The sequence below is a fragment of the Acanthochromis polyacanthus genome, chromosome 2 (genome assembly GCF_021347895.1).
Source record: "Acanthochromis polyacanthus isolate Apoly-LR-REF ecotype Palm Island chromosome 2, KAUST_Apoly_ChrSc, whole genome shotgun sequence".
Lineage (NCBI taxonomy): Eukaryota > Metazoa > Chordata > Actinopteri > Pomacentridae > Acanthochromis > Acanthochromis polyacanthus.
In genome coordinates, this window is record NC_067114.1 from 40,954,722 (window position 1) to 41,079,491 (window position 124,770).

At 38.7% G+C, this 124,770-nt stretch overlaps 4 protein-coding genes across 5 annotated transcripts; all 4 read right to left on the reverse strand.

Moving 5' to 3' along the window:
- Window positions 1-18,784: 18,784 nt before the first annotated feature.
- Window positions 18,785-71,818, reverse strand: LOC110951635 (non-muscle caldesmon-like). The gene is made up of 15 exons (XM_051944898.1): window positions 71,472-71,818; window positions 55,190-55,330; window positions 47,951-48,206; window positions 46,401-46,537; window positions 44,746-45,001; window positions 43,234-43,359; window positions 41,210-41,233; window positions 39,299-39,340; window positions 38,678-38,709; window positions 37,737-37,821; window positions 35,657-35,797; window positions 34,326-34,424; window positions 32,333-32,416; window positions 31,560-31,659; window positions 18,785-21,451 (listed from the first exon to the last, which is right to left on the reverse strand). Exons 1-15 carry the CDS (start codon window positions 71,816-71,818, stop codon window positions 21,426-21,428), a joined length of 1,896 nt encoding a protein of 631 aa, XP_051800858.1. The 3' UTR covers window positions 18,785-21,425.
- A 13,113-nt stretch (window positions 71,819-84,931) lies between these two features.
- LOC110971155 (macrophage mannose receptor 1-like) lies at window positions 84,932-91,023 on the reverse strand. Its single transcript, XM_022221481.2, has 6 exons — window positions 90,896-91,023; window positions 90,582-90,737; window positions 89,193-89,417; window positions 88,729-88,937; window positions 86,259-86,578; window positions 84,932-85,541 (listed from the first exon to the last, which is right to left on the reverse strand). The coding sequence occupies exons 1-6, from the start codon at window positions 90,910-90,912 to the stop codon at window positions 85,350-85,352; spliced, it is 1,119 nt and encodes a 372-aa protein (XP_022077173.1). The 5' UTR covers window positions 90,913-91,023; the 3' UTR covers window positions 84,932-85,349.
- Window positions 90,948-102,006, reverse strand: foxr1 (forkhead box R1). 2 transcript variants are annotated; one of them, XM_051938771.1, is made up of 8 exons: window positions 100,483-102,006; window positions 99,481-99,573; window positions 97,938-98,140; window positions 95,962-96,030; window positions 95,422-95,549; window positions 94,180-94,412; window positions 93,297-93,331; window positions 90,948-91,072 (listed from the first exon to the last, which is right to left on the reverse strand). In XM_051938771.1, exons 1-7 carry the CDS (start codon window positions 100,601-100,603, stop codon window positions 93,303-93,305), a joined length of 876 nt encoding a protein of 291 aa, XP_051794731.1. In that variant the 5' UTR covers window positions 100,604-102,006; the 3' UTR covers window positions 90,948-91,072; window positions 93,297-93,302. The 2 variants fall into 2 exon arrangements, with proteins under 2 accessions (XP_051794731.1, XP_051794736.1); XM_051938776.1 differs by lacking the exon at window positions 90,948-91,072 and having other exon boundaries at window positions 93,054-93,331.
- Window positions 102,007-102,138: 132 nt separating this feature from the next.
- atp6v0d1 (ATPase H+ transporting V0 subunit d1) lies at window positions 102,139-111,307 on the reverse strand. The gene is made up of 8 exons (XM_022221485.2): window positions 111,102-111,307; window positions 108,641-108,812; window positions 107,245-107,423; window positions 107,042-107,121; window positions 106,523-106,600; window positions 105,631-105,807; window positions 105,230-105,307; window positions 102,139-103,306 (listed from the first exon to the last, which is right to left on the reverse strand). The coding sequence occupies exons 1-8, from the start codon at window positions 111,226-111,228 to the stop codon at window positions 103,145-103,147; spliced, it is 1,053 nt and encodes a 350-aa protein (XP_022077177.1). The 5' UTR covers window positions 111,229-111,307; the 3' UTR covers window positions 102,139-103,144.
- Window positions 111,308-124,770: the final 13,463 nt, after the last annotated feature.

A 124,770-nucleotide genomic window follows, 5' to 3' on the forward strand; every position in this document is an offset into this window, starting at 1 on the left:
CATTAACAGATGATTGTGTAGACGTGTCACATGCCAAGAAAATAAATGTAGACAGCCGCGATGCTCGGTCACATTATTTTCTTAACCATGTGATTCAAAACCTCACTCGGTCTGAGAAAAGTCACCCTTAATTTCGAAGTGTTTGACTGACAGCAGGATGTGAGTTACGCTGCAGCAGCAGGAAAATAAATATCTATCTTATGATCACTCCCAAGTTACTTTTTTACCGTGCTAATATGAAAACATAAAAGCTTTTCTCTCAAAAGTTGCTGCTCCTACTGTAGGAAATGAAACTACATGGCCGATCTACTCAACACATCCCATCTATTTAACTTAAATCACGGGTTTATTTTCTATTATTTAAATCCCACTGAGATCCTAAATAAATCTGTGCAGATGTTAGTATATAATGTATTTAAAAAGCAGGTGTCTGTGACAAACGCTTCAAATTAAGGGTGAAACAAAGCAGCTGACACATTAGTACAATGGAGAAACATCTTAAACGTCGAGTCGGTTCAGTCGTCTTTACCTTCCTCCTCTTCAGTTAGGAAAAACAAAATATGATGGGACAACAAAACAAATATAACATGGAGTCATTTCGTAATTACATACAAATATTACCCTGCTGACATGTCAGTCAATGTAAAGAAAAAAACATTTACATATGTATTTTCATTCAAATGCATACAAAATATTAAATTAAGAGTGCATTTGAGAAATAATTTCCAATATATTTTGAGATTTAATATGATAATAAAGATGAAATAGAATCAACTTTGTGCAAATGCTGTGGTTGATTTTATTAAAACCACATAAAGAAGAAAGGAGCTAGTCTTCTCAGGTCCAAGTTCACTTTCAAGTTTTGTTCAAAGTCAGAAACCGTGCTGGAAAATAGCTTAAAATACAAACACAGCTGATCTACATTGTTGTTGTACATGTATTATAAATGAAACACACAAAGTAGTTATCACTTACCCTCAACCTGATCCCTGAAAAACAAAAGAGAAGACATTCCAGAATCAATCAAACCACAAATCCCAGGTTATAGAATTAGAACTGATCAAACATGAGGAAACGGGGCAGAGAACGATTCACTTACAAGTCCTCGACGTCAGACATGTTGACTTCACACCTGAAGGCGAAGACAAACAGCCTGGTGAGTTTAAAAAGCAGCGTAGGGATGGCGCTGATATAAAAAGATCAAGAGTTTGATCCCCAGAGAGACATCTGTCCCGCTGCAGAAATACCAAACGCCTGCTGCTACAGTTTACGTGTTATTGTTATGAGGACGTAAATATGTCAGAGCCTATAAGTTAGGGTTAGGGTTAAAACAGCTGCCAGTTAGCTTAGCATAAAGACCCCTGAGCAACTAGCCTAGCTCACTCTGAGAGCAGCAGAATCTTCCAACCAGCATCTCGAGAGCTCACATGCAGTAATAGTAGCAATATAAATAATAACCTTATTTACATAGCACCTTTTAAAGACAGAGTTTTTAAAGACGCAGTTCAAACAGAAAGAAACAAGAACAGATAGGGAAAAAGTGGAGAAAAAACACAGTAAAAGATTTCTAAAATAAGAAAAGCACCAAAAATGTCACAACCAAATAAGGAAAATGAACAAGTGGAATAAAAAAGAGGAGAGTAAAACCATAAATGTGAACATAATGATGGCAGCACGAGAAGTAGCAGCGGCCCGATGCTCTCCTAACCACAACAGTTCTTTTTAGTACTCGCACTTCATCTATCTGTCCATCCATCCATCCATCCATCATCATGTTTTAATAAATGTTCTGTAAATGTGCTGGTAGATCTGCTATTTCCAATATTTATGCTAAGAAGGACTGCATGAGTGGGAAAAACTGACAACTGTTTTTCTGCAGCAAACATTGCAGTATGAAAATATAGAGGCATTTTCACCAGATCTCTTGAATAACTGTATTTGAAATGGGCTGGTGGCACTGATTTAAATGCTCAAAGAAGTTAGTTGTGTTGTCTTGTGTTGTGATAAACTCTTTTGGGTCAACATCATCCCTTCTGTAGCTGGAATATGTTCATGAAGCCAATGTTTCATTTGTTTTTGCAACCAGATATCCTTCCATTTTTGCTGTGCACATGTGAAGTCTGCATGCTACAAGCTCCATTTCTTTTAAATAAAGTTTAAAGACTGTGGGAAAAATCTACGAACCCTTAAATCGACAAAAATTGCGTTCAATCAGACAGACTTCTCTTGAAGATTAGTGATAGAAAATGACTGGTGTTTGTTTTAGAGTCAAGCAGCAACATTTTTTTTTAACTTAAAACTCATTTTTTTCAGTTAATTTGCATTACTTTACATTGCACTTCCTGAAATGGGACTGTTGCACATGCGTACCTGTTGATGTCAGAGCAGAAACTATATATTGTACTGCCCCAGTGCTAAACCAAACTGTTTTCTCCCTTGTCCAGTCACAGACCCTTAGATTCAGTTGTGTTTGCTGCTAACAGCTAAAGCTAAAGGGAAACTTTCAGCAGTTTGTATTTCATTTCATATCTTTGTGTTAATTTTGTATGAGTATCATCCAAACACGTTTTGTTCACGTTTGCATCGACGCAACACTCAAAGCTCTGATGAATATTTCAGCTATTGATAGAAATCTTAAAAATGCTTCTTTACTTTCAGGTAAATCCTTCTGTGTTGTGACTGCAGCCTCTTCAGAAAGCTCCAGCGGCACATTCAGCGTCCTCGGTGAAACATTTTCACACCTTGTCCAGGACTGTTTACTCAGCTGGTCGACAGGTTTGTTTTGACATGTGAGAATCTCATCCGACACTACAGAACATTACAGTTCATCAGGACTTGTGTTATATGAGCCACCATCAGCTTAAAGGATCGTTGGTCCTCCTTTGACTTTATGTTAAGTAGATATTCTGCCTCCCACACAGACCACACTTTCCCATCTGAGATGTTATAAGATAAGATAAGATAATCCTTTATTGTTCACCCGGGGGGGAAATTCAGGTATTGCAGCAGCACAAGGCAAGTACAAGGATACAAGGGTATCACAGGGCAAGTACAAGGAATACAAGGGTATCACAGGGCAAGTACAAGGAATACAAGGGTATCACAGGGCAAGTACAAGGATACAAGGGTATCACAGGGCAAGTACAAGGAATACAAGGGTATCACAGGGCAAGTAAAAGGATACAAGGGTATCACAGGGCAAGTACAAGGATACAAGGGTATCACAGGGCAAGTACAAGGAATACAAGGGTATCACAGGGCAAGTACAAGGAATACAAGGGTATCACAGGGCAAGTACAAGGATACAAGGGTAACACAGGGCAAGTACAAGGAATACAAGGGTAATTATACATAGTTTTTAGGACAAACCAAGGGTGACATATAATAAACAAACAAAATGGGGAAACAATAAACTGACCAGTAGCAGCAAACAGAATGAGGTATTCACAATGTCGAAAAAGTGTCATCCGGGACAACTGAGCTATGCAGTGCAGTGAGGTAAAGTGACAGTGATGTGTTGTTCATATTGAATTTAAAGGATGTTATAGGATCAGTTTACCCCAAATCTTTTTCAATTCTTGAAGTGTCCTGCCATGTTACAGACCTGAAACATTCCGTTAGAAATTTAACGTCAGCTTCTACACTGAATAATCCTTAAGTATCATAAGAATTAGTAACAGTGTTTGTCAGATGTTTTTCTTAGCTAACTCAAAGTGCCAATTCAGTGTCCATGATCCCAATGAAAATCTGCAGTTGTTCACTCATTTTATGCTCCTTAAATACTGTGATAAAACAATAAGTCATTTACTCAGTAGTGAGCTGTACACTGAGATTTATTGCACTTTAGAATCGCCAGTGCTTTACTTGAGTTTTACTATCGTAAGATTTGGTTTATGCAATATATAAAGCATCAGTTTCCCATTGGACTTTAATGCACTGTTTAGGAAAGAGGAAAGAGTTCTGGAAAACAGGAATCATGTGATCATTCCTCGTGAACTGATTTTTAACTTGAGTTTTATGAAATTATATCAGTTTAAACGTTCTACTTCAAAGTGTCAGAGCTTTTCATTTTCCCAAAACTCACCAGCAAGTTTAAAAGGTGTTATCTTTACAGTAAAAGAGCCAAAATGATACTATTTAGCTGAGCTAGAGACTCGGAAAACTAAAAGATACTCATGCAATACAGTCAGGAATATTAATCAAATTTCATCTTACAGTGATATTTCTTTAAAATCACTTTGTTATGCATGCTTCATTTAAAATTTCACAAAAATTTAATAAGAATCTGTAAAGAGATTGAAATTTCTGCGCTTAGAAGCCAACAGTAAACTACAGGCAGTGTTCACACAAAGCAGAGAGAAGACAAGTGTAAAGACAAATTAGAGAGATTTAGAGCAATATAAAACATACTTAAGGAAGAAAGATCCATTCAACATGGTGAAATATCTTTCCAGAGTTGATGTGCATCAGTTTCTCGTTTTTATGATTTACATATGTCTGCTGCATGTTAAATTTAGGAACACACTTGTGTGAACTCCAATAACCAATTTAGCATTAAAGTTACTCCCTACAACTGTATATTTTAAATTTTAGAAATCATAGTGTAACTTAACAAGTTGTAACATGTAAATGTGAGACTAATTTGACAGAAGTCAACTTAATACCTCATTTTTTTTCTCAATTTCGTTTAACTCAGCTGGTTTTACATGTCTAAAAACTCAGAACAACTTAAAGTAATTATTCCACCCCAACACTTAGCTTATTTTTGTAGGAGCATGCTTTTTTAGTTCAGCAAAATTATGATGATTTACAGTGCTGAATTTTAGAGATTATTTTTACAAAGCAGTGAAAGACACAGACAAGCGTCCTTTCAGCTCCACTGCACATGAAGTCGACACAAAAACCTCAGATAGTCTCAACAGTTGGAACAATTAAATCCAAACTGTCTGATTTAATTGATCATACTAAGACGTGAGAATAGAACAAGTTGGATAAACCATCCTTTGATTGCAACACACTCAGACAATTCCTCTGTTCTACTTCACACATAGGGACCAAAGGAATTTAAGTATTAGTCCAGCTAATATTGCTGAAGCAGCTTTCCTGGGCTCACAATTTAGAAATAATGCCAAACTTGCTGTCATATATAGAAAAGAAACCCTGATATTTGACGTCAGTGTGAAGATGCTCTTCCGTGTCCTACAGCTTCAGCATCATTTTAATTAAGTCCACAGGGGATCAGGCAGAAGCTCTGTCATTCGCTGCATATTCTATATCCAACTATATCATATTTGATATATATAAAGTGTCTTTGGATGACTCCTTCGCACTTAGCAGTGGGCACAGCTGCAGAGGGCTGGGAGGATTAGTTCTGGATCATATTTCTGCCCATCAGCTGCGGAACGGTGTCCAAATAGCAGCTTTAATCCCTCGGCTCGGTCCAGCGGGAGGATCCACCGGGCTCAGGCGGCCAATGGCCGTCCACGTCCAACAAATGAGCTCTTTGATCGACTTACAGCTGACAGCGGCCTCACCTCTGTGTGTCCAGCATTCGCTCAGTACATACCCACACTTCAGCACTCAGTATATTTAGTGGAAGCTCTCTTCATTTCTCCAGTATGAGAACACTGAATGCTGAGAAGTGTTCCTGAGTCTTTCTGAAAACTAAAACCCTAAGACCGCTCAGACAGGTGAGACTTGGAGGGAAAGTGGAATCCTGAGCCAATCGAGGGTGGATTTAGATCGAAATGCTGTTACGAGATGAGACGAGTTGCATCAGGAGTTATTTCAAAACCTCATACCTTTAAGATGTCGGCCTTGTTTTAAAGTACCTGAGTATCAATTACAGGTATTATAAAATGTAAGACAACGATATGAGAAATGAAAGAGTTATTTTGAGGGAGAGTTGGGGTCAACTAAATATCAACCTGGCAGATTATTGGATCAAATATTTGCATATATATCTAAAAACTGATTCCCAATCAAATACTTGAATAAAAAATACACATCTCTGATTTGGAATAATGTCCCGCCCACAGCACTATCTGATTGGTTCCACGTCACTGTTAGTAATTATCAATCAACACTGAAGGATAAATGGTTAAAAAATTAGATGTCACCGTCTTTTAATGAAACTTGTTAAACATCAACCAAAGTTTTGTGTTTAAACCTTGAAAACAAACAAAACTACAAACGCGTTTTGGTCCCAAATATTGACATCAGTCTTCTTCATTACTAATAATTGACACTGATCCTGAAATAATAATAACAATAATAATCCTGACTAATCCTATCCAGAAATCTGACAATTCCGAATCTGTTCATGTAAATCAGTGAACAAGCATCTATCCAAGGTACAAATTTGAGCAGTAACTGAGGATTATTTTCTTCTTTTTGGTCTAAAATGGTGGAAAATGTCGATCAGTGTTTCTCAAAGCCCAAAATGACCCTAAGATGTTCACTTTACTGTCAGCGAGGAGGAAAGAAATGAGAAGATATTGTCATCTAATACGATAGAATCTGAGGTTTTTCAGTCATTTTCTCCATTAAAAATGACTCAAATCTTTGAAATCATTATTAAAACAGCTCAAGTGTGAATGTTTGCATATAATACATCAGCAAAATCAAAAAGTGCAGGAAAGATTTGACTCCATATGCCAGTTTTCAACTAAAATATGCCATATTTTCAACCAAAAAGTTGAAACAAGTTTAACGAAAATGAAACTGAACTTAAATAAACAAACATTACGGTTTTAGGCTTCATGAGTCAAAGAGGCGTAAAACCCCCAATAAGCACGAGGCTCATGCTGGAATGTTGATTTGTGAGTTTCTAGAAACTACCAGCACGATCTCCATTTATGTTGGACAATCTAACAGGTCTGCCTCTAATGCTTCAGTGCCTGTGCAGCAAGTGTCTCATTTGGAAACGTGTAAATTAGACTAAATATCGAAAGTGAAAGGTGGTACATGGAGATAAAAATAAAACTGCTTTTAAAACTAGTTTATAGCAACAACTTACAGCTCCTTGATGTTTGGCCATTGTGCTCTGGTTTCAAAGAACACTTAGCAATATCTCACTATTTTATGCCTTTCATTACTTAAATACACTCTTCCATTCCCTCTAGAATTCCTAAGTTTTCTTCCATCATTTTGAATTAATATAAACGTCCTAAAACAGGTTACGTTTTACATGAAGTGCCAGTTGTTTTTGTCTTCCATCATGCTGTGCTGAGGAAATGGGACTCCAGCTCTTGGGTTGAACTGTTAACGAGCCCAAATGTAAACTACACATGTCTGACACATAGCAAAATGTGAAGATCTACATTCAAACGCTCCTCCTGAGGCTCCAGCCTGCAGCGGTGGAGCACAGACGATGATCCGTAAGACACAAAAATGCTACTAAAATCCAAACAAATCTACAAAAATCAGATGTTATCCTAAAACGAGAAAGTAACTGTCGGAAAGATGTTTTCTTAGTGTTGGAAAGTGGTCGGAAGTCCGCGGTGTACTCACCTCAGAGGGGACCAGAAGCTCCTCTGACGATGGAAGATGAAGGTCTGTTAGAATCTGCAGGCTCGGCTCAGAGAATAAGTCCTTGTGTTATAGTGATACTTGAGCTCATCAGGCCCTTATTGGCTGTGGGATGAGACTGGAGTGTGTGCGTGTTGGTGTGTTTATGTGCGAGTGTTTATGCGAGGAAAAGGTGGCGGTGATGGCAGGGAGGGCGGTGACCCTGGAGAAGGAGATGGATGAAATACTGTGGATGGAAGAGGAGGGCTCAGGTTTTGGAAAGGAGCAGCTGAGAAGCTTCTGTTGCTAAATTTACAGTGATAGAAGGCTGAGAGCGGCCGTTACACATCAGCTTGGCATCCAGACAATGGAGGGAAAGTGTGTGTGTGTGTGTGTGTGTGTGTGTGTGTGTGTGTGTGTGTGTGTGTGTGTGTGTGTGTGTGTGTGTGTGTGTGTGTGTGTGTGTGTGTGTGTGTGTGTGTGTGTGTGTGTGTGTGTGTGTGTGTGTGTGTGTGTGTGTGTGTGTGTGTGTTTGTGCGCCAGTCACTTCATCAACCGGTCAGTCAATCAGTCAGTGCAGAGCGGCAGAATGGAAGAATAATAATAGAAGTAGGCCATAAACAGGATCTCCACTAGCAATCAGTCAACTTTAATGTGATTTCAGGAGCAATAAAACACACAAAAAGACATTTAATACAGTCCTGTAGGTCGCAGCTTCACAGCTAGTACACCTTGTTGCATATTTATTAAACCATTATCAATTAAAAGCAAAATAAATTTGATTGAACCTGTGTTTTGTCATTTTCTGTTAAATTTAAGGGTAATTTGGTTTGTGTATGTTGGTAGTCGCTAAAGGCAACTCAAGGGAGGTTTTATGTTACATCAGCAGGGGCATCCAAGGCTTTGTTGCCTTTTGTTTCAGTGGTGATGTTTCTCAAATTGTATCAGCAAACGCATACCATCACTGAAGGATGACATTTCCATTGGGATGTGGTGGATTCAGACAGCTGGATGAGTCTCCATGACTCAACCTTACTGCCAGTTTTTATCAGTAGTTGTAAGACTGAGTGATACAGCTGAAAAATCTGCCATGATAATAAAAAAAAGCATGTTGGTAGATGTAATCCATAGTTATTAATGATTTTTAGATCATGTGTTTTTAATAAAGGCTCAAAGAATTAAATTCTATTTGAATTGAACCACTTTACTGACCAAGGTACACAGGTTAGGGCTTATAGATGAAAATTAAATCAGGATAAAATGTTTAATTTCTGTCAGTACAGTTAAGTCGAAACTCACATTTGTACATAAGTACCTATGCAATCACCTACGCTAACACAGTGGTAACATCATAATCTAGGACATAAAAACACTGTACAGTAAAAATACATTTTAAAAAAGAGAACAATTTCTGGCATTGCCGTACAACCCACAAATGTAAAAAAAAAAAAAAAAGTCTTCTCCATCATACAGCACTGTGTGACGATTCATCCGCTCTGCTCGCCAGCTAGTTCCTACCAAAATTGGTTTTAATGTCGTAAACGCCGTACATCAGAACGATGGAACAAGACTTTGTTAATAAATTTATGGGAGATGGTGACGTAACTAAGAAACGCAGAGGATGTTGTAAACCGAGGATCTGCTGTATCAATAATTACTGGTGATCCTCGAATGACCTGCTTGTCTCAGGTGGTGCAGTGGGTTGTCCAATAATTGAAAAGGTTAATGGTTTGATTCCTAGATTCCTAGATCCTTCCGGTGTTCAACTTAAAGAGCAGGAGTAATCCATGTACAAAATACTAAACATGCAGTTGTTGTGTAAATTTACTTGTCCTGTGGCCAAACCAAAAAAAAGGAGAAAAGAATGTTTGAAAATATTTTTTAAAATACCAAATAAGTCTGGAGTTCCCCCAAACTTATTGAGCTTATTGAGACTTAATGAGCCGCGAGCCCATCAGCCAAACTGAGACCAAACAAGAGCTAAAAGGAGAGTAAATACTCGACTTCCATCATCAGGTGGACAGAAACACGACTCTAAATGGATGCTAATGTTGCTAACTGTTTGCTAACATGTTAGGATCTGTAACAGAATGGTGACGGACAGCTCAGTTTAGCTGCAGACCAAAATAAATGCAGCTTTAAAGATCCTGTGTATCTTCACCATTTATAAACAGATTTATCTCATTAGCATCTCTTTAAATAATTAAAGCAAATTTAACCATCTATTTTAGAATAACATTTGTGTTCTGATGCAAGAATCTCCATCTCAGAGCAAGAATCAGATAATATAAACTAAAATGTGTTTTGATGTTTCAGGAGAAGGCTGGTGGAGTGATTTGGAGATCTGTAGGAGTGATGAGGTGAACAGGGGAACGAGTGCCTCAGTTATTAAACGTGTTAATTTGGTGGAATGCACCGAAGTCACGACTGGACACAAGAGACTATAACTGTCTGAATATTAGTGGAACATGGTGTTTAATCACGTAGCATTCCTGTAAAATTAGATTATTACATCTATTCAAGGCTGCTCCTGAACTTTGGAAAGGAAACTGTCTGACTGCTTCTGGCATTTAATAATACAAGTTTAAATTCACTGGAGTGCAAAGTTGTTGTTGACAATAGTTGGGACCATTTATCTGGAAACTCACTGTCACCACAGCATGAAGACTTACATTTTCATAACAATACAAGAGAGTTTTGGCGATTTTTAAAACAAGACATGTAAAAGAAAGCTGCTCTCATAATAGTCATAATAGTCGTAATAGTCATAGTCGTAATAGCCATAGTAGTTATAATAGTCGTAGTAGTAGTGGTAGTCATGGTCGTAGTAGCAGTCATAATAGTCGTAGTAGTAGTAGTCGTAGTAGTCGTAGGAGTTGTAGTCTTGATAATCATAGTAGTAGTTTAATAGTCTTAATCGTTGTCATAGTTGCAGTAGTAGTTGTAATATTCATAGTCGTAATAGTCATAGTCATAATAGTCGTAATAGCCATAGTCATAATAGTCGTAATAGTCATACCAGTGGTCATGGTAGAAGTAGTTGCAGTAGCAGTTGTAATAGTGGTAGTAGTAGTACTCCTAGTAGTTGTAGTCCTCGTAGTCGTAGTAGTCTTGATAGTTGTAGAGTAATAGTCATAGTAGTCGTCATAGCCGTAGTAGTAGGAGTCGTAATAGTCATAGTAATAGTCATAGAAGTCGTAATCGTCGTAGTAGTAGTCATGGTAGTAGTTGTAGAAGTAGCAGTCATAATAGTCATAGTATTAGTAGTCCTAGTAGTTGTAGTAGTAGTCTTAACAGTCATACTAGTAGTAGAAGTCATAAAGTAGTAGTTGTAGTAGTCGTAGTAGTAGTACTAGTAGCAGATGTAATTAAGCGACCAAATGGTTCACCATCATCGAACTGATTCATCAGCGGTTGATATCATCTCTGCTTCAACGCTCGCTGGTAAAAATACAAAGTGCATGAATTCTAATATCCAGTAAGATGATCTCTGCTCGTTATCTTAATGAGGACATCCATGAGCGTTAACACCTGCTGTCCTACCTGGAACTTTGCTGTGATTAGTCCGTGTCAGCAGTTGGTTGATCGTCCATGTTGACAGACTGATGCTTTTCTTCTAAATGTGGTGACACTGTTTGGATTTTACACCTGCTGAGAGTCTGAACGCCTCTATACTCTCACCAATCCTTTTTAGAACAGGCTTTAACACGCGTTTTCTTTTTTCTTGCTAACTTACATTAATACTGTGTGTAGATGGGGTTTGAGGGTACAGTTAGACCAAAGGGTTGGATTGTAAACAGACTCAGAAGGTTCCAGCAGCATCTCTTCGTCTCTGCTTCTTTTATTAGTTAATGAGACGTGACGAATCGTCTTCACATTATGGTTTCATGTGTCACAGCTTAGTGGCATTGTGAGCATTGTGTAAACTGAGCGAGCTTTCTCACTTAAGCACAGACATGAAAATACCGACCCTCAAAGCTGCACAATCCTGCCCCCGGTGGTCGGAGGCTGCATTACATGTCAGTTATGATCACTGCTTTCAAACCACCTCGAGACCTAAAATAAAATACAAATATCTGGAATTTCACTTGATTCCAAATTACATAAAAACAAACTGTGTGCCAGCATCATGCTTCAGCTTTCAGACAAACTATCCAGCAGAGTTTCAAAACATCATCTCATCTCAGCCTGCCTCCCCAGAACTAAATTCTACTCGAGGAAATTAAGTTTTATGAGGTAAAATGAGCTGCTGCAGGAAACCACATGTTGACGGATGCTTTAACTGCGGTCACATTATGATAGCACACAATCTGCAAGTCTAATGTGAGACATCTTCATGCTCTTTTTATTATCTTTATTTCTATTAACTCCACTAATGTGAGGGATTCTAAATTCTGTTGCAGTTTTGTGGTTTTAATTTTTTTTAAATCTTGATGAAAAGAGACAAAAAATGATTACAAGTCCATTTTTTTATTTAAAAAAAATGACTTAAACAAGCTGAGAAGCTGCAACAGAGCGGCTAATTTATCCAGCAAGAGTTTCAGTTTATGTCATGATTCAGGTTCTGTCACCATTTAACCACAACTACAGCAGTTGTCAGACTGATAAACAAGTGGAGTCGGATCAGCGATTTTAGACAAACGTAGTGCTCATTCTAGTTAATCTGACATCACTTTTAGATTTTCCCCTAATGTCTATCATAAAAAACGTCTTTTTTTAACCTATTTAGACATAAAATTAGTTGTTTAATTGATGTATTTAAAACACTTAGTGGAGAATTTGTCTTACTTTTAGGTGGCTGTAACAACTATTACGCGTGATAATGAGATGACAGTGGGACAGTGTTTTTGTGAGGAATCACAGATAAAAAATATGACAGGAGATTTTCAGCTGAACCCTTCTATTACCTTCAAATTTACTAACATCTTTTATCCTTGGGGTCAGTTTGACTCCAGCAATTTAAACCTCCAGAAAATTATAATTAAATGTGTCGGGTACTTTATGTCTTTTTGTTTACGACCTAAGTAGCCCTTCAATAAAACCACCCTCCACCCACTCCCCTCAAACTTTCTCAATGCTAGATCCCAATAAAATCTTACTGACTCACCTAAAATTGTAAAGAGATATCTTTTTGGTGTTTTAATGGCTTTATATTATTTCAAAGTACATATATTTATTCATATCAATAAGATATAATGGAAAAGAATTTCTGTTATCAAGAATAGTAGCATGTATTCTATTCAGGGTCAATCAGACCCCAAAAAAGCACAACACAATTTCAGAAAGTTTAGGGCCCTAAAGCTATGTAAAGATTATAAAATTGTGACCTCAGTATTATCCAAAACAGCCAAAATAAAAGTTGCGTAAACAGCTAAAAGCCTGGGGTCAAATTGATCCCAGAGAACACTGATGCATACAACATGCATACAGGACACTGGAAACATATCATCACATTCATTTATATTTATTCAATTGTCCCCATTAAATTAGGAAAACTCATTAAAAAGGAAGAAAAAAGTCAGTCATTTATTTATAGATGTTAAACACCGAATTACATCAAATTGACCCCAGAGATAATAGGAGGGTTAATCATTGTGCATATTTTATCAATTAATATGCTTCATAAATGTCAAATTTCTTGTTAATGTGTGCTTAAAGGTGAAACATTTTATTACAATTCATATTTCAACTCACTCATAATCAGAGACTATTTGATCTACTTGTCTGATATTGAAAATTCTCAAAGCAAGAGACATACATTGTAGAATTGTAGTAATTGTGGCTGACTGATTGACTGATTATTGGTCTTTTATTTTTTTACCGGTAATAAATACATTTATAGATGGCACTACTTTGGCTCTGAACCCTTATCTAGCTGTGGACGCTCTGTCTTCTGGAGTGATTTGATTGGTTCTACATCATGAATAAAACTCCTTTAACTTAACATCTGTAAACAAAACAAAAACGTATCAACAAAGTTTTCTGTGAGAGTTTGTGTTCTTCTAAGTTCAACTCCAAGATTTTAAATACTTTCATTTACTACAAATGAATATCTCCTCCAAATATCTCACTAATAATCATTATCAGCCTTCAAAACCCACAAAACACCCCTCTGTACTCAACCACACTTAGTACAGTCCGGTTCCTCCTTCTATAAATCTGTTTGGAATCTTCCACTTCCTGTTTGTCAAAGTGGCCTTCTACCTGGACAGGTTTTGTTGGAGCTCATCAACAAACATTTTGGGTAACTGCACTTTAATATGGATGGATGACACTGAATTAGAGTCTGTTTTAATGAGACTGAGTTCAGATGTGTTGCTCTGTCATTAAATAGGAAATTATTTATCAGAATTCACAGAGAAAAGTCTGAAATGTTTGCTAGGTTAGCGTCCCACATGTTCTGTGGCTCAGCTAAAGCTAACTCTCTCCAACTTCTGGATCTCTTGAGTTGCTTCTTGTTCAAATATCTTGCTAAAGGAGCTGAAGCTCAGAAAGTCTGAGATATTTGTTCAAAATAAGCTCATTCTCAAGTCTTATCCAAACTGTCCTCTTTAGTTTGAACTTTCCCTAAACTTAGGAGTTAATAACAGAGCAGCACATCCAGACTCAGTCTCATTTATGTAGAGATTAAACTTCAGTGTCATTCATTGATGTTAAAGTGCAGTTTTTCACGTTTGTTGCACATGCTGCCGACCAAACCAGTCCAGGTGGAAGACGATGTGAAGAGAAGCTCCAGAGGATGGATCTCACACATTTACTTTGGAAATAAATGTCCTTTAATTAGATATTGTCATGAAAAATTTGAATTTTCCCTTTAATGACGTTCAAATCTTTGAGTGTTTTGTTGGTGTTTAAATGTTTTCTGACACTCGGCCCCAAAGATTAAAACCTTTTAGGACTCACAAGCTGCAACAATTCACACATCATCAACTATCTTTCTGACTAAACTAAGATAAAAAGTGAAAAACTGCCTGATTCCTGCATCATGAATAAAAATCTTTTTGGTTTTTAATGACAGTAAACTGAAAATATTTGGGGTTGACATTTTATAAACCAAAGCAAGAAATGAATTAGAGGAGAAAACAATCAACAAATTAATGGACAAAGAAAATGTGTTTTCCAACATATATGGCTGAATTTCTCCAACATTACAAGATACGTACAATTTAAATTCAATTTTATTTATAGAACGCCAGTTACAGGTCAAATTGTCTCAAGACCCTTTATTTTTTGTCATTTAAAATATGGAAAAGTAAGACATTTAAACCTCTTGACTAATACATTTTTTAAGAGACTAATCAACAATTAAAATAACTTTCTCCACTAAAACTAATAAACATGAGGTCAAATAGAAGGAACAGTTTTAAATCCTGCAGTCCCATGATGGCAAGAATAAAGTTTCTAAACAAAAACTAAATCTGCTGGTGGATTCCATTAAAATCCTAATAAATGATAAAATGTGATACTCAAGGTTTGAAGAACAGAAGAACCAACAATATCTCCTGTTTTCTCCTTTAATGAGTCGACTCTTCTTGTGTTTTCAAACCAAAGAACTACAGACTCTTCACAACCTACTCAAACTCTTGGTACAGGACCTCACCACACGGGTCAACAAGGTTTCCTTCTCATTTCTACTCTGAAGCTCACCTTCTCGTGCTCAAATTGCTGACAAATGTTTGTGCTGCTCTGAAGTCTGGTCTCCAGAACTTCATAAAAGCTCTCAAAGTTTCTTCTGCTTCAGGTTCCTTTGTAGAACTGTAACAGAAAACCTCACTAAACCACATGGAGGGGCCTTAAGATAGTCGTCCAAATGAAGCCGTACAAAAACCAAACTAGCACAACCTAAACGCTAAAGTCTCCTGCAGCCTACCAGAGAACCTCTGTAAACAGAGAATCAGGACAGGAACTCTTACCTTCTGGACAACCAACATTGGTTCACAAACAAGAATACAGAATGTGTCTGACCAAAAACCTCTAAAGACTCACTACAGCCAAGATAAAGACAACTCAGCTGCACCAAATCCACTAATCACTGCACACATTAGCACCATGTGCTAACTGTGGCTAAACAACCACATTTACCAAGACAACTATCCAGTACAAAGCCCTAAAACACACCAAGAAACACATTAAAGAGGATTTTACTGCTGGAACGCCTAAAGAACAAACTAAAGCAACGGAACCAAAACTGGTTCAGTGAAGAGAAGCAGCAGAAATGTTTGACTGCAGACATAAAGCAGGAAGACACTGAGCTGCTCAGGTGTTCCTGATAAAACCAAGCAGCCACCTGGACAGCCAATAGGAACACAGCTTACTGGAAGTCCAGAGGGCTGGCTTAGTGAAGTAAATTCAGTTTAAAGTTGAAGCAGAAAGTTAACAAAGTTGAAAACCACCTTCTGATACCTGAAATCTCTGAGTTTTCACTCAAAGAACACCTGAACATGTCAAACTGGTTCCATAGTAGAACCTTCACTGTAAAAACGTCATAGTATGGCGTGTTGCTCAAAAAACATTACAAGGGTCTAGGGTCGCTGAGGAGCAACACAAAAACAGGAAAAGCGTTGGTTTCCAGGGGGTTAGGAGGCTATTTATTTGAAAGAGTAAGTTTACAACAACACGTGAGCAGAAAAATCAAAGTCTGTCTTTTAGTTGGACCCTCTGGCGATCCGGTTTTGGCCCATGGGCCGCATGTTTGACTCCCCTGCATTAGGTGATTTCAGATGTTATGACTTCTTTCTTCTTTTTTCCCACAGTGACGTTGACGTTGTGATGGTGAACAAACCGGTGAAGCTGCCTCCTGTCTGCTCTGAAGGCCTGTTTGTCCCCCTGGGTTCCTCCGCTCTGCTCCACCTTTGGCTCAGGTGGAGGTGTCGGCCGGCCGCCTGTAGGGGCTGCACCTCCGCCGTCTCAGGTGGCCTGGAAACCCCCGTCTGCCCCCTGCAACACACACTGAAGGCTTTATTTTTGGAGCAGCCGCGGGCACTGTGGCTCGCTCCCTGCGCTCCAGTTCACTCCAGGATGAGACGGCCCTGTGGCACCCTGAGCCGGGATTAACAGGCAGGGAGCAGTTTGTCCCGACAGCCGCCCGCTGAAGGTAAACCAGTCAAACTCCGTGTCTGTTGAGTGACAAGCCGGCGGCTCTGCGGCGAGTCCCGGACCCGTCCGTCTGCTGGGTGCTAACCTGCAAACGGTGCATAGGATTTGATAGTGGCACGTGCACGATCTGAAATGTTAAACGCATGAGGCATATCGGGCATTATGTCCACGAGAGGGAGAGCTTTGCAAAGCACTTTCTAACCTGTTGTGTGTTTCTGCACAAATGTAAGCATGAGTCAGCAGTTAACCAAACCGGCACACTGGGCAGAGCTTTAACCCTCCTGTTATCCTCATTTACAGGCGCCAAAAAATATTGTTTCCTTGTTTGAAAAAAAAAAAAATCCTCAAATTTCTGAAAATTTGCAAAACCTTCAGGAAGAAAACTCCAATAATTCCTTGAAAGTTTTATTTTAAAAAAATCCACCAAATTTGGCAAGAAAATTCATGTAAATATTTGTAAAAAATGAGTAAAAATCTTCCAAAAAAGTCCTGAAAATATCTAAAGTGATTAAATATATATATCAGTAAAACTAATATTTTCTTTAAGAACATTCACAAAAAATCAACCAAAATCCAGCGAAATTTACTGGAAGTTTGATTTTTTTTGTGAATGTTCTTAAGAACTACTTTCAACATTTCTTTTTTCCACTAAAAAAATTTCAAAAAATTCCCAAAAATGTTGAAAATGCAGACATCAAAAGTTTCACTGTGAAAATATCTTTCTTGTTCCACATTTTCAAACTTTAAAACGGGTCAGTTTGGACCCACAGGACGACACGAGGGTTAATACACTTTGCTGCAAATTTCAGATAAATAAATCATCTCCTCCTCCTTTTTTTTTTTTTTTTTTTTACACCAAACTGTTGTTTACTTTGCAGCCAAACCAACAAAACACAAGCAACCCCTGTTTCCACCTCAGGTAAGATTTCCACACTCCTCAGTGGCTCCTTAAAGGAGTTCTTTGAAGCTGAACAGATTGAGGTCACGGCACAGTTTTTCCACAAAGCTAATCTTATACTTTCCTCTTTTGAGAGCTGGGCAGTGGAAGCCTCCCAGATATCCAACCCCAGAGCCATAAAAGGGGGCTTCTCATCTGTCAGCTGGCCTCTTGTCACTGCGACTGCAGGAGTCACTTTGACAACAGGGATTCACCGTAAACATTTGCTCAGAACCAGGCAAACACGACATCTCTCAGGAGGTCCGGTCAGAGATCCGGCTCGGCTTTAAGTCGGCGAACCGGTGCTGGCAAGACAAAAATAAAATTTTAGGAGAAACGGTTGCTGTGAATTACGAGGCTCAGCGCTCGGTGGGAGCAGCTCCGAGAGGATTTGGGCCTCGGATTGATTTCCAGCAGGACGGCAGGCAGCAGGTGTTGGTGTCAGGATGTTTGCTCTGATTTCCCTCCGGCTAAAATTAGACGGTGGACCTTTTCTAGAGCCACCAGCGATCCTCCAATATTCAGACAGAAAGGGAACAATTCAGCTCAGGTTGCCACTCAAGTAGAGACAAGTAAAAATACAGTAAACAAATCCAGCTAGATTTAAATACGGAGATCTTTGTCTGATTTAGAGGAGTATGTAACATTTATTGTCTGTTAATTACGCCTCAGACCTTTGACCTCCTTCATATTGTGAGCTTGTAATGTCAGCGGCCGATGAATTTGGACTCAATTTACTGCCCGTCACATTTTAAGCTTCTTTGGTCAAACATTAGCTTCCTACTAAGATCCCTCCTCCCATCGTGAACCTCCTCACCCTCCTCTACGCGTCAATCACCTCTGCTCAGCTTTACTTTTATTTCCTGCAGAGGTCGTTTTTAAATCCGACTGTCTCCTTGAGAGACTATTTTCATGAGTAGTGTGTCATCATTTCAAAGCAGCCTTGCCATGAGCAGCGGCTTTACGTGCCTTTCTATTTCCACTGGCGATGCTCCTTGTAACCATGCAGCATCTTCAGGACCCAATTAAGAGTTTTGAAACCTGCTAATGAGCCTCTTGTCATAGGAGCTCACAGTTGTCTGAAGCCAGCTGCAGGCCTGTCTCAGAGCCATTAGCACGGGTTAAATCAGTGCAGCTGGCCGGCAGCTGAACACACTAAACTGGGAACAGAGCAGAAGACGATGAGAGCACCGAGGCAGTAAATCAACAGGAAAAAACCAAAAAGCCTCGAGGAATCAGTGATCAGTTACATGGAATTTATTTCATGGTAATCAAAGATACATTAAGACATACACTGAGACGTCATTCACAGGATGAAAGAAATACATGTCCAGACTAAACAGGAAAACATTCACCTGCCAACATCAAGAGCTGCAGTACAAAGAAACTGGACTTGAGACCTGAAGTGAACTGAAAAGGCGTCTTCAGTTCTCTTCAGTTCACATGAACGAAGGTAAAACAGCGTCAAGAACCAAACACAGAAGTCCAGGTGTCTGACTGAAGCTCTTCGTTTTACTAAAACCAGGATGACTGAGAATCTATGAATATAATCAGATGTTTTGCTTCACTACATTTTGCAGAATTAGAACAAAGAGTTACAGGAAGTGCCAGGATTTAGCCCTCATGTTGTCCTGCGGGTCAGAAGTTACTCCTTTTAAAGTTTGAAAATGTGGGAAAAATAGATATTTTTACAGTGAAACTTCTGATATCCACATTTTCAACATTTTTGGTGGAATTTGTGAAATTTGCTGGATTGTGGTTGATTTTTATGTGAATATTCCTAAAGAAAATATTAGAAGTTTTACTGATTTATAAGTAATCACCTTAGTGATTTTCAGGATTTTTTGGGAAGATTTTTACTCATTTTTTGAAAATATTTACAAGAATTTTCTTGCCAAATTTGGGGGGTTTTTTTTAGAAGAAAACTTTTAATGAATTATTGGAATTTTCTTCCTTAAGATTTTGCAAATTTTCAGAAATTTGGGGAATTTTTGGCAGAATTTTTTGGATTTTTTTCAGACGAGTAAACAATATTTTTTGGTGCCCATAAATGAGGACAACAGGAGGGTTAAAGGAGGATCCTGGTTCATGTCAACCTGCCATTTTTCTCATGAATGTGGCTGCTGTGGTTTAGGCTGCTTCATAGGATTATTTATACAGGGGGTCCTCGGTTACGACGTCCTCGACCTACGGCGTTTTGTTGTTATGTCTGAACTGGTTACGTGGAACTACAGAGTCGGCCAAAATAATGTTTACACACATCAGGAAAAGAAAAGCTTGTATTAATATTTCAACACCAAATTTATTCAGACATCACAAGATTGATACAAATTACCTTTGGCCTCTACGATTACAAGAGGTGCTCCAGACATTTATGTGTACGGCGAACTACTGCGTTACCAAAGTGTCCGCCTGTTGGGAAAACATTGGACAACCGTACACAGCGTTATTGGAATTTGATCAAACTTTGAAGGAGGTATCTGTATGTATGGAAGTACTTAAACAAATTAAATATGTATGCAAGTCTTTTGTCTTCTGATGTGTGTACATTATTTTGGCTGACTGTAGTTGGTGAGTGGCGTAGACGAACACGTCGTCACGCGGCGCTATAAGACGGATTTGTTTACATTCGCTGCTTGGACACCACCTTGATTGTGATATATTCACCAACTTTTTGCCCTTCATTATGGCTCCCAAATGTAAGTCAGACTCTTCTGATGGCAGTCACCTCCATGGAAGTGAAATTATCATTAGTATTCATGACTTTTCCAAAGAACTGATCGATATCATGATGCAGGTAACGGCTTTGTTTACATTTTTGCCAAAAATCGACTTGCATTGCGCCGTAGGAACAGAACTCCAACGTAAGTGGAGGACCTCCGTATTGACGGTTAATCTGTTGATTATTTTCTCGAGAAAATGGAGAAAAATGTTGATCAAAGACATTCAGCTTACTGTCACAGAGGAGGAAAGAAAGCAGGAAATAATCAAGTTTAAAAAGCTGCAATTTCATCATTTTTTCTCTCTAAAAAAATAGAGCCAAACCATTTGATTATCAGAATAAGTGGCATGAATCCAACTAATCGATTAACTGGGACTTCAGGTGTTGATGTAACTTAAGGCTCCATGCAGTTATCAGGGGCTTCCTACTGAAAGACTTTTACTTTCTCAATAAATCATTTTGAACATTTGTTTTCAGTCTGACTAACAGTAAACAGAAATGGTCATCTTGCTAACTGCATTATTTTCACTGACAGTACGGTGAAGCTGATTGTTGCTCCAGCTGCTCTCAGTCTTTTCTTCCAGTTGATTTTGTGAAGATGAAACACCGTCTCTAGGATGTTTATCAAAGCTGTAAATTCATTAGTCGTATTCCCACAGCTGGAATTACTCTCATCCAAGAACCGCACAGCAAAGTTTCCCTCCTCAGTGAGCGAACCAGTTCGTCTTGTTGTCTTCATCTCACAGTGGAAATCGGATGTAAACAAACTCAGATGAATAAGCTGGAGATCAGGTCAAGTATCCCCAGATGGAGATCTCTTATGCAGTTAGTCAGATGTTCGTTCCAGACGGATCATTTCTGTGTTTAACTACAGTCAGACTGAAAACAAACATTTCAAAGATTTGTGTAAAAATCATTTTTCTTTGTAGAGCTGAAGGAAGCTCATTTTGTTCGTCTGATAAACCCTCATCTTCCTGTTTTCTCATTTATCCACAGTGAAGGTTTGGAGTGGAAAGAAACAGGCACATTAATGAGAAGTACATCAGGTTGAAATAAACAAGAATTCTCTTTTAAGTGCTTTTCCAACCTTAAGCCTGAAACACAGAACGGTGAAGTCAGAGTGGCTGATTTATTTTTTACCCCGTTATCCAAACATGAGCTTCACAAATCTTCATAGAACTGTCCGCCTGTAAAAGAAGGAAAGGATGAATCATTTTAAGTTAAATAATGATCTTAATCAAACAATCTATTATATCTAATTAATAATAACAAACTCTGATTAAACTGAAAATGTTCTTTCTTCGTCTTTATTATGGAACTAAACTCTACATTTCCAGTGACTCAGTGAAATAATCTGCTTCCTTATCGACTTCATTTCAGTCTTTCGATGAAAATCTGTTTTAGTTGGTCCCGTTTCAGTCCAATGATTGGATCTTTACTTGTTAGATCATCACAGCACTTTGAAGCTCCAGCTGTTGTCATCTCTGTGTGTGGTTACCATGGTTACAGACGTTATTCTCCTCAGTCACAAAGTGTCCATAAAACTCGGCAGACTCACTGAAACTAACATGAACTTAGATCACCCGTCTTAGATTAACGTAAACTCTCCTGTTGATAAATGTTGGCTGCTGCCTGGATGTCCGTAGTTTGCTCGAGCTGTTTTGTTGCCGCTTCTTTATTATAATTTGTCGATAAAACTGTTTCTTTCAACAACCCTCTGATAACACAGACATATACCATTACTGAATGTAAACAGCTTAAAAAGATTCAGCTGTCAATCTACAGAATTTAAGAAATTTGTAGACAGCAGAAGCAGCTTTGGTCAGGAGCTGCAGTACGATTCACTGAATGTCATTTTGCGTTAAAACATTAACTAGCTCATTTGTTCATTTGTCCATTTTCAGACAAATTAACTCATCACTGTTTTAATAAATGTGTTCTGTGGACTCACACTGCAGCTCCAGAATGTCTTCATTTAGTGGATTTATCAGTTTCACCTGTTGTTAATTAACCTTCCTGTTGTCTTCATTTACAGGCACCAAAAATATTGTTTCCTTGTCTGAAAAAAAATCCAGAAATTTAGCGGAAAAATCCCCCAAATTTCTGAAAATTTGCAAAACCTTCAGGAAGAAAATTCCATTAATTCCTTAAAAGTTTCCCTTAAAAGTTTTATTTATTAAAAAAATTGGCAAGAAAATTCTTGGAAATATTTTCAAAAAATGAGTAAAAATCTTCCAAAAATATCTAAAGTGATTATATGTAAATCAGGCAAACTTCTAATATTTTCTTTAGGAACATTCAGAAAAAAATCAACCAAAATCCAGCGAATTTTGCTGGATTTTGGTTGATTTTTTTGCAAATGTTCTTAAGAAACCTTTTTTTATTAACATTTCTTCTTTTTACCACCAATTTGTTTTCTAAAATTTCCCAAAAATGTTGAAATTGTGGACACCAGAAGTTTCACTGTGAAAATATAATTTTTTTCCAGATTTTTTTTAGACTTTAAATTGGGTCAGTTTTGACCCACAGGACGGCACGAGGGTTAAGAAATGCCTTATATTCAGTTAACTGTGATGTTATCAGAAGGTGCTGGAAAGGAAACAGACCTGTGAACTCAAATGATTCACCAATTACAACAAGAAACAGCACAAGAACAGGGTTAGAGGAAATGTGGATTTCACATTAATTTCAGCTGGAAAATCTGTCATGTCAGCGGTGACTTTTGTGTAACTGTATTAATGTCATTCGATCATTTAGCTCCACTTCTCAAATTAAACCCAGTAACTTGGATGTCAGAAGAGTGAGGGGGTAATGACTGAAGGCTGCTCTTCAGTGCAGACAGCATGTAGTGGCAGTAATGCTAATAGTAGAAGAGTTTGGAAGTGATACCATCAACTGGATTTACTGAGTCCATCTGCTGTATCTGCAGATCAGAAGGACACGGAGGCCAAACTTTATCCATTAAGCTCACCACAGACCAGAATAACAGCTGTAACCATGATAGCCTCACACTAAGACAGAAACGGTTGTAGGTTCAGGGCTCGACTGATTGATGAAAAATTAAAAATGCGAACACGAAACTGAAAATAATTAAAAATTAAGGATGATGAGAACATTTTAATCAAAAGACTAAAACTGGTGCCAACATTAGCACAATGTCAAACTATATTACTGTGATTTCAGAGTAAGAATTTTGATTTGAGATGCTCAGATGATAAATACACGACCGTTCAAAAGTTTAGAGTCACTTAGAAATGTCCTTATTTTTGAAAGAAAATCATTTTTTTCAATGAACATGACATTAAATGAATGATAAATCCAGTCTATACATTGTTAACGTGGTAAATGACTATTTTAGCTGGAAATTGCTGATTTTTAATGGAATATCTCCATAGGGGTACAGAGGAACATTTCCAGCAACCATCACTCCTGTGTTCTAATGCTACATTGTGTTAGCTAATGGTGTTGAAAGGCTAATTGATGATTAGAAAACCCTTGTGCAGTTATGTTAGCACATGAATAAAAGTGTGAGTTTTCATGGAAAACATAAAATTGTCTGGGTGACCCCAAACTTTTGAACAGTAGTGTAAATTTAAAAATACAAAAATGTTTTTAGTTTTTGACAGAAATTTGACTGAAAGTAAAACATATTTTCATCATGAAGACACCTTCTTGATGAACAATAATGATAATAATATTAATAATAATGTGTTTGTTCTGTTTTGGCTGCAGATAAACAGGCTGATGAGTGTTTTCTGTCTTTGCAGGAGTGTGAGATGCTGATGGAAGTCAGCTACAGTAACGGGCTGGAGCCTGACCTTTCCCAGCAGGATCCTCCACCCTTACTACCAAAACCGGGCAAGGACAACGCAAGGCTTCAGAAACTCAAGAAGAAGAGAGCCAAGAAGAAAGGCAGCCTCTCTCAGACGCCCATCCCCTTTCGCTCCTGTTTGTCGCCTGTCAACGAAGCGAGCACAGACCTCGAGCACAGCGACCAGTCCAGCCCACCGGAGTCGGTGTACATCGCCGACCCCTCGGTGTCCAGTTTCCCCTTTGGCTCCCTGTACGATCACTCTGCACCTGCATTCCCTCCTCCTCAGAGCAGCCCTCATGTTCAGACTGTCAGCTTCCCCCCTCCATCCTACACAGCTCAGATCAGGACTTCAGAAGATCAGGTCGCTCCGCTGTACGAGTGTTCCTCTTTTTTATTCGACGAGGCGACTCCTTTCATGATGCCACCTGAGCAGGTTGCAGCGCCGCCTCTAACTCCTGCTTTCACCCTGAACATGACACCAAATTCCCATGGGTCAGTCACAACAGTCGCCGTGTCGCAGCCCAGCCCTAAAATATCAACTCATACCCTGACCCTATCCCCAGCCACCCCCAACTGTGGCCAGACACCTTCTCAAGTTGCAGGCCTACATCCAGTTCCAAACACTCAACCTTTATTTCCCAGCCAGAGGGAGACAAACGCCGCCTCAAAGGACAACCCTCCGAGCCAAACGTCCATTCTGACTGCCAGACACACCAGTAACGGCAGCTTTGCTCTAAGCCAGATGCCCCCCGAAATAACCGCCTCAAAAATATCACTTGTTGAAGCAGTGAAGGAGACGAGGCCAGAACCCGCACTGGCCAGGATTTATACATCAAATGCAACGTTTTATGAGATCTCTAAACCTCCCTCTATGCAAGACCTGTCAGTAACAAACCCAACCTACCAGGGAGCATCGCTATCTGCAGCGTACAGGGAGAAAACTGCTGTTTCAGTGCTAAAGACTGATCATTCTTCCTCCTGGACTCAGGGTGGAAGACCTAAGACTCCTTCATCCACACCAGCTCGAGGATCTACGCCCATTTTTGAAATCTCAAAACCAAACCCACTTTTATTTGCTGCAAGTCCTGCTTTCAACTCGTCCCAAGACCTCCAAGCTCCTGCTGTTCTCAAGGAGGCTCCAAGACACAAACCAGCGATTCAAGCTGGCACCACAGAGGAAAGGAAGCACCCTGACGCTAACAACATAACTTCCATCAAACAAGCCAGCAACTACAAAGAGATACAGATTCAAAACACACGAAGGAGTACAATAAATCTGAGCGTTACCAACAATGAGCTGTACCAAAGAGAGAACACGGCTGCTCCAGCAGAACCCATCACCCTGAATCAAAAAGCAGACCAAGTGTCAGAAAACAAAGCTTCATTGTTGCCAAAAGTTCCATCATTTCTTTCTGTACCACAGAATATGAACCAAATGCCAACACCTTTGAGTCAGAGCCCAGCATTCCCGAACTTTCGTCCTCCTGTAATCGATGCTCGCAAGTCTTTGACGTCACTGTTGGAGACTCAGATGTCTTTAGCAAACTCAAAGCCCAAATCACGGTCTACTTATTATGGGCTCACTCCAGCTCAGTACGCTGCTTACGGTGGAATTAGGAGCACGGCATCACATCACAGCCCTGTACCCCAAAGGATTAATGAAGCTTATCCAGACCAAACCCACCAAAATGAGTCTGTAGACGGATCAAATCCTGAAAAACAGCTCAACGGGCATGAAGATCTCCCCTGTTCTGTTCACAGTTCACAACCTGTGTCACCTCCAGAGCATTCAGAGCTTCCAGCTGAGCAGATCATCACATGTAGCACAGATGTCTGTCAGGAAAGTCAATCTGAAGCTTACAGTATTGGAATACAATCAGTTAAAACTACTAATGTGGACACAATAAAAGCTGAGCCTCCCCTCAGCTCGGCTCAGAAAACAATGCAACAATCCACAAGTGATGTATCCCCACCAAAAGCCTCTTACTCTGAGGCTCCAATACCAATACCTAAAGCAGGTGAGGTACACACACCAAGTGCGGCACAGTTTTCTATAGAGGCAGCGGTAAAAACGAATCCAACCCTGACTGATAGCAGTGGCCTGTCGAGTTCTTCCTCACCCTTAGTGAAAGCAGATTTAAATGCAGAAACACATCATGAAGTAAAAGTGATAGACAGTCCTGATAAAACACCTCCAGTTTCACAGCGTAATAAAAACCCTAGAGGAGAACCCAAAATTCTAAATGTAAATGAATACTTAGCTCCAGTCCAAACTTACCAAACTGTTGGTGGAGTCAGTCCATCAACAGTTCATGGTCTCAACGCTCAACTCACTGCCAAGCCTGCTCAAAAGTTAGAGAACAGCCAAAACTTGATCATCCAATCTATCGCCACAAAGTTAGAGGCCAAATTGTCAGATAGTACCACAATAAATAGTCCCTTCAACTTAGGACCACAACAATCCAACAAACTGGTTTCAGAAACCCCAATAAAGTCCAGTAAGGTCTTACACAAACAAAAGGAAGAGGTTTACCAGCAAATCAAAGTAAGCAGTGAGGTTATTCTGCCCAGTAAGATAAACATGGGGACCATGTTCCCTTCTACTGCTGCTAATATGGAACAAATCATGGATAATACAAAAGCAGAGCCCCAAATCACGAATAAACCCTCTAATGAACCAATTATCGCCAGCAGAGAATCCTTGTTGCCACATGAGCCAGTCACAGCGTCGGTATGTTCTGCACACTACAGTATCTGTACTGTATCTTCAGCTGAGAAAAAGTTTATACAACCAGTCACTGCCGACACTCAAGTCTATAGACCTGTTCATACTTTAGAAAATAACATCCCTCCATCAAGTGCACCACATATACCTTCTGTAAATACTATTTTACCAGGTAAACCAACCACACAAACTAAACTACCCACCTTACTTGCTTCTGTACCCAAATCACCCAATTTTTCTGATGTCAGGTTCCCTTTAAACTCCTCAAACTTGCCAAAAATAGAGCACAAAATGCCAATAAATATTAGCGAGAATATACTTGCAAACACACAAACTAGTACAGGTTCTGTTGGCCAAGGAACAAGTTTGTACACAGACTCAAGCAGAGCTGCACAAGCAACTGAAGCCACACTTAAAACTAAAGACACAGAAAAGTCAGGCAAAGTAAATATAGAAGCCAAACTCCCAAAGTTTATGAATACTGACACGAAAAGAATCAGCGTCTCAGCAGTAGACAAAGATGTGCATCCACAACTCATCACTGAAAGAACAGGTTTACTGCCATTAGAGCATCTTCCTGTTGCTCCTGTCAAAGCAGAAAACATCCAAACTAAGTCTGCTGTCGAAACAAAACCAGCTATTTCAAAAGGAAACACGACGAGCAGCGAATCCAAACTATCCAACAAACCAAACCAACTGAGGTCTTTAACAGGCACTGGTCCACATGGACAACCAGGAAGTGTTGAAACTATCCAACATGAAGTTGCACAGTCAAATAAATTCAGTTTGGGTGGAAATATTCACAATATTCAATCAGCTGAGACCAAATTGTCCAACAAATTTCACATGGAAACTGTCCCACCAGTGATTGCAGACCCAGCAGAAATCAGTAAACCAACATTTAATACTGTGCAGGTTAGTAAACCTACAGTTCCTTCTAGCCCTACAATAAGGCATGTTGCGCCAAAAAGTCCTGTAACAAAGCCAGCCATGAGTGCAAAATCACTTTTAGGCTCTGTTGATGGTCAAATAATTGCTGAGAACGGATCACCTGAGACACCTGGATACCAAATTAGCACTAAAACTACTCTGAAAGAAGAACATTCTTTAATTAAGCCAATTGTAGACAATAAATCTTTAGCAAGTCCACATATGAAAGCAAAACATTTGGTAGCAACTAAGACAGAAGCAATGACCTCCATCTCGAATACATTTGGCACAAGTGTAGACCAGCAAACCAGACAAACAGCAAGTAACATGACAGGAAATAATGCTCAGATGTCAGTGAAGCAGTTTATTGAAACACAAAGATCTACTGAAACCAACATTCATACTGTAAACACTCAAACCCTGTCACATGTTGCTTTAAGTAACCATCCTGCTGTAAATATTCAGCCTCTTAGTGAAGCCACCAGAGATTTTAAAGTCCCTCAGAGTCCTGTAGCTACACCTAAACCTTGGAGTGCAACAAGAGCTTCACCTCTACTCGAGCCAAGAGTGTGTCATACACCTAAACAAGCCTACACCCCGACCTTACCCCCGTCCTCTCAAACTCCTGTCCCTTTAAACCATTCGACAGAAACAAAACCTGCACCAGTCGTAATGAAAGATCAGATAAATCCTCCTGTTACACCTGTTCAAAATAATACACCCACTGTTCAGCCGTCTGTGAAGTCAATCACTGAGAATAGCGCAAAAGCAGAAATAAAACCACCACCACCAACAGCCCCTGAAGTTAAAGAACATTCCCAAATGCAACTACTAAAGAATATTCTTGGATTAAATTCCAGTAAAGGAGGAAAACTCTCCTCACTGAACACTGAAGCTAATGGTCCAGTTAGCTTCAGCCCAGTTTTAACTAGCAAACCTAATCTAAAATCAAAACCACCCCATAAGCAAACAGAACCCAGACCTCCCTCCACTTCAGTAGAAACAAAACCCCCAGTTCTATCTACCGAATCCTCAAAGTCTCTCCCCAATCCAGCGCAGGTTAACTCACACATGGGTAATGTTCAGCCTCCAACAGAGAAACCAGTAGAGAGCATTTCCCCCTCAAAGCCAGATACTGTCATGAAAGCGTCTATAGTTAAAGCCGCTGTGACTGATTCTGCCACTCCTGCCTCTCTGCCTCAGGCCTCAGTCTCAGTCAAAGCTCCATCCCAAAACAGAGGAACGTCACCACCATCTCAGCCAAAAACTGGGCTCAAAGGCAAGGACGTTCTGAAGACCAAAGCTACAGCAGCGCCGACGGACGCCCAACCCTCCACGAAGTCAGCGACATCAACTGCATCTTCAACTACTGACAAGAAGGCCGTCGCTACAGAGACACCACCAGCACCAGCTGAGTTGAAGGCGACCCAGAAGCCCAAAGGCCTGAAGGCTAAGCTCAGCGGGTGGACTCGGCTGAAGAAACACATGGTTGTTGAACCGGACGAGCCACAGTTTCCAGAGCTGGAGAACAAACCTCAAGCTGAACCCAGCGGTGGCAGTGAGAAGAAAACGGATCAAGTGGAGCTGTCAGCTGATCAGCAATTAAATCAGGAGGTGGTCAAAAACAAACAGGGTCCCAAAGCATTGAAGATGTGGGACGCACTCCTGTTTCAGATGTTCTCCACCAAAGAGCGAATCATGGACCAGATCAACGCCAACAAGAAAGACTCGGACACCAAAAAGTCTTCGAAAGAAAATCAGGCCGAAGTGCCTTCTTTTGTCAACCGCCTGCCGATTTTACTGTACAGCCCTAGATTTGATGCCAGGAAGCTGAAAGAAGCAGCAGAGAAGCCGCTCACGAGTATAGCGGCTGTTTTTGAGAGGGGGCTGATAAAACGTAAATCTCAGGAGGACGAACGGAAAGACTTCAACAGAAAGGCCCGAGGATTCGGCACAGCAAAAACTACTGATGGGACTGAAGAGTGAAAAGTGATTTTATGTGATGTAGAAAGATGCTGTGATCTCAGGTAGGACGGCTGCATAGAAACATGAAGGAATTGTGAAAAAATTAATTAAACTATTTGTGGATTTCTGTGAGAAAATATTTAAAAATCAAGGCTGCAGTGAGGAGGCAAATTATTCTACAAGGGGAAAGCATTAACCTGACTGGAGTCGATGCTGGAGCTAGAACATTGCCATGGTGTTTAAATTTAGATTTTGCTGAGATAAAATTAATTAGTTGGTATAGAGGTTACCTGTTAAAGCACTTAGAGGTCAAATAGTGATAGCACATCTTTAATATAAAGGTGTCGTATTTGCACTTTTACTAAAATCAAATTAGACAGAAAGTGAAATAAAGGAACATTAGATATTCTTCTCTCCTTGGTTAGATTAGTCTTTTCATTTGATGAAGGCCTAGAAGTAGCGCTGAGTGCACGTAGCTCCTGTAGATTCTTTTAATAGAGATTGTTTTATTTGTCATCGTGCTCGATCTTTTTCTATTTTTCTAAACAAAGTAAGGCTTTTAGTACAAACCGCTGGTAGGCTGGTAGCGTTTAATCTGTGTAATAAATAGAGCTTTTACATTCCTGGAACAACAGGGCAGATTGGTTTCGTAGGAAGGTAAACGGAGATGGGTTAAGGGTGAAGGTCAGAATAAATTTAGGTTCCTGCAAGTTGGGTGTGAATAGAGGGTGGTGGCTGTATGATATGAGGATGGGAATATGGGGGGAAAAAAATCATGCTTACCATGAAGATGAACTCATAGGTCTAAGCTGATGTTTTTAGCCATGCTAGCAAGTCTGGAAGTGTCAGTGTCGGTCTATTGAGCCACCAGTTTGGTCTTGACTGGAACAGCTTTTGTGGTTTGACATTAAATTTCAAACATTTAGACATTTTTGGTTTTGGGTGAAACATCTTCACATCTGTCAGAAGTAACTGAAGGTCAAACTAGACAACAAATTCTTAAATAGCTGCTAAATTAATATGTGTTATTATTTTAGCTTCACTTGTACTTTATGTTCGGTGTCAGTTAACAAACCTTTGCATGCTAACACACTGGCGTAAGACTGGGAACTTTAAACCTGCTAAACGTTAACATGTTAGCACCGTCACAGTGTTTAGCTGTGCTGAAGTACAGAGCTGCTAGCATGGCTGTAAAATCAATTTAGTAACATTAGTAGTGAGAGGAAAAGTCAGTCTGCAGTGTTTAAAAAGAATACCACTGCATCCCGGACAGAGTGTATGAAGACAAGATAAAAGTTTTCCAGTGACGTGCTTCAAATGCATCATTAAGTCGTGAATGTATGAAGGATTTTAAACTGCAGTCCAAAAACATTGGAGATTATTTTCATCCAACAATGAGGGCATGATTAAATATTTCCACCCGGTGTAAAAGAAACAGCTGTAGTTACTGAACTGTTTTGTTCTTCGATGGTATCAGAGTCTAGACGACGTAGGATGTAGCAGTGAACACTAGAGAGATGATGAAGAGGCCTGATGTAGACAGAAGACTGAAGGACAAAGAAATGAAGACATTAGATGTGTGCAGCTGCCAAAGGTGCAATTAGGAGGCTTTAGTTGTGACTCTTTTGTTTGTCTCTAGTCTGGATTCTAAAAATGGTTGTTTTCCCAAAGATCTTACCGTGGAATTATTTTTCTGAGGGCGATTGAACCCTCCTGAGCTGAACACAGCCCCATTTATTACACAGATGCTTCACATGTTTTTGTTCACTGTGTGATTTTTAAAATGCATAAAGTGTTGTGAAACTCTTGTCTTGTCTCTTGTTTTTAAAGGTCTGGTGGGTTTTATGAGGGATTTTCTCACCTGACTGGTAGTTTTCGCTGCAGTCGCTGTCTGCAGAAACCTTCTCATACTTTCCATGACCGGCCACCACGAATTTATATCTTTTGCCAGAGGAGCTCTCCTGAAATCCAGTTGATAAAAACAGAATTTATCAGACACAAGTTCAGAAACATTCATGCATATTCTTCATGCAGTGATTCATGCCAACAATCCAGAACTTCCCAGACCTCCTGGACAATCTCAGATTTCACCATATTTTACAGATTCAATGGGCAGATACTTGATATTTTTCTCCTCGTCTTTGTTGCTAACTTGTTATTGTTGCCATCAAATTACAGAAGATAAAAGACCAGCAGCTTAAAGCAATGAGAACAAACTGTATTTAATTTCAGTTACATTTTAAAAACTGATAACAGCAGTTTTCTTTCTGTGGGACTCATTAGTCAAAACGTCTTTCTTTAAAACTGTTTTTGTGTCATTTCTGAATGAACCACATAAAAATCATGAACATAATGTTTTTATTACAGTGATAGGAAACCCACAGTGCCTGTAGTGGTCCATCACTGGTTATGTTAGACTTGAGCTGTGAGCAGTTCAACTAAAGTGTCGTTTTTCCTTCGTGGACTGTTTTAATTTCAGGGCTTTGCAGCAAAAAAAAAAAAAATTTACAGGAAAAAATTCTGCCCTTGTCCCTTCAGTTATTTAGTGACTCCTGAGATTAATCTTTTTAAACTTCATTTTTGCAAATCTCTGAACTGTAGTATTGCTGTTAGTAGTTGGTTTAGTGTGCGTACCTTTCCTTCTCTCCCTGGAGACAAAGTGTCACCAAGACTCTCCCATAAATTCTTCTTGTTCAAAACACCTCCAGGTTTTATTTCCTGAAAACAGAACGAGAAAACAAAACAGATTTTAACTTTGGCTGCTGCCATAAGAGGGTGAATGTCTGTTGACGGACCAGATGAAAAGAGACTGGAGTTTGAAGCAAGACAGAGATTAAAATGGACTGAAGGAGATAAATCAAAGTTACTGGAGATAAATTTAAGAGCAGAAAGCTATCAAACATGTCGAGAGCTGAGAAGAGAGATGGATGGACAGAAATAAACAGATTCTGCTTTGACAGATCAGCATGAAAAACTGGATTTAATGCCACTCAGAAGAACTAACAATAATGTTACTCTGACATTTAATCATTATTCTACAGTAAAAATAGTGTTTTTGTTGTTCTTCCTAGGACACTGCACTCAGATTGTCAGGAGTGAGAAACAACAGCACAAAGCCTTTGGCAATGAAAGCAGATGGTACGAATTAATGCAGTGTCGTCATTTGCTCGCACTTATTACTTTTGAAGGAAAGAGCAACAAACGCCATGAAATAAAGTGGATCATCTTGAATCCAAACACTTGGAGAACAACATTTAACACCTCGGTGCCCCTCAGCTGCAGTATGTGTTGTCATAAACCACACAGCTGGTAGAACGTGAGGACAGATGGCGAGAACAAGCTTTTAAAACACCTTTCAGAGACGACTGAACGAAGCAGGAGTCTTGCAGACAACTTTTAAATTTGGGCTCAAGCAGACAAAAAACTTTTCTGACAGATGTAGAACTAAGCTGCACTGATTCCTTCTACTAAAGGTCCGGTACGTGGCATCCAGCAGTGAGGTTAGGTACGGCAACCAGCTGAGTGATAAGAAAATCTCTGTAAAAGAATTTACACGTGGATCTTTAAAAGCATAAATTAAACAGTATTGGAAATGTAACGTTACCCTTTTTTTCTGCATTTTCTGTCTAAACTAGTTGTCAGCATTTATAAACACTGCTGCATGTCAGAGAGCTGAAGACTGGTGGGAACAAAAGGTGAAAGAGTGAGATGTTTTGTGCATCTTGTCAAAAAACTCTGTCGTTCACATTCTTTGTTGAAGAGGTGACCACAGTGGCCTTTATTCGCCTCAGAAACCTCTCCAAGATTAGACCGATTCTGTCATTTTAGGACGCTGAGGTCCTAATTCACGCTTTTGTTTCCTTACGGTTAGACTACTGCAATGTCCTTTTATCAGGTCTGCCAAAAAAGAGCTTTCGTGGTCCACAGATGTTCCAGAAAGCAGCAGCTCATGTTCTGACCAGAGCGAGTAGATATGAGCACATCGCTCCAGTGGTGGCTTCTCTGCATTGGCTACTTGTTCATGTTAGAGCAGACTTTAAGGTGCTAACATACAATTAACAGGAAGAGAGGAGGCAGACAGAGAATGAAAATGATAGATGGACTCACATCATGGCTACACATGGAACGGGCAACAGTCACAGTTTATAAAGCAAATGATCGGAGGAGCTGGAGAGAAATGGATGGGATGGATGGCATGGCACTTGATTGATTGCTAACATACAAAATTGTACCTATCCAGGCTGGTGAACTCGTAAGGCCCCACACATGTTCTCCTTTCCCAGGGGACTGGACTTCTGAATGCCCCAAAGGTCCGTAAAAAGACGGTTGGAGAACGGGCCTTTTCATTCCTTTTCATTATGGAACAGTCGGCCTGCTGAAATCTTCTATTGATGCATTTAAAACTACGCTAAAGATCCACTTGCTTACTTTTACATGACTGATGTCGTTTTTATTGTTTTGTTTTTGTCTGTTTTGACTTTATTTTATCTGTTTTTATCTGCTTTTTTCTCTGAGTACAGCACTTTGACTGAAAGCGCTTTATAAATAAATTTATTATTATTGTTATTAAAAGATAAAATCATCAAAGGCATACAGTTCATGCTAGAGAGACGAATGTCCGACTTACTGCTGGTTTGGACGGCGAGCTGCACCTGCTTCCATCTTCACTTCCTTTCACCCACTGATGGATCAGATCAGCCACGCCGACTTTTAAAACGTCTGCATCCTGAGACGAATGAGAAACATCAGTGAAACTCATCTTCATGCAGCCTCAAAGTGATTAATATTTGAATGTTAAACCAAACTTTACAAAAGTCTCTCAACTGGTTCTGCAAAACACACTTTATGTAATGACCTCAGGATACTTTAAAGCACCTTGAATCCGTTTGAAATACATTTATTTAACCTTTTACTCCAAAACCTGCTGGTGAGTTTGAAAGGTGTGTTATTTATTTATTTATCTTTGGAAAAATTGACAAAATGACAGCATTTATCAGAGCTATAAACCAAAAACAGAGAGAATCTTTCCGATGGTCCTTGAACTACTCATCTCTGAATTCTTTAGTGTGCAGATTTTATTTCTAAATCTGCCAAAAATAAACAGTTTTTGCCAAATGTAAAAAAAAATATGGAAAATTCTGCACTCTGAAAGCAAAATGAAAATCTAAGTAGTAAAGTAACTGCAGTGAATGGAGTCACATTTTTTCCAGTATTGGTAACACCCGCAGGCAAATGTTTGACACGTTGAGTCCATAATTTTTCATTTTTTTGCTAAAAAATTAAATAAAAATTCTACTTTTTTAAGATTTACAGCATTAAAACTGTGTCGTACTGTGATGACCACATTTCTGACTTCTCTCTCCTTTTAGACATAGTTGTTCTGTTTCTACAAAGGTCTTTATATTGTAGTGAAAAACTAGAGTAAAAATGTGAATGTCGGACACCTTAACTGGTTTTGTGGGTGACCCAAGAACGGCAGCCTGGGTTGGATTCCAGCTCACGGCTCTTTGCTACAGCTCTTCCTCTGATTCTTCTCCCTACTTTCCTGTCTGCCTCTCTACTAACCTGTCTAATAAAGCCAACAAAAGGCCAAAAAGAACTTTAAAAACAAAAAATATGAATGTGAGACATGCTCAGAAACTGCTTGACATTCCGACGTTTAGAGACTGAACAAGGTGGAATCCAGAGGTTTCACGAATAATTTTAAACCTCCATCGATTAGACTTGATGGACTAATGAGTGAAAAACATAAATCTGAGTGCAGCTGCAGTCAAGGAGCTGCTGCTGTCACCATGGAAACAGTATGACAACACTTCCACAGTAAACATGCTCTTAATAATATTAATGGAGGCTTCACCTGTGAGTTTTCCTCTCTGAACAATGACTAAATTTCTTGACCTGAACAGGAGCAGAAGCGTGTAGAAGTCAAAGGCAGATGGAGTTTCTGCTGCTTCTCACCTTGGACGGTGTGACTGAGACGGGGTTCTGGTTCCAGGCTTCTCCGGCTTCAAACAGGCTCTTCTTGGATGCGACTGGTTCTGAGGGACTCGTCAGGTCCGTCAGCAGCTGACAGCCTGACCTGCCTTCCTTACAGGAGACCTGGGGAAAATAAAGGGAGGTTCAGAGCATTTTAGATCAGCTCAGAGAATCTAGTAACAGCTGAGGTGTTTTTAAACCTCAGTGTGAAACAAGACGACATGGTCATCAATATCCCCCCATCAATATGTGATGTCTATGAGTCTATATCCAAAATAGTGATCAAGGACCATAACTCTGTTAAATATCATCGCACAGGTCTCATTTTCGAACTTGATCAAGGTGTCCATGGTGTGAAGCTACACACTAAATTTCGTAATCCTAGCTGTAATAGTTTCCGAGAAAAGCTGTCCCCTTCATCTCGGACGGACGGACGGACGGACAGACGGACGGACAGAAGCACGGACAGACGGAAGCCAAACCTATATCCCCCTTTCCACTTCGTGGTGGCGGGGGATAATAAAGGACTAAAATAAGGTCAGACTAAACTGTGTGTTGATAATAAGTCTGTAAGTCTAGCATAGGATTCCGTTTACAGGGTTTCTGCAGAAATCAGCCAGTCAAATTTAATTCTTTTTAATACCATTTTAACGCTATACTGTAAAAATTTTAATGCCACAACCGTGAACTCAACAAATTACACGGGTTTGGTTTTTTGTAAGAGACAATTTCTTTTTATATGAAATCTGTCCCTATATTTCACTACTTCTGAATCCGGAAACCACCGCTGACCACCAACAGGCTGTAGTCATTCGCTGAAATCCATGTTTTCTAACCATTTTTGCTGGAATTTGCATTATCCCATTTCCCAGCTATCCTCCACCTGGTCCAACCTGCCGGCCACTTTAAAAACATGCAGTTTTTGGCAATTGTCCCCGACTGGCCAGAACAATTTTCGCAATGCTTCGGCATGTTTATGCAGATGTACATATCTGACGAATCACAGTCTATAGTTATATATTATTATTGTCAAATATTTTTCTTAAAAACTGCAGAAAGATTTTTTAATACCACTGAGAATCAAATTTAATGATTTTTAATGATTTCACCCCACAGAAACCCTGGTTTATTTCTGTGTTTCTGCATTAGAAATGATGAGTCTGAGATGGATGTTTATGCTGGACAACTATTAGCTAAGTGTTGGTGAGTTAAGGGCACATGGGATAAATTCTTGCTACCTTGTAAATCTATTTGTGGAGGGACGACAGGAACGTTAGATGTGAAAGTTTACAAGGACCACAAAACACAGTAAAATGGATTTTCACCACCTTTTGACTTTTAAATTCTCGTGTAAACAACACAGAGCCTTGATTCAAGGCTTAAACGGTAGAAAACAGTTGTGGCTTTAAATGTATCGAAACATTAATTACTGAGATTATTAATCTCCATAGAAATAGGACAGCAAATATCACTGATAATAACAACCAAAACTACATTTGTTTTGTGTTTTTAACAGTTGACATAAAGTATAAAACTCTAAACTTTCAGATTCGTCACACTTCTCACCTAAAAGGCATCACATTACAGTGATTGTTTTCTACAACAGTGTGCTAAGGAAAGCTTTTGCATAATAAAATGTCTCCAAACTGGCAAAAATGTTAATTTCAGTACTTCAACAGGTAGGAGAGACAGAGTGGCTTAAAATGATCCAGTTTTTACTTGAAGTGTCGTTACAGTAATGTCTAAAAATAATTTTTTGGACACAAATTTGCTTTTTTGCTGCTTATTCTAAGTTTGCTGTTGGCAGCAGAAGGCTCTGAAATGACTACAGGAGATAAAAACAACTGCCAGACAGATAAATCTTAGTTACCGTAAGGCTTTTAGCCGTGATGTGCCCTCAGTATTTACGTATACATTTATAGATATCAGGCTTCAGAGAGGTAACAAAATCAAACTATGTGTCTCAAGTCTCCTCTGAGGATTCAAGTATCAGTAATCAGTCAGTCTACAAACATCTACTGTCAGATCAAGAAAAAAAAAATCTCTTTACACGTGATTTTACCTCCAGAGCGTGTGTGTACTGTTCCAGCTTCTTGTCAATCTTGGAAACAGGACCAGGAGGAGGCGTCTTCTTTATGCTGCTGGTGCTTCAGAGGAACCAAGAAATGATCATTTGTGGTAACAATGAGAGATGGATGCAGATTATGTACTGAAGCACCAACAGAAGTATGTAAAACACTCAATTACAAGTAAAAGTCCTGCATTAAAATACTACTTAAGAAAAAGTACACGAGTATCAGCAGCAAACCACAGTTAAAGCATCAAAGTAAAAGTCCTGGTTTGGTTTCTCTGACTGATACATTATTATATCTGCCATCATTTGTTTATTATTAGTGAAGCATCAGTGTGTCAGCAGCAGGTTTCTGTTTTAGTGGAAGTCTGTCTGATTTTTATATTTAGAGACAGAAGATACATGTGAGGCTCGAAACAGGATTAATGGGAGAGAAACTGAGAACAAATGAAGTTCAGAGACACAAATATGTTTTCAGTTTTTCTCTGATCTTTGCTGAGATTTTTGGTCACTGAACTTTTACTGAAATGAAAAAATGTGAGAAGTTCAGAGAGAAAATCTGTATTTTGTGGAGCTGTTACAGAATTATATTATTCTTTCTGTCAAATTTTATCTTAAAGTAACAAAGGCTGTCAGATAAATGAGGTGAAGTTGAAAATACAACATTTACTTCTGAAATGTAGCAGAGGGGAAAATGTAAAGCAGAAGAAAAGTATCTCAAAGTGTACTTTAGGGGTTACTCTGTATCACAGCTAATGTATATTTCTGTCAGATAATCTAATGTTTGAAAAAGGCTTTCTGTTAAGAAGACGACACTAAAATGGCTGTTTCAATCTGCATAAATCTCCAATAATCAACAGACTGTGATTTCTCCGGTTATATTATCATCACTGTGTGTCCTTTCTTGTGCATTCCTTCTAACTCAGACTCACCTTCTCCTCAGAGACTCTGTTCTCTCTGTGATCTGAGGAAAGAAAAGAAGCCAAACAACAGTTAAAACTTACAAGAATTCTCCTTTTTTAAAAACCAGCATGCATATAAATTATAAAAACAACAAATGAATCCAAGCGTTGGTATAAAAAGCACCAAAAGACATAAAACACAAAGATCAAGTTTCTTCTCAGTCACGAAAACCTTCTTTTCATACATTTGTACTTTGCATTATTGCAAATCTAAATAAATATGAAGCAAAAGCTGCTGTTACTCATCCTTTTCAGCATTCATCAAGTCAAGACACTTTTCAAAAGCAATCAATGATCCTGAAACCTTCACAAACATCTGCCTTCTCTTTTAGTAACTTTTTCTTCTTTTATCTGTTCATCAGTCGATCTATTGGTCTTTAAATAAAATAGTCATCAATCTTTTCCTATGAAGAGAACAAAAATCCTTGATAAAATTATGGGTTCAACCTTAATGGGAAACAATCCAGAATTTATTGATCTTTGAACTGACAGCTGCTGACTCTGGGTGTGTCTGTTTCCTTTGGTTCTGGATAATTACATGGAAACAGACCTGCGCTGTTCGACCTTCATCACTCTGAAGGAAACACTCACCGTACATTTTCCGTCTGCTGAGACTCTGCTGTTCACTTCATCCTGTAAATAGAAATAATGAGTTTAGATACAAAACACTACAGAGCTCTGATACACTCAAACAGGCTGAAAGTACAAAATATCTCACAGATTTGCTGCTTTGTTTCCCATTTTGAACTAATTTTTAAGTGACTTGAGGTACAAAGTTGTAAATGGAGAACAAAAAGAACTCCATCTTACACTTAACGTCTGACACTGCTGTGTTTACAGAACCAGAATCACTTTACTGATCCCCAAAAGGAAATTGCTTTTACCACAAATGTTATTGATAACTTACTAATTCGGAGCTTAAATTTTGAAGAAGTAAAAGTAAGCATTTAACTTATTATTTACCATATTTGCTGCTCAAGTTAATGACTCCCTGAATCCCTGAAGGTGCAGTTCTTAATATTAAAGTGAGTGAAACTGACTCGACCTGAAGCTTAAAGACTAATTAAAGGTTTCTGACTGATGTGGACTTTATTCAAGCTACAACATGGCTCCATCAGTTTGCTGTGTACAGCTGCATTGACCTGAATCAAAGGTTAAAAAAACAACACAAGAGGCTGCTGTGGGAGTTTCTAGCAGCTGGTTGGACTGCAGCTCTGTCATGAGCCAGACACAGTGGGTGGACATAAACAGGGTTTCTTCCCACCGTGTTTAGGCTCCATCAATGGAAAGCCTGTCATAAAAACAGCTCCACAGTCCTGCTTCAATGCCAGCTCTTTAAATGAAGAATTGTAAAGGTGCAGATGACGTAGAATCTAATTGCAGTGTTTCCTCAAAGCAAGCATTTGTTTTGTTTTCCTGGCACATAAACAGTCAGTGTGCTCGTAGAAAGCACCACGAATCAGGAGTAACAAATTAAACGTAAAGTTAAAACAATAACATCTCAACCGCTCCAGTTTCAGCAGAAGATTTTCTTAAACTTCATATTCTTAATCAAATCCAATCTAATATATTCTTTTTTAAAAACACAATATGACTTGATCATCCTGCTGTACATGCTCATAGATGTGCAGACAGAAATTCTAAGAATATAGTAGACAATATAAAACATAAATCCACACTATCGATCAAAAGTTTGGGGTCACCCAGGCAATTTCAATTTTCCGTGAAAACTCACACTTTTATTCATGTGCTAACATAACTGCACAAGAGTTTTCTAATCATTAATGAGCCTTTCAACACCATTAGCTAACACAATGTAGCATTAGAACACAGGAGTGATGGTTGCTGGAAATGTTCCTCTGTACCCCTATGGAGATATTCCATTAAAAATAAGCCTTTTCCAGCTAGAATAATCATTTACCACATTAACAATGTCTAGACTGGATTTCTGATTCATTTAATGTTATCTTCATTTTTTAAAAAATGCTTTTCTTTCAAAAATAAGGACATTTCTAAGTGATTCCAAACTATTGAACAGTAGTGTATGTATATACAAAATCAAACAGGTAAAATCAAATAGGAAGACAAAATGAATAGCATAAAAGACTAGACGACCACAATTTGCAACATCAATTTCTAAAATATTTATGAACTATTTGGACCATGAGGAGCAGTCAAAAGCAATTGAAAACACATAAGTCTTGAGGTTTCTCTTGAAAACATCTGTTGAGGAGGAGCATTTAATTGAAAGAAGAAAGTTGTTCCAAAGCTTTGGAGCTGCTACTGCGCAGACTTGATCTCATTTATACACATGCCTTGACTGTTACACAGCTAAAAGAAGTCAGCAAGCCTTTAGGATTTCTTTAAAACGTAAATCTTTGCAGTAAAATGAAGTAATCAGCGAGTGTAAGTCACAGATAAAGTATAATATTCAGTGTCTAAACTGGAATTAAAACCATAAATACAGCTGAATGTGACACATGAGACATGCAGGATACTTACTGGGTAAAACTGTATGAGGAGTTTCTGGAGGAGCAGCAGGAAGCAGTAAAGAGAGAAAAGTTTTAACAATATTAACACATGACTGCATCATTTTATCATCAGTGATTCATCACATTAATTTAGAGACATTAATGACTAACTTGCAGAGATCTACACTAATGCAGGAGACTAAAGTTTACACAAGCGCTTTATCACACACCAGGAAGAAGATTTTCACAGCTACGAGACAGCAGTTTGTGGGAAATGTAGTTTAAATCTCTAATTTAAGTAGAATTCAACTGTGCAGGAGAGAATAGGTCGGAAATCGTGGTGGGCTAAATGTGTACCTACTATAATCGAGGAAATAATTGACTGGCGACAGAAGAAAAAAAATCTGCAGATTATCTTATTTATTTGTTAAAAAAATCCCATAAAAAGCTACTATTTGCAGCATATTTATACATTTGAATATTGTTATTTGATACTGAAATGATAACTGCTGATTTCAGGACAAGAACTACGGAGGAATAAAACACAGACAAGCTGTTTAGAGTTGATCCGTCATGTTGGTTGTTGAGTTTTGTCTTGAGTTTTTGGCCGTCAGTTTAAACACAGGCAGCCCCACTAACAGCTTCTTTGACTTTGCATCAGTTAGTCTGAAGTTGAGTTCAAGTAAATGTTCAGTAAATATTAAATAAATCAGAGCTGAAAGTCTCCATCAGGTTGGACCAGTTCAAAGTTGTAAAAAAAAAAAATGGGGGTGTTTACAGGAAATATGTTCCTTCTGCTGCAAAAAAAAATGGATTAATCCTGGAAGACTGTTGATGTAGAACTTTTTTGCTTATAAAATAACACCAGTGAATGTAGGAACAATGAGAATTTGGTTGGATTAGTGGGGGTGGATTTGGACAGAACAGTGCCAATATATAAATATTAGCTCTGAACTTTGTGCTTCATCTTTATCTGACATCATCTCTACCATCACTGCTGCCGTGGCTGTGACAAATGATCTCACTGGAATTTTTACATCTGATGATACGTGGACTGAAAGAATGTCCTCCTATAAATACTTGGGAACGTTGATCGATGAAAAACTTTCATTTAGTGTGCATATCTCTAATTTAGTTAAGAAACTAAAATTAAAGATTGGCTTTTATTTTAAAAATAAACCATACTTCTCTGGAAAGAAAAAAACTTGTGGAAACCAGCTTTCTATGTGTGACTGATTCTGGTGATCTGCTGTACAGCCTTGCAGCCTCCTCCACCTTAAACAGACTTGATTCAGTGGATCATGCTTCACTGCGTTTCATTTCAAATGCAAGATCTCTCACTCACCACTGTATTCTCTATGATCTGGTCGGCTGGACATCACTAAGCATTTGAAAACAACAAACTGGAATATGTTTATCTATAAAGCTCTGCTGGGCAAACTCCCAGAATACCTCAGCACCTTCTCACTTTCAGTTCTAGTAGTTACCATCTGTGTGCATCCAAGTGGTTGTTTTTGAATGTTGTCCAGACTCTAACAGACTGTGGAAAAACAGCATTCTCCTATCATTTTTATACACTACATATAACTATAATATAATGCACCATGGTTATAGAATAATCTTCAAAAAATTCTCAAACTACAAACATTCATATCCATTCAAGAGTTTCAGAATGTCATAAAGAATACAGTTAAGGAGGAATGTCAGTGTTTTTCTTGAGACGTCACTGCCTTTGAATAGTTGTCAATCTGTTTTGTTGTTAGTTATTTATTTGCGTATCTGTTTTATGTAGCTTTTAAGTTTAGTATGTCTGCTACCTTAGCCATTGTTGTGAAAGAGATTTCTAATCTCAGTGGGATTTCCTCATTAAATAAAGGCAAATAAAAAAAAATCTGGTTTACAAATAGGAATCAAGTCTCTGTACAAACAGTATTGTATTTGTTGTCCCGGTGTGATAAAGCTAGTAGATGTTCCTCACACTAGACACTCCACTCTTGAGGAAACCCTGTAAAAACCTGAAACCTTCTGCAGACCACCTCTGGTTTTATGAGTTACCTTAAACGTTGGACTCATGGGGCCGTAACAGTTTAAAGTCTCTTCTCCTTCACTGCTGCTGCACAGAGAAGCTGCTGATCTTCTGGTCATTTCCTCACTCCTCCGGTCGCTGCTCTCCTCCGATCTCTACAACAACGTACAGAAAATCCAACATGATGCTTGTACTTTATTAGCGTGTCACGTCATAGCTGGTGTTTTCGGTGATTAATTTAACCTCTGTGGCAGGATTTGGTGCTGGTTTGCTGTGTTCCCAAACGTCTGTTTGTCTCTTTCACCCTGCTTTAAATTATGTGTCAGGCTTGTTCACGCTGCTCGCTCACGCTGTGTTATTTGGTGGCAAAGGACTAATGAGTAACTGGCAAAGAGCCGGTGCTAAAAACTGGAATTTGTTACAGCGTCTTACATCATTGCTGCTTTCGTCAGGCTACATTTCATCTCAGCCAAAGCGGCATTCCTCTGCTTTATTGCTTTCAGATTCAAAGCCAAATTCTATGTGCGCTGTGGGTTTTGTAATAAGCAGGCATGTGTTTGATGGAGTCTTTTACGGAGCACAGGGAAAAACGGGACATTTTTTTGGAGTTTTGTCAGCAGACTACTGCGTAGTAGTCTGGAAAACCCCAGCATCTCAACACCACGGTGTGTGAAAGAGCTGCACAGAATATCCAACATACATGATGGATTTAGTCATGGAAGATGTAAAAATATAACTGTAGTGTAAAGTTTGTCCTGATGGAGGCACCTGGGTGGTGATGTCTGGACATTAAATTTATGCTGTGAAATTTTGGACGGCTCTATGGAAGAACGTTTTTACACATGGAACCACAATTTCTTTGTTCTCGTGAAGAAATTAAATGCAGCCTGATGAGAGAACAGAAACTTTTAAATTGAGGCTGAAGACCAACATCTTTTTGTTTAATTCAAGCTTTATCTTTATCTACTTTACCTATTATTGTGTCGTATTTTTTATTCTTCTTAGTATTTATTAATATTATTTAGTTTAGTTGTTTAGCCCAGTTGGTTGTCAATTTTGTTTTCTAAATAAATTTGACTTTGAAAGCAGCATGTTAGAGGCTGGAAGAGAGTTTTGGAGTCAACAGTTTGTTAGTTTTTTATTAGGTTCTTTGTCAGAGAACTGTTAGTTTAGAGTGTGGCAAATTGACTGAGTGTCCAAAATGGAAATGATTGATCCTCTGGGGAGCATGAGCGTGCTCAGTGGATTTTATGGTGGTTTCACAATAACATTTTGTCATGTCTGGTGTAGGAAAATAAACCTCAGTGAGACTATTGCACAATGGAAGTTATAATCCAGCCAACAAAAACATCAGGATTTATTCTCTGGGTGCAAGATATCTCATTATAAAAGTATGAAAATACTGGAAATCTCTAAAGGGAACCATGAATATCCACAGAAAGTCTCATTACAATCTAGAGTCCGACTTACTTTGATGTAGATTAAGATGATAAAATATTACCAGTAACAGCAGCAGTACAGCTAACATTCGTAAAGCTAACCTTGTTTTTTATCCTTTGCTCCTCCTCTTCTTCTTCTTCTTCTTCCTCGTTTCTCTGCTCCCTCTTCTTTAAGCTGAAGTCTTCCTTCTCTTCATGTGTGAAGTTCAGCTCTTCTTCCTCCTGATCTTCCTCATCTTGGAGGGTTTGTCGGGTTTCTGCTGTCCTCCACTCTCTCTGCAAAGTCGGCTGCATTTCCTCCTCTTCCTCCCTCTGCACCTCCTGCTCCCCCTCCTCATCCATCCTGCAGGCTCCTCCACTGTGAGGAGATAATTAAACTGATCAATGATCTGTAGATATAGGCCTAATCCCAACACAGTAGAAGAAGATAGTGTGGAGATCAGGGAGAACTGTTGGAAACGCACATCTTCATTCTTGTTACTTAAAAATAACAAAGTGTATGAACTAATGTGTCAGAAATTAAACAGACTGAGTTGAACTGCACCAATTTTGCAAAGAGGAAGGTCAAAGATACAACCAGAAGTTTGTGGACAGAAACCAAAAGCACCCAGTTGAGCTGAAAACGCCCAAAAGGACATTTAACCAAATAACAGAACTGCTGTATGTATATTTTTGAATATGACAGAATTTATCATATTTCTAGAAGACCTTAAATAAATCCATGAAAGAAATAAAATGCATGATTGGTTTTATTTCCTGTGACAGAGATTATTATTATTATTATTATTATTAATTATGAAGATGAAAATAATTCATTTTCAACTTTTAATCTAGAAAAATACACATGAAAACCCAACAAATCCAGGGATGTCCTAGATTGTCATAAATAAACTTAATGTTTTTTGTGTGTGTTTTTTATTTTGCTTTATTGCCTAGTATTCTATTTTTTGTAACACTGTTGTCATGTCAGCTAATACAGATAAACTGGAAGCAGAGGAACCACTAAGCCTTGTAAAAAGACGTAATAAAACACATCCAACTAAAGCACATCTGAAAACATTATTATCCTCCACCATCCCTAAGAGGAAGTACGGGGATCTGGAAACCTTTAACGGACTATTTTAATAAGGTAAGCTGTTTACAACTACAAAGACATCCTATGACGTCATTTTTTACCATCTGCCAAAAGTACAATTATTTAAGGGACTAATAAATCCATGTAACTGTATTTATGTATTTTATACTGTACTAAAGGATGCATGTGTTGTGTGAACGCAGGCATCTACACTTTGTTTTCATGTAAAAGAAGTTATAAAAACAGTAATTATGTTTGGCTGCAACATACAAAAGGCAGCTCCTAAAATTATTAGCATCTTCTAAGGTACAATTATGATAAATTAGACAGTATTTTCCAAACCCTGAAGGCACCTGGTGACCATTAAATGCTTTTTAAAAGTCATTTTAAAGCTTCACTGCCACAAAATCCTTTACTGCCGTGGTTTTACAGACTACAGCTCCTATAGTCAACATCTTATACATTCAGGATGAAAACAGATTACGCAATTAATGTGTAATCATTTAAGAAACCATGACTGTGTGATGTCAACATGAGAAGCTGGGAACGTAAAATCGGGTAAAATATTCCCAAACAGCTGCTGCGGTGTTTTTTGAGATAAAAATATAGGGTTTCAGGAACGTGTTATTTAAAAAAAAAAAAAAACAGTGTGTTAAAAGCAGACAGGGAGTGGAGAGCCCACCGTGGCCTCATCGTCCCTGCAGCCAGGTAGGACGTCCGGTCAGCTGGTTGTCCAGTGACGTGCTGCAGTCTGGTGTCCTGCTGCAGGAAGACCGATGAGCTGTAAGACGTCCTGGTTTCCTTTTTGTTGCTGGACGTCTAGAAAGCAAAGAAAACATGTTACTCCACAGTGACGATAATCTGTGTCTGGAAAAAAGGACAGAAGTTATGATGTCTTCTGCAAATTAACTTTAGCAACACGTTTTAATGCAAATAATTAGCATGGAGCTTGGCAATTTCTCAAACAGTGATTTCAAGAGAACATATTATGCACATTTACAAATCCGTAATGTTAAATTTGGGGTCTATTAGAACATGTTTACACGCTTTCATGTTCAAAATTCACACCATTACAAACGTGGCCAAGGCAGAAGTGGCTCCAGTGAGGAAAAAAATGCAAGACAGCTGCTCATTATTTGTTTGAGGATCAAAGGTAGCTGCTAGTCAGGCGTTAGGCAAATGTGTTGCAAAGTGATGTAAATAAAGGATAAATAGCTTTGATATCAAACAAGGTGTTGCAGGAAGGTAAGGAGCTGATGTTTTTTTGTGGAAGAGAGCTTCGTTAGAGGTGGACTTAAGACGTTTTACATTCACTAAAAGACTAAAAGACACTGAAGGAAAGGGAGAAACCCTAAAAGGTGAATAAAGGATCATTAAGGGCCTAAATAGTTGCACGTTTTAATAATAATGCAGGGAATTCAAATATTTCTTCTTATGAACAATACTTGCTTCTTATTATTATTTGAGTTATTTTGTCTTTCACAGGGTAAACTGCTCAATTAAAAGCGACTACAAACTCATCTGGGCCTAATTTCATTCTAGTCAATGTTTATAGTAGCCTAGCCGCGCTAGACCCAGGTCTGAAGACACAAGGGTCTAGGAACTCTCGACAGGGAGGGAGGCGGGCTAAAAGGTTGTCTTTCAAATCACTCTGCAGCAATTGGGTAGGTATACAACCAATCAGCGCAACGAATAGGCTGACGTAGTTCCTAGAGCGCCGGAAATCAGAGGATGCGGTAGTTCGGTGAAGCCTTATTTATACAGTCAATGGGTGAAGCTCAAGTATATTACAGACATATTAACAGAAAGATTATTCAGAGTCGGTGCTAATGGAGCTCAACAACTGTTGTCGTTTTTGTTGTCGACCCTGGCAGAGAATTAAATTCGTTGCCGTGGGTTGCCTAGCGTGGCTAGGCTATGTTTATAGAGAAATTTCACAAAATAAGATCACAATTATGAGTAAAAATTTGCTTTAGGATGCATCAATTTTGGAGCATGTCTGTCTGTACAAAACATCATGGAAATCATGACATATTTAGATTAAATGATCAACATAAAACCACAAGACTAAAAACGTATGAATAACCAACCCAGCCTGCTGGTAAACCTGCAAAAATGTAACAAACTGCTGATCATCTTTTTTTGTTTTGACACTGACAAATGCATCAGACATCAACACCAACTCGTTTAAGAATTTAGCAGCTCTTGCATTAAAGTACTGATCTGCTGGACCTTCTCTGCAGGTCTTGTTGAAGCTTCATGTTTCCAGCTGCTTCGTTCTGGTTCTCCTCCGTCCTCCTGCTGCTCTTCTTCCTCCTGATGTTTCTCCTTCTCAGGTTCTGCTGGTGCTGAAGCTCTCAGCCGTCTGGTCCTGCAGTCGTCCTGAACCTCTTGCTCGTTTCTGTTCTCCAGCCTGTTGCTCCAGTCGCTGAAGCCCTCATCCTCCTCCAGAACCAAGCAGCAGCTGGGCTTCAGCTCCTCGTCCGACCTGAATACAGAGCAGAGAATAGTGACCTCTTAGTGGTCAGTGTAACTACCCTGGTCTAATAAAATGAAGGCCACGGATCATACACGTCTTAACTTATATTTTTCTCCTCAGCCAGCTGACGCCACAAAAACTACGAAAATAAAGGGCAGTTAAACATTTCAACAAACTATCACAAAAAGTGTCTCTGATTAGACGGATTCCAAAAATAAGTCACAAATACGGCAGTTTACGACAAAAATGGACTAAAATCATTCATACAAATCAGATCAACAAATCCTGCAAACAAATATGAAACAAACAAAACTTAAAAGTCACAATTAATGTGTGCACCTCTGATACTGTGCAGAATAGTTAAGTTTTCAGGCCATATCGTTTCCTCTGTAGCAATGTTGCCGTATCCCTCTGCAGCCGTATTGTATGACCCACAATCATGCACATTTTTGAAGCTGAACCGTTTCTAACAGCTTATTTCTTGTGCTTTGCATCAGTTTCAACGATCACGTAAATTCAGATATTTATGAAATGATGACAGAAAAAAATAAACTTGAAAGTAGAAATATGAAAAAATACTTTCTTTTGGACAGTTACAAGCAGACCGACTGAAGCTGCTGCCTGGACTTGAATTAGTGGGACAAAAGTTCGGTTTCCAGGCCTACCAGTTTACAGCACATAAAACCAGCGGCAGAATATGCTTTACTTGAGTAAAAGTATCAACAAAAATATAAAAATACTCCATTACAAGTAAAGATCCTGCATTAAATATCCTACTTATGTTACGTATTAGGCACAAAGGACTAGTAGGTACCAGTTGGGCCCTCTGATTTACATGATAGCTCATGTAGGTGTCATTTTGAGGTACTTGCACTTTAGTTTCTTCCATTTTATACCACTTTATGCTTCCACTCCACTACATTGCAGAGTTAATTATTTTCCTCCCAACTAAACTACATTAACCTGACAGCTCTACTTTCATTTTAAGATGCAGCTTTTACACAATTGATAATATAACACAACTTAAGATCCAAGACGTAGTTTTAGATTTAATCAATTTATAACCTTTTGGCTTCTTCTACAACTCTGTTAACAAGTCGTAGAAATTTCAGATGTCTGCGAGTTAACAGCTCCACAAAATAATGATTTTTCTCTCCTCTTTTTCCTCACGTTTTAATTTCAGAAAGTGTTTCAATATATCAGTGAAAATCAAAGATTAGAGAAAATCTGAAAACATATTGGTGATTTTTTCTTCTTTCCTCTCCTGTTAATCATCTTTGCTGCCCTCAGATCTATCTGTTGTTCCTGAATGTAAAACTGGACTTAAAGCACTTCAGACCTGCAGACAACAGCAACACGCTGCCGACACACTAACGATCAGCTGTCAATAATATAATGATGTCAGTTATAGTAATGTATCAGTCAGAGGAACCAAACCAGGACTTTAATCTAAGTACAATGTTTCATGCAAGACTTCTGCTTGCAACGGAGTGTTTTTACTTTGTTATTTTCCTACTTTTACTTGCATAAAGGACTTGAACATCTTTTCCACCTCTGCTAATTAATCAAGTAAAAGTTTGAGCTACATTTGTCAGACAGCATGAGAACTTCCACTTCTAACACGAACAAAGGAACGACACGGTTGACAGGGTTTGGGTGTTTATCTGCTGCTTGGTTTCTTTTCCAGCTGACCGAGTGTCTCTAATGTCACCCAAAGGTCTGTGCAAGTGTTGAAATAAGGCTGGCAGGTGGCAGACAGACCTGCAGCTTCAAGCTCCATGGCAACAGAGACAGGAACCATGGAAACGCCAAACAGAGACACTGATGCCTCCTGTTTCAGGTCAACTCAGATCAGCGTCCTGAAACTCATCAGCAGCTACGAAACAGATGAAAGGGGATGATTTCTGCAGAGAACTTCCAGCAGATTGTAATCGTTATATACTTGTTGTACTTCTACCTATGTATTTCACATATATTTAATAGTACGGTCATGAAGTTCACACGTCACGGCTGCCGTTGCACTGCTGGATATTTTTTTTGCATAAATATTTGCATAATTTTCTAAAAAAGTTGAATAAAAATAGAAGATCATAGTGCCTTTCAGTGCAACTTCTGTAATTCAATCCTATTTATATTTTTCAGATTAAAATGTTGCTGTTTATTTAATTAAAGCAGAGAGGGAATCAGCCACACTTTGGTAGTTTGAAGCTGTTCCAACTACCCAACATATGTTAGTATAATTACACACGTGGACAAAATTGTTGGTACCCCTCAGTTAAAGAAGGAAAAACCCACAATTCTCACTGAAATCACTTGAAACTCACAAAAGTAACAATAAATAAAAATTTATTGAAAATTAAATAATCAAAAACAGCCATTACTTTTGAATTGTTGATTAACATAATTATTTAAAAAAACAAACTAATGAAACAGGCCTGGACAAAAATGACGGTACCTCTATAAAAGATTGAAAACTATTTGACCAGAGTGACATGATTAACTCAGGTGTGTCATTTAATTGACATCACAGGTGTTTCCAAACTCATAATCAGTCAGTCTGCCTATTTAAAGGGAGACAAGTAGTCACCCTGCTGTTTGGTGAAAAGGTGTGTACCACACTGAACATGGACAACAGAAAGCGAAGGAGAGAATTGTCCCAGGACATCCGAAAAAAAATTATAGACAAACATCTTAAAGGTAAAGGCTATAAGACCATCTCTAAACAGCTTGAAGTTCCTGTGACAACAGTGGCTCATATTATTCAGAAGTTCAAGACCCACGAGACAGTAGCCAACCTCCCTGGACGTGGTCGCAAGAGGAAAATTGATGACAAATTGAAGAGACGGATCGTTGGAATTGTATCCAAAGAGCCCAGAGCAACCTCCAAAGAAATTAAAGGTGAACTCCAAGGCCAAGGTACATCAGTGTCAGATCGCACCATTCGTCGTTGTTTGAGCCAAAGTGGACTTCATGGGAGACGACCAAGGAGGACACCACTGCTGAAAAAAACTCATAAAAAAGCCAGACTGGAATTTGCAAAAATGCATGTTGACAAGCCACAAAGCTTCTGGGAGAATGTCCTTTGGACAGATGAGACCAAACTGGAGCTTTTTGGTAAGGCACATCAACTCTATGTTCATAGACTCAAAAACCAAGCATACGAAGAAAAGAACACTGTCCCTACGGTGAAACATGGAGGAGGCTCAGTAATGTTTTGGGGCTGCTTTGCTGCATCTGGCACAGGGTGTCTTGAAAGTGTGCAAGGTACGATGAAATCTGAAGACTATCAAGGCATTCTGGAGAGAAATGTGCTGCCTAGTGTCAGAAAGCTTGGTCTCAGTCGCAGGTCATGGGTCTTCCAACAGGACAACGATCCAAAACACACAGCCAAAAACACCCAAGAATGGCTGAGAGAAAAGCGTTGGACTATTCTAAAGTGGCCTTCTATGAGCCCAGATCTGAATCCCATTGAACATATGTGGAAGGAGCTGAAACATGCCATTTGGAGAAGACACCCATCAAACCTGAGACAACTGGAGCTGTTTGCTCATGAGGAGTGGGCCAAAATACCTGTTGACAGCTGCAGAACGCTCATTGACAAATACAGAAATCGTTTAATTGCAGTGATTGCCTCAAAAGGTTGTGCAACAAAATATTAAGTTATGGGTACCATCATTTTTGTCCAGCCCTATTTCATTAGTTTGTTTTTTTAAATAATTATGTTAATCAACAATTCAAAAGTGATGGCTGATTTTGATTATTTAATTTTCAATCAATTTTTATTTATTGTTACTTTTGTGAGTTTCAAGTGATTTCAGTGAGAATTGTGGGTTTTTCCTTCTTTAACTGAGGGGTACCAACAACTTTGTCCACGTGTGTAGGTCAGATGCAAGGTCATGATTTAAGGAAGAAAAGATCAGTTTTTGATCCGGACACGTAAGAAAAATTGCCTGATTAAAGTCATGAAGCTAATGAGGGAACAATGCAGTAACCGACGAGCATTTTATTTCACAGTGTCAGGTGGTGAGGACATTTCCCCTCCAGCCTCCTCTGACGTCAAGTCTCTGATCAAACAACCAGAAGTTGATGCTGCAGCAGCTGCTTCAGCTCGATCACCTGCAGCATCACTGCGCTGTCTAACAAGCATGTTCCCCTGTAATCAGCACTGCAGGTGATGGAGGCTGAGCTGTAAACAGTTTACATCCGATCTGTGCTGCAAACAAACCACAGGAAGCAACAACCAGAGAAATGTTCACAAACTGTCAAACCAAAAGTTCTTTTTGGTCTAACTGGCGTCAGACTAATTTATTTAGCTTCACTACATGATCTAATGAACATTCAAAAGCTATTAGTCACAACTTATAAACAGACTTTTGGCTGAACAGCAGATCACTGAAATTATCTTTAACTGGGATAATTTGGATCATCAGTGAGATGAAATCTTTGTTTTCAATTATTTATTTTTCATTTTTAAGTTCCACAAATTGTTCATTATGCATAAGGAAACATTGTGTATTTCGTTTTTTGTTGTAAACTTAAATAAATATTTCCAGATCGTGTCGTTAAAACTACAGTGTACTTATGTGAAGCAGAAATTCAACTGAAAGTGGCATCAGTGTGTAAAGTTACTTACAATTAGCTATAAGTAATGTTGAACTGTTTCTTATGAAGATGATTTATAGATTACATAAAAATCCTTTATTTATGATAAATCTATTAGAATGGACAATCATGAAAAAACTTTAGCTGTAGGAAGGGATTTATTTTTGATTCAGATTTCACGTCTGGTTGCACTTTAATATAAGAAATGATGTTTATGTCTGAGGCTGCACAGTGGTGTACTGGTTAGCACTTTCGCCTTGCAGCAAGAAGGTCCCGGTTCAAATCCTGGCCTGGGCCTGGGATCTTTCTGCATGGAGTTTACATGTTCTCCCTGTGCATACGTGGCTTTTCTCCGGGTACTCCGGCTTCCTCTCACAGTCCAAAAATATGCTGAGGTTAATTGATGACTCTAAATTGTCCGTAGGTGTGAATGTGAGTGTGATTGTGTGTCTGTATATGTAGCCCTGTGACAGACTGGTGACCTGTCCAGGGTGTCCCCTGCCTTCACCCGTGTCAGCTGGGATAGACTCCAGCACCCCCCATGACCCTAGAGAGGATAAAGCGGTGTATAGAGAGTGGATGGATGGATGGATGTTTATGTCTGACAAATGTTTCACCATAACCCAGCTAAAATGGACATTTGAATGACGCTTGCATGCTAATGCGATGCTCAGAATACTTTTTACATTGAACATTTGTTTTGCACTAAAGAGACTTTTTGCAGAATTTTATGCACTGTTCAAATTTGTGCTTAATTTGTAAAAAAAAACAAAAACAAAACTGAAACTCAGCTGCCACCCTACAACGTATTTATTCAGCTACAGTACTGAAGAGTTTACCATGAAGCAAGGTTGACATAGCCAGGCTTTGCTTGTGTTAGCTTGTTAGATAAAACCTAAACCTCCAATCAGAGATAATGGGCATCATGAAGGTGGTTATCAACTAGGTTTTCTTCAGCAGGCTCTCAGTATGCTTGAATTTTGTTCTCTGGTTATTTGCACAGTTTTTATTTTCTTGATTTATATTTTTCTGCCTGCTTGCACACTATCTACACAGTTTTTAGCTTTAGTATAATCATTCTTACAGAATTATGTCTTTAAAATGTTTGTATATCTCTATAGCCCCTGTGTGCTCTGCTCTTATCTTATATTTCTACATAATCTGTATGTTTAATATGCTGCTGGTTTCTTGAATTTCCCTCGGGATCGATAAAGTACCTACCTACATGAATAGGGGAGTTTGATGCATCATTTTACTTCACTCCAGCACAAAATGAAACACTGCTATGTATGCTGGTAGAAAATTCAAACTTCATACATTTCAACACGATACTCAACACGTGTATTCAGCTCTCATACGGTCCCATAATGAAAAATACGTAGAAATCACTTTAGTTCTAGTTCAAAGCTGAATTAATGTTACTGACTGAATGTTCTCTGAGATCAGCACTAATAGACTAATTAATTTCCTAATCTGTTTGCTACTAGCTGCAGCACCACCATTACAAATGTGGAACAAGCATAAAAACATATTTATGTATTTTATGAATCACTAACTGGATGGTTGTAGGTTCCTGTGTAAAAATGGTGCATACAGCTTACAGTTGATTTAACCCTCCTGTTGTCTTCATTTACAGGCACCAAAAAATATTGTTTCCTTGTCTAAAAAAAAAACAAAAATTCAGCAAAAAAATTGCCCAAATTTCTGAAAATTTGCAAAACCTTCAGGAAGAAAAGTCCAATAATTCCTTAAAAATTTCCCTTAAAAGTTATATTTTTTTTAAAAAAAAATCCCCCAAATTTGGCAAGAAATGAGTAAAAATCTTCCAAATAAATCCTAAAAATATCTAAAGTGATTACACATATATCAGTAAAACCTCTAATATTTTCTTTAAGAACATTCACAAAAAAAAAATCAACCAAAATCCAGCGAAATTCGCTGGATTTTGGTTGATTTTTTTGTGAATGTTCTTAAGAAACATTTTTAGCATTTCTTTTTTTCTCACCAAAAAATGTTCAGAGATTTCCCAAAAATGTTGAAAATGTGGACATCAGAAGTTTCAATGTGAAAATAGATTTCTTTTTCCACATTTTCAAACTTTAAAACGGGTCAATTTTGACCCGCAGAACGACACAAGGGCTAAATCCCAAATTCTGAACAAACTTCCTCTGGATCAGGTTACCTGCATCAGTTACCATGGTGACCCAGCAGGATAAAAGATCTTCGGGACACTTAAAAGTCTGACTTTGGGTTCAACTAACCTCACTAACCTATTAATGTTGCTTCGTAACTTACAGCCGGTACTGGTTGATATTTACACTTCTGCAGGGCCTGCGCAGAGGCTCACAGTGAGTCTGGTGTATAAAGCTGTGTCAGTTTGTCGTACTCACTCCGTGTTGTGTGTGCGTTCGTTGTGTTGGAGGGGCTCCGGCCAGGAGGGGCTTCCCTCTCCTCGCTGCTTCTCCCTGGCTCTCCTCCTCCGTTCACGTTCCACCTCTTCAGCATCCTCCTGGCTGCGCTGCGCCGTCACCCTGCAGTCAGAGACACCGGCATCCTGTCAGACTTTCATATTTACTCTGTACAAAACTCATCTGGACACATTTACAATCAGTTCCAACAGCGTTTGGCTACACAGTGTAACCTATGGCTTGTGAGGTTTACGGGATTAAATCAGAGATCAGTGAGCCTCCAGTTAAGTCACCATGAAGCAGAAAACCACAAAGAGGTTATGCAGTGGATTTCTTCACATAACTGTCATCTCTTTGTGGCTACTTGGTCAATTGTGGACTTTTCTACTGTTAAAGACTGAGTAGAGTTGCTTTCTGTCTTTAGCCCCTCAAATCCCTCAATCTCCACATATGCTACATTGCCAAAAGTATGTGGACAACGAATATTTCACCCATATGCGATGACTAAACAAATCATTTCAAGGTTATTATGCCGTTTAAACAACCTCCGCTCTTCTGGTTTCAGTTTGTGCAGCAGAGAAGTAGTGAGGTGGGGATAGACCGGGTTGAGGTCATGGCTCAACCTAGCATCAAACTTGGAAAATCATTTCTAGAAACAATGCTGTTGTCTAAAATATCCCTCAGAGACCCAAACCATAAACAACACTTACATATCAAACGTCAAAGCTGACATATCAGCTACTCACGTAACCATGCTGGCACCCTAAACACACCTCATTTCCTATTCGCTCTCTGTCCAGTGAAATGTATCTGTGGAAAAGTTCACATGAGGAATTTTCATGCAATAACTCAAAAATCACAGGAAAGAACTCCTCGTTGTATTTCACAGAAAGCTCATTTAGTTCTGCTGTCCGATGGGTTCCAGTTTCCAGTGGGCGGAACTTGATAACAATAACTCCTTTTATTGTCAGAGCACATCTGGAGGAGCTCGAGCCAGCTGCTGTGCTCTTTCACTTAAAAACTTACAGAAAGAGGAGGAGGAAGAGGTGACGAGATGGAGAAGCAGGAGAGAGCACGGAGAGAAACGTCATGTCACGTTTCATCATGCTAATGGGGAAATGGAGAAAACCTTGGACTAAGAAGAACTTTGGAAACATTCAGTCAGCTACTTGATTGGCTGGAAGTCCGACATCACCTGCGTAGCTCTGGAATCAGCACCTGCTGTTGGCTATTAAAAAGAAACTTTTCCAAACTGTGCTGTCATGGGTTTTAAAGGAAAATTGCAGTTTATTACAGCTTAGATCCTATTTGTTAAATGCTAAGGTTTGGGAGCACAGCAACATGGATTTAAAAAAAAAGGTTTGACAGGCAAGAAGCAGACGCAAACAATCAGTAATTTGCGTGCATATGTGCTGGAAAAACTGCACATTAAACAGATGTGACTGTAATTGCACTTAGAAACTGATTTTGGCAGACTTTTCACTACCTACAGATGATATTAAAAGATGCTGAAAGGATGCCTGAATGAATAATGGAACATTAAGAGAAGCTTTTTATTTTCTTGTGGAAACTCAAAGGACAGTAAGTGCAGCATCTGTACGGACGGACGGACAGACAGACCCTTTTTTGATCCAGCAGCGAGGAAATTTTCCGTGTCGCAGCAGCAGATAGAAAAAAAACTGTACACAGAAAAGAGCAGCACATATTGCCCACAGTGCACAGATACAAATAGGTACTTTCTCCTCATAAATGTTTACAAAAAATTCTGTAAAATTGCACTGTCCTTATTTACATTTTTATTGCATAGTGGGTGAACGGAACTACTTTTCGTCCACAACCTAAAGATGTTTAGTTTACGGTCATAGTGGAGGAAAGAATCCAGAAAATAATCTGATTTAGGGAGCTGCAATCAGAGAAGTTTGACTTGTTTTTTTCTTAATAAAATACTCAAATTGATTAGTCAATCATGAAAATAGTTAGTGATGCATTTGATGGTAGACAACAAATCAAATAACCACTGCAGTGCTAATATTTAACAAGTTATATTTTTACTGTAGCACTGTTCTAACCTTCTGCTGAATTCATTGGGACTCTCTGTTTATACATAAACCTGTGTCTTTTGCCAACCTTTGGCATCTTTATTTGGAGATCTCATTCTGATTGTAAAGTCCTGTCGGCTGCTGTTAAAAGCAACTAGTAATTTCAGTGATGATCACAAAGCTGCAGCAGCATCATGGAACAAGAACCAGCCAAAGCCTTGAGCTTGTTGGTTCTCATTAATAGAAATTAAAACCATTGTCTTTGTTCAGGCCAGTTGTGGGTCAATTCAGCGGAAAACACAAAAGCTGCGATTAATTTTTCCAACATGTCAACCTCCTTAGTTCTTCAGAAATCTGTCCAGATGAAGTCATCATGAAAAATATCTTTGTAGTGCAAAAATCTAATTCAACTATAAAAGACTGAGGGAAATGTCATTGGTTAAGGCTGTTGGTGAGGACAACAGCCATGAAGGGCTCACAGTCAAACAGGCTGTGGTCATTATTATGTGGGAAAGTGACCTACATAAGACCACACTCACTAGAGATGCACTAGGAGCCATACTGGCAAGTCTTTAGTTCGCAGTAAATCGATGTGATGTGTGACAGCACTGGTTTGGCTTCGCAGTCAGGCCGTTTTTTTAACTGGAAATGGGTCAACTGGGATCAGGTCTGATTGTCTGGACCTCATCACTGCCTGAGTCTAACAAAGGGAGGGAAGGAGCATGAAATCCTTTAAGGACCACATTGATATGTTGCACATTTCAGCCCGCTGACTTCAATTTATTGCAGCGTATGTGAATTAAAATCATTTCTGAAAAGCATTACACAAGTTTTCAGACTGATTCTTTCAGAGCTTAAGGAATCAGCTACTGTTAGTTCTTAGTAAGTGAGCAAAGTAAGGAACATATCAGTGAACAGTTCTTTGCTTTTCTACAATCTTTTCTACTTGGCCAATGAATATCTTTTGGGACTGATCAGACAGCTAGCCAAAAAAAAAAAAAAAAAAGAGTAAATGCAACATGAAGCAGTAGGAAAGGATTGAAATCTAATATCTAGCCAGGTGGTGAAAGCAAGAAAATGCTGGTTTAACACAAACTTTACTCGGAATGATCGGAAAGTTTGTATGAAGTGAAATTAAACCTACACTGAAATTTGGTGTTCCTCATGTTCTCACCAGTCTCCTTAAAATTACACTAACATAGTGCTTATTTGTTTCCTAAATTAACACACGGCACGAACATCATGGCTGCCTGGATTATGTTCACAGCAAGTGAATATTTTCCAGTAAATTAGGACTTACACAATTATAATGTTCCTCTCAAAAAGCACTAGCCTAGCCGTGCTAGACCCAGCTCTGAAGACGCAAGGGTCTAGTTACCCTCAGTAAGCCTCGAGGTCGGATGCTCCTAAAACTGGCCGACGAATCACCATGAAGTGTAGAGTCAGACTAAGTGACGACAGAGGCGCGATGATTCTGACAGAAACAACCGGAAACAACTAGCCTAGCCGCGCTAGACAACCCACGGCAACGAATTTCAATTTCAATGAGCTTCACCCATTGACTGTATAAATAAGGCTTCACCGAACTCCTGCATCCTCTGATTTCCGGCGCTCTAGGAACTACGTCAGCTTATTCGTTGCGCTGATTGGTTGTATACCTACCCAATTGCTGCAGAGTGATTTGAAAGACAACCTTTTAGCCCGCCTCCCTCCCTGCCAAGGGTAACTACTAGACCCTTGCATCTTCAGAGCTGGGTCTAGCGCCGCATGCCTAAAAAGCACAGTAAAGTGGCTGATTGGTGCTGATTAAGGGCAGGACCTGTGTGTCAGCATTTACACACCAAAACGACTTTGATTAAAGTTAAAGAAACATTTGCAGTTAAAGCCACAATTAACAAAAACACAATTGTAGCTTGTAACATTAATCAGTTTTGTCCAGTCTTTCAATATCGGTGCAAAAGTATTTGTTGGGACAAGGTACGTTTTATCCGTTTGATTCCTGGCTATAAAACACACAAGCAGAAACAAAAAATCAAGCCGTTTTTCCGTTTTTTCGTTTTGAGCAAAAAACAAAAAAACAGGAAACGGTTCGTTTTTTCGTTTTTTCGTTTTGAACAAAAAAACAAACAAAACAGGAAACGGTTGGTTTTTTCGTTTTTTCGTTTTCACCCCAAAATGAAAATACGACTCAATATTCCGTTTCATTGGTGGGCGGGGCTTCGGAGCCTGCCAGTGCACAATAAAGCTCCTGCCCATCACAATAAAGCTCCTGCGCTGGCATTCATAGACAGACTGACTTTCATTGTATTGCCTGCCCCCACTGCACTTCCCCTAACTCTAAATCAAAACAAGTCGTGTACACAGTAATGACAGTCATAACCAGTGGTGTAGTCTAGTTTTTCTACTGGGTATACTCCAACCTCATAAACCAAAGCCAGGTCAGGTCAACGCTGCTCGGGGTACTGTGCAGCGAGAAATACGGCCGCCGTCTTGGTCCGGTCAGCCGCTCCACTCAGCGCTGTTTGACAGCGCATTTAATCCATCTTAACTCTGAATATTAAAATGATTTTCACGCGTTTTTTATTTTTATTTTTTTGCTACAAACGTCATACATGTAGCTATGATCAGTGATGTAGTCTACGTGATACGCAGGTATACACCCCACCACTAGAAAATTTTCCAAATTTCTGTATACCCACTTACAAATGCGCAAAGATACGTATACCCAGGGGTGTAAACACGCAGGTATACGCCTTATACCCACTAGAAAAGGTCCCGAATTTCCATATAACCACTTAAAAATGCGCAAACACATGTATTAGTATGTTTTTTTGACATAACGTTCACTTTTCTCTGTGTCAGGAAGCGGTGAAGCTGTATGGGACGGGGGAAGGTGTCTGGCTGAGAACAGGGCTCACTAAAGGCCGACCGCGGTCCGGATCCGGACCCAGACGCCGTCTATACGGGTGTAAATTTGACAGGTCGCTTCTATTTTACCGGTGCAGGGTACAGCTTTCCAGTGTTTATCATTGGTCTATCGGCTCAGAAACGCACAGACCAATTATGTAGGAGTTCAGGCATCCCACGTGATGCTACTCAGCCAATGACGTCGCTGAATCGCATCGCAGCTCTGCCTTCAAAAAGCAGCTGAGAGATGAGGGACAGAGAGGACAGTAGTGATGGAAGTTCAGCTCTTTTCAGAGAGCTTTTGGCACTGCTTCCAAAGAAAAGCCGGTTCTTTCGGCTCCCAAATGGCTCCTAATTTATTATTCTTTGTAGCCTCATGTTTTTGCCTAACCTGGCAAATATGAATCATTTGTGTTTTGACAAACTCTTTTTCATTCAGTGTTTTATGAGAAGCTTTATAATTGACTCATTTTGTACATTTGCTCTGTTACAAAAACAGGTATTCTTGCTTTTGTTTATTATTTCAACCAAACTTTTTTGCACAAAAAATAAATGAACAAAACTCTGCACATGAACCCACAGAACCAGAACAGAACCAGAACCAGACTCAGTATTCAAACCGTATAAATGTCCTCAGAGCAGGCTGACATTTAGAAAAAATCAGATGGCTGAGCTTGGATGGGCTGATACATTTCTTCTTTCAGTGAATATCTGCCGTGTTTTGAGAAGATTCTCTCAGATGGAAGAAGTTGTCTCTCCTCCATCACCTTCACCAGGTGGGGCAGACCGAGGCCTTGTCCTGCCTCCAGCTCAGTGGGTCGTCTGCTGGTTGGATGAGGGCTTCCTCTAGATATGATCCTCCATTACCACATCAGCTGTAGGATTTCTCTTGAATCATCTCCTGTAGCTCTTCCATCAAAGAGCCTCCACACAGCAGAAGTTTGAGGTTCCTCCTCCACTTGGTCCTCTAATGGTGGAGGTGTCAGACTGCTGCTCTTATTCTCTGAAGTGTCTCATCAACAGCTCTGTTGTCACTGAAGGCAAGCTTCTTTAATCTAGGATCCAGTAACATGTTTTCTGTGAGGACAGTGTTAAACTCCATATTCCATTAAATACGTTAGGAGTCGGCTCTTCAGATTCACTACAAAGCATCGGCTCTGAGAGTCGTATCTTTTGTATCTTATTTATTAATAAATGTCAAAATGTTTTGAACCGTACTGAATTTATTTGACGGTCAGTTTTTGATTACAGGCAGACTCTAATAAAACTACCAGGTTACATCAGCATATATCACAGTAACTCAAGTTAGACATTATGATGTTCTGGACCTTTGCTGACTGGACCTCTCTGAATTTAGCTGAATACCACTGGCTTAGAAGAAGAGGGACATGAGTCTAGAACTTCTAATGATCCAACATCAGTCAGTGGAGAAAAAATAAGAAAAAGAAAGCAAAGCAAAATGAAACTATTTCAGTGTTTTAATAAGCCTGTTGCTTGTCCTGTGAATACTGCCGCTTTAGGGAACACTACAGCTGGAGCTAAGGTTAAAGTTTAGGAAAGGGAGCCTGATGAAGAGGAAACATCAGCTCTACCTGATGGAGAGGAAACACCAGCTCTACCTGATGGAGAGGAAACATCAGCTCTACCTGATGGCAGGAGGAGGAGCTGCTGACGCTATAATGTCTATAAGTATCTAATTGGTAGTTTGAAATAAAGGAGCTGCTGCTGCTGTGTGTGTGTGTGTGTGTGTGTGTGTGTGTGTGTGTGTGTGTGTGTGTGTGTGTGTGTGTGTGTGTGTGCGCGCGCGGACATGTGAGTGCACGCGCACATATATGAGAACCTGACCTGGCTTTGGTTTATGAGGTTGGAGTATACCCAGTAGAAAAAACTAGACTACACCACTGGTTATGACTGTCATTACTGTGTACACGACTTGCTTTGATTTAGAGTTAGGGGAAGTGCAGTGGGGGCAGGCAATACAATGAAAGTCAGTCTGTCTATGAATGCCAGCGCAGGAGCTTTATTGTGATGGGCAGGAGCTTTATTGTGCACCGGCAGGCTCCGAAGCCCCGCCCACCAATGAAACGAAATATTGAGTCGTATTTTCATTTTGGGGGTGAAAACGAAAAAAACGAAAAAACCAACCGTTTCCTCTTTTTTGTTTCTTGTTCAAAACGAAAAAACGAAAAAACGAACCGTTTCCTGTTTTTTTTGTTTTTTGCTCAAAACGAAAAAACGAAAAAATGGCTTGATTTTTTGTTTCTGCTTGTGTCTTTTATAGCCGGGAATCAAACGGATAAAACGTACCTTGTCCTTGTTGCTCTAAGACACAGCATATCTACAACAGAATAGATGGGAAAAAAAAAAATTTGACCAGGGTTTGGGATCATAGACCAGAAATCACAAGTCAGAAATAAGTGTCTCCACCATTCGCACCATTGTTATATATAGTCAGTGAGGGTGTCAAGAGAAAATGTTGCTAAACTGGCAATGATGCTACAAACAAACACTGATAATATATAACATTTCAGTAGTAAAATACCTAAAAACGACTAAGCCACTGTCATATTTTTAGCCGAATTGTGTACTTACGTTATCCAAAAACACTTCCAACACCGTTAAATCTCAGAGAAATCCTAGTTTTGCTTGATTTAATGGTTATTTGATGATGACGTCGAATTTCCTTTAATCAGTTGCAGCCGCGAGAGAAGAAGAAGAAAAAGAAGAAGAAGAAGAAGAAGGCGAACTAGCTAGCTAGCTAGTAGCTAGCAACTTTTTCTTTTTTCATTCTTTTTTTTATGTTGTTCATTATTTTAGTGTGATTGTTTTGACCACAGATAACAGTACTGGGCTGCCCAAAGATTAGCTACTGTAGCGGTATAAGCAGTTATTTAATGGTAAATTACCAATTAACATTAGCTAGTGTTACTTGCTGCTGCTTTACACGAATACAGTGGCATTACGTGAACTAGTTAGTTGACGGACATGAATAAAACTTTAACACATAATGTGATTTCTGCTTGAGATACTTACAATTTAACGATATTTAGCTGCAGTGATGTAAAGACTCCGACTCCCATGATCCCACGGCAGTACCTACGTCATCAAATTATGTCCATAGACTGTATGACCCCTGGTGGCAAAAAACTACAATGTGCGTTTAAAAGTTAATAAATATGTTTCGTTAGATTTTATTGGATGTTGCATTATATTATATATTAATTGATATTTTCAATGTCCACATTCTGTGACTTTTCATCTTATTAGACAGAAACAAAAGAAAAGAAAAAACATGTTAATTCAGCAACATTCTTCAGTTGAGACATGTCTAGAAATAAAATACAAAAAAAATTAGAGTGACAAATGAATGGAGGAAAAAGAAAGTGTCTTAATAAGACGTTGGGTCAGAATGTGCTACCAGAACAGCTTCAGTGCTCCTTGGCAGTGATTATCCATACCTCTGAACTCTACTGGAGGGATGAAGCCCTCATACACAGAATATGACTCACATCATTTCCATAAAAACATTCAGTGACCCAGGCCGGCAAAATCCCCTCACAGCATAATAGAACCAACAGATCCTCTCGCTCTTGGGGTCAAAGGCTCACGTTTTTCCTTTACTTTGCCACCCATCTGTCCTTAAACGGAATAAATAATTAATAGGAGACAGGGTTGGTCTGTTTCATATAAAGTGACATCAGATGGGAAGCAGCTCCAACAGACAGCACTGATCTGTGTGGATGATGGAGCAGAGAGGCCATGAAGAACAGCAAAACGTGTATCTTACTCATGGTCTGACCAAAAAAATCATGTTTTTGTCAATAGTCTGTAGTTAGTTGCTATAGTTAGTCGTTATCAACGAGCAAGCTGTTGTTTTAACTGAACTACCACACTTATCACATTTTTGTCCATTTTTACCTTCATAGTCTGGCCAGGAAATGATCGCCACCCCTGATTTACATTCAGCCGCAGTCGCATTTTAAATCTGACTGACCGACATGCAGACTTTCATCAGCCAACTCATGTGGAATAGATTATGATGCAAATACAGCATATGTACAGAATTAATGTTTAAAGCTCTGCAGGGAGCATGTAGTTACACACTAACATCCTGCCAAGCAGGAAACTACACTATGAAAAAAAGGTTTATTAAAAAAACGGTAAAAGTCTGGCAGCAATGGTTCCAGAAAGAAGAAATTATATTTATGGTTTTAGATTTATGTTTTACAGATGTTTGCTATAGACATTATGTACAGTTTTGATTTGTTTTTTAACAGTTGACAGAGGTATTACAGTTCACCTCTGTAATTTAACAAAGCAGGGAAATCTATGAATGAAAATAAATTATTTACCTTTTCTATAACCTAAATGCAAACATTTTTTTCTTTCAATTAAAGGAAATTAAAAGTAAATACATACATATATAAAAAAAAATATATAGATAGATTTTAATTACAGTAAAAGAGTGTAAATGTACATTAAACATCATAAAAGAACAAATGACTGTAACAGATTTCTGATGTGGACATTATTAACACTTTTGGATTTTTTTTTTTACAGTTAACAGAGTTATTCCAGTTAACATCTGTAATTTAACAAAACAGGGAAAATCTGTGAATAAAAATAAATTATTTACCATTTTTTTAAACATTAACATACTATAATATTTTTTCTATCAATGAAGGAAATTAAAATTAAATATACATATAGAGATTTAAATGACAGTAAAACAGTGTAAATTTATTCTTAAACATAAAAGAATAAATGATTATTTACCACAGATTTTTGATGTGGACGTTATTTACAATTTTGTTTTGTTTTTTTTAACAGTGAGCAGAGTTATTATAGTTAATATCTGTAATGTAACAAAGCAGGGAAAATCTGGGAATGAAAAAAAATATCATTTTTTAAAACATTAATACACACATTTGTTTCTTTCAATAAAGGAAATGTAAAATATACATATATAAATAAACATAGAGACTTAAATGACTGTAAAACTGTGTAAATGTATTCTTAAACATCATAAAAGAATAAATGACTATTTACCACAGATTTTTGATGTTGGCATTATTTATATTTTTGTCCTGTTTTTTGTAGGTTAACGTGTAAATTTAATTTTCTGTGATTTTGCCATATATAACCAGTAATTTTTTTAATCAAATTTTGAAAGTTGTTTAATGAATTCTTTAAAGCACCATTGCTGCCAGACTTTTCACCACTTTTTATGCGATTTTTTTTTTTATTTACCTATATTTTTTTTTACAGTGTGTTGCATTGGGTTTCACCGTCATGCTGCTACAGTCTGCTCTCTTTGCAGGTCAGTCTGGGCTGCGTCGTCTCTTTGGGGTCTGCTGGGACGTTTAACATGACGCTGAGAAGCCCTAATGTTAAACGAGCAAATTAAGGAGGAGATCCGTCTGATATGCATCACTTTTTCCACCATTTACACAATGAGGCAATGCAGGCCTGGAGGACGGCGTTCCCTTTGTGTGTGCGTGTCGCTGAGCGGGAGGTTTCAGCCAGATGATGTCATGCCCATTAAGGAAGTTGCAGCTATAAAAGACGCCATTGAACCCAGAGCCGAGTGTCATTTTCAGTGAAGTCACACCACAGTGTTCCAGCGAGGAAACAAGAAGCTCGCTGACAATGAGGAGAGGAGGGCAAATACAAAAAGACAACAAAAGGAATCAGGCTCCTGTGGCTGCTGGAGGAAAAAAATCACAACGGACGGCTTTAAGTGGATGAATTAGACCAAGTGGAGACCCACAATACAACAGTACATAGTTACAGAGAGCAACACACAACAACAGGAGGGCAAAGAGGCAATAAATGATCACAGAGATACACAACAAAATAAATAAATGATCACAAAAAGACATGGAATGACCACAAAGACACAAACGTAGCACAAAGAGACACAAAATGACCACAAAATAACACAAAAGGGCCACAAGGACACAAAATGCCAAAAAAAAAAGACCAGAAGTGGCACAAAAAACTTAAATTGATCACAGAGGTACAAAAAAACAACCACAAACAGACACAAATTTACCACCAAGGGACACAACGGCCATAAAAGGAGCATAACCCAGCTGACTAAGGGCAAAGGTAGGGGACACCTGGACAGGTCACCAGTCTGTCACAGGGCTACATATACAGACAAACAATCACATTCACACCTGCAGACCATTTAGAGTTACCGCTTAACCTCAGCATGTTGTTGGATTGTGGGAGGAAACCAGAGTACACAGAGAGAACCCACACTGCAGGGAGAACATGCAAACTCCATGCAGAAAGATCCCAGGCTCCCTAACCGGGACGCGAACCAGGGATCTTCTCGCTGCGAGGCAACGATACTAACCACCTCCCTTCAGTTCCAAGAAAACAAAATGTATGCTATTCAACTGGACAAACAGTGTCTTCAGCCTCTCAAAGATCACCTGTGCAGATGGCTCAGATCTGGAGTTTGTCATCTCCAACCAGAGACCTCTGGCTGGACTCTTCATTCACTTTCACTCCTCACATCAATATTCTACAGGCTAAAATCAAATCTAGACTTTGGTTCCTTTACCGAAATAAGGCCTCCTTTTTATATTCTGCCAAAAACACTCTTGTGAAGATGACCATCCTCCCCATGTTTGACTATGGTAATGTCATTTATTAAATGGCCCCTTAAAAGGCTTGATGTCCTCCATCACTCAGCCATTTGTCTTGCTACTTATGTACCTTTCTCCACCCACCATTTTGACCTTCACAAACTGGTGGCTTGGCTCTTCCTTTACACCAGGACTCAAGCACTGGCTTTTACTCATCTACAAGGCCCTATCAAGGAAGACACCTCAATACCTCTCCAACCTCCTCCACCCCTTCAATAACACCACCTGAGGTCCAGTGATCTCATAACACTCTCTATCCCCAAGGATCGCACTGTCTTTGGCTGGAATTGCTGTAGCAGTCGATTGGGATTCCCTCCAAAAATCTCTCAAACGGTCATCTCTTCCTTCACTTTACATGTTTGAGCAGAAGCTGCAGCAGATCCTAGCTGACCGCTGCGCATGCTGACTGTTTCTCACTGAACTGCTGGCATTAATTTAGGTTTTTAATCTCTATTTAAACATTTGTCCGTCCTTTGTTGTATATGTATTGTTTATTTGTTATCTTCCTTCCTGCTGGGACCTCTTGCCAGGTCATCATTGTTCAGGAGAAGTTGTTCTCAGCTGATCCTGCCTGGTAAAATAAAGAACTAAAATGTGTTTTTATTTTTTCTGTGTTCCTATTAAATGGGAAAAGCCCTCATTCACTCATCTCAGAAACATACAGTGCCTTGTGAAAGTATTCGGCCCTCTTGAACTTTTCAACCTTTCACCACATTTCAGGCTTCAAACATAAAGATATAAAATTTTAATTTTTTGTCAAGAATCAACAACAAGTGGGACACAATCGTGAAGTGGAATGAAATTTATTGGATATTTTAAACTTTAACAAATAAAAACCTGAAAAGTGGGGTGTGCAATATTATTCGGCCCCCTTGCATTAATACTTTGTAGCGCCACCTTTTGCTGCAATTACAGCTGCAAGTCGCTTGGGGGTATGTCTATCAGTTTTGCACATCCAGAGACTGAAATTCTTGCCCATTCTTCCTTGCAAAACAGCTCGAGCTCAGTGAGGTTGGATGGAGAGCGTTTGTGAACAGCAGTCTTCAGCTCTGCCCACAGATTCTCCATTGGATTCAGGTCTGGACTTTGACTTGGCCATTCTAACACCTGGATATGTTTATTTGTCAACCATTCCATTGTAGATTTGGCTTTATGTTTTGGATCATTGTCCTGTTGGAAGATAAATCTCCGTCCCAGTCTCAGGTCTTTTGCAGACTCCAACAGGTTTTCTTCCAGAATGCTCCTGTATTTGGCTCCATTCATCTTACCATCAATTTGAACCATCTTCCCTGTCCCAGCTGAAGAAAAGCAGGCCCAAACCATGAGGCTGCCACCACCATGTTTGACAGTGGGGATGGTGTGTTCAGGGTGATGAGCTGTGTTGCTTTTACGCCAAACATATCGTTTTGCATTGTGGCCAAAAAGTTGGATTTTGGTTTCATCTGACCAGAGCACCTTCTTCCACATGTTTGGTGTGTCTCCCAGGTGGCTTGTGGCAAACTTCAAACCAGACTTTTTATGGATATCTTTGAGAAATGGCTTTCTTCTTGCCACTCTTCCATAAAGGCCAGATTTGTGCAGTGTACGACTGATTGTTGTCCTATGGACAGACTCTCCCACCTCAGCTGTAGATCTCTGCAGTTCATCCAGAGTGATCATGGGCCTCTTGGCTGCATCTCTGATCAGTCTTCTCCTTGTTCCAGGTGAAAGTTTAGAGGGACGGCTGGGTCTTGGTAGATCTGCAGTGGTCTGATACTCCTTCCATTTCAATGATTGCTTGCACAGTGCTCCTTGAGATGTTTAAAGCTTGAGAAATCTTTTTGTATCCAAATCCAGCTTTAAACTTCTCCACAACAGTATCTCAGACCTGCCTGGTGTGTTCCTTGGTCTTCATGATGCTCTCTGCACTTTAAACAGAACCCTGAGACTATCACAGAGCAGGTGCATTTATACGGAGACTTGATTACACACAGGTGGATTCTATTTATCATCATCAGTCATTTAGGACAACATTGGATCATTCAGAGATCCTCACTGAACTTCTGGAGTGAGTTTGCTGCACTGAAAGTAAAGGGGCCGAATAATATTGCACACCCCACTTTTCAGTTTTTTATTTGTTAAAAAAGTATAAAATATCCAATAAATTTCATTCCACTTCACGATTGTGTCCCAATTGTTGTTGATTCTTGACAAAAAATTAAAATTTTATATCTCTATGTTTGAAGCCTGAAATGTGGCGAAAGGTTGAAAAGTTCAAGGGGGCCGAATACTTTCACAAGGCACTGTATTTTACTTCTTCTAATGTTTGTATTTATTAAAATGCACTATTAAGATTAGCTATAAGCTTTATAATGCTACATTTGCTGCTCTCAGCTCCATTTCTTATTGTCAAATTAAAATTTTCCTGCTCTAAAAAGACAATCAAAAGTGAAGATATCTACATGGATGCGCATGCACTCAGTGGCCACTTTATTAGGCAACACTTGTACAGTTTAATTGCATTTAATGCAACAGTTCTCCCATGAACTCAACTTTTTAAAAGCTTATAATGTTTACATTGTGTTGATACTTGTGTCATAGTTGTACTGGATTCACAGATGTTTCTAATATTCTGTTCCTCTCATGTAAGAACATACTTAAAAACACAAAATAGTGACTTCAACACACAGAAGTAAAACAGCAAAACAAAAATATTAATAAATGTGTATATTTGCTCCAAAAGCTGAACATTAAATGCTGTGTAACTTAGATGTTGTGGTTTTCTTTGCATGTTTGTGTTTGGGAGGTCTGGTTCACTGGTTTGTTTTGTTTTTTTACACATTTAAATCCCACATTTCGTACATTTCATTGTGTTTTCTGTCCAGGTGTGCGTGCTGGCTGCAGAGAAAATTTCCCTTTAGGGACAAACTGTCGATACAAAAACAAGTAACTGTGTTTTTCTGCTGCAGTTAACTGAGCAATTACACTTTTACTCCACTTTTACTGCAGATATAAAATCTAAATTTAGTCAAAAGTGACAGATTCTGGGCGGAGGTGAGGTGAGAAAAGCCTGCAAATACCCCCAAACACCCCCAGAAACCCCCCGTTTGTTGCACCTCATATAACACGAGAGGAAAAACTGGATTTCGTCCATCTGTGGCCATAAACTGCTTCTCTTTTGAAGCATGTAGAATATTAGCATTGCAATAAATTACCATGAGATGCTAAAAGTATCAGCTGGAGTGCTTAGCGTCAGTGTGGAGGAGGCAGAGTTCATTTAAATATTTAATAAAGTGATGAGTGCGCCGAACTGGGAGGTTTTTATGAGCAACACCAGTCTAACTGTGAAATAAAAGCAGCAAAGTGCAAAATAAAACTTTAAATATTGGAGTAAAATGCACATTATACTGGAGCATACAGTTATTACAACCATTTACCGTGAAATGATGCCTAGAATGTTTAGTTTTTGTTGACTGTAGTGCATTATATTCACAGATGTTTTTATTATTGTGCTTTTCTCTGGTAAATGAAGAGATTTAAAACAACTTTATAATAATGTAGTCAACTCAAACACCAAGAATAATGAACAAATAACTAAATATTTCCACCCTTAACTGAACATTACACAACACAAACCTGTAACTATGAAATAAATATAGTTAAGTTCAAAATAAAAGTTTATATCCTAAAGTAAAATAGTAATTATACTGATGCCCATAGTAGGACAACGTATTTATCTTCAACATCTGGTTTAGTATTGTTTAATTACTTTATTAAAGCTGCATTAAAGCTGTAATTCTGCTCCATTTCTGATATTTTATTTTAAAAATTAAAATTTTTAAAATTTAATTTTTAAAAATTTAAAAATTGTATTTAACACAGTTTTTATGACAGCTGTGCTTTAATAAGGCCTAAAATGTTCCGTTTTTGCTGACTGGATTGAATTATATTCACAGATGTTTTAAATATTCTGCTCCTCTCATGTAAATAAATACATTTAAAACACCTTTAAAATAATACAGTCGACTCCAACACCAAGAAAAATAAACAAATGATTTCACATTTGCCCCAATCAGTAAACATTACACAACACAAGTCTGCAAAATAAAAGTTTAAACACGAAAATAATATGCTAATTATACTTTAGCACAGCTGAGTGAATGTATTTCTCTTCAATATCTGGTTTATTATTGTTTAATTATTTTGCTAAAGCTGTATTAAAGCTGTAATTGTGCTCTATTTGTGATATTATCTTTTTTTAAGTATTTAAACTGTTATTGTGACAGTTTTGCCATGAAATGAGTTTTTATGATGCCTATAATGTTCAGTTTTTGCTGACTGGATTGCATTTTATTCACAAATGTTTTTAGTATTCTGAATCTTTAAAATAATGCCGTCGACTCCAACACCAATAACTTCAATGACAAACAAATGATTCAGTATTTGCCCCCAGAAGTGAACATTACACAACTCGAGTCTGTAAAATAAAAGTTTAAACACTGAAATAAAACACAAATTCTACTTTAACACAGCTGAGTGAATGGGGTTTATTATTGTTTAATTATTTTGTTAAAGCTGCACTAAAACTGTAATTCTGCTCCGTTTTTGAGTTGAGACTGCAATTTTAAAAAAAAATTTTTTAATCTTTTTTGTGTTTTTTTATGCATTAAAGCTTCTCACCTGATGAGGTTCTGCAGAAGTTGCCTGCTGGAGCTTCTCCTTCTGCTGGACTCTGACATGGTTCTGGACTGGGCTGCTCCTACTCCTGACTCTGGTGCTGGTCCTGGTTCTGGTGCTGCTCCTGCTCCTGGTCCTGGTCCTGGTTCTGGTGCTGCTCCTATTCCTGGTCCTGGTCCTGGTCCTGGTCCTGGTTCTGCAGTCCTTGCTCCAGCTGCTCTGTGTTTCTTCTGTCCCTGTTCAGCTCTCTCCTCCCTCCATGTGGTTTTCATTGAGGCGCTCTGACTCCCCCTCCTCACCCTAACGGGGGTCATGTGACTCTCCCACGGGGGAGAGTAAGATGATATCATAACGGCGGCTCGGTGACAATATTATAAGGCTGTACTCTGTGTTTTGTGAGGAGCCATGTAGAGAGTCTAACTCTGTTTATATGCAGTCGTTTTATTGATGCATTTCAACAGTGCAGCACAAATTATTCTTTCTTTTGTTGTTTCTGAATGAAAACTTTGAATATTTCCATCAAGTTCCATGAAAATGTGTTAAGTTCCACTAATTTTATCAGTCAGTCGTGACTGTTCAGTGACTCATGAGCCTAAAAAGAGTCATATTTCCTTTCACGTGTGTTAAATGTTAAAGATCAGGCTGACAAAACGTGCTGAGAACAGAAATAAATGAGTATTTATTTCTGTTCTCAGCATGTTTAACAACTGCTCTTTACCCCAGTAATGTGTCTCACTGCAATAACAGAACTGTGGGTATATTATCCTCCATGCCACACCTGTATGTAAATTCATCATGTCATAAGTGGACATATCCACCTGTAAATTTCACTATGTCATAATGTACATGTCCATATGTAGATTCATCATGATCTTTTTTATTATTGCATCTTTACTGTTTAGCCCTGTTGTACTTTTTGTAATTTTTGTGCTTTTTTTTTGCCTCATCTGTATCCGGCTACTGTAAATTGTGAATTTCTCAGGTGAGAGATCAATAAAGTTTAGCTTGTGATATCGTATTGTATCGTCCTGTCTTATATCATATCTTATTTTATCATATCTCATCTTAATCTCAATTTATCTCATCTCATTTTAACCTTATTTTATCTCATCTCATCGTATCTTTATCTTATCTCATCTTACTCTTATTTGATCTCATCTCATCTCATCTTAATCTTATTTTATCTCATCTTACTCTTATTTGATCTCATCTCATCTTATCTCATCTTAATCTTATCTAATCTTATCTTATCTCATCTCATCTTGAGTTTAATCTTATTTTATCTCAGCTCATCTGTATTTTATCTCATCCTATCTCATCTTAATCTTATCTCATTGTATTTTGATTTTAACCTCATTTTTATCTCATCTCATTTCTCTTCTCATTTATTGCCTTATCTTCTCAAAATTTTAAAATTCAATCAATTTTCAGTTACAAAAAGAAAGAATAATAATGCCATAAATAGTTTTGATGTGTCAGTTAACTTCATGTGAATAAAATGTGAATCTGCTTGGAAGAAGGGATCTGATATTTTAATTGGCTAAATCAAGGATAAGTCCAAAAAAACTTAATAACGAAAATAAAGGCGGTTGTTGTCGTGTTCTAATGAGCATAGAGCTTTCATAGTTTGATGATTATAGAAGGTGACAGACATTTTAATTTAGCTGAAATGTGCTGAAATGAGTTTTTGTTCTATAGCGCCCCGGTGGACAAACTGTTATGACCTTCTGTTGGCAGAATGGTCCAAAGAGTAGCCCCGCTACATTAAAAGTTGGTGTAAAATTCAATATTTAATCATTTACAAGCAAAAGAAAAGTCCTAAAATAGTTTGCCTCGGTGAACGAGAGACTTTTCACTCTATATTTGAGTCTAAAAAAAACCCAAATCAAAATCAAAATCCCTGCAGAGTCCTATTGGATTAAAGATACCAACAATAGAATTCAAACACTTTTCTCCCTTATTTAAAGTGCCTCGTTGATTAAACCTTAAAATCTTCTGTGGACACCGTCTCTTCCTTAAAATGGTTTTTAGATGTAACTCTGCGCTGTTGCTTATCTAGAATGTGCAGTTCTATAAAGTTCCTGTTCCCGTTCACTGCAGCTCAGCACACCAGCTCACATATTACTGCAAAATACTCTATTTAATGGGAAACTGCAGCACTGGAGTAATTTAGCGACACGTTTTTATCCTTTTTATCTTTGGTTTTTAGGCTACATTTTAATAGTATTTATTACCCCCACTCTTATGTTCTGAGTTTTATGTATTTTATCTCATTTTACCCTGCACCATACGCTCATATGATGATTCTGTTTTGTGCAATTCATTATTCTCACCGTTTATGTAAAACTGTGTGGTTGTTTTGTGCTTGTTTGGTATTTGTTGCTTATCTGCAGCTGCACCCGGCACGTTTAACCCAAGACAAATTCCCTACGAGACAATAAAGTTCATCTCATCTCACATATTTGGACCACAAACTGATTCAGAAGAAAAGTAACGACACAGAAAACCCCCGAGTTTGTTTTGCTTGAATCCTCTACAGTTTGGATCTGTGTTTTTTAGGCAGTTTCAAAGTGGAAATACCTGTGCTTGATTTTGCTCATGTGAATGAAAAATAAGCATTAAGTTTCTGTCAAATCTGCCGTGAGATTAACTTTGTAATCTGGTACGCACCAATTAATATGAAAATCTAACAGAAAAAGTGCAGATAATGATCTGAAATGAGCTCTTTGTTGTGCTGAAGTCAAACAGCAGGCTGAGAACCAATGATAGATCTGGTTACTTTCTGCAGGTTTGAATAAGAAATGTCGGCTGAGAACAGGAGCAGCTGCTGGAGGCCTCGCAGGCTGTTTGTTTACTTGTTGTTTGCTTGTTTACTCACGTTCAGACAGTAAGTTAGCCGTCTGTTTCTGCAACTTTCAGTGGAACTTTCCTGTTTGAAAACTCTCCGTCTGTCAGTCCAACTCACACAGATGTGCATTAGGTCACTCAGGCATTTCCAGCCAACGCTGATTTACTCACACACACACTCATTCAGTGTTTTTTCTCCTCCGGGAGCCTGAAACGCTCACAAACACTCCACAGGCCGGTTTCCACGGCAACACTCCCACAGCGCTCAACACAGCGTTGGATCAGCTCAGAGTGCATCTGATGGACGCCAGATTCAACACTTTCTACAGTTTTATCCTGAAGGAGGAGTTTCAGTTTGGAGTTAAAACAAAACTCACACTTCAGGTTCAATGTTCAGTCCTTTACTTCTTTAATAAGTTTATTTGCAATAAACCTTTGATCTGTTTCACAGCAGCTCACACTCTAAAACAAGAACTTTCTTTAAAAAAACAGTTAAATAACATTTTTGAGAAACATTTTCTTGTTTTTCACAGATTTTCCCTGCTTTGTTAAACTATGGATAAAAAGTAGTAAAATCACAGAAATATGATTATCACGTTTTATGTATCAACATTTTAAAAAATGAGCAAAAACAAAAACTTAAAACATAAATATTGTGCTTTTTTTTAACAAATAATAGTCGGTTCTTTTAGTGTTACCAAAAATTGCACAATTTTATACTGCATTTAAATCAACAAAAAACATAATTATTTTTAATGATATTTACCTCTATTTAAAAGAAAAATTCTGCATATTAATAGGTTAAAAAATTAATAATTTCTTTCAACAGTTATTCTTTTCCCTATTTTGTTCAACTGCATATAAAGTAAACAAATAAAATTTCAAAAAAGTCAAAATCTACATGTTAACCTTTTAAAAAAGTCAAAATTTTTAATGATGCCTACATAAAAGTAAACATTTTTACAAATAATACTTTTCTTTTAGCAGGACAATCAAATTATATCATTTTACTGAATGTAAATCAGCAAAAACTATCAGTATTTTAAAGATGTTCGTTATTTGAAAGAGAAATCATGTATATTAAGGAAGGAAAAACAGTAAAAAGAACATTTCAACTGTTAACTGACAGATTTTTGTTTTGTTTTGTGAAAATACAGATATTTAATTAAAAAATTACAGGAAAAAGTACTGATTTACATGTTGGCAGCAAAAAAACTGTAAAAAGCTCTGTGTTCTGTTTTACAAATACTAATTTATTTTATTTTTGTTGTAATTTTTGACATTAAAATTGCACTTTTTAATTCTGTATTTAAGTCTGAAAAATAAATATTGTTATTTTACAAATATTTGCTGTTTGTAATAGATTTTTTTCAACTATTATTTATAGATTTTGGAAGTTTTTAAATGTGGCAGTATTCCACATCTTTTAGTGTATTTTTTCTGACCCCCTTGCTGACAAATTTTCACATTTTTTTGAAATAGATTGCTTTTCATAGTGTAGCTTTTAATCCATTCAAACATTCCCATACTAACCAAAAACAAGCAGCACTAAGATAAAGACCGTGAAACTAAAGTTAGAATCCTTTAAACTCATTTTTCTGTAGCAGCTATTCAGTCTATATGAAGTCAGTGATTACATTTTGCTGTTTCCACACAATTTCCAAATTATTTCAGACATGAGATTCACAGCATTCAGCATCCCTGTTTTTAATTTTCAGCCTCGCTGTCGACTCCCTCACAGCTGCATTTAGTGCTAATTCAGTCCCAACACGTCCTTCTGTTCACTTTAAAAGATAAAACCTGCTGCAGCGTCAGCAGTAATCAGGGTGTTGTGCAAATCGCAGTGTGTCAGAATGGAAGTTTTCCAGACATGTTGGACTGGGTGGAGGCTTGAAGGAAACCCAGAACTCACTGGAGGGTTACATATCTCATCTGGCCTGGGAAACGCTTCAGGATCTCCAGGAGAGGAGGGAAAATGCTGCTGAGGAGAATCAACGAATCAACTGTGGATAAGTGGAAGAAAATGGATTGCAAAAGCTTTTATTGTGAAATTGTTTCACGAAACACCTCATAACTGCTACCAAAGCAGCTACAGGCTGCAGATTATCAGGGGGAAAAAAAGCCTACAAACACATTTTGTTGTATTTCTCAGCAGATTCTTGGCATTTTTGGAGTCACAGGTTTGAACCCAGAGGAGAATATTCTGGCTCTTGTAGACTTTCCAGTGCATGTTTTTTCCCTGCATTTTTTTCATGTTTAAAAACATTTCTGTTATCACAATGCAATCTAAGAGGTCTTAACCGAGGAATAATAGGGGGAAAAAAACTATGATTAAGTCTTCACACATTTTGATTCACATTTTTGCAAGTTATGTGGAATTATTTTTTGTCCTATTATTTCCTCTGAGATTGTATTGTGATCAAGGGAATATTTTTAAATTTGAAGTCTCATTTTATGTTTTTATTCTACTCTGCAGCCACTTTATATTTACATAATACTCAGGTTGTAAATAGTGTTTTAAACTTCCTGTTTGTAATGTCCGTAAGCACACAGGCTCTGGATCTGGTTCATTTTACAGCATTTCTGATACAATAAACAATAAATTAGATTTGATTTGATTTATTTGGAACTGATCTCATTTTACTTCAACATGAGTCTGATTCAGGCTTACATACATTTAAATTAACAACACAAACTGGTCTATATTGTAGATTTTCAACAAACACACAGACCGTAGTTTGATTTTTCATGTAAATTTCTTTCTGGAGCTTCAGTTCAAGCAGATGTTTCTCCTCAGTTCACCTGATGTGAACCTGCAGCTGCTTCTTTCATCCACTTTTCTTTGCTTCCATTCAGATTCTCTGGATTAACTCTGCGCTAAAGTGCTTCGCTGTGTTATTTCACTCATTTTACCGGGTTGTCGTCTCTGTTTTTAATGTCGCATCGAGTTTCACATTCACACTTCAGCTCTTTAAGAGATTAACAGACAGTCTGAGAAGTTCCGTCTGAGTCCGAGGCCTTCGGGTTTGTAGCTCGGCCATCGACTTTCAGCCTCTAACTGCGATTTAAATGCTGCCAGCTGTCCAGTAAAGACGCCGTCACGAGCAGGAAAGCAGCCGATCCAGACGGATGAGGGAATGGATTCAAGGTGAGTGACGTCAGGGAGGAGAATTCAGCAGCTAATCCAAGAAAGCAGCGACTCCAGAGTGAGTCTTTGTTTCAGTGTCGGGACTGATTGATGGGCTGATCAGTGAATTGGTCAAACTCGTCACAAGTAGAGTGTGGAAAATAAGACCTCACCAGACAGAGGGTAAAATCTTTGTAGTGACTTATGAGGTGAGACAAAAATGTCATAGTTTGATTTTACACGCTTTGCATTGACTTGAATGGGGTCATCTCTGTCTCTGCCAAAGCAGTTCATGTTCTTTGTCACTTTTCACCTCCTTCATACACCACAAAGAGAGATTTTCCACCTCCTCATTTGTTAAAAGAACAAAGAAAAAGAGGAAGAAACGGTGAGTTCATACGTCGAATCTTTAACCGACAATAACTCTTAAGAATGATGAAGCTGTGGAGCAGAAAATGTGATCTGGAAGTGAAAGATCAGAGAAAAGGCAGCAACCACAAAATGAAGTTTATTAAAGAAGATTAAAGAAAGGTCTGAACTTGAGTTGTTTTCTTCTCTGCACTAAATTACTAAACTGACTCTGGGGATAATAAAGTCAGTCTAAGTCATTTTGAACAAGAAAAGTTCAGTACTCCGCCAAGGCTGCTCAGTCGTGTCACTTCCAACAGATGAAATCGTTAATAAAGAATGGCCTTGCGGTGAGCACAGGCGTGTGTTATGCATGTGTACGTTATGTACGGATATGGAATTACATGACCTAAATATGTAGCAGGTGACAGGAATTGATGGGACTCAGAAACATCCACATAATTTCATCAGTTGTTCCTTGTATCATTTCTGACAGAAAACTCTCGATAAGTCCGCAGCGGTGGATTCGTAGTCGGATCACAATCATGTGCAGACAGCTGATGTAGTGTTCACTTGTTGTCATGGTGACAGTGATACAGAAATCTTTAACAAATCCATGGATCCAGACTATAAGCTGCAACACTGCCAAAATCTAATCAGGTGGTCCTTGTGTCATTTCTGAACTTCCCTGAGAATTTCATCCAAATCTGTTAATCTGATTTTGAGTAATGTTGCACACAGACAGACAGACGGACAGACGCCGATCATCACATAACATTGCCACGCTCCTTGGCGAAGTAATAAAAACTTCTAGAGCAATTGGAAACATCTGATTTTAGTTTTCGTGATTCATTGAGGTCATTAAAATTGACCTTAAAAGTCACACTGAAAAAAGAGAATTGTAGGATTAACTTATAATTCTTTAATTCTTTGGGTGTAAATAATAAGACTAATAGAGCTGCGTCATTGTCCTGGTATTGTATATTCAGAACATTAAATAGCTTCACTTGTGCACGTTTTCCTACAAGTCCTGTTTTTAAAAGGTACACAAAATACCATTTACACAAATATATCTGATTTCTATAGTAGATATCAGCCACATGGCCATGTTTTTAATTTAAAAAAATATTCACACTTTACATAGCCTGTGATCGAAGGCAGTTTTTGGGGCAGTTTGTTCATTTACACCAATTAAATCTGAGTGTTTCCAGCAGTAACTGATGTGTTTACAGTCCAGAAACATTTACTTCCTACTGCTCACACTAAAAAACTCCCATCAATGAGTCACAATGACGCTGTTTTTTGTTACAGAAACAGCAAATACACCAAATGTTTTGCCTTTCAGAGGGAAATGAGGAAATAGAACAATGGTTGTTTAACCTACAGGGATGCGTGACGCAAATATCATCTGGAGAAGCTCACTATTTGTCACCGCATGACCGATTAAATGGTGCCAAACTGTCAAATGGTACCCAAAGCAACCTTCTCCATCATCCACACCTTCATAATTCATCATTAACAGAGATTTATTTGGACTTTGGGGGTGATTAGATTTATATCTACGAGCCTAAACACAGCTCCAAAATTCCTACAAGTTCCAAATTCACCAGAAATCCTTTGCTGTGTTCCCCCAAACCTCAGGATTTATCACAATATAATGCACAATGATCAGCCACAACATTAAAACCACTGACAGCTGACATTGTCCCAGAACAAACGCACTCCTTCAAGCAAATGGAAATCCCAAATGCACCCCATTACATTGTGAAAACATCAAAAAATCAGGAACATCTTGAGGACAATCGAACAAGATGTTGATTTGACCTCCAAACTTCCTAGACCTCATTGTGATCAAGCACCAACAGGAACAAATTATATTCCCAGAGGCCCCACTTCACAACCCCAAAGGATCCACTGTCAAAGTCTTGGTTCAGACCCCATAGGACACCCTGAGAGCTCCTCTGGTCCAGGTTCAATGGTTCAGAGCATTTTTGACCACATAAGGGGGACCAACACAATATTAGGCAGTTGGTTTTAATGTTGTGGGTGATCGGTGGGTATTTAGCTGCCATCTCTTACAAAAAAGTGCAAAGTCTGGGCCTTTCAGAAACATCCAGCGAAGTCCCATCTGATTTTCTGTGCTCCACATGAAGCGACATACTGTGATACTTGATATTCAATATACTGATACCATGTAGTTAATGCTGTAAAATGAAGCTGAATGAACATCCACTGTCCACTTTCAAAGTCTGTACTGACACAGAAGTCATGGATTGGCTCTCAAAAAAACAGAATGCTGGTGTGACCCCTAACCTTTAAGACAACTCTGCTTTATTGAAATCTGGTGTAATTTCCATTATCGTAGCTCTGTGGGTGGTACTTGTGAAGGAAAAATGACTCTTTCCCCATTTTAAAGGTCATAATGGTCTTTAGACAGGCAGATGGTGCAGGAGATTAGATATTGTCTATTCTGACATGACTAAGCAGACTAGTTGTCTCCATATTGGTCTGTAATCTAAATCTGACCTTCTCACAACTACAATATAAACTTAAAGATCAGAGAGAATCCTCAGAACTGACGATGGCGTTGCTTGCATGTCCTGCTGCTCTATCGGTGTCACTTCTCTTGATATCAGTAAACCTAAATCATCTGAGCCTCCAGTGTGTCTCTCTAACTTTGCATCTGTGGGAATAAAGAGTCACATGATAGAGTTCATACTGGAGCAAAACGTGCAAGCTGATTTATCCACGACTCATTTTGTTTTTAGTCTGACTGAAGTGAACGCTGGAATAAGGCGCCTGGAACGGACATTTCCTAACTGCATCATCCTGGTTGTTTAGGGAAACTCTCCGTCTGACCTAATCAGCTGCGTATTCATCTGTGGACGCCGGTTTGTTTACGTGTCTGAGGCTGATTTTCTGGAAACTCAGCAGCTACATGCAATTGCAATTTGATGGCTGTATTTATTGGAACCAGAGGATCTAATTTAAATGAAGGTCGGAACTTAGGGACCAGAAAGACAACAAGACGTCATGAAAGACAAAGTCGTGCCTCTGGAGCTCCTGCGTTGGCTGTTCTGCTGCTGACTGAAGATGATATTTGTTGCTGCAAAGATTAAAACCTGCAGATGCAACGGACGTATAAAGAAATGGCTTACAAAATAGTGCCATAATTATTAGAATTAATGGCACAAATGCTGAGAAAGTTTTCCAAGAGTGTGCACGTAAGAATACCACAGGTGAATGGGCTTAAATAAGATAATAATTTATCTATAAGTCTAGATAATCATCTAGACTTCCAAAAGTTCCTGAAACAAGTGGCTCAAATTTTAGGACGAAAAAAAGTAAAAAAAAAAAAAAAAGGAGTTAGTTTAGCCACTTTGGCAGAATTCCTGCACAGCCTGGAGGCTTCATCGGTGTCAGATTTGGAAAGTCTCCATATGTCGGTGGATCAGAATGATCCCAGCTGTGGAACTATAACTAATGAATCTGCAGTTTTGATTAACTCTGTCATCCTGCAGATGCTGTTTGATCTCACCAACCTGGAAGAAAGTATCAGAAGCAACAGAAGTCAACACTCAGATCTTCATTTGGTCAGTATTAGCTAAAACAACAAATAAAAAGCTACATATCTTGTTTACCATGACCTCTACAGCACCAACCAAGCAGCAAACTTCAAAATTGAAGTGAAGTTTCAAAACTTGCAGTTCCTCTAATAGCCACTAGAGGCTGTCTTCAAAAGCGAGTCGATCTCCATAGATCTCCAGCTTAAAACGTCCAAATTTACAGCAGAAATAAACATGTTCACAGCCTGGAACAAAACACGGCTTTGAGTACTACACTTAATTTTCCCAAACATGACAACTGTGCAGGAAGTGAAATTCATTATAACTGATGGCAACTGCTGTAGCTTCAAAATAAGAAACAGAAGAGTTTGGCCATCTTTATCTGTAGTTTATGGATAACATGAAAGGTTTTCGACAGCTTCACAGATGAGGTGAATACGGAGGATGACCTAAAGCTTTTATTAGATGGCAAGTTGCTCTAGATCGAAATCCTTAATGCAGATAACAAAGTGGTTGTTGAAGACAATTAATTTTTATGGTTCCTTTCGATCAAACTTAAAACATCAATTGAAAGTTGTTTGAATGATTCATGTGAATTTTTTTTATTATTTTTTAAAACATTTTAATAAATGCCCTTGTAACTTCTTGTTTCCTTGATAATTTATAACAGAAGTACAGATTAAGAAGTTATTCATGTGATATATTAGCAAAGTGGAACGTTTTGGTTTGCAGTGTTCTGAAGATGTTTTCGCTAAAGGAACACGATGTTAAATCTATAAAACGTCACCACAATGTCCAACAGTGTATCATAACATCAACCCCTCATTCCAAATGTCTAGGGTTTTTGGTTCCTTCCCACCATTGCTCAAAGGGAATCCAAAGACAACTTTGGATTATTGGGTTTTCTGTTCTGTTTATAATCCACAAGGTCTGCATATTACTAGGAGCTGTGAGACAACATATGTTGTGAATCTGCACAATATAAATTAAATTGAAATAGAATTAAACTCAGTTTTGGGAACTTTAACACATACAAATTTAACAACCAAACATTTTTAGAACTTCTTCACTCACTTTAAGAAAGAACATTCTGGGAAGTAAATAAAAAAACTTACAACTGAAATCATTACTAGAACTTCTTTCTCAGAATGTTTATGGAACAAAAAACTCTGAGCTGGGTTAGTTATTGGAAAAGATAACAGGTTAGTTTTCTGCACAAACCTCAGCAGAGGAAGATACTTTATGAATCATTGTGCTTTCAAAATGACTTTAACTTTGCAGCAGAATCATCTTGTGTTGGGAAGTAACGATAAACATTTACTTTGGAAGACTTGTGATTTACATCGTTCCATAAATATTGCATTTCATACAGTTCTGCTTTTCATTGCCTCTTCTCAAAGACACCAAACATCCGTACACAAATTTTCAGCGGCTCTAAGATGAAACCAGTTTCACTCAGAACCTGACGGAAGGGTTTGCGAGCCTCCCTCTGCTCACTCATAACGAGCTCATGACACATCTGCGAAACATTCATGAGCGAAAGCGGCCAGATTCATTAAACACAGCGAGGGATCAGCTATAAAAGACCAGAAAAATCCAATCACAACCAACTCCAATATCCTCCATCCACCTTTAATCCGGTCCGGATCTCCTGGAGCTTGTTTTTACTGTTTCTATCCGTTTCCAGATTTAGAATCTCTGAGGTTTCAGTCCAAAGATAGCAGCTCGCTGATGTTTCTGTTGAAGCGACCACGCCTTGAACGTTTCTGGAAACATACAGATTTATAGTGTTTGAATCAGCTTCATCTCCTATGTTTCCATCACGTTTTATCTTCTCCTCATGTTCTTCATCTCATCCATCTGCTCTCAAATTCCTCAGAGCAACAACAGCTTCTTTTCTGACACCATCATCATTTTTCTTTTGTTAAATTATAGAAAAAAATTTGCATCAAACATCTGTACTTTTGCGTTATCTGTTAACACACATTCTTACATACAAATATGTGGTTATTTGAAAGAAAATGTCTATTAAGGACTATGTTTTAATTCCTGTTTTGTTATATTAGAAATATCTAGTAAAATCACAGAATAAGTCATTAAAGGGGAACTTCGGTTTTTTTCAACCTTTGGGTCCGTTTTCACATGTCTTTTCATACATGTGAGTGATGGAGAAATGAATTTTCGACATAGCTCCAGTATTTAGCCAGGCAGGCAGCTTAGCAGCTCAGCTAGCGAAAAGTATGGGGCAACCTACCCCCCCCCCCCCCGCATCAAAGTCCGCCCTAACGCGCTTTTTTCCCCACGCTGACTGGCGTTTTGGCGCGAGCTCTCGCGCAATTTCGGAACGAGATTTACGGACTTTGAAGCAGGGGGGGCAAGTTGCCACATACTTTTGCCCCAAGGAGGTTATGCGACACCTGGCGTTTGTGTGTCTGTCTGTCTGTCTGTTAGCAAGATAACTCAAAAACTCCTGGGCAGATTCACATGAAATTTTGAGGGAATGTAGACTATGGTAAGAGGAAGAGCTGATTTCATTTTGGTGGCAATCTTGAAAGGACCCTGGATTCTGGATCACTTTGAATTTTTTAGTATGTTTTAGTATGTAGTCCAAAATACGACAAAAACATCATAGGTTAGTATGTCGTCCAACAAATTGGAACAAGGTGTCCAGATAGCTCAACTGGTTAAGAAGGTGATTCGTAAACAGAACTATGTCAGAGACGCAGGTTTGATTCCAGCTCATGATCCTTTACTGCATGGGTTTCCTGTTTTCCTCTCCATCCTTGGCGGAGGTCTGCACTCTCTGAGTGCTTTTCTAGTTATCCATTTTATACAGTAAAATATTAGTTTTTGCTGTGTTTAAATCAATTTATTTTACATGTCCACATGAAAAATCAGTATTTTTTTTTACAAATTTCAGTGTGAAACTGTAAAATTACTGTATTGTGTCAGCTAAAAATATCAATCGATTTATTTTAATTTATTTGCACTTATTTCCACCCTTTTTAAAAATAATTTGAGTCTCACAATATTCCATTATCTGGCACCCTTGCTGCCATGTTTTCACCATTTTGTCTTTTTCCACATTATATTAATTTATTAATAAATAATAATTAAGTGCTTTCCTTTAAATACACAAACATGTCATTCCACAGACTTAAAATACGCAACTTCTATTTCACCTTAAATTACCTTCTTTTCCGACAGCTCACATATTTTTTATCAGGATATACAGCAACACTATGATCATTTTCTCTAACACATAATTTACCAAGTTTTATTATTTTGGTCTCATTTGTTTAAGTGGAATCACACAGGCTTTATTTTTCATTTCAGTGTTAGTTTATGGATTAATTTTAGGAAATAAATACGCAATTTTAAAGCCATCTACAGTGGCACCAAGCAAGGGTGTTCTAAAATAATGTAAAAAAGTAATTTTACCTGTAATTTATGTAAGGTAAATTGACAATATTCACCCTTTTTTAATGATTTTTTACATTTTTGTTAGATGCTCTAAGGGTTAATTACATTGTGGAAATCCTACCACTCATCACTTTAAATAATCAAACAAACGCTTTCCTGGATTGTTGATTTATTTCATTTCAGTGGAGGAAATAGTGACAATTTGTCCAGAACTCTTCTTTCTCAAACCAGAATTACAGCGTATTTAAAACATGACAGTGATTAGTGAAACCTCCCAGTCCTAGAGGCTTCTTCTCCATTTAACTTCATTATGTTTTTGTTGCACACTAGAGCAACTAATTGTAAATAGGTGATTAATAGAAGACTAACGTGAATAAATGATTACCTAATAGCTTACAACAGATTTTAATTTCTCAGAACAAAGTGGTGCACATATTTCACTTGACTGATACACGAGTATCATTGGTAATTATAGATTTAACTTCTGTAAGAGATAATTCAAAAGCCTTTTCATATAGTTTATATTCAGCATCTAAAGAAGCAATGTGAAAAAAAGGTTGGTGAAATATATCAGTTCCTTCTGTAGCACAGAAAGTTTCTCGTGTCTGTACAGTTTCTGGTCTGAAAACTTTCAGTGTTGTTCTTGGATATGGATCCACAATGCTCAAAGTCGACGGGGCAAAGGGGCAAGTCGGGGTACGTCATGTCTGCTCCATTCACCCACAGCCAATGACCAGCCAGAAAACGCAGACCTGTCCACACCTGGGAGGAAGAAACAACAAGTGAGTTCATAAAGAAAACTGTAAGCTCCCATGTGGTGAAAATCCATTTTTATTGTGTTTTGTGGTTGTAATGAACATGTTACAAAGGCGTAAAAAAGAAAGAAGCATCAAACTCTGTACAGCTCCACCCCCTCACTGCTTACAGGTGAACTCTTCAGAATTAGCAGCCGACACTCATTTACTTTCTAGAGCTGCTTTTGCCAAGTCTAAAACGTCTCAATCACATTCAAAGCCAATTGAATGTGCTGCTGTTGGCTGCACGAGTGAACACAAGAGTCTTCATGCACTTCCAGCATCAAAGGAACTAAAGATCTAAGAGTTTTCTTTTCATATTTTTGTGCCAATATGGCCCCAACAACAGGAAAACAACAAGCAAACCAACTCCATTATCTCTGATTGCACGTCCATACGTCAAAACTCTGGAAACTTTCATTTGAACCCAACAAATAAAAACTCGGTGAGTTACTGAGTTTTCATTTCACCTGTTGTGCTTCATTTCAACCTAAACTCAGCCGTTGTTTACATCTACTGATCCCTGAGCTCACAAATACTTTAAAACTCCGCCAAAGAGGGCCCCGTTTTGTGCCACCATGTTTACTGAACTAAGCAAACAGAGGAGTGTTTGGATAAGCAGTTGTTGTCTACATGTCCAACTTTAACCAGCAGCATTCATGTCAACATCTGGACATGGACCCACCTCCTCCGTGTCGGCCTCCATGATCTTCTGCATCACGTAGTCGTACTCCTCTCCGAGCTGCACGCTGACCAGGTCATAGCGAGTGTAGTGGGTGGATGGAGTGAGGCCTCGGCAGTGGTCCAGCGCCTCCTCCCAGGTCTTGTTCTCCTTTACCAGCAACAGGTTGTCCTTGATGCAGATGAAGGGGAAACGGTCGGAGCAATTTCGTGTGTTCATGTTTTTAGAAATGGAGGATATGGCGACGCAGTTGTCATCCCCCGGCTCACCTGGTGCCCATTTTTCGTAGTCTGACAAGCCCTTGCTCCACTTAAACGTTTCCCCTGCAGAACAAGTGATTAATCTTTAGCAGCACAGACGAGGTCAAAACCCATCAACTATCCTTCCTGTCATTTGCTTTTTATTTAAAGATGGGTTGAAATATATCAAGATGTTCAAACTTAACCCTATATAACTAGAATACGGTGGAAAAGGTTCAATATTTTTTATCGGACATTTCTCAAAGTAAAAATTACTGATATTACACACAAATTTATATATTTCAAGCCTTTATTATCCCCCGCCTCCACGAAGTGGAAAAGGGGGATATAGCTTTGGCCTCCGTCCGTCCGTCCGTCCATCTGTGCGTCCGTCCGTCCGTCCGTCCGAGATGAAGGGGACAGCTTTTCTCGGAAACTATTACAGCTAGGATTACGAAATTTAGTCTGTAGCTTCACACCATGGACACCTTGATCAAGTTCGAAAATGAGACCTGTGCGATAATATTTAACAGAGTTATGGCCCTTGATCACTATTTTGGATATAGACTCATATGAAGGGGACAGCTTTTCTCAGAAACTATTACAGCTAGGATTACGAAATTTAGTGTGTAGCTTCACACCATGGACACCTTGATCAAGTTCAAAAATGACACCTGTGCGATAATATTTAACAGAGTTATGGCCCTTGATCACTATTTTTGGATATAGACTCATAGACATCACATGTGGCGGGGGATATTGATGACCATGTCGTCTTATTTGTTTTATCTTAACCGCCCAGGTTTCCAAGGCCAAGGACCCAGAGCCTGAAGGAAGAGTGGATGATGTGATCGTATGCTTGTTTCATGATGGTACAGAAAAGATCGTCTAAAGGGAAGGTCGATGTGGAAGCATCTTATACTGCATTCAGCCAGCAGGAGGAGGAAACTTCTGTGGTTGCAAAAAGAGGTCAAATTATATAAAAGTATAGGAGAAAATCATGATACTACCCTTCATTTCTTGCCTCAGTAATAATTTTTTTGACGAGTTTTTGCCCTTAATCGCTTCAATGTAGCATGATGTTCACTTCGTGTTAGTCAAAAAGACAATGAAGAAGAGGATGTTTTACTATGGAACTGACAAATTGCGACTAATATTGAGCGAAGCGTCGTCCATTTCCCAGTCAGATTCAACCCCTCACTCATGATGCCTAGTTTAAAAATACATAAAAACAAAATGGCCAAAACACCGAACTCAAGGCTTCAGAATAGTAATTCACAAACCACAGTCACTTATTGTGTCATCTGCTGCTGTTGGTCCACCTGCATAATCAAGTCTAAAATCAATACAGCCGGCTGTGCAGATTTTGTCTTCCGTCACTGCTGAAAAACCCTCAGAAATGGTTCATGCATCATGGCATTACGGTGCTAGATTGGCCAGCCAGCACACCAGATCTGAATAAATAGAAAATCTGTGACGTGTTGTCAAGAGGAGAAAGGGATGAACCAGACCCGACAATCAAGAAGAGCTAAAGGCATCCACTGTCAGCAGTGCCACAGGCTGATTCATGACACATCGCATTGCAAAAGGAGCCCCGAGCAAGTATTGACAGAGCATACATAAACATACTGCTCAGGGTTCTATATTTCAACATTATATATTCTTTTTTTAATGAATATTTGTTGTATTTTGAAATATTCTATAAGTCTGAGAGTGACAGTTTTTATTTGTTGTCATGAGCTGTAAGCTGTTATCAAAGTTAAGACAAATAAAGGTTTGAAATACTTCAGTTCATGTGTAAAACATGCAGAACTTTTGCTTCTTCAAACAACGTCTGATGAAAAATATTGAACTCTTTCACCCTAGTCCATTTAGAGGAGCTGCACAGGGTCAGTTTTCTTGACAAGCTGTGTTAAAGGTTTTTTTAAAGGTTTTCATGATGAGGGAAGACTTCGAGTTGGGTTCATAGCTGTGTAACGGCCGCTTGAGGCTGCAGCATTGTCTGGAAGTTTTACTAGTTCTTACTTCCACATCTTCAGCTTGCTCTCCAGATGTGTAGTCCTGACATGAAGCGACAGAATCATAAAGTCTAATCTCTGAGAGGCGAACCTCTGGGAGCTTGAAAGGATGGATGTTTAACAGATTTGATGCAAACTTAGGAAACAAACTTGACTACAGCACATCAGAACAATGTATAAAAGCACAAAAGGCTGAAGCTCTAAAACTGTCCTTACCATCTCTGTGCAGTCCAATCCAGACTGGGAAGTCCTCCTCCTCAACAGCCCGGTAAATGGGATCGGTCATATATGCCAGATCATCATACTTATCCTCGCAGTACTCCTGGGCTTCATACCACGTCTTCGACTGAGCTATAAATTTGTACTTTGAAGGCTGGTACTGGCAGATAAAGAAGTAGTAAGTGCTGCAGTCTGAGACATAAACCCTTTCAAGAGAAATATAAACAATAAGAGATAAATTGAAGCATAAATCTGTTTTTCCCCATTACAAGAAGTATTAGAAGGTTTTAACAGTTCTGCTATATAAATGGAGGCTATTAGCCAATTGGAAAATTCATTTATATTATAAAACATCACAGCATATTTAACATGTACAGTACTTACATGTATTTGAACTTAAATCTACTTTACATAAAAAATCTGGTTTAAAAAAAAAAGAAGCTTGAACAGTCTCACATTACATTTTGTGGCTGTAAGAGACATGAGCACAGTCCCCTCTGTTTCGTGAGTCATTGTGCCCCCACTTTGTGTCATCTTTGTGGTAGCGTTTGCCATTAGACCAGTGCCAGGTACAAGACGAAGTCATGCACTGGCCTCTGTACAGACCGATCCAAGCATCATAGGAAGCCAAGTGAAAACCGTCGCTATCTGCCTCAGTGTAGATGGTCGCCAAGTCATTGTAGTGCCTGTTGCAACAAAAACAGTTTGTTCAGTGATTTGTCAGAAGTGACTGAAAAAATAATGACACCAACATTAGAGGTTTTTCTTATGTGAGGTTTAACCTATTTGGAATATTTTCTATTACCTACATTTACCTTAACATGTACCACAATTCAATGTAAAACAACACAGGGGGAAAACTCCTTTGTAATCCATCACTGTGAGTGTTTAATAGGTGTAAAGTTTACCTGGCTGACTACATTTCCATCCACCTGTAGCACATGTTAAAACAGATTTTCATAAAGTCTTCAACAGAAATGTGAATTTACACACAAGTCCACCCTTTACTAACAAATATGTCATACAGAGGAGCATCATAGAAGGTTGTTGGTGCCAATGTGGGATTTCAAGACTTTGGTTCCAGAACCCTTGCTGTGTTCGGAGGAGAGCCTAGCTTTATGTAGTCTTTACTAGACTGCAGTGACTTTTGTAACACTCCAGACTGATAGACTTCAATGACTGTTTCACATCTGTTCTTGAATCTCTTTAGAACATGGTATCATGTGCTGCTTTTGAGACCTTTTAGCTACTTCACAGTACCAGACAGGTTTTATTTAGTAATGTTTAGGTTCAACAAGCCTGGCAGTAGTCACGTAGGTGTTGCTGGTGAAACTGAACCCAAATGCCAAATTAATTTGATCATTTCGTAGATGGTTACTAATGGGCCTATTATTTTTTCCCACACAGAGCAAGATGGGCTGGACAGTATTTTTCTTTTAATAAATAAAATCCTAATTTATAAACTGCATTTTGTGTTTTCTTGGGTTGTCTTGGTCTTACATTAAAATTTGTTTGATGATCTGAGTGTGACAAATATGCAAAAATAGAAGATTTCTGTAGGGGGGACGGTGCTTGTGTATCTTGGTAAAGATGACATGATTTTCAGTCAAAGCTCTGAGTAAATATCTACAAAAACTGACATTTCCATGAGTCTCAGCTGTACTTATGACCATATGACCACCAGAACGTCTTGATTATGAGCACCGATTCATTTTGCTCTGCATTATAAAACTAACTGCAGTGAAATCTTGTCATTCTTCACAATTCCAAATGTCACACTGAAACGATTATCAGTTATAGTAATCTTCTAATAGCTACTGATACAAACATGAATATAAGGAAAACCCTACCTTCTGCAGTAGCTTTGAGCTTCTTCCCAGGTGTAATGCAAACTGATGTAATCGTATCGTTTCCACACCACACGTCTCAGTCCAGCCACAGTGCTGCTGAGGAAGACGAGGACGACCAAGGTGAGGAAGGGTCCAGAAAGGACGCTCTTCAGAATTCTGTTGAGCAAAGAGAATCATATTCAACCATGCTGTGAGAGCGAACAACATTTAATCACTTTGTGCTGGTGTAACAAGACTGGATCACATTAAATGTTGATTACAAGAAAAAGAACATAAAAATACCAAAATAAAAAAGTGTCAATGTGTGCAATTACCTGTTCTGATGCAACATTGTGCCTCCTTGCTGTGTGAGTCAGTGAGTATCAACAGAGATTTTAGACATCCAAATGGACACCTCCCTTTAGTGAGTCTCTCATATTTGAACGAGATCATTTGACTTGCAGATGCGCTTATGTCAACAATCAGCAGCCTGCCACCGCATCTCCATTTGACTGTTGGCAAAGAAAGGAAAGATTTACATGCAAGCATTAAAAATAACATATTGGGCACGAGAGACTGAGAACCGGGAAAGAAGTACTGTGTCACTGCTCTGTTCAGTTTGCTGTCACATCTTGAACATGAGTCGCACCTACAAAGAGTGGTGAATACAAAAATGACTTACTGCCTGTCATATGCCTCCACCAACCAGTCAAGCTGCAGTTTATGGTGAATAAATATAAACTATTCCCGTCCTTGGAAAGTTTCCCCTCCGATTGCTTTACAATACTGAATCACAGTCAATACAATTTGGCTTTTTTGACAAAAAAAAGACTCTTTAATGTTAGAGTCAATATTGCAAGTCAGTATTTAGTAGATGTACCTTTGGCTGGAGTTACAGCTTTAAGTCTGTCTACAGGTCTCAGTCACCATGAATATCTGGAAACTGAACTGTTTCCCCCACTTTTCTTTGCAAAACTGCATAAATTCTGTCAGCTTACACGAGAATGTTGAATGAACAGCCATTTTGGCAGCAACAAATTCTCAGTTGAATTGAGGTCTGGACCCTGACTCGGCCTCTAGAACGTTCACCTTGTTGCCTTTAAAAAACTTCTTTGACTGCTTGCTTCCGGTCATTATCCTGCTTGAAAACAAATTTTCTCCCAAGTCACAGTATAGACAGCATCAGGTTGTAATTCTCTGTGTTTTGCTAAATTCATTTTATCCTCTACCTTCACAAGACCTTCCAGGGTCTGCTGTCGAGAAGCAACCCCACATCATGATGCTGCCACCGCCGTGCTTCACATCATGATGCTGCCACCGCCGTGCTTCACATCACCATGCTGCCACCGCCACGCTTCACATCACCATGCTGCCACCGCGCTTCACATCATGGTGCTGCCACCACCGTGCTTCACATCATGCTGCCGCCGCCACACTTCACATCATGATGCTGCCACCACCGTGCTTCACATCATGATGCTGCCACCGCCGTGCTTCACATCACCATGCTGCCACCGCCACGCTTCACATCACCATGCTGCCACCGCGCTTCACATCATGGTGCTGCCACCACCGTGCTTCACATCATGCTGCCGCCGCCACACTTCACATCATGATGCTGCCACCACCGTGCTTCACATCATGATGCTGCCACCACCGTGCTTCACATCATGCTGCTGCCACCACGCTTCACATCATCATGATGCTGCCACCGCCACGCTTCACATCATGATGCCGCCACCACCGTGCTTCACATCATGCCGCCGCCGCCACGCTTCACATCATCATGATGCTGCCACCGCCACGCTTCATATCATGCTGCCACCGCCATGCTTCACATCATGCTGCTGCCACCATCGTGTTTCATGATGCATTTTGGATGATGTGCAGCGGTTGGTGTCCACCAAACATAGCATCTAATCGGTTGGTCAAAAAGCTCAATGAAGTGCTCTTAAGACCAGAGAGCCTTCTTCCAGTTGGCTTCAGTCTCCCATGTCTTCTGGCAACCTAAATATTTAACATGAGCTTTTTTCCAACAGTGACTGCATCTTGGTCTCTCTCCCATATAGCTTTGACTGGTGAATGATTATTTCAGAGATATTTGCTATCATTTTCACTGCCTTCACAGGTTTGGAATGTTGCAGTATTCCACCTTTTATAGACAGTCTTTCTGAAACCATTGCTGCCTAATTTTCACAATTTGTTACAGATTATATCACAGGACATTTTTGAATAGATTTCATTTGGCAACTTGGGCTGCTCCATCCTCATGTCTTTTACAACACTTGAGTAAACTAACCATAATGTTGCCACATTAAAAAAAAAACCAAAAAAAAACCTGATTATCCAAGTCTAACCTATATTTACCTACTGATTAGTTTTATACCAGGTAACACTTGCTGCTGTTATTCTCCAGCACATAGATAAAACAGATTTTGTGGTTATTTAGAAGAGCCCGACCTCTTCATGATGGATACATTTAACCAAACAATATTAACTGTACACAAATGTTTTTATTCAGCAGGTTTAACTTAACTAATATCACCATTATCACAACTGTGCCTTTTGTCATCTGATTGTACATTGTTTGTAATAAGTAAATCAAAATTCTCCCCAAGGATCTCTAGATATTTGCAAAAATTAAACAATATACTTATTTAAATGATATACAACATTATAGAATAGACATTTTTTTGCATATTAAGTTTTATTATGCATCGGCTCAAACTCCAATACCTGCAATCATGTTGCAAGTAAAGTCCAAATTATATCTGAAACAGAGAGAAAACAGTTATCAGTCGTAAATATTTGTTATACATCAGCACCTCACAGTTTGAACCAGGACTTGACTCATAATCTTTGTGTGTTAATTTCTAGCTGTTTGAGGACGGTTGCTGCTGCAGTTTATTGAAAATCAAATCTGCATCATCCAATATTTTTAGATACAACAAACAGCACACTGCAACAAAGTGTCCTATGAAATTACAGAAAAATACTGACCATCATCATTTTGTTGCATTTTCACAGCATCATCACTATAATTTTTATAGATTAGGCATTTACAATTCTCTACAAAATGATATGAGTTTTACTGCTTAATACTATAACTAGCCTTTCCAATAATATACTGTATTTATGTAGTGCTGCTACCCTCACCATAGGTGCCTGTAATGTTTGAATAAACGCTACAACAAAACAAGAAAGCAAATTGTAGTTGCTATATACTGTACGCTTTAGAAATCATGGAAAAATAATTTAACATAAAAAAAAAGATTAAAATTGGCCCATCTCAGGACATCAGCATAAAGTTCAATCAATTTGCTAGTTTAAACAGTGTTTTTGTTCAGTTTACACCCATTTTTTTAACATAAGACTGCTGTTAGTACTTATTTTTGGCTCCACAAACGCATCAGATTTTACAGTTTTGACCATATTTTAGAAAAATCAATCCACTACTGTTAGAACTTATCAATAGTTTCACAGTATATGTATCACAGTGCTGGTATTAAGGTATTCCATTAGTAGTTTGTCTTCTTGAATTCATATTTAGAACCATTTTAATACCAAATCCTGCCTTTAATGACGCCAACGGTGTCGGTTGGGTTTTCATACCGCTCACCTGGATGGGCCATGCTCCTCTCCAGCAGCTTCAAGGATTCTCCCGTCAATATGTGGATCTCGTCCTTCAGCCGCCGCTGGCCGTCCAGAGTCAGGTGCCAGAAACACGACTTCCTCTTGCCGTCTCTGCAGAGCTGGTTGCAGGTTTTGCGGAAGCCTTTGTTGAAGCACAAGTTGTGTCTGATTGTGTTCTTCCAGCCATCCGGAGCCGTCTGAAAGAACGGGAAGTGCTCTCTGAAGGGAAGAAAATATGAGGAATGTGAAAGAATTTAAACTCCAAAAACTGTGCAGCATGTTGCAACTCTAGTTTGGAAATTACACTGGTACTTTAAAGGATCTATCAGACTTTAAAAAACATTTTTTAACCCTCTAGTAGCTTCAAAAATTTCTGTTTTGGATCCAGTGATTTCACAGAATTTATGTATCAAATGAGCATTTTTTTCCCTCCATTTAAAACACCTTCAGAACAGGCTAAAAATGGAAGTTTTTACATTGATTATTGGAAAACATTGATTGGATGTTTACATTTAGAATATGTCACAGGGATTTACAACAATGAATATTTTCAACCATTAATGTGCAAGCAGTGGTCCATTATGATCTTGGAGAACACCCAGCAGTAACAAGAAAAGATCCAACGATAAGAAAAATGAAGCTCTAAATAGGGACTGTAGCAGCTCGTTTAATAATAGCCTACACCCTGATCAACACTGTAAAAAAAACATTGTTTAGCTGATTTTTTTCTCTTATTCATTGTACCATTTTTTTCCATGTTGTGGAAATAAACAAAAACATTAACAAAATTACAAAAATAAACCAAATGTGCATGTCTAATGTCAAACATTAACAAAAACCTGTAATAAAAAAAATGTCTTGAATGAAATTGAATCTCGTATATTTGCAAATTTATCAGAATTTGACTTAATGTTTCATTTAATCAATTTTAATTGACTTAAATAATCATTCAGCTTATAGACAAAACTAAACAACACAAGGGCAGGCAATAATAGAGGTGAACCTGAAGAATGCAGGTATTTGTGTTCATTGCAATACCATCTTTAATCCTTACAGGGCTGGGTTAACTTTGCTGAGATCATCCCATTGCTTGTTAATTTAGTTGGTGGAAAATTTAAAAATTGACACTGAAATCTCCACTGGGGCTTTCTGGGAGGAATAATCACAAACCAGGACATTCAATCTTTACATAAAACGATGCATATTTGAACAAACAACGAATCCTGACCTGGTGAAGTTGTAAATCTGCTGGACTTTGAGGCTTCCGTTGTGGCTGCTCTTCAGCGCCAAGGCAATGAGGATGGAATAATTAACGGGTGGACGAGGCCAACATCCAGGTTTCAGCATCTTATTGTCCTGGAATCAGAGACAGAAAACAAAAAACTGTCAATTTTATTTCCACAACACATGAAGGCACAGAGCACCTTCAGATAAATGTGTTTGTTTCTCACCTATATTTAAAATCCTCCAGAAGTCATTAGATTTCATGGATTAATTAATAATCAGAGCTAACATCTGGATGAAAGCATCCTTTGTTGCAGAGTTCCAAAAGCTAATCTTGCTCTGTTTTATTATACTGGTCACTGTGGACAGTAGGTGACAACAGATAACTGAAAACTTCACTATAAAATAACTAAATCTGCTCCAACTCCTGCATGTAAAATGCACCACTTATAGGAAGCAGAAAACAGAGAAAGCAGCTTCCTAAAGAGCCGACTGCTGAACTTCCTGCATCTCACAGAAGGAACCTGGTCCAGAACGTCCTCACCCTCGGCTTCGCGGTTCTTGCTTTACGTCTGTTCTTGGCTGGTCGACAGGAGACGTCTTCATTTTTGATCTAAAGGTCAAAGAGCGCAAGATTATGAATCCAGATTAGTGTTTGAGACGAATGTCTGGGAGAAACGTTTGTTATTTATTGTTCAGATTAGTTTAATGTGCAGATCAAATCCAGCCAAATGCCTCATGTACAGCTGATCAACACATATTTGGAATATCTGAAGGAGTAAAACCAAACCGAAGCAGCTCCAAGGGGAATTTACTGCTTTCTGTGCAGCGGTAGTTTGGGCCTCGTCTGTCACGCACCTTGGCCGAGTCACTGCCAGGAGTTGTGACTATGGGCTCATTTCTGCATCATCATCTCTGTCCTCCTGTATACAGATCAATCTCTGCATGCCATTTTAAAGGATGTCAAAATTCCTGATGTGCATTTCAAGTAGAGAGGAGACTTTCCTTAAGGAGCTGTGAGCCAAAAGGTGGAAGAGCTCTGTGGGGTGTGACACAGCTGGAGCAGCACTCTGTAGGGCTATTTACACCAATCAGGTACAACATTCTGACTGCTGAAGTAGTAACACTGACTATCGCTTCTGTTAGTGGGCTGGATATATGAGGCAGCAAGTGAACATTTTGTCCTCAGAGTAGATGTTAGAAGCAGGAAAAATGTGCAAGCGTAAGGCTGAGTCAGTTTGACAAGTTGTGATTGCTAGAGGACTGAGTCAGAGCATCTCCAGAACTGCAGCTCTTGTGGGGTGCTCCTGGTCTGCAGTGGTCAGGATCTATCGAAAGTGGACCAAGGAAGGACCAGTGGTGAACTGGAGATAGGGTCATCACCGACCAGGGCTCATTAGTGGGGAGGAAGGCTGGCCTGTGTGGTCTGATCCAACAGACAAGCTGCTGTTGCTCAGATTGCTGAAGAAATTGATTCTGATAGAAAAGTATCAGAATCCGCAGCAGTTTGTTGCGCTTGTAGCTGAATAGCCACAGAGCTGTCAGGATGCCCATGTTGAGCCCTGTGCACGCTGAAAGCACCAACGATGGACATCAGAACTGGACCATGGAGCAATGGAAGAAGGTGGCCTGATCTGATGAGTCACTTTCTTTTACATCACATGGATGGCCAGGTGGGTCGCTTACCTGGAGAACACATGACACCAAGATGCATTACGGGAAGAAGGCAAGCTGGTGGAGGTAGTGTGAAGCTTTGGGCAATGATCTGCTGGGAAACCTTGGGTCCTGCCATCCATCCACCTACCTAAGCAGTGTTGCAGACCATGTTCACACTTTAATGGAAACCGTATTCCCTGATGGCTGTGGCCTCTGTTAGTGGATAATGCGCCGTGCCACAAAGTAACAGTGGTTCAGGAATAGTTTGAGGAGCACTACAGCCAGTTTGAGGTGTTGCTTGGCCTCCAAATTCCCCAGATCTCAAACCAACCCAGCATCTTTGGGATGTGCTGGACAAACGAGTTTGATCCATGGACGCCCCACCTCACACCTTCCAGGACTTAAAGGATTTGGTTCCAGATACCACAGCAGATTACATTGACACACAGTACTAGAATTCCTCATGTAGTCCAATTGATTATGGCTTATTCTATTTATGCTGCTTGGAAGCAGAGTGGTCTAATCCACTTTCTGTAGTTTTTGACAAAAATGGGTTCAAAGTTTTGTGTTAAAGAACAGTCTTTCACTACTGTAGCGCTATTTTTGGGTTGTAGGTTTGACCACTTAGTTACTAAAACTTAGACCATTAAGTATTACAGAAATGATATAAAACTCAGTTTTGATTTTTTGTGGGTTTGACCATTCTGCTTCTAATCCCTTAGTTGTGTTAATTTAAACAAATTTCACACAACAGGCTTCTTAAAGCTTGAACAGGATATAATATAATGTCCTGTATGTTAACTATGAGTGTAAATGACAGTTTGTGCAGATAAAGTGAATGTTGACGATGGATTTGTTGCGTACCATGAACTCAGCAGACGAGGAAACAGTTTGCAGTGTCTCCTCCTGCAGGGAAGCATCGTTGGCAGCAAACATGTGAAGCTCGGCTGCAGGTGGACGTCGAGTCTCTGCTTTTATTTCCTCATCAGCTGCAGGTTCTCTGTACTGGATCGGACAGGCGATGTTGGGATTCACCAGCAGCCACAGGTTTGGTTTCACAAACGTGTCTGATGGAGAGAAAAACAATTCAATTTTCTGCTTGGTGTAAATTTCTTCAAGACACCAGATCAGGAACTAAAACAGTCGCGTTTAGATGAACAGCTGCTCATTTTGTTTGTCCGTCATGGTGTTTCTCATGAAGAAGAACGTTTCCCCCAGCTGCAATGCAAATGTATGATGTAGGCAACCTATCATCCGTCAGTGATGGAGTAGAAGAGCAAACAAAAAGACGACAACAAAAGACCTGCAAGGAAATTTTTAAAAAAGTACATTCAACACTGAAATAAAAGGATTCATAATTTTAAAGGAATAATTGACATTTTGGAAAATGATTCACTTTCTTTTCAATCATTACTTCATTTGATGTTAATTAAAATCTTGTGGAATCATTAAAAGACAAGAAGAACAGAATAAATCTGCAACAATCAAGAGAAAATGAACAAAACAGTTTAAAACAGCTGCACTCAAAAGCAGTACGATCATGGATTTAATTTACTTAAACTGTTTCAGAGTTAAAACTAACAGCAGTTTTTCCAGTTTCTGAACGTGGAACTTAAAGCCAATCGTTTCAATGAGTTGAATGGTGTCTTTGGGACAAATTTAATAAGAAGGATTCATGTTCCCACATCTTCACCGTACTTCTGAAAACAGCTAACCTGCTTCATACGGTCAGCAGTGATGAGTAGAATAATAATAATAATAATAATAATTCAGAGCTTTCAGAGTGGATTACATTCTCTATAATCTAAAACAAACCAGAAGATGGTTTCAGTTAGAGGCATTTGCTCTCAGTGCTGAGAGTTACTCTGCCAGGGAACGCAGTGGATTTATGTGACGATCGGCGTTGGTTTCTCTGTCTGTCCGTTAGCAACATTACTCAAAAACTGATTAACAGATCTGGATGAAATTTTCAGTGAAGGTCAGAAATGACACAAGGACCAACTGATTAGATTTTGGCAGTGATGTGACTTATAGTCTGGATCTACGGATTTGTTAAAGATCTTTGTATTATTGTGAGATAGCGGCACGGCATCACTGTAACTATGACAACAAGTGAACACTACCTCAGCTGCCTGCTGACGATCACATGACTGTGATCCCACAACAAATCGACCTCTGAGGACTTATCAGAAATGATACAAGGAACAATTGATTAAATTGTGGGAATGCCCATCAGTTCCTGCCTCCCGCTACACATTTAGGTCGTGTGATTCACTATCCGTACATAACGTACACTTGCATGACACACTTTTGTGCTCAGCATAAGGTCGTTTTGTTTGTGGGTACATCTATATTAAATGGCCATATTCTTTGTTGCTGCGATTTCTTCCCACCCTCTTAAGCTCACCTGATGTTTTATCGTACCAAATAAATTCGTCTTTCCGCCTCGAGGCTCTGGCTGAAGGCCTCTGGACGACGTACTGATCATTCAGTTTGTCCTCTGTGAGACAAAAAAAAAAAAAAAAAAAACACTGATTCAGATTAGAGAGAGGATGAAGAAGAAACATTTCCCAAACAAGAGACACAACAGAGGACAGAAGAGTGAATCATTTGGTATAATACTGACTGAGAAAAACCAACCTGTGAGTGAATAAATATTTAAAAGCTGTACATAAAGAATCAGAGCTGTACTGCAATATATTTATAAATACACCACTTAAGACATTTCCACTCCAAATTGCTGAAGACAAGGAACAAATTAGTTCATAAAAATTTACCATAACGCAAGATTTTAGGTGTTTGATGCTAAAATTTTAGACCCCTAATCAATCCCACAACTATGCAAACACACAGTGGGATTGTTCCACATTTATTATACCTATTTTATCTAAATTACTTAGATTTTCTGAGGAGTATTTTCTGAGATAAATGTTTTTTTAATTGCTCATTGACCCACCCTTTCAGCAGATTTTCAAAACTTGAGACTGTTTGAACAACAATACCCCAAGAACTATTAAAAATAAAAGCCTGAAGTTTTCACCTTCATCATATCGTTGATTCAGAATCTGCAATAGTGAACAAGTAGATCAAATAGACTGATTATAGGTGAGACGGAATATAAGAACAAAAAAATGAAACTCATAAAATGTTTCACCTTAAAATTAGCAACAAAAAAATAAGAGAAGAGCAACAAGATAATGGAGTCATTCCATGCCAGCTCATCTAAGGCCGCCTAAAGAGACTAAATAGCTCAATAGGTACTATAGAGACATATAAAAACCTTTAAATCATCAGAATGCAAACATTTACCTGACAATTAAAGGCACCAAATGTGATATTAAAGCCACTGAAAACTACAAAAAAGTGTCAGTAAAAGAAAAACTCCACAGATTATAATAAAAACTGTCACCGTGGTAGAACTGGTCGGAGGTGGTGGCCAGTTTGAGCTCCTGGTCCATGTCCCAGTCGGTCAGAGCCACAGAGCAGTGCAGCTCCAGGAGCCGAGCTTTGGTTCTGAGCTGAAACGTCATGTCTGGATCAGCTTCAGAGTTTGAGTCTCATCAGAAGGAAGCTGAAGGACCTGGAAGCTGCTGGTTCAGCAGCTGGAGCCTGATTGGACTCATTAAACCTAACAGAGTTCAGCTTGTGATGGAGGAAACGTTTGGACCTGCAGGAGGCAGACGGAAGAATTCTGAACTGTGAACGCAGTATTAACTTTGATAAACAGAGCACTTAAGGTTCTAAATCTAAACTGGGTTTTATTAGTTAAATACTAATTCTGTATTTAGATCATGTTACAGAGCCAAAATCCACTGACCATGTGCTGAAAGCTCCTGAAAAGCCCTGTAAGATAAATAAAAAATGGGAACAAAATCAAGGCAGCACAGCTTTTTGAATTCACTTTGACCTTTCTGAGACACTTCTGACTGCAGCTGCATCACGATTATTATTTTTTTTTACTGTTGATTATTTTCTCAATTATTAAAAAAAACAACAACCTGGTTTCAGACTATTTAAGTTCTAATTTAATCCAGCTGTTTCTTTTACTATCTAGTTGGTTAAATGTCAAGTAATATTCCATAAAAAAAATTAAAAAGTTAATCTGATAAGTCTGATAAAATAGGTTTTAAAAGCTGCCTCTTTTATCTGATTAGTTAAATATCAAGTCATATTCCATAAAAACCTAAAGATAAATATTGAAAAGTTCTATTTTAATTATACATATAAGCCATAATTTAACAAAGATAGACATCTCACATAAAAGTTAGTAATTAAAGGACGTAATTTACAGAAACTGCAAAATAAATAACAAAATGAAGGTGGCACAGCTTCTTCAATTGAGTTTAAACTTTCTGAGACACTACAGACTGAAGCTGCAACTTTATTTCACTTTCGATCCTTTTCTTGACCAGGCGATTAGTTGTTTGTTCTGTAAAACGGAGATAAATGTCCTCAAATGTTTTGTTTTAAGATACTGAATTGGCTGTGACAGAGAAGGAAAGAAACTAGAAAATATTCACTGTTAAGGAGCTGGAATTAGAGAATTGTTACTAATTTTCATTAAAAATATTACTCAAAACGATTGTCACAGTTGTAGGTGATTACTTTAAATGTAAGCATATAACTGACTATTTGCTGTGGTTTTATAGCTGCCACACAATTTCGTATGTAACATATAAAACTACCTATCTATCCACCCGCCTATTCCAATATTTATGGTATATTTCAACGTTTTTGAACAGTTTTTAGCTTCTGTTTAACTTGAAATGTCAGTTTTTGCCTTTAGTTTTAATGCTATATATAGACACGTGTCCTGCAAATCCTTTTGTCTGTGAAAATTATTACAAAAATAACCTTACTTCGATGCTCACCTACTTCAATTCTCATCTGTCTCGCCTGCACTTGTTAATTAGCAAATATTAACATCTGAACATGCAGAAATATGAAAGTAGAAAGTATTTTTCACCTAGATTAAGGCATTTACTGCACATAATTTAAAATATATGTATATATATATATATAATCACAAAAATCAGCAGGAAATGACCATTTCGTGAGTCTCAAACTCCTTCAGACCTGCATTAGCGCAGTTTAATCTGCTTATTGTTCCTCACATTTACAGTACACATTTCACAAATAACAGATCAAAACAGTAATAAATCCATTTGTACAGCATGAGAAAACAGAATCATAGAGTCATCTTTAAATATCTATATATCTTTGTATACTTTAAACATCACGTCTGTCTTACACCCACAAGATTTTGCCTCATTCCAGAAAGTTTCAGTTACAGAAACAGAAGCAGAGACGACTGGAAGCTCCTGTTGAGTTTTTAATATTCAACAACAATCTATGTAGACAAGAAATCAGGAGGGACTCACATGTTTCACTCATTAGTTTTGAGGAAAAACCACAGTAAATTACCAGACATGCTGACAAAAGCTAGCACTAAAAACGGGAATAACTACAGGTTTACAGAACCTGATGGCGGCTGACGGAGGAATGCTTTCACGTCTGTCTGCTTTGAGCCGGACAGACTGAGGGTTATACACGGATTTTCTGATTGAATCTGAGACAAACTGCAGCTGTGTCATGTCTCAGAAAGGTGGCCGGTGTTTGCTGCTGAGAGCTCTGGAGAAAAACAAACCCGGAGCTGTTCGTTCTATAGTCTCGGTAAATTGCAAATTCTTCCTGTGGTTTTTTTATGTTTGTCCTGTACCGCTGATGAGCCAGACGAACAAGGCGTGCCGCTGAAACAACACACGGCGCTATAGAATGTTTAGACAAACAAGTGTTTGAAAGTCAAATGGGTTAAAACAATCAGGAAGTACCTCTGATGAACCGACATCATGTGATTCTTATCCGGTTAAAAGCTGCATTTAAGTTTTTACTTTGTGGATCGGGATTCGCAATACAAGAAATTCTGTCGTCGAGAATCAATTTACACCTATGAGTGAAGAATGGAGGAAATTTAGCATCAAACCATCAGAGTGTTTAACACCGATCTGCGACTGGAGACAGAAAGAGTGAATGAAAATGATGATGAGAAGAAGGCGAGAGGACGAGGAAGCTCAAAATATGGGGATGTAGTTGTCGATTTTGGCGCGGTGGCGCTGGGCGATGCACTCGGCGATCCAGACGATGTTCCTGCACTCCTGCTCCTTCAGCTTGACGTAGGCGTAGAAGACACTGAAGTGGAACTGGTTGAGGAAGGCCAGCTTGTTCAGCTTCACCTGGAGGAGGAACAGGAAGGATACGTTTAGTGAAATTGAGAACAAAGCATGTGGTTGATCTCTGATCTCTGAAATTAAACTGTATGATCCTCCTGTTCCAACAAAGAATGTCAACAGTCTGTTTACTAGTTCTGTGCATCTAATGGACCTTTAACTCGTCGCCATATTCACAGGAAGATCTGCCAGGACTCTCTGCTCTAGTTAAGGTTAGATATTGTCTATTCTGACGTGACTTAGACTAGTTGTCTCCATATTGGTCTGCAATCTAAATCAGACCTTCTCCCAACTATAATATAAACTCTAAGATCAGAGAGAATCCTCAGAACTGATGCTGGCATTCCTTTCATGTACTGCTGCTCTGTCAGTGTCACTTCTCCTGATAACCGTAAACCCCTTTGCCAATTTATATTGCGGTTGTCTACAGTGTATTAACCCTCTTGTTGTCTTCAATTACAGGCACCAAAAAATATTATTTCCTTGTCCAAAAAAAAAAAGAAAATCAGCACAAAAATTCCTCAAATTTCTGAAAATTTGCAACACCTTCAGGAAGAAAATTCCAGTAATTCCTTGAAAGTTTTCCTTAAAATTTCTTTAAAAAAAAAAATCCCCTACATTTGGCAAAAGAAAATATTTTCAAAAAATGAGTAAAAATCTTCCAAAAAAATCCTAAAAATATCTAAAGCAAATACATATAGATCAGTAAAACTTCTAATATTTTCTTTAAGAACATTCACAAAAAAAATATTGTGAATGTTCTTAAAGAAACATTTTTAACATTTCTTATTTTCCACCAATAAATGTTAAAAATTTTCTAGTAATTATAAATTGACTGAAATACAGTGTTTAGGTGGTAAAACCTTTATTTTTACGCTTTTTGAGCTGTTTATTTACTCTGTGACGTCTCACATAAAACCAAAGATGTGATTTAAAGGAGCTTAAACACAACAAATTTTAAATTCAGGTTGTTAATTTTGTCTTATTTTATTTTCAGATGTTTTTCTTTTTAAATCTTCTTACAATTTCAATGACAAACTTGATCTCATTTCCTTTTATTTGCATGCCTTCATCCTTTGTTTACTTACATCTTTTGCTCAGCTCTGTGGTTTCAGTGTTTGCCCACATTAGCAACAATCAGAAGTAAAAGAATTCTACATACAAAGACACACATTTGAATCAAATACTGTACTGAAGTTATAAAAACTTCATTTTAGGCTGGGTAATAGTCCTGTTGCACATTTTATGTCAAACTTACTGTCTAAGGATGTGATTTAAAGGTGTTTAATCTTAAAATTTGATGCTCCTATTTCAGGTTATCTACCTCATCTTCAGGATAAATTACTCTTTTTAATTCCTCATGATTTTAATTTGTTAATAATTTGCTTTTTATAGATTTTTTTGCTAGTTTTATCTCAGGTTCCTTCTTTTGACATACCTACATCTTTGAGTTTAAATAACGGTTGTTGAAATACCACCGAAGTTACGACGACTACGTTAAGTTTGACAAGTTAGGTATGATTAGGAACACTTCATCTTCAGTTGTTTTTACTGCATTATGATTTAAAACTTAGCTGTTGTTATTACTGTAAAAAAAAACAACAACTAATATTTAAGGTGCAACAAAACTGAGATTTCAGGAAACCTTTAGTAAAAGTTAACAGCGAGCCTAGCTTGCTTTACCACATTTTCCCCTCCGAATGTATTTATTTTTTATTAAACAGGACATTAACAAATCTGATTTAGACATATTCTTGATTAAATCAAAAGTAATTAAGGAATAACTTTTGTTTATGCAGCATGGACAACTTAATCACAGCCTACTAAACTCAGATTCAACTGTTGACGCTGGATTGAAATGATTACACAATCAACTGTTGAAGTCAGATTTTGTATTCGGGCTGTAAAGTGTGTCTACTGATGTGTCACCTCGTGCTCAAAGAAACGGTCCTCCAGAGTTTTATCTCCTGGGTTGCTGCCAGCGCCTTCAAACAGCAGCTTGTACTCCTGAGGACACGAGAATCAAGTTCAGGCACAGATACAGACTTTCAACTGAAAGATTAGAAAACTGCCCAATCATTTCATGACGCTTGTCTCACAAAACCGTGACCTGGACGCCAACAGTAGGAGGACAGACAGACACTGACATGACAAACTGGAAGGACACAAGTGAACAAGACTTCAAACAAAACCATGAAGATGATTAAAAAATTGAAAGTGGAATTTCATATGAAACTAATCACAACGACGACACAGAAACTGGCACGTTCGGAACATTTCCGTGGCTTATTCTAAGTGTGAACGCTCATGCTGCAGGGTTTCAGACTCACAGGATAGAAGTCAGCGACGGCTTTGACTTGCTCGTAGTCATCTGCACGGGCCAGCTGTGCAAGGCCTTCTGGGTAAAGTTTTCCACAGTGGGGGAAGAGCTTGGCACGATCCTCCTTGGACAGCTCTGTGCCGAACGAGTTGATGGTGATGATGAAGGCTCTTCTGTCGGCCTCAAACTGCAGACAGGATGATGGAAAAAACACAGGAAATGAAAAATCTCATGTCAGAATTTTTTAAGACAAACTAGAGTACAAAAGCTGTGAAAAAGTCTTGAGTTCTCAATGACTCCTAATGCATGATTTTCAATGATAGAATCACTGAAACTCAAAGCAATCATTTTGGTTCTTTCATAGATTTATTACACTACTGTTCAAAAGTTTGGACTCACTTAGAAATGTCCTTATTTTTGAAGGAAAAGTATTTTTTCAATAAAGATGACATTAAATGAATCACAAATCCAGTCCAGACATTGTTAATGTGCTCAATGACTATTCTATCTATAAACAGATGATTTTTAATGGAATATCTCCATAGGGGTACAGAGGAACATTTCCAGCAACCATCACTCCTGTGTTCTAATGCTACATTGTGTTAGCTAATGGTGTTGAAAGGCTCATTGATGATTAGAAAACCCTTTTGCAGTTATGTTAGCACATGAATAAAAGTGTGAGTTTTCATGGAAAACATGAAATTGTCGGAGTGACCCCAAACTTTTGAATGCTAGTGTACACGTTATCTGGAAATAATAGCCTTTACAAGCAAACTTTAAACTCCTTTACCATGACAAAACATATGTTGTAGACGTTTGATGTGTGAATTTGTGATTATTTTCAAAACTAAAATACTAATTTGTGTGTTTGTTTTCACCCTATAAACAGATCAATGACTCACCTCCAGAATGGGACACATGGTGTCAGCAGTCGTTCCTCCCAAGTTGGAGCAGAACTTATAAAAAGCCTCCAGATAAGCCTGAGAGAAAAAAACACAACATGTTTGTGAGGGACTTCGTCAAATTTAAACAAATATGTAACGTCAGACCAAATGTTGTCAATTAAAACAATTATTCTTCAACTACTGAATTTAATACAAAGAAAGTTCAATGTATTCTGCCTCGGCCTCAAGGTAGTGCATTCTTACTGTATCTTGAGTTGCTGGTAGTATTTATTACAATTATTTGTCATCTATTGCCCATTTTTTCATAGTAAAATTGACCATCAGTGATACTTTCATGAGGAGAAAAGCTCTACATCAACAGCTTTCCAGGAATTTCATTATTTTTAGCAGCAAGAGGAAAAGACTACATTAATATCAAATTCACATATAATGCTATTAACATCGCAAAAGCTTTTATTGTAACACACTAAAGTGAAGTGCCTTAACTAAGTTTATCACTACTGTGGTGTGATTTACCTTGTAAAGTGTATTACGAATGATTTCAATGTTCATCTCGTCCAAGTCCTGCTCAGATATACAGTCCTGGAAGAAGGCAGCTGGAAGGACAAGAAAACAACAGAATGTTTTCTTTAGATTTGGCGCCACCTCCTGTTCAGAATCACACATTGCTATTCAGAGTTCTCTTCTCGTTTTTAAACGGTTCCTACGTGGGTACATACCGAGGGGCGTGTCCACCAGGATGGCGTTGTAGAGCTCGGCGGGGGTCTGGGCGATGTTGACCGCCTCCATCTGCTCAAAGCTGCCCAGCGGGTGACACTTGGGCACCAGCTCAGAGATGGCCCGCTGGTGCAGGGTGCCGGTGATGAGCAGGATGACGTTATCGATCATGTAGCTGTACCTGAAGACACCAGGTGGGAGGGTAGAAAAAGTCAGTTTTAGGATCACTCACAGCTAACAGTTTACTGATTATTCTGTTTTTTCTTTGTTTTTAGTTAAATGGTCATATAGATGCAATAGAAAGATCCAGTCCATTAACAACACATGCTCTACAGTACACTTCCCATTACTACTGATTGTTTTTAAAACATAACGTATAATTTAGATTGATTTCCAACCTTGCACTGATATGAACCCACTTTAGTAAAGGTACAGCTAATGGTTTTTGCTATTATGACTGATTTATTGTGTTCTAATGCTGATTACAATCAATCATCAACCATTATTATCAGAAAACTGATCAAAATCCACATCACAATTTCCTACAGGACAGGGTGACGTCACTAAATGTGTGACGACAAAAAAATCTAATTGCTATATGCGAGAACCTGGAATCTGCTTAAAATCTGAAATTGTCAGAATATTTGATGATTAACTGACTAAATGCCACAGCTCTACATTTTAGTACAGAATACAAATAAACCTGCTGAGACATGAAACCTGCCTGAGACAGTTATTCTATGGACATTTAGTTATTATATTTTTATCTCAAATGCACCACTTTGAAACTGTCCCTGCTGGTGCATTTAAAGACATTCAAGGACTACTGGACAGCAGAGAAAAAAAATGTGGTGATAGTGTTTTCTAATTTTCTTCTTTTGGGTTTTTGGACGACACACCTCATCAATGTTTTATCTTTCTTTTCAAAATTTTTTATTTATTTTATTTAAAATTATATTTATACAGGTTATCCCACTGAGACATGGATCTGTCATCAAATAACAGAGCAAGAGGAACTTTCACAAAGACAAAATGTCACTATGCTTTCATTTGTTGCGTCACAACCTAAAATAAATATATATTGTAATGGATTCGCAGCTTCAAACAAGCTTCTCCAAGGCAGTCTTCATTGTGTCCTGAAACAAATTCACATCAGCAGTAAGCTCCCTGACCGACGGAAATACAGTAAAGTCCGCTGTCAAGCACAGTGTTAACATATTAAACTATGCTAATAGTTTTTATGGTTTACACAGCATTCCTGACATGGAAAAGTTCTGTATCAACTAAGGATGTTTGTCCACGTTTCATGTGACATGTGTGATCTACATCAGATACAGTTTGCAGTGAATGTTATAGCACAACAAGTCGGCATTCAATTCAAGACGGCATTTTGCTCACGTGATGAAGTCCATGAAGCTGGCCAGCGGCTCGTACGACTGGTTCCTCATGTGGCGAAACTCCACCACCATCTTCTCCTTCAGCTTGTCGTCGATGACGGACACAGTGAGAGGAGACGCCTCGTTGGCCAGGAAGCTGCCATAGTCTGTGCTCTGCAGGTGGAGCTTCAGATCTGCAGGACGAACACAAGGGCAGAGAAGGTGAGTACAAAGCTTGTGATCAGTCATATGAGGCGTTTATACAAAAAAATATCACTAATCTGGCAAGACAAGTGATCAAAAGTAAGAAATCAGGTAGATTTCCAACTAAAATACAACTGTCGACTATTTTAATAGTTTCAATAATATCTCAACCAAAAATGTCAATAGATGGCTTCCACTTCTCAAATGTGGGAATATATTGGTTTTACTTAGTAAATTCAATATTTTGAGCTCTTGGGAAGACAACAAAAGTACATATTCCCCCAAATTTATGCTTCTCTACAAACTAATTAAAATGAATTAAGAAAGAATTCATTGTAAAAACAGAGACAAATGTTTTGATGCTGCTAGACAGGAGGGTGAGGGCTCTGCCACAGTGCATCCTCAGAGGGTAGTCTCTTGCTGTGGGCACCAATTTAATAGTACCAACTATGACTTCTCAGAGCGGATAGATCAGAGGTTGGTCACTGAATTAAATTGAATCTTCTGAGGTCCTGGGCAGACAATAAAAGTACATTTCCACCCAAATTTATGATTTTTTAGCAACTAATTACTATGAATATATAAGTATTATAAGTTTTATCCAACTTTCCACAGATCTTGAGCCCTTTATAATGATGATAATTTCAGTCAACCTGTAACTTTGATGGTCGTTTCCTCATGTGTTGTGGTTCTTTTTCTGACCCTGCTGCTAACTTGACTGAGAATTTTGGCAACACGCAGCATCATTGTGTGCTTCTTTTCACCTGCCAGCGAAGAGCTTCATATCATTTGTTGTGCTGTGTCTTTTGTGCAGGTTGTGCTTACCTGATTATTGTACTTATCTGATTATGTTAAAATAAATGTTCTATAGTGTCTCTCAGAAAAGAGATCTCTATCTACTTGACGGTGACCGGATTAAATCCCTGCTCTAACTATGCTGGTGTGCACTACACAAGTTGTTCAAATTTTGCTTTTTAACTGTATTAAATACTCAAATAAAACAGCATTACTTTAGAATCAGAGAATAAAACTGAATCCAAGTAATAGCCATCATCCTTAATCCACATTTTGCAACTACTTTCAAAACAATATTAAGAAATTCAAGCATCAGCTCTGATTCCTTTTCTAATCTATTTCGTAGGCTCTAATGAGTACAGGTGGGCCGATAAATGTTGACTGTAGATATTTGGTCCTGAAGTAATATGATGTGGCTAAATAAATTCTTGTAACTTCTCATTTACTGTTTTTTGTTGTGTTAAACTACCATGTGAAGCAATTTACTATTTTTGATATTGTGCACACAAACAAGTGTTAATGATCACCGAAAGAACAGCAATACAAAGAAGACGAGTTGAGGTTTTGCACATTTTAAATGTCACCCTTTTCCAACTTCTAAGCGGCCATTCTTTTCATTTCACGACAAAATAAAGTGACATTTCCAGAGACTTGACACTGATTAAAAACCAAACCATCAGAGGGAATGAATGCCACATTGCTGATAAAATTAGATTTAAGCTGTGTGGAAATGAAGGCAGTGTACATGAACCTGCATGAAGAACTGTACAATAACTGAAAGAACACTATGACAGAGAGCATAAACGAATCTTAATCTTCAATATGTGTTTTTGATGAAGCCCAGAATTTAATTAAACCTCCCTGTGAGTCGCAAAAGAGCCATTTAAAGCAATATTTTAAACATATAATAAAGAAACACGGGCAGGATCGTAATTCTGCTTTGCTGAGCAAAAAAACAAGGAGCATTTGGTGCAACTCTCTGCTATACTAATGTTTGAGTGCAAGCAGTGACTTTAATTGTAAATAACCGTAATAAAAAAAGTGGAGGTTCCAATGGAGACCTAGCTAAAGCTAAGGAACCATGTTCTTTTGCCACATATTCTGTGTTTAACAGTCAAATCTCTTCCTATTATACTTTCACTTCCTCTATATATTCCATTATTGATCAATATAACATCTTGCTATATTTGCGACAACAGCTTAAGCTAGCTGGCTAAAATACAGACAGTAGCAGGCTCGAAAACACAAATTGAAGCTTGTTTTTCGTTTACACGCGAACAAACTATCGATGCAGATTTAAATAAATATCAGTAAGCGAGGATGACAAAAAAACAGAGCGTCTTATTGTGCAGTGAAATGCTATAATATCGTGAACGCAAACCAAGCTAAGCTATCTAGCTTGAGAGTGACAGCTTGTAGTTAGCTGGTGGAGCTAGCGTTGGCGGCTAGCTGTTAGCCGTTAACTGTCGTCGGCTTTAACCCACCTTCCAGGGTCTCACACTGGACGAGGTTTAAATAATCCGCCTGGGACAGTATTCCCGCTTTGAATCCTCTCACCAGCCCCTCTAGGTAGCCGTTATCGACGTTAAAATACAGCTCGGAGAAAGGCATCCTGACTGACCGCTGTCTTCTCTGTCGCAGGAAAACCAACCGTCCGGCTGCTTAGCGTTAGCATCAGCTGACAGGAGCACGTGACCGTCATCTGATCAGTCATCTGCAGGGTGTGTGTGTCATTGACTGCGGCCGCCCACTCGAGCGGCGTGCCTGCAGGGCGGCCATCTTGGACCGGGGCCACTCGCTCCTACAATGCATTACTTCCATAGAGGAATGATGTGCTTATACAATTAAAGTTGTCATAAATCGCTCAATTCTTAAGCAATTTTGACGGGGTTTGCTTGTAACAAACGCCAGACTTGATAGATAGATAGATAGATAGATAGATAGATAGATAGATAGATAGATAGATAGATAGATAGATAGATAGATAGATAGATAGATAGATAGAAATTTACATTTACAGCTTTACATTGGAGTATAAATATTATTTTTGTATTATTGTACTATTATTACTATTATTACTATTGTTACTATTATTGTATTACTGTTATTGCTATTCATATAATTATCATTATATTCCAATAATATTGTATGATTATTGTTTATTATGTTTTTATATTACAGTTACTGGTACTATTATTATTATTATTATTATTAATACTATTACTTCTATTATTATTATTACTACTACTATTATATTACTCTTACTATTATTACTACTACTATTATTACTACTACTATTACTATTATCATTATTATTAGTAGTATTATTACTACTACTATTACTATTATCATTATTAGTAGTAGTATTATTACTACTACTATTACTATTATCATTATTAGTAGTAGTATTATTACTACTACTATTACTATTATATCACGTGTATAAATCACATTCTTTGGGAAAGCTTAAACATGTGAGAAAAGTAGCCAAAGATAAAGAATTGTCTACAGCAAAAATATTTCCATCATAAATCAGGGCTATTATTAGATCTATCAGATGCTGTATTCTAACCCACCAATTACTGCAGTAAGTCTGTTTTTTCTTTGTAACAGGCTGTTGCTAGGAACGCTAGATTCATAACATCGAATTTTAAACAAAAAATGCTCTCAGATCAGTTATTTCACCGGTAATCAGCTGTGTAATACACAGGATGATGTAGAGAGCTGGTTAGATCATGGGTAGAAGCCAGACACGGAGCTGATGGGGTTCTATCCGTCTTGTCAGCATTTATTTCACTCTAGCTATGACAACCTGCTAACAATATATTTATTCCTTACATACATCTTACATGTGAAAAGTAATCCCACGAGCTCTTGTTTCCTTACAGCACTCATTAGAGCATCCATAGGCTGAACAGAAGTCCGGCATCTTTTGCGAAGCTCGTCTGCTGTTTAAATAACTAAGCTGGAGTCAGAGGGAGATAGTGCTACACACTATCTCCCTCTGACTCCAGCATGACGTATGCATACTTAATTAGGCAACTGCGCGCGCAGACCCGGTGCAAAACAAAGCCTATTTACCTAGCCTAATTGTTTTTATATACACATATTACGCTAAATATGCCTTCTTGTTGTGCTGTCGGCTGTCAGAATCGCAGTACAGACAACCCTCATTTAAAAATTTATTCAATACCTGTAGGTAGGGTTGCCACCCGTCCCGTAAAATAGGAATCATCCTTTATTTGACAATTAATTGTTGCATCCCGTACTGACTCAATACGGGACGCAATTTGTTCCGTATTTTCATAAATGTATCATAAACTTCTGTCACACAGTCATCAAAACCGTATAATGAATAAAATAAAACACAGGAAATATTAAGGACAGCCAATTTCATCTTAGTAGAACCTACGTAGTGAGGACCCGACGTGAAATACAGCGGATAGACCTCAGAAGCCAGCGTCTGCGTCTTTGTTTGCCTGCCTGCACGGTCCTGTCACAAGTTGCTAGTTACAGACTGCTGCGCACTGCACCGGGGCATTTAAAAATTTCTAACCCCGAAACTCCACCTCGTCCTCCGAAGAAACGCAAACGTCTGCAGATGTACAGATGTGAGTGGCTACGTGCGATCAACTGGGATAACTGGTCGGAGGCACAAATAAAGAATGCGGCTTTGCAGTGCACATTTCATATCAGGTAAACGGTCATTCAATTTTGATTTATATTTGTAAAATCCTTTAAAATCATAGAAGTGTTGCATCACCCAATATAAAAATTAGACATGTAGAGAAAAGATCCCATGGATAGTGCTTTATATTTTAATTTATTAATTTTTTGCACTTTTGTTTTCATAGTGTGAAATAAAAATCTGCATCATAAACGGTCTTCGTATTTCAACTCTCTTGTAGTATTTGAATACTTTGATTGTGGACTTTAAAAAAAACATGAAGCAGGAAATGTCCAACAGTTTGTGAGAGTTGGAACACAGTCACGTGTTTCGGTAAATAATATTGTGCATATCTGTTTTATGTTAGAGCATACTTTGAGTCTGATGGACAATATTAATACTGACATTTAAAATTATTTTTATTGTATTATTTTTACTTTAATAACTAAAAATGTATTATTGTTTTTTTATTTTACATGCGGCGGAAGTGACGCCAATCGTTGTTACCGTGAGCTTCATCAAATCGCTGCTAACCTATACTGACTGATGTGAGGAAGTTTTTATAGATGGCTGTTTTTTCTGTCTCTGATTATTATTTGATCACTTAAACTAACAATGAGTTCAGTCAATAACCTGAGAGAGTTGATCAAGGAGCAACTAGCTGCTGGTGCTGAAGAAATATTAACAGAATTTGAAAAAATCATCTTCCAGTACCAGGAGGAGATCGACCGTCAGCGCCGACTGCTGGAAAACATCTCTAAACCAGAGATACAGCTACACACAACAGGTTTGTAGAACTGTGATAATCTGAATGAGCTGATAGAAGTATAGTGAGGAGCTGTGGTTTCTGTGGATGAAAAGCAGGATAACTTTCACATTTCTCAACTGACGGACTACTTGATGATCAACGGTTTGTCTGTGAATCTGTCTGTCAGTTAGCAACATCACTCTAAAAGAGACAAACAGATTTGGATGAAATTTTCAGGGAAAGTCGGAAATGACACAAAGACCAAATAATTAGATTTTGGCAGTGATGTAGCTTATAGTCTGGATCCACGGATTTGTTCAGGATTTCCTATTACTAGATATAGCGGCTGGCAGCAGTAACCATGACAACAAGTGAACTGTCAGCTAACTGCTGGTGATCACGTGATTGTGATCCTACTACAAATCCACCTGGACTTATCCACTGGAAACGATAAAGGAACAATTGATTAAATTGTGGGAGTGTTTTGGAGTTGCATCAGTTCGAGCCGCCCGCTACATATTTAGGGATCTGTACATTACTTACACATGCATAACACACGCAGGGTCATTTGTTTGTGGGCACATTTTCATTAAATTACCACATTCTATGTTGCCGTGATTTCTGATCATCAATAACTAATTGTTAAGGAATTAATTCCAGGCTTCTTCGTGGAACAGGTATAACCACCGCATCTTCATTAGGAACTTTATCAACATAGACCGCCAAACGACAAGTAACAATTTCATGGCACTCATGGAATTCTTCACTTCGCATATCAGTGCACACATCCTTCAGAGTTTAATGCATGTCTCAAAACAATGAGTTAGGGCAAATAAATTTCATGTTATTGAACACTAATTAAAAAATAATAATAATACAACTGCATTTCTACAAAAACATGCTGCATTTTTGACAATTCCAGATGGGGGAATAAACAGCCGATCATCGGTCGATCTACTGCGCTCTCTGAGTGCTTTTCTTATTTTAGCTTTTCTCATGCTCCAATTCAAACTCATTCACTCTGACACACTGACAAATATATTACTGTGTACTAACTGATCTATTATTTTTAGTATCTGGTCAATTATTAGTAGTAATTGACCAATGAGTGTGTCATAAATATCAGAATATTGCCACAATGTAACAGTCCATCTGTACATTTCATGGACATTAAAATAAAATATGTTATATATGGATGAGAGAAAAAATATTACCAAAAGAAGGCAGGTTAAATCCATGCTGGGAAAATGTGACTTTAACAGTTCCTTATGACAAGAATAACTTCTGTTCAGCCACCAAGTATTTCAGATCATGGTATTCCAATTATTACTCATAATTTCTGAGTAAAACAGAACAAAATACAAATGAGACAGTCAGTCTGCTTTGTATAATTTCATCACGGTGAAATGATAACGGTTCACCACAAGACAGACAATTTCAAATTACACAGTTATATTAATTGATTCCAGGTATTACAGCAGTAACTTATTTTCATGATATATCAAGACTATTGTTCAGTATAAATAGGATGGAATATAATTCTGGTAAAGCACAAGATGAGCTGTGGTAGAATTAAAACAGTTTACAGTACAGTATAGCAGTTGAATAAGTAAATAAATAATTACACAGCTGCATGGCCAAGAGCCTATCCCCAACGGTATTGGGTGGGAGGCGGTGGACACCCAGAACGGATCACCGGTTCATCACAGGACAACCCAGAGACAGACTGATACCTCGACCTTCAGAAAGGACAACAACAACATTTTCAGCAAAATGTGACGTTGAGCTGCTATTAAATCCTCGTAACCTGACGACACAGCTACTTCTGAGATGTTTCACAGGCAGCTGAAAACCTTGATAATGGGTAATTTAGTTTACATGATTACAAAAGTCTGAGCTTTCACAGCTAGCTAGCATTATCGCTAGTTACGTGTAGTTGGACTGTGGTGGCCAATTATTAAGTGCTCAACACAATGTTTTAATAGAAAAATGCAACCAAAAACAATTGTTCAGTAACGAGTACCACGTCTATTTCCAGCTAAATAAGCCAACATGTTGTCTTTGAAATAAAAATATCTCAGATTTTAGAATAGAAAAATACAACCCAAAGCAATGGTTCAGTAATAAGTACTATATCTATTGTCAGAAAATTAAGCCAGCATGTTATCTTTAAAAAAAAAAAAAAAAAAACTCTCAGATTACACCATTTACCTGAAATTGTAAAAGCAGAAGGAATCAGTGGATTTTCAACGTTCCTTGGGTTCTACAACTGGTCTCCTGACATATGGTTTGTCAAAACAACTCTATTCTACATATGTCATTGAAAAATTCACCAAAAATACGTTGTTTGCAGCAGATCCATCAGACCATCAGTTTTCAAGTTCTCTGCATTTACACAGAGAAGACAGGAGATGACAAAAGAGATTGACAGCAAAATAAAACATATCAGGTCAATAACACCAATGCAGCATGGCTCACAAACACTGTGAAGCAAAGCAACTTAAATGTACTTCATGTCAAAACTGTGCCATACTGCACAGAAGACATTTGTGAATTCTTTTTACTTCTAATCATTGTGCTGTTCCCACGGAGGTGCAGGGTTTTATGTTGCACTGAAAAATAAGCCCACAGTGAGGAAACATGTGACAGAAGCAAAAACTGTCCAGACAGTACTTGGTCTTCAGAGGATTAACTATATTTGTTCAGATGTGCATCACCTATGGTCACCTTCAGCAACCTTTTTCTGTTGCCATTTTGCCTTCCAGACCTTCTACAGCAACAAGTCCAGGAGGAGAATGTTCTTCCTGAGCAGAATCTCTGCAACCAGGAGAGGAGCTCCAGTCTGGACCAGGAGGACCCAGAGCCTCCACAGATGGAAGAGCAGCAGGAGGAACTCTGTACCAGAGAGGAGGGAATGCAGATTGTGTGCAAACCCAACTGTGAAGAAATAGCCAGAGAAATATTTGGAGTTCCTGATAAACCACTGGGCCGGTTGGACGAAGAGATCGATTATCAGAGCAGGCTGCTGGATGCCATCTGGAAGCCACGAGTAATGTTACACAGAACTGGTATGTAAAACTAGGATTGTCTTAATGAACTAACAAAGAAATGTGACTAATGTAAGATCCTAATTAGAGCTTTGAGCATTTATTTTCAGACAGAAATTCCACTGTTGCATCTTAACTCATTGACATTTACTTGAACTGTCTATTTGCCGCCTCGTCGTTGCTTGGATACATCAATGCATCAGTCATTGTGTTGTTTCTGTTTGGTTTCTTTAGATTTATGCCAGAACTGAGCTATTCTGCACAGATGTAATTTTGGAACCCTCTCTATTTCTAGACATGGTTGTGCTGTTTGCACAGGAGTGCATGATTTTCTATTGCTGTTAAGGTTGAGTCCACTGTGAGGAAAAATGTGACTGCCCAGACTTGGCTTGGGGGTCAGAGGACTTTCTCAGATGTCTGTTCCCTTAACATCATGTCAGTAACTTTTTCATGTGCCCCATTGTCCCTCCAGACTGTCCACAGCAACATGTCTGTGAAGAGGGGAAGAGTCTCACTAATCGTCAGCTCTGTAACCAGGAGAAGAACTTTAGTTTGGACCAGGAGGACCCAGAGCCTCCACAGATTAATGAGGAACAGGAAGAAGTCTGCACCAGCCAGCAGGAAAGCAGATTGTATTGGAGCAAGAGACTGATACCTTTCTACTGACTTCAACTGATGAGGACAGTAAGCACAGTGAAGGAGAAGCAAACAGTGACCAGTTCCTCTCTTACAATTTACCAGCAAATGAAAGCCCTCATCAGGAGGGAAGTAAATATGTAGACTCAGAGTTAAGTAGAAATGCAGTGGTGAAGCCAAAGAAGAGTCACAACAGAGAGATCAGTCACAGTAACAATGTAGACAAGTCCTCATTGTCAGAAAGTCACAATGACACTGATACAGGTAGAAAGTCTGTAAAATTTGATGTTTGTGAAAACACCTTTAAGAACAGGTACCAAGTCAAGAAACATCACAAAATCCACAAAGGTGTAAAACAACATGCTTGCAATGTTTGCAGAAAAAGTTTTAGTTTAAGGTCCGAGCTGAAAGTCCACATGAGAACTCACACAGGTGAGAAACGGTATTCATGTGAAACGTGTGGGAAACGTTTCAGTCATCCTAGTGATCTGACTGCCCACATGAGAATGCACACAGGTGAGAAGCCATTTTCTTGTGAAAGATGTGGGAAAAGCTTCAGTCAACGTGGTAGTCTGACTGTCCACATGAGAACTCACACAGGTGAGAAACAGTATTTGTGTGAAACGTGTGGGAAACGTTTCAGTCAAAATATTTATCTGACTAGCCACATGAGAACTCACACAGGTGAGAAACCATTTTCTTGTGAAAGATGTGGGAAAAGCTTCAGTGAAAGAGGTAATATGACTAGGCACATGAGGACTCACACAGGTGTGAAGCTGTAGTCCTGGAACATCGGTGAGAACAAAGCTTAAAAGATGACACATTCATTCACATTAAGTTGAAAGTAGTTCTTGTAAATTTAAAGCGCCTTTCGACCGCTTCAGCCATGATTCTGTGAGTTTATTACATGTTAGATTGTGACACATTGCTGCATTCATATTTCCTATTTTTTTGTTTTGTTTTTATTGGATTTATAATCAGATTTTATCTTATTTTAAATTGTATGTTTCAATTCTTGTGATTTTTTTTTTTGTTTCCATGTAAAAGACATTGATTTACTCCTGTGTATGAAATGTGCCTTACAAATAAAAACACTTTGCCGTGTCTTGCTTTTCCTTTTATGTTTTCTGTGTGACTAATGGACTTATTTTCTCAGGTTCAGTTTTTTTTTTTAAACTCAGCTAGTTTCAGACTTTTGCAAGTCATAAAATGAGTTTAAACTGATTAAATAAAGCAAAGTGCAGTTAACTCCAGTTTTAAGGCAACAGAGGAAGTCAAGTTTGTGAGATGAATGAGCTTTAAATGATTTACAGTCGGCCTGTTTCATCCTGCAGAAGGTTGTGATGGACTGGAGCCTAACTGGAATCAGCACAGAGACCGGAAACTCCAGATACAATCATTCATGATCACAACCACACCTGTATGACCAGTTTAGAATCACAACATCTTTCTACCCAGAGTGAACACAGTTGATGGAGAAGGACAGGCGAGGTGTACTCCAGGAATTTAGTGCTGTTGACCTGCTCCACGGTGGCACCGTTTACAGAGGGTTGTGTGAGGATCTTTGTCTGACCTTCTGAAATCAGTCACCATTTCATATTTTGTTCACACTGATAGTGAGATTGTAGGATCTGCACCATACTGCGAGCTGCTCCACCTCCATCCTGTAAGTGGACTCATCATTGTCAGTGATGATGAGACCAACCACTGTTGTATCGTCCATAAACTTAACAATGTGGTTGGTGCTGAATGTAGCTGTGCAGTCATGTGTGAGCAGGCTGAACAGCCCTGGGGTGAGCCAGTGTTCACTTCTAAGTAGCTAGTCATTGTTATTTAAAACACATTTGTGTGTGTTACATACTTAAATAAGACAGAAAGAAGTGATTTTGATGAAAGTTCACAGTTATACACTTAGATTTGTTGAAACACACAGATAAGTAGTTCAAGGGCCAAAGGAAAGTTAAAATCTAACAATTCTTTTGGTTTCACAGTTCCAACTCTGATCAGCTTAGTGGTTTTGGTGTTTTTTTTATACTTTTTTTTTTATATTTTTGCTTTTACAATACAAAAACAACAAAAATGAAACATTTAGCAACAGAAAGATAGGGTCATCATAACAGTCAGGGAGTTTGCCAGCATGTAAACTAGCCAGCACTGGAAACTCTACTAATATTCTGATGTGCAGCATTTGTGTGTCATCAGTCAGTTCATTATTGTGTATTTGTCCCAAGTTTTCAAATAACCAGTAAAATATTCAAATGCTGTAAATTTTGTCTATTTCTGAGATACCTAATGGTTTTTCAATGGTTGTTTAAAACCATTAGGTACAGATAGATCTCCCTGTTAGATCCTCTTTCTTCTCTGAATGACTGCATTACATCTGTCAAAAACTGAATAGTTTCCTTCAATATTTTCATTACTGGATCACAGCACATGGCCAAAATAATGTAGCCGCAAGGGGACACAAGCCAGTGTCTTATTGTGCCGGTCCCAAGCCCGGATAAATACAGAGGGTTGTGGCAGGAAGGGCATCCGACGTAAAACTTTGGCCAAATCAAACATGCGAATCAAATGTATGACTTCCATACCGGATCGGTCGAGGCCCGGGTTAACAACGACCGCCATCGGTGCTGTCGACCTACAGGGTGCCGGTGGAAAATGGACGACTGTTGGTCGAAGAAGGAGGGGAGGAAGGTGTGTTCGTAGGAAGAGAGAGAAGAGGAACACCAAGAGTCTAGGACTGAGAGTAGGGACTTTGAATGTTGGAATTATGACAGAAAAAGGTAGAGAGCTGGTTGACATGATGCAGAGGAGGAAGGTGGACATACTGTGTGTCCAGGAGGCCAGGTGGAAAGATAGTAAAGCTAGAAGTTTAGGAGCAGGGTTCAAGTTGTTCTACCATGGTGTAGATAGGAAGAGAAATGGAGTAGGAGTTATCTTGAAGGAGGAGTTTGTTAGGAATGTCCTGGAGGTAAAAAGAGTGTCAGATCGAGTGATGAGCCTGAAGCTAGAAATCGAAGGTGTGATGTTCAATGTTGTTAGTGGGTATGCTCCACAGGTAGGATGTGAGCCGGAGGAGAAGGAGAAATTCTGGTTGGACCTTGATGAAGTGATGCAGAGCATCCCTAGAAGTGAGAGAGTTGTCATTGGTGCAGACTTCAATGGACATGTTGGTGCAGGAAACAGAGATGATGAGGAGGTCATGGGCAGGTTTGGTATCCAGGAGAGGAACGCAGAAGGACAGATGGTGGTTGACTTTGCAAAAAGGATGGAAATGGCTGTAGTGAATACTTTCTTCCAGAAGAGGCAGGAACATAGGGTGACCTATAAGAGTGGAAGTAGGAGCACACAGGTAGACTGCATCTTGTGTAGACGGTGTAATCTGAAGGAGATCAGTGAGTGCAAAGTAGTGGTAGGTGAGCGTGTAGCCAAACAGCATAGGATGGTGGTGTGTAGGATGACCTTGGTGGTGAAGAAGATGAAGAGGGCAAAGGCAGAGCAGAGGACCAAATGGTGGAAGCTGAAAAAGGAAGAGTGTTGTATGAATTTCAGGAAAGAGTTGAGACAGGCTTTGGATGGTCATGAGGTGCTTCCAGATGACTGGACAACTACAGCAAATGTGATCAGGGAGATAGGTCGGACAGTACTTGGTGTGTCATCTGGAAGGAAAGGAGATAAGGAGACTTGGTGGTGGAATGAGGAGGTGCAGGAGTGGATCCAGAGAAAGAGGTTAGCTAAGAAGAAGTGGGACTCTGAGAGGACTGAAGAGAGTAGACAGGAGTACAGGGAGATGCAGCATAAAGTGAAAGTAGAGGTGGCAAAGGCCAAACAAGGGGCTTACGATGACTTGTGTGCTAGGTTGGACAGTAAGGAGGGAGAGACTGATCTGTATAGGTTGGCAAGGCAGAGAGACAGAGATGGGAAGGACATGCAGCAGGTTAGGGTGATAAAGGATAAGGATGGAAGTGTGTTGACAGGTGCCAATAGTGTGATGGGAAGATGGAAAGAGTACTTTGAAGAGTTGATGAATGAGGAAAATGAGAGAGAACGAAGTTTAGAAGAGGTGACTGTTGTGGACCAGGAAGTAGCAAAGATTAGCAAGGATGAAGTGAGGAGGGCATTGAAGAGGATGAAGAGTGGAAAGGCACTTGGTCCTGATGATATACCTGTGGAGGTATGGAAATGTCTCGGAGAGGTAGCAGTAGAGTTTTTGACTGGGTTGTTCAACAGGATCTTAGATAGTGAGAAGATGCCCGAGGAATGGAGGAAAAGTGTGCTGGTGCCCGTCTTTAAGAACAAGGGAGATGTGCAGAGTTGTGGCAACTACAGAGGAATAAAGCTGATGAGCCACACGATGAAGCTATGGGAAAGAGTAGTTGAAGCTAGACTAAGGGCAGAGGTGAACATCTGTGAGCAGCAGTATGGTTTCATGCCAAGAAAGAGTGCAAAGCTGCATTGTGTCTTTGTAGATCTGGAGAAAGCTTATGACAGGGTGCCCAGAGAGGAACTATGGTTTTGTATGAGGAAGTATCTGTGTGTGAATGAGAGGGACCCAAGTGGAAGAGTGAGGTTACAGGGAGAAGAGATCAAGAAGGTGGAGGATTTTAAGTACTTAGGGTCAACACTCCAGAGCAGTGGAGAGTGTGGAAAAGAGGTGAAGAAGCGTGTACAGGTAGGCTGGAACGGCTGGAGAAAAGTGTCAGGTGTGATGTGTGATAGAAGAGTTTCAGCTAAAATGAAAGGAAAGGTTTACAAAACTGTGGTGAGACCAGCCATGTTGTTTGGTCTGGAGACAGTGTCCCTGAGGAAAAGACAGGAGGCAGAGCTGGAGGTAGCAGAACTGAAGATGCTGAGGTTCTCTTTGGGAGTGACCAGGATGGATAAGATCAGGAATGAGTACATCAGAGGGACAGCACATGTTAGAGGCTTTGGAGATAAAGTCAGAGAGGCCAGACTGAGATGGTTCAGACATGTCCAGAGGAGAGAGAGTGAATATATTGGTAGAAGGATGCTGAGTTTCCCACTGCCAGGCAGGAGGCCTAGAGGAAAACCAAAGAGGAGGTTTATGGATGTGGTTAAAGAGGACATGAAGGTAGTTGGTGTGAGAGAAGAAGATGCAGCAGACAGGGTTAGATGTAGGCAATTGATTCGCTGTGGCGACCCCTGAAGGGAAAAGCCGAAAGGAAAAGAAGAAGAGCACATGGCTAAAATGATTCCAACTTCAGTTGGCTCTCTTTTACAGCACATTAAGAATGTGGAAAATATTCTCATTGTTTGGTTTGATGGTAAAGAGACCTTTTTACACGCTTTTATTTCTTCTTGGATGCTTGGATTTCTGTAACAACCTTTTAACTTGTTTGAGTCAGAAAGTTATTGGTTGACTTCAGATTGACAACCAGAACCAAGAAACTGAAGCACATCAGTTTTGTTTTCGCCTTGTTGAACTGGTACGTTTTAGGGAAGTTTTATGATTTTATTCATTACTTTTAACCTATAAGAACCCACGTTGACACCAGTGTAACAAGCACTTTGAGTGCCCCAGTCTCTTCCTGGTAAAGCTTTATGTCTGACCTTAACTCATTAAGTTCTTTAAGGAAAAATGGGTCTGGGTTCTTATGGGTTAAAATTACTTTGTATGTTTTAGTTTGTTGCTTTGGAAAGCATTTTTATTTTATAAAGTGCTCGATAAATAAAGATTATTATTATTATTTTCATTATTATCATCTGCTTTTATTCATGTTCATGTGCAGGATGTGATGTTTGAAAGTGATTCATTCTATTTTCTGGTTATTTTCTGAGGTTATGTGTGTCTCTATGAGTGTGGAATTAACTCGAGTTGTTTACAACTATGTATAAAATGTAAATAGAATATATTTAGTTTATAGCTTTAATGAAAACTGTGTCATTTCCTGCAGTTAGCGCTCAGGTGGTGTTCTCTGCTTCCCTCCACACCACCTCAGACTGGACCCAGCTGGGCCCTTCAGACACCAACACCACACTGCTGCTCAATAAGGTGACGACAAACACTGGCAATACATACGACAAAGACACAGGCACGACTCACCTGGACAAGTCAGGCCATCAGAGGTGATTTGATTTTAAAGGTCCCCTACACTGATTTGTAGTTGTTGTAAACTTGGAGGATATGAATATATTCATTCCGTCATTCCCCAAGACTCCCCACAACTAGATATCCTCCCAACTTTACAAGCCAGTGAGGGTTTTATTGAACTCCTGAACGAAACAGGGAATTGTCAATTCTGCTCTGTAGTTTGCAATCTCCAACCCTCTGTGTGAGCACAGCAGTGGATCCAACGGCATGATGCTGGTCCTGGAGAAAAGCGAGCAGGTCTGGATCACACTCTGGCCAAACAGTGTTTTCTTTGATCAGAGTCGGCTCGCAACGTTCAGAGACTTCCTTGTCTTTCCCAAGTAGCTGGAGCATGACACACCTACAGCTGCTGTAGAGACGATGGAAGAGGTCAAATCTCCTCCTCACAACTCACAAATTAAAGTCTTGTATCATAGGAACAAACAACGGGGAAATAATGAGAAACCTGAAGTGGTTTTTGATTTTAAAAAGCATGCTGTTGCTATTAAAATTAAATATCATTTTATTAGATATTACCTCAATTTTAACAAAGCGGAGGAAATCTGTATAATACCATTAAATTTTTCAAAAATGCAATAATAGAATCAAAATCAGCTTCAATTGCCAGATACCAACACAACATACAAGGAATTCCACTGTTGATGTCACCCCAGGAATAAGGAAAGACAATAATAAAATAACTAGAGAAAGAAGAACAGAAAATAATAATAGTAGTCATTTAGAAAACTATATGCAGATATTTAGACATCTAGAAAAAATATGAACAGTAGTGCAAACACAGCAAAAAATGCTAGAGTGGTAATACAGTACAAAAAGGAGAGAATTAGTGCATTATAAAAAGAGTAATAAAAATAAGAATAGAAAGAAGAAGAAATGAAGAAAGAAAGAAAGAAAGAAAGAAAATAAATAGAAAGAAAAAGAAAAAGAAAGAAAAATAATTAAC

Coding starts and splice junctions, on each gene's coding strand:
- LOC110951635 (XM_051944898.1), bottom strand. CDS start 71,818: ATGATATCATCTTACTCTCCCCCGTGGGAGAGTCACATGACCCCCGTT. Junction 48,207..55,189: donor GAACGCACACACAACACGGA/GTGAGTACGACA, acceptor CTCTGTATTCAG/GTCGGACGAGGAGCTGAAGC. Junction 41,234..43,233: donor CCATGAGTCCAACGTTTAAG/GTAACTCATAAA, acceptor CTGCTCCTCCAG/AAACTCCTCATACAGTTTTA.
- atp6v0d1 (XM_022221485.2), bottom strand. CDS start 111,228: ATGCCTTTCTCCGAGCTGTATTTTAACGTCGATAACGGCTACCTAGAG. Junction 107,122..107,244: donor CCTGGTGGACACGCCCCTCG/GTATGTACCCAC, acceptor TTGTCCTTCCAG/CTGCCTTCTTCCAGGACTGT. Junction 106,601..107,041: donor TTCGTAATACACTTTACAAG/GTAAATCACACC, acceptor TTTTTCTCTCAG/GCTTATCTGGAGGCTTTTTA.
- LOC110971155 (XM_022221481.2), bottom strand. Junction 88,938..89,192: donor GTCTCTTACAGCCACAAAAT/GTAATGTGAGAC, acceptor TTCTCTTGAAAG/GGTTTATGTCTCAGACTGCA. Junction 85,542..86,258: donor TGGAGGCCGACACGGAGGAG/GTGGGTCCATGT, acceptor TCTTCCTCCCAG/GTGTGGACAGGTCTGCGTTT.
- foxr1 (XM_051938771.1), bottom strand. CDS start 100,603: ATGACGTTTCAGCTCAGAACCAAAGCTCGGCTCCTGGAGCTGCACTGC. Junction 96,031..97,937: donor CCTCGTCTGCTGAGTTCATG/GTACGCAACAAA, acceptor TTTGACCTTTAG/ATCAAAAATGAAGACGTCTC. Junction 93,332..94,179: donor GAGGAGCATGGCCCATCCAG/GTGAGCGGTATG, acceptor TCTCTGTTTCAG/ATATAATTTGGACTTTACTT.